Genomic DNA, 118,633 nt, shown 5'->3' with positions numbered 1-118,633 from the left:
GCTTTTCTACTCAAAAAGAGTGACTGAGGGTAGCACGATAGACTTCAGTGCAAGGCTCCCCCTCGAGTAACTCAGTCCAGGACTCTGGAGCCGGCTGAGGTTGAGCCCCACTAAATACTTAAGAGAGTGCCTTTCGTCGCGTATGGTGTTCCCTTTCATCACCAGCAACTTGTTCAGCATCAGACACACATCCACCCCACTCCACTACTGCACCCTTATCCTAAATAAACCTCTTTATCTAACCCACCATGTTTACCAACACCGGCAACTCACTCTCCCGTTCTAATGTGCCTTTCCCAACGGCTAGCACAAGCCAAAACTCCATGGCAGGCAGCGGTCGTCCCACTGCTAGCCCCCGGCAAAGAAGGGCGGCTAGATGCTCCTCGTCGGCCCGGATCCCTTCCCGACTTTCCCAATCCATTGTATTTGACCGGGACGGCAATGCGCAAGACGGCCCGATGAGCGATGCCCACCGCGCACCCGCGCTTCCGACCGTAACTCACTACGGCAACCCGATGTTGGGAGCGCACGGCAGGAACGCGGACTCCTCGGACAGAGGCATCCAAGTCTATTCCGAGACGGCTTCTCCTCTTGCCCAGCCACCTTCCCCTCCTCATTCTCCGGAGCTCCCCTCGCAGCCCCCCTCAACCCCCACCTCTCCCTCCTTCTATCTCTACTCCCGTCCCTTCCACCCAAACCCCCCTGGACCTCACATGCGTTCTCCCCCCGAGCTCTACCTCTCTCCCCCCTCTACCCCGCCCTCCTCTTCGGCCTCGTCCGACTCTGACTCCGAGGAGTCACCTGAAGAAACTCCCTCCCCCCCGTCCGACATCCCGCCTTCTCTCTTACCCGCTCCCAGGTCTGCGGCAGCGCCTGTCGCCGGTCCCAGCCGCCTGTCTGCGGCAGCGCCTCTAGCCAGCTCCGGCCAACGGTCATACCCTCGGCTAGAGGCGCTTTTTCGCGTAAGGGACGCACCCGACGAGGCCGATGTGCCGGCAATCCGCGACACCAATGTTCGGTCAAGGGAGGGGTCCGTCGATTCCACTTCCGCCCCCTCAACGGTGTTCCTTTCCCCGGCCTCCTCACCCGGGACATCGCGATTCGACCCCCGATCCATCTTCCGGCCTGCTCAACCTGCCGCCAAACCTCGAGTCGCTCCGCGTGGGCTTCCATCTGTCCGGGCATTCGTGCCAGCCAGCCAGACTCGCTCGGCACCGGCCGTCTCATCCGCGGGGCCATTCTCAGCCCGGATAGCCGCTGCTGCTGAACGTCGAGTCACTTCTCGTGGGCTTCCATCCGTCCGGGACTTCGTGCCAGCCAACCCTCCTGCGCCCTCGGCATCCTCACGGCCATCTCAACCGGCCAACACATCCGCGGGGCCAGGCACATTCCAGGTGGAGCTTCCTGAATCCCGACAGCCAGTGGAAACTTCCGTTCTTTTGTCGGGGGCTCAACCGGGCTCAGCAGGAGCAAGTTCGCTGTACGACTTTCTCTTGCAGCCTCTGGCCAACAGACCGGCTGCAACCTTCACCACCTCTGTGAGGGCTCCATCGGCCCTGCCAGGACGTCGATCCCGGCCTGCTCGTTTGAGTGTCCGCTTCGACTTGCCTCCTGGCTCGGGTCGATCACCGGCTGGCACGAGCCGATTGCAGGCTACCTTGAACCGAATTGAGGCTAGCTATCGTCGAATACAGGCTAACTCTCGTGTCCTACAAGCTAACTCACGCCGCTCATTCCCTCCATCTCTGGCCCTGTCAGCGGTATCGACGACCTCAACCGCGGGATCACCTCCTCGCCGCCACATCTCCTTCCCTGAGTCGGCATCGACATACCTCCCCGAAGTGCCGCAGCGTGCCCCCGACTTCCCCCCTCCGACATCTCCCATGGTATCCCCCAATGCACCTCCCCGCTACTCGCTAGTGTCTCGCCAAGGGAGAACGTCACCGCGGGTGTCCCTGACCTTAAGTCAGTCGGCAGCAAGGTCTTTGCCTCTGGTCCGTGCCGCTTCCCCCTCCCCCTCCCCACTTCCCTCAAGTCAGTCGGCATCACTGTCTCTGCCCCCGGCTCGCGCGCCTTCCCCTTCCCCACCGCCCTCGCCATTGGCGCATCGCTCTCCTTCGATCTCACCGGCACGCACCCTCGTGCATTCTCTGTCGCTCTCGCCAATTTCTTTGGCCCCCTCTCCACCCCCTTCCCCGGCACGCACCGCCGTGCCTTCTCCACCGGTTTCCCCGGCACGCCCCCTCGTCCGCTCTCCAACTGCTTCCCCGGTACGCGCCATTGTGGCTTCTCCTCGGTTTTCCCCAGCACGCACTGTCGTGCCTTCTCCTCGGCTTTCCCCGGCACGCACTGCCGTGCCTTCTCCTCGGGTTTCCCCGGCACGCACTGCCGTGCCTTCTCTTCGGGTTTCCTCGGCACGCACCGCCGTGCCTTCTCCTCGGGTTTCCCCGGTACGCACCGTCGTGCCCGCTCAGTCACCGGCTGCAAATGTTGAGGAGACGGCATCTCGGGAAATTGCGGTCGCACCCAGCACCAACCCGAGCCATTCGGGCTATCAAACCCGATCGAAGCGAAGAAGAGAAGCCGAAGCTGCACCGGGCCCTGCCGCCAAGCGTCTTGAGGCTGACCGCCCAGCACCGAAGGGGAAGGGAAAAGCCCCCGTGAAGCGACAGCCGAAGAAGCGAGCCGCTGTGGATGAGGCTCCGGAAGCCAGCACAAGTCGGCCCCGAAAGACCGCGAAGGCCAGCCCAAAGGCCAAGCAGGAAGAGAAAGCCGACCGCCCACAATCGAAGGTCAAGGGCAAAGCTCCGGCGAAACAGCAGACGAAGAAGAGCGCAGCCGTCGATACGGCTTCACCGCAAGCCAGCACAAGTCGGTCGGGGAAGGCCACGGAGGCGAGCACGAAGGTCAAGCGGGGAGAAGATCCGGCTCAGCCAAGGTTGGTTCGTCGGAAGGTGGGCCGTCCGGCGGGGAAAGGCAAGGGAGCCACCACCAAGAAGACTGTGGCCGAACCAAGCAGACCGAGTACCAGTCGATCGGCCGAAAGCGCGGGAAACGGGGAGGGGACCTCAACTACTTTGCGGTACTCCACCCGATCCAAAAGAAAACGGGGCCCTTAAGTGCCAGCCCTTTGATGCGCTCTGGTCGGAGCAAAAGGTGGGATGGGGCTTTCCGAACTACGAAGCGACTTCACTCCTTTCTACTCTTTCTCTATCCTCTTCTTTCTTCTTCTTCTCCTTTTCTTCCCTCTCTTTCTTTTCTCCTTTTCTTCCCTCTCTCTACTTCCTTTCTCTCAGACACCGCAACAAGTCCCACATGTCTCCAGTCAGGCCATATCCTGTTTTTGTTTCATCATGTTTTAAGTATACATAGCACACATTAGTTTTAAAGTGCGGTATCTGTAATCCATAGCACAAGAGCTAGAGCTGGCAAGTCAACCGTCAAAGTCTAAGGCAAAGAAGGCTAAGGGCAACCAGAAGAAGTGATTGCCCCTATTGAACAGGCAAGTTCAAGTGCTCATAAAGGGCCCCTAACTCATATCACTGTCTCACTTCATTCTGCAGAGCCTTGTTTTCTTACATTTACTATATTGATCTTCATAGTGCAGACTTTTCAAGCCCATCAAGAATATCATGTTGATTATCTGGCCTCTGCCATTTTCTTAATTTTTCTGCTTCTTTGCTTTTTCTCTTTCACTTCTGCTTAGATTCTGCCTTGATATCCTCCATCCTTAAGATTGTCATATTATCTCTGTTCTATCAGTGTTTTCTTTCTTTCTAAAAAAAATAGAGTATCTGTCAGCCACTCAGACAATTGTCCATGTATCTACACCCCAGACGCAAAACTTTGAAGGAGCTCCGGATTGACTCCGGAGATCCTTCAAAGTTCCCGCCTGCAAGGCGGGGACGTCTTGGTTGGGTCAAACCGGCCTTTTGAAGGGACTCCAAAGTTGAATCCCAGAGTCCTTCAAACCTGCTTTGGAGTTAACTCAAAGTGGATATCCCCTTTGAGTTCTCTCCAAACTAGACTTTGGAGTCCAGTCGGAAAAAGTCCCGAGGAATCTCGAAGGACATTTGAAGTCAAATGACTTCGAATGTCCTTTGAGTGCCATATTCAAATAATATTTGAAATATATTGGATATTATTTGAATATTATTTGAGCTGGGACCCACCTGGGCCCGCTTGTGTTTTCAAATGCTCCTCGGTGTGGAAATACTCTTTGGGGGAATAGAGCTTAGAGAGGGATGAGTGCGTGAAAAGCTACCTCTCAGGTTGGGAGAGTAATATGGGACAAGAATAAGAGTATGGACTCTTAAAGAAAAGTGTGGCTGATGAAGTATTGAGAATAGTGCTTTCTAGACAAAATCAAGGGGGAAAATATACTGTAAAATATGTGGTAAAAAAGGCTATGTAATTCTTATTCTGTGACCAGGGATGCAAAAGTGACAATCTGATGGGGGACAAACAGAATGGGCCAAAAGGCTCTACATTTATATTGAGGGGACAACAGGTGGTTCTGAGACAAAGAGAAAGATGGGAACAGGGTACAAAAAGCCTCCAACAAGGTGACAAGGCAACAAACCAACAAGGCATCTACTACATGGCTTGGGATGACATAAGAGGAAACAATAACCATGGCGCATCAGCCGCCATGCATCTGAGAAAGAGTTACGCCTTGCTGGAATATAGAGGAGTTAATTCTAGTGAACACTCAGGGTCCTTCCTAATAGTCTGGCTCTGCTTGATGATGGACTTTCTCCCACTTTGAACCTGATTTTGTACATATTTTATTACCCATTGTGGAGGGCCATCCATGAAAGTGAATACTGAGAAGTTGAGGCGCCTTGTAGAGATGTTTCTAGGCTATTATAAAGTGTCCGTGGGCGTGGATTACATGTACCAGAGTGATTTCTAGAGGGCATTGGGTGGTGATTCCTTCCTTGTGAGTGTCTGAGTGATGTAATAAGGTTTTGATTAGACTCACCACATTGGCCCGGCCCCCTTATTGGGGAGCCTCTGATGCAGCCTCATCTGGTGAATTTGGGTCCATTTCCTGCATATCTCTCACCCAAAACAGTGTCAACATACAGAGGATTTCTGGTTCATTGTGTATTGCATGTGTCTACTATATAGATAGTTGGATATTCTACAAGGTTTGTGTATTGTAGTATCTTGGATATTTTGTGTATTGTAGGAATTTGTGGATATTGTCACACAGCGAGAGAAGTGAGATGAAACATAGACAACAGAGACAGATCAGGGGCAGTGGATCGATCAAGAGATGAGAGGAAGGAAGCGGAAAAGAAGCTATTCTTTGAGGGCAACTTCCTCATTTGGTTCTTCCACCAAGGTGGCTGCGCAAGAATGAACCTCTTTGTGTGGAGGGACTTGTTGAGCAGCCTCTTCAACATTGTTGATGGTCTTCTCGCCGGTCCAGGTGGCTTGGTCTAGGTTAAAGATGAGCTGAGAATATGCCACTCCGTAGGCAGATGACTTACGCCTGAGTCTGGCAAGATCCTCATCAATGTCATCCCAGAATGATTTTTGCCTGTTGAGGGTTTGGTGGCGCTGGTTAATCCAATTCAGATTGGCCATGAATCGAATGTAACAGATTTGGATCTTCGCCCCTGGGGTGACTGGCTTGTCCGAGTGGATTTGACAATCCGCCTGCCGTCGGAAATCAGGATGAAACGCTGCATAGACATCCGCGATTAGCTTATAAAGCCTGGGGACCGGATTTGGGGGCCCCACCCCGGTCAATCCAACTTTAATAAGTATTGCAAGGGCTGCTTTCTCGCTCTTGACTGTTTTGCAGAGGAGTCTTTCTAATGCATTGCCTTGGGCAATGTTTATACTCTCCAGATGTCCCCAGAAGCACGGAACATGGCCATTCTCCTCTTGGCCCTCCAGACTCGCATCACACCCAACCCAGTAGTGGTTCCTGCCCAGCTTCCAGCCAAACCCCCACTGATCAACAGTTCAGCTCGGCTTTCAGGACTTGGGTCCGAGAAACGACCCGTTGGGTCCTACTCGCCAAAGACCTTCAATCATATGGCAGCCGAGCCTCTCGACGCTTGCGCGTGGCGGACACGCCGTTCACTTGGGTCCAGGTAAAGTTTCATATATGTACAGCTCAAACTGCCGCGCGGAAGGCTTCATCTTGACGATTGAGTTCAGCCTGTGGTGGGATGGAATTGATAGATACCTCAATTGGTCTCTATCATTCAAGTTTGAGCTGTACATACATGAAACTTTATCTGGACCCAAGTGAACGGCGTGTCCGCCACGCGCAAGCGTCGAGAGGCTTGGCTGCCATATGATTGGAGGTCTTTGGCAAGTAGGACCCAACGGGTCGTTTCTTGGACCCAAGTCCTGAAAGCCGAGCTGAACTGTTGATCAGTGGGGGGTTGGGTTGCTGTGGGTTTGGCTGGAAGCTGGGCAGGAACCACTACTGGGTTGGGTGTAGGCTTGGGTGTTATGCAAGTCTGGAGGGCCAAGAGGAGAATTGCCATGTTCCGTGCTTCTGGGGACATCTGGAGAGTATATGTGGTCGTAAGGTATCACAATTGGGAATGTCAAGTGCCGCACTTACCTCAAGCAAGGGCTGGGCCCGTTGAACCAGCTTGTTGCCGAGTTGCAGCGCTCTTGCGACCGATTGAAGAGTGTTTTGGAGTTCTTCATGTGACAAAGCTGCGGACTCAAGGGAGCTTGTTTGGAAAGACACACTAGGCCTGGCGTTGGAGCCAATTGGGCTCGGAGCCCATGGCTGGTGATTGTTGACTCCAGGCACCGGAGAGATTGGATATGCCAAGGGTGGGGGGCCAATCTGAGAGTGTGCCGGAGTCATCATCTTGCCGGACTGGGATTGGGCAGGGTGAGGAGTCAATAAGCTGTGGTTGGTTTGACCCCTGGGTGGCCGGTAGGGTTGTTACCCATGTAGTGGAGTGGTTCTTGGCCATGGGGGGATGAGGTTGTAAAGGCCGGGGCATCAGTGTGATGGTAGGCATTGGGGCATTGCTTGTCCATGGGAGGCTGGGAACTTGCGGAGGCCAGCATCGTGCTGCTCAGCAAGAAGGTTTTGATCAACCTTGTCCCTTTATTTGAAGCTGACCGGCCTCAGACAATGGCTTTGAATGATTTTCGAAAATCATTTGAATATCCTTGGGTGGGGAACCCTGAGGATGGCACTTAAATATCCTCCGAATGCCCTTTGGAAAACATTTGGCGGAGCTGGTTTCTCCACCAAAGGCCTTTCAAAGGGCAATCGGAGTTGAGCTCCAAAGAGATGATCCGGTGAAACCCGCTGGTTGGGCGGGTTTTTGCCGGATAAATTCATACTTTCAAAAGTCATCCAAAGTTTTTCCCAAAAATTGGGAAAATCTTTGGATGACTTTTGAAAGCTACTCAAACAAGGGCACTTCGGTGGTTTTTTGAATGTAGCCGCTCCCTTCAAAGGTCTCCCAAAGGAAAACTTTAAAAGTGTGTCCGGGGTGTACAATTTCAAGTCATTTAACACTGCGGGCATCTCGCTGTTGCTGCGGGCCGCAGCGACATCATGACACTGCATATCAGAATGTAGCAACATGGCCGGCTGATTTGCCTTTGGACAGCCGGCCACCACAGTACATACATAACAACCTCTCAATGACCGGTTCTTGTGCCGGCCATTGAGAAGATTACACACTCCTCTCACTCCTCTCGGTGACCAGCTCATGGACCGGTCATTGGGAGGAGTCCAAACTCCTCTTGATGCCAGCACACACCGGCGTCAAGAGGAGTACAGACACCTCTTGATGGCCGGCACAACAACTGGTCACCAAGAGGAGTACGCACTCCTCTCGATGGCTGGCCCAAGGCCCGGTCATCGGGAGGAGTACATACACACTTACCTCGATGGACGGCACAGACCGGGCATCAAGGTGCATGTACTCCCCTCGACGCCGGCTTGTGTTGGCATTGAGAGGAGTATGGATTCCTCCTCCCAATGACCGGTCCTTGTGCTGGTCATTGAGAGGAGTGTGGACTCCTCCTCCCAATGACCAGTTGTTATGATGGTCATCAAGAGGAGTGTGGACAACTCTCAACGGCCGGCACAAGGACTCCTCCTGATGGCCGGTTGTTGGGCCAGCCATTGAGAGGAGTGCATACTCCTCTCGGTGACCGGTTGTTGTGCCGGCCATTGAGAGGTGCGTTGTGTGTACATACCCCGGTGGCCGGCTGATGGACAGCCGGCCAAGTGTTGCTGCAATACTTGTTGCGCGGGGTTCAAATCCCCACTGAATTGTCAGATGTCGCTGCGGTCCGCAGTGACATCGAGATGCCCGCAGTGTAACCCAATGGCTAAAGACTACCAAGACTGGACTTGATCATGTGTAAGATTCTGAGTTCAAGTCCTCCTGTTATCTTATATGATTACTTTTGTTGCAATCATTACTTTACATGTACTAAACTATATGATTTCACACTTATTATGCATTTTTTACACATAAACATATAAGCTAATAATTTAGAATCTCTCTATGTATTTATCTCAATTTAGATCATTTAGGCACAAACTGATTCTTATCTCTCTATCAATGATAGGAGGATACACCAATGGTGGGCTGCTACACAACACTATGTGTTAGAATTTTGCCCCATGCCCAGAAGAGGGCCCATTTCTCTTTTGTTCTTTTTCCTTCCATCAGGGTTCCATAGTCATCTAGGCCCCTCTTTAGGCCCCTTTGTCCAGATGTATTTCATCTGTTCCCATATGAAATACAGACTTCACTTAGTTCTGAGCCCATAGTAGCTAGCCTAGCTCTGTTGGAGACTTCTGTTCTGCTGTTCTGAGTCCCTGAGCATCCTGTGCTCCTGATCTTTCCAGCTCATCCTCCTTTAGTCATTGGCCCTTGGCCATATTTCTTTTACTATGCTACAGGGCCATTCTGCGTTGGTGTAGCGGTGCTAACAGAGGCCCTGTTTTCCTGTAGAGTTAGAGAGATTTTAAGCCGCTAGAACTAAGCTGTAGTGTAGCTTTTTTTCCTGGGCTAACGCTAAAAAAAGAGTCAGCACAGAAAAAATTTCACACTAATGTTTAGCGTTGCAGGATGAGTGCTAACAGATTTTTGCTCCCCCAGTAGCGTAGCAGAATAAACTCCTGCTACACTAGGGTGGGAGGAACTGGACAGAAACAAAATTTGAGTTTTTTTCCTGTATTTACGTGACTGCAGGAAAAGACTGGGGGTGTTATTTCTTCCCAGTCTCTTCCCTGTAGTTGTGCAGGGAAAAAATGGGGCTGTTTCTGCCCAGTTTTTTCCTCAGGCGGCGCTAGTGTACACAAAAGCTACCCTAAAAGTGGTTGTAGATTTTTTTCCAGCCTAAAACCGCTATGCTAACGCTACCCATAAAAAATTGTAGTGTTAGCAGCTGTAAAAAAAACAACCTCTAACCCTACAAAAGCGCATTTTTCTATCTTAGTAGTGTTAGCGGCCAAATCTGCCTGGTAACAATAGCACCCCCGTAGTGTAGCTAACACTATGTTACACCAGTGCTAATGTTAGCATAGCTGGCCCAGCATTGGTTACAATACCAGTAACAGTAGCCTATCAGAAATGTAATGGTACTGTTATTGTTACAATGATGTTGGTAAAGCTTCTTTTATGTTTTATTTCCCTTTTTTTCATCTCTTCCAAGGCTTTTTATTTTATCCCTTGCAATTATAGGTGGATAACATGCGCAAAACATAGGATTTCCCCCCCTTTTGTGGCATTTCTAACTCAGACAATTGGTCTAATGTGTTATATCTGTTGTTTCTCCTGCTAGTGAGGGGGAAAACGCCCTCTGTTGTGTTATCCTCATTTCCAAAGGCTTATTTTACTAGATAACAGTAACATGTTATCTGGTAACAGTGGGAAGTTACATTACCAAAATCCATCTGGATATAGTAATGTATGTAACTTCCCATTGTTGTCTCTATGGATTTGGAGATGAGGATCTCATCAGAGCCTTGACTTGAAGTGCTCATGATCATGTAGTACTTAAAGGGGGGGATCTTTCCCCCTCAGAGATTACCATACAAACCCGCCAACCTTACTAAATATTACAAAATGAGTGGGGTGTTGATAATCCTTAACCTTCATCTTCCCCCACCTCCATCCTCTCTTTGAGTATCTTCCCTAGATATAGGTGGGTTTCATAACCCCTGTATACTATCAAAGAAGCCTTAAGAGCCTTGAGGAGCAACAGCACAAGGCTAAATTTTCCCCTCTGCTGCCTACCATTGAGTAGGGTTTTCTACCACTGGCCTACCAGCTATAGTGTGAACCATAAACCCATCAACTCCAAGTCACATAAGAGACCAGAGATGAAAGTATCTCACCAGGAAAAATCAATTGTAACCAGACAGGACCCAGGAAACCCCTTATAAATGACCGTAACCTAAAATCCAGAATTTCAACAAAATTCATACATTTTTTGACCTCATTCATACACGTTTTGTGCGTATGCTTTGAGGATTTCCCAAATTTTCATACATTTTCCATGCCTACGATTCCTGCCGAGGGGGGGGGGGGGGGGGTGCAAAAAAAAAAAAAAACCTGGGGTGCCCTGCCAAGGTGGGGCACTGGGGTACCAAAAATAAGCCAAGCTGTGCTGCCAAGGGGCGGAGGGCTACAGGTTTTTCTGGTGCACTCTACCCTCTTGTACCCAGGAAAAATTTCATACACTTGAAGTGCTTACCATTGAGGCCAAAAAAGCCCATTCATACCATTTTTGTGCCTACCATTTTGGGGTTTTGCCAAAAAATTCATACATTTTTGTTACGGTCATTTACAGGGGGTTTCCTGGGTCCTAACCAGACATCAGGTGACATCAAGCAACAATGGTTGTCACTTTTTTCCAGCTCTGGTGCTACAACAACTAGGCTACAATGGCCCCTTTGTTTTCTACAGGGGTTGTTCCATGTAGAAAACTGTGAAGCTGGTGGGTAGCTCAGTGGAGTTAGGCTGATGACACCTGTGGTCTAGTGACAGTTTATTTTTCCTGGTGTCTACAGTTTCAATTACTTTCATTTCTATGGTTTCTAATAATGCATTCAACTTTGCAATACCTGTTCTTTTTGTTTGTTCTGTCAGGATTTGGGCTCAAGCCCTGTGCTCTTGAAGCACAAGGGGCCCAGCCCTAACCCAATAAGGGAATGGGTTCAGTGACCCCTCCTCCTAGCACGTTCATATGCACATGGTCCCAGACAGATGTTTCAAGCAAGTGCTGAAACCCTGTTCCCCCTGCAGATTAAACCACATCAACACCTAACAAAGAGCAAACACAGGTAAAGTGAAGCAGACAACAATATAAGTGTTGCTTGCTCAACAGCTAGGACTGCAAAGTCTAACAAAGCTTGACTCTCATTACCAGAAAGATCCCACACCATTATATGTTGAAACAGCCCCAGCCTCAGCAACAGGATTAAATCTCCCAAAAGAGGTAAGCCACTTGTCTGTAGAACCATTAGGAAAAAAAACAAAACTGATTGTATGTCACTCTATAGAAAAAGACACCGCGCGGCTCCAAAGGGACGGGTTGTGAGCATATTGTGAGACGTATCCGGGGCCTCCACCTGAGCACCCAAACGGTTGGCCATAATCCGCATAACCAACAGGCAAGCTGGACAACGGGGCAGGCGTGCCGGAGGCGCACAAGGGTTGGTTCACCTATTGGCCCAATGTGGCAGCAGGCGTGTCGCTCAGACAAGCAGGGGAAACTCACTTGGGGGCACAAGGCAGGGAAAAATAGACCCTGGTGGCCTCAGTTGGGGCAGGCACCATGGGTCAACCACATACAGGAATCATGGGGATTTGGTCTTTTTCATTGCAGGTTGTTAATAATAACGGAACTGTGGAACAACAGGCCCCTGGCTGATTCCAGGGGGGGGAATGCCCTTGAGAGGTGGGAAGGGGGGGGGGGGGGGTGGCAGGAACCTGGCAACCCCCTATAAATGGGCGGCACCAAAAATATGGAAATCTGCAAAAATTCATACATCTGAAGAGCCCATTCATACACGTTTTGTGCGTACCCTAAGAGTATTTCCAAAATTTTCATACATTTCTCATGCCTACCATTATTTTTGCGGATGGGGGCACAAAGCCTGTTTTTCTTTTTTTTGCAGCTAGCCATTTCTCATAGCTCAAGATTTTTCCAATATATATTTTCTGAAATAATTCAAGTCAATTTCAAAAAAGAAAAAAACAGGAACAGAGAGTTTGTATAACAACCTACCTTGTCCTTTATTATTAACGCATATTTACCAAAAATCAATTGGTTTGTTTCGGAGATGGTGCCAACTTGGACATGCAGCTGGGCATTCACATCAACATGCGTTGATGTGTTCCACACATCAGATAGCTTGAATTGAACCTGAATTTTCCACCAATACATTCTGGCAATTGAAGATTGTTGCAACATTTTTTCCTTGAGTACTTCATACATTTCTGGTTACTATCCTCCCTTCTCTGAGGAAAATTTTATACATTTGAGGTGCCTGTGATGGTTTGAGACGAAGATGAATTGAATTATCAAACCGCACTCGCACCAGGACTTGTGCTTGTGTCTAGTGAGTCTGAGGCAAGCCCCAAAAAGGGGCTCCAACACCCCCCCCTCACCTAGACACAAGACTCATCCTGTTCTACATACAAGTCTTGAAAGACAAAAGGAAAGAAATAAAAGAAAAACAGAAAAAGGATCAAAAGATCAGAGAAAGAAGAGAAAAAATTATTGACAAAAACAGAAATAAGGGAAAAAGCAAGAGCAAAAGAGAGGTAAAAAAAAAATATCGGCAGCATCATCCTAGAAGACATCTTTTTAGACGCTCAAAAGGCTCCCGCGTCAATGATTTAGTTAGTATGTCCGCCAGCTGTTCACCTGTAGGCACCCAGGTTATCTCAGTTTTCTTTTGATATAAGGCTTGGTTAGTTATCGCAAATTCTCTTTCTGTGTGACGGGCCCTCTTGTTAGAAGAATCATCTGTTCCAATCTTAACGGCCGATTGGTTATCGCAATAGAGCTTGCCACAAAAATCTTTACGTACGATGTCTTTGAGCAAGTGCCGAACCCAGAGAACCTGCCTTGTAGCAATGCCCAGCGCCATGTATTCTGCTTCACACGTTGAGGCAGCCACGGTGGCCAATCTTCGCGAAGCCCAGATGATCGGACAACCCATGAAAGTCAGAAACAAACCATAAGTTGATTTCGAGTGCTCCCCGCCCCACGAAGCATCGCAAAAACATTTCAAAGCAGATCCGTCCACCTGAGGCCGCAGCGTTAGAACCTCCCTTCTGGAGTGAGCCAAGTAGTTGACCAGATGTCGTACTCCTTTCCAATGAGTCGGACCTGGAGCTGCAGAAAAACGAGCCAAAAAATTCATCGCAAAAGATATATCGGGGCGTGTCCCCACCGCTACATAGCTCAGCGACATAACCACAGACAAAAAAGATTTCGAGGAAGCAGGGTCCCCTTCCTGTGTCGAGTTAATATCTAGATTAGCAGGTAGAGGCGTCTTCGCCATGGTCACGCCATCCCAGTGATTATCAAGGATATCATTCACCAGTTTATGTTGACTTAATATAAAGGAATCTGGCGTGCGTACTATTTCAACCCCTACAATTGACGAAAGTTCGGCCTCCCATTTGATTTCTAGCTTTCCGGCCAGCGCACTTTCCAGATGTTTCAGTGCTTCCACTGAATCGCCAGTGACGATCCCGTCATCCACATGAACCCAAATGACACCTGTTTTTGTCGGGTCCTGCAGGACATAAAGGCTAGTGTCGTAGTGGCTCGCCGTATAGCCAAGATCTTTCAGGATGTCACGTAGATGAAGCCACCAACACCTTGCCGCCTGTCTCGTGCCGTACAGAGCTTTTTTTAGACGGAGGCCTTCTCCTGGTTTGAGTTGCATCCCTTCTGGGGGCTTTATCCAGATCTCCTCGTCGATATCTGAATTCAGGTACGCCGCTACAAAATCAAAAGAGTGTACTGGCCACTTGTGAGCAATGGCCAGCGTCAACACCAACCGCATGGATGCAAAAGTTTCCTTGAAATCTTGCCCCGGAATTTGTGCAAACCCTCGCGCAACATACCGCGCTTTATACCTAGTAACCGTTCCATCTGCAGCTTTCTTGACGGCGAACACCCATCGTCCGTCCAGCTCGCGCTTTGTAGTATCCATTATGCAGACTTGCCAAACTTGCTTCCGATCAAGATTACCGAGCTCTTCTTCTACTGCTTTCTTCCAATGTTCCCAGTCCGATGACCTTTTCGCTTGTTTGAAAGTCTTCGGAATGCCGGCCATTTAGAAACCACATGTCTCAATGATTTCATCTACCAGCCGTTCCTCTCGTTCAAAGGCTAATTCCTGCGAAAAATCACCTAAAGATACAGCGTTAGTAGTTGGGTGAATGGTTAACTTGGCCTGTATTGCAGGTTCCATATGAGACTGCTGAACCATCCGTGGGCCAAGAATATCTTCAAAGGTTGCCCAAGCTGAAGAAAGCAGTTTGTCAGTCTCCGGTACCCAGAACATCCAACCCTTACTATCCCCCAGGTGCGCTATCACATGCGCTCGAACAGCTCGATCTGCCAGTTTGTTCCTCTTCTCCGGTGGAGTCAAAACATACGCCACACTCCCGAAAATCCGGGCCCGATCCAGTTGTGGCATTGTTCCAAAAATCACTTCGTAAGGAGTCTTCTGGCCGCTCGATTTGTTTGGTAACCTGTTTAGGACCCATGATGCCCACTCAAAAGCAAAACCCCAAAAGCGTTGAGGCAGTTTTCTGTCCCCGAGGACACTGCGTCCCATCTCCGTGACCGTTTGATTGAAACGCTCCACCACACCATTCTGGTAATGGTGATAAGGCAAGCTCCTCTCCGCACGAATTCCTCTGGATGTCAAAAAATCTACGAGAAATTTATTAGCAAATTCCCCGCCATTGTTGCTCCGCAGAACTTTGACCTTCTTTTCTGTTTGTCGTTCTAAGCGGTTAATGGTATCAACAATGTGTTTGTTAGCATCAGATTTGTTAGCCATGATCTTAATTTCATTATAACCCGAGCCAAGATCTTTTATACAGAGCACATACTTTCCCTTGTTGAAATTTTCCACAGGGAAAGGGCCCATCAGATCAGCATTAAGTATCTCCATGGGTGAAACAGACCTATTCGACCTTGCCAGAGTGTTTGTCCGCGTTCCTTTGTGTGTCGCACAAACAGGACATCTGAGTTGGCCAGACGGCATCTTATCCGGCAACCCAAAAGCCGCCTTCTGTTGGACCAGGCGTCTAATCACTCTTAAACTGGCATGCCCAAAAATGTGATGCCAGAACAAAAGAATCGATTCATCCTTAGTGAGATCCTCCGGGCGCCAAGTGAAACTTGGAGTTAGCTCCAAAGGGGACTCAAACATATCTCCTGGCCCGGATTTAGATGCTAACCCTGATATTTCATCAGAAAACTTCTCAAGATCATAGTTAGTTTTATCATTGCCAGTACTTTTCAAATCTTGAGTTAAGCCATTCAAAACAGAAGAACGAGAAGAAAAAGAGAGTTCAGGAGGAGTCGGAGTAGGGAGAACAGAACGAGAGTGCAGAGAAACAGGAGAATTCGAGTCGCCGGGATGACCGCCAACAGAACCAGGTAACACAGGTCGAGGAAAACACCATTTGTTGGCATCACGTCGGAAAGGGCAACTGAAAAGCAATTGCCAATCGGGCGTAAAGATATTGAACGCATCTTTCACGTGATCATATAAGAATCGCGAGTCAGCCTTCCTCAGGGCTGCCAGAGAAATGAGGGTAGACGTTGCATGCTCACAAAAAAGCACTCCTTTAAGAATTGCGATTTGCCCATTCAGGGTCCGAAACAATAGGTCCCCAGCTCCTGTGATAAAGGAACCGCCACCCTTAGTGGCCACTCGGAGTGGGATAGGAGTTGAGAAATTGCGAAAAGAACTCAAGACATACCGATTGCCCGTTAGATGATGTGTTGCACCAGTGTCAATCACTGGATCATCTCCATTCCCCACCGCCAGCTGACTAAACCGCGGCTCAAGGCCTGACTCGAGTTCCTGGTCTAGACAGCCAATTTCCAGTACCCGGGCCACCGATTGTGGTTGAGATGGCGCTTCTTGAGTGTACTGTTGTGTCGGCGGGTAGGAAGGTTGCTGTTGTGCGGCAGGTGGCGCGGGGCAATACTGAGGCGATGTAGCCGGCGTGTGAAAACGGGGGTCGTAGCCGGTAGAGTTGGAATTGTCAGAGGCTGACAGGTTGGCAGTCGGTCGCGGTTGAGAGCGCTGTTGGGACGTCAGCAATGATCGTTGGCGATAATCTTGGCAATTGTCCGGTCTGTACAAGTCCGGTTTTCTAGCTGAGTTGACAGGGGCAGACGCATTCGAAACCGGAGCGAATTGTCGAGGCATATGCTGGAAGGGCTGAGGTGCGAAACCTGGCGGCGTCACGATCGGGTACCAGGCCTGGAAGTTCCCAGGTAGGACAACTGGCTGCACCGCCCCGGAAGCCTGAAAGCGATTGATGGGTCAAGGAAAAACCGGAGGACGATCGAAATTGGATCTTCGTGGAACCGGACATTTGCTGAGGAAATGATCTGGGGAGCAACAGTTCCAACACTGCAAGCCATGAATCGCCATGCCTTCAACTTGGGGAGGAAGACCCGGCCAGAAATCCGGATGATATAGCTCCATCGCATGTGCATACGGTCCAGCTAGACTGTGTGGTGCCGCATCCGATAACTGCGCGCCAAAGGATGACGGTGTTTGGGCGTTCAGATCCAACTGTTGCTTCGCCACATCAATATGCTTGAGTATCTGATCTGTCGTCACCGCTCTCCTAGACAACGTCCTACTGCTGCTCGCCAAATCTTGCTCAACTCGACGATCGACCTCGCGACGATGTTCCGAACCTGATTCCAAAGCCGATTGCAGGACCAGCCCCCCAACGTTCTCGCGGTTGATCTCGAGTTGTAAGGTGCTGAAGTCATCGAGTAATTTGAGAAGATAGCTCATCGCAGCTGTGCTGCTCCCATGATCGGACAACTTGAAATTCTTAAGTTTCTCCCAGCATAACATCTGTTCGGCCCGGGTGATGTTATTGAAACGGGAACGGAGATGATCATACATATTATGCCCCGTAGTTTGCTTCAAAAGCAGTCGTACCATGGAGGAATCCACCGTTGCCAACAAAAGAGACCGGCCCAGTTGCTCATCGGCCACATGCGGATTAGGCTTTGTAAACCAAAGATGATCGGCAAAGAGCTCCCTTGTTCGCTCACGCAGAAACAGGTCCCAATCCGTGAAATTGGACCCATCCGGCTTCAAACGTTGAGAATCCGTTAGAGTGGCGATTGCGTCACAAACATTCTGCCCAACCGTCCGATTTTGGTGTTGAGCCTGTTGAAGAAACCTAGCAACATCAGCTTTGGTGTATATCGCAGGTCCATCCGCCCCCGGAGCAAGAGGCCGTTTGTCTTGTAAGCCCGGCATATTCGGACCGGTGTTTCTTGGTGTCAAGGCGTGTCTGCTGTGGGAACGGTGTCGATTGGACGATGCTGGTCGTGGATTGTTGGTGGCGTAAGCTTCCGGTCGAATTCCAGTGAGATCGGCCGGGAGCCAGGGATTGTTCGCAGAAGGAGGAGAGTGTGTGTTTCAAGGAGAGTGGGACATATGGGAGATGGAGGAAAAGTTGACGAGATATCGGATAGAGGAGATGGAGGAAAAGTTGATGAGAGATCGGTGGATAACAGAAATGTGTTGAAGATAGGTTTCGAAGGGAGAGAGAAAGGATAAACAGGGGACAGAGAGGAATGTTTGTTTTTTTTTTTTTTTTTTTTGGAGATAAGGGTCGAAGAGAGGGGGAAGGATAAACAAAGACAGAGAGGAAGAAACACTTTGGTTGATCAATAAACAAGAGTAGTCGGCACAAGGTTGAAACTCCGTTGACCTCCCGCTTCGCTCTATTTTCACCACTGCAAGGTTCGACCCCCTAGGTACCAAGGTATCGGGTTCGAGTTAGCTAGACTCTGGTCTAACTCACAGCAGATATCTTCAAGCTCGGCGTTTGGTTAATAGAAGTAAGATTTGATACGAAACAGCCGCTACGTGGAGGATTGACGAGAATGAAGGTCCGGAGAAAGAAGAATAATATGACGGATGTGCCCTACGCTGGGCAGTTGATGAAGGAAGAGATGTCCCTACGCTGGGATGATAGAGTCAAGCCGATGATCGATAGATGAGAAGAGAAAAAAAAAATGAGACAAAGGGCTCATAACCTGTGATGGTTTGAGACAAAGATGAATTGAATTATCAAACCGCACTCGCACCAGGACTTGTGCTTGTGTCTAGTGAGTCTGAGGCAAGCCCCAAAAAGGGGCTCCAACAGTGCCTACCCTTAATGGCAAAAAAGGCCATTCATACATTTTCCGTGCATACCATTTTGCAATTTGGCCGGGAAATTCATACATTTTGGTGCTGCCCATTCATAGGGGGTTGCCAGGGTCCTGGGGGGGGCTCTGGGGATTGAGCGGCAGACAATGCTTTGGAGCGGCTATTGAGGGTTTGCTGCAGCAGCCATCCGGGCGCGGGTCTCCTGGGGCGTTGAAAGGGCAACAGAGTCTTGATTGAGGTGGGTGAGCAAGGGCTCCTGCCCAAATAAGGCCAAGTCCTTGGCTCCCAAAAGGTGATTCCAGCTGTGAAGAGGCAGGCGTCAGATTGGGGGCTATTGGGATAGGGTACCGGGAATGTACTTACTGGTTCAGGAAGTTCTTGGTGAGGCCACAGTGCTCCTCAAGGGTATCATTGATTTGATCTCATTGTGATGTGTGTTGGTTTGAGCCTGCAGAAGGGGAGGGCGGTGAGTTCAGCGTGGAGGTGGGAGGGGGGGGGGGTGACCAGCATACCATGATATTCCCCATGGCGGGCGCTGGATCCAATCAATTAATTCACTGTGCGGTGGGGAAGGGAGGACCGCGAGGGGGTGATGGTGTCAACCAAGGTAGGCATGGCTGTTGCAGGGAGCTGGTGGGCCAAGTGAGTTGGGTGATCTCCAGGGGAAGGAAAGTAATTGGCCGCCGATCTGTGAGTACAAATGACCGGGCATTAGGTTTGACGTGACCGCAGCAGCCATCACTTTTCCCACCCTAATGCTCAGCCCCCACGCTTGGGGGCCAGGTTTCAGACGCAACCCTGATGGCCCCGGATGCGGATCATACAGGCCTGGCGGCGCAAGTTGACACATTTGGTTTGACGGATAATGAGAGCTTCAATCCGGCCCCTCACTGAGGGCCAGTTTGAACCCTTGGAGTGGGAAGTGTTGCGCGCGCAAGGTGACGTAGTTCTGTTGGGGATGAGCGCAACGGTGAGGGAGGATGGGTGGTTCTGGGTGCCAAGTCATATTATTTGGTTTGTTGATCATTGTTTGAGGGAGTTGGTTGAATGATTGGGGGGTGCCTATGGTGATATGTATCTGCTCAACCACCGTGACGGACCTGGGGGGTAGGAGGGTGTATCAGGATGAAACCTGACGGACATGGGTGTTCTCAAGAACCTGATGGCATGTCCTTTGACATGACCCAAGGCCAAGCCGGGGCTCAAAAATGTAGAAGCAGGCCAGAGCAACAAAAGGGCAGCATGGAGGCCCCAGAGGGACGCACCAGCCCTCTCGCCCTCGCGGCGTAGTGGTCTCAAGACTCATGGCTGGCGATCCAACAAATGGCGCGGTGGGGACGAACCCGGGCCAGTCATTATGGATGCTCAGGCACACAAGGGTCCCGGGGGCCTCCTGTTGGCGGCTCCGAGACTCATACCGACCCAGTGTCGGTCATGGGGGCGGTGGGGGGGCGGTGGCTCATGTATGCGCCACAGCGTAGCAATTATGGATCCCAAGGGGCGCCAATTTGGCGTGGCTGTTTTTTCCAAGTTGGTGGCGCCCCGCCCCCTCTCGATTGGCCCCGCCGTGTAGCAATTTGTGAAAAAACTGATCAGGAAGGATGAAATATGAGCACACAGTCTGCTACAGCCATTCTCAAAAAGCTTGTGGTTCCAGCACCCTGTGAATCCAACAAACAATTTTTTTTTTCAGCCCCCCCGCCTGTATTCTTCCATATCTTCACATCTTCTACCTCCTTCCCTCTCTCCTTCTCTCCCATACCCCCGCCCATGCCCCCACCAAAAATGCCCCCCGACCCAGCCCCACCTCCCCGCCCGATCGGACCCAACCACATTCCAGCCGGACCGCCAGCCAGCCATCCCGGATCCCAATCCCCAACCGCTTGCATCGCTTTTCTCCGCTGTTGGTGAGTGCCCATTGCATGCTTCCCCTTCCCCCCACCCCCTGGGCCATCAAATCCGACTGATCTGATTGTCCGCACTTTCAGTCCTCCCGGTCCCCCAACCACACCCACAAATAATTTCAGTAACCGGTGAGTCATGCCGGGGTTTTTTACTGCTATCAATCACTCTCACCACCCCTCAATTGGTTTCTAACCCACCTATCCACAGACCTTCTGCTCCAGGTCACCGAGATAAAGCCGTCCGTGTCCGCAATCAACGCAACCCAATACCTTGTTGGAATCATGGTATGTATGATAATCTAATCCTCTCCTCCACCCCGTCCCCACATTGAACCAGTCCATGTCGGCTGATTCTCCTGCTTTTTGGGGCCTTCCCGGTGTCAGTCCTCACAAAATGAACAAGCCAATCGTTTCTTCACACTGACAAGCCGCATTGACCCGCTCCCGTTTGCAAATCTCCCTGGGGAGCAACAAGAGTCTTACCTTGGCCCAAGTCAGCATCCGGACTTGCAGGCCAACAGCTGCAAGTTGTTTTACAAGGACAGCAACCCAAATGTAAACGCAGTGAGGTCCCTGGGTTGGTTGATTGCGGACACAAACGGCTTTATCTTGGCAACCTGGAGCAGAAAGTCTGTGGATAGATAGGTAGGTTAGGAGCGAATTGAGGGGTGGTGAGAGTGATTGATAGCAGTAAAAAACCCCGGCATGACTCACCGGTTACTGAAATTATTTGTGGGTGTGGTTGGGGGACCGGGAGGACTGAAAGTGCGGACAATCAGATCAGTCGGATTCAATGGCCCAGGGGGGGGGGGGGGGGGGGGAAGGGGAAGCATGTGATGGTGTCAGCCTTAGAGTCAACACAGCTGACCTAAAGTCTGCCTCTTTTTCTACTTATTACATATGAAATTAATTCATATCTTTTTCATCTTAAGAGATATCATTGTTTTGACTTCATATTCTGTTTCCTCAGACAATTTTAACCCTAGTTACAACTTATCAATTCTTTGTAACTATACTCCTTCCCCGAGTTCTTGAGTTGTGGCGCGCATGCGCAGTTGTGACGTGTCAGCGCTACCAGGCACGCCAAACCACATGTACATATGTAATTACATAAGCAAACTGTGAAAATTTTCGAAGTCAGGATCCCCCTTGCCTGAGGAGGATCTACAGACTTCAGCACACCAGAACCCCACCCCAGATAGCCCAGGATCACCACCAAAGAGACCACCACACTCCCAGTATACCTACCGTCACAGGCGCCTAGGATATTGACAGTAAGTAGACTCTTTTCACTGAACCTTGCTTATCCAGAGTGAAACTCTGTTGCTCTTGATTGTTTCTTCTTTTCTTCAACTTTTTCAATCTTAAAAGATCAAAAGGTTATCTCTGGTTGAGACCTACACAACCAAAGCAAAGTAGTAACCCTACTTCTGAATCCCACCAACGTTTCCTTGTTGTGAGTGGATGCTGTTGCACTCTTTCTTGGCCTTGCACAGCTGGCATCCAACTTTTCCAGGTTGAGAATAGCCCAGATCAATTAATAAAGACTTAAAGTCCAGGCCTGATCTTCTCTTCCTCTCTTTCTGTTTGTATTTCTTTATCCCAAGAAATCCAAACTATTCCCCCTCCTTTTCTTTGTGTCCTGTTGTCACATAAGAGACACAGGCTCACAGATGGGCACTCACCAACAGCGGAGAAAAGCAATGCAAGCGGTTGGGGATCGGGATCCGGGATGGCTGGCTGGCAGTGGGTTGCGGCTGGCGGTCCGGCTGGAATGTGGTTGGGTCCAATCAGGCGGGGAGGTGGGATAATGAGAGCTTCAATCTGGCCCCTCACTGAGGGCCAGTTTGAACCCTTGGAGTGGGAAGTGTTGCGCGCGCAAGGTGACGTAGTTCTGTTGGGGATGAGCGCAACGGTGAGGGAGGATGGGTGGTTCCGGGTGCTGAGTCGTATTATTTGGTTTTTTGATCATTGTTTGAGGGAGTGTGATGAATGATTGGGGGGTGCCTATGGTGATATGTATCTGCTCAACCACCGTGACGGACCTGGGGGGTAGGAGGGTGTATCAGGATGAAACCTGACGGACATGGGTGTTCTCAAGAACCTGATGGCATGTCCTTTGACATGACCCAAGGCCAAGCCGGGGCTCAAAAATGTAGAACACTGCAAAAAAAACTGTGTCAACTGTGAGCAGTTGACATGCGGAAACTCTGAGGAAGCTTGTGGTGTTACACCAGCCTTACTGAAGGTTTGACTCAACCCAAGCTTCAATGCACAGTCACTGTGCACCTTGCACAGTGACTGTGCCAACAAAGGCACTTCTGCATTCATGTGGAGTTACAATGGCAGCTTGGCTTGAGTATCCTGCATGTCAACTGCAAGCAGTTGACCAAGTTATTTTTGCAGTGGAAGCAGGCCAGAGCAACAAAAGGGAAGCATGGAGGCCCCAGAGGGACGCACCAGCCCTCTCGCCCTCGCGGCGTAGTGGTCTCAAGACTCATGGCTGGCGATCCAACAAATGACGCGGTGGGGACAAACCCGGGCCAGTCATTAGGGGGTTTCAAAGTTGGCCAGGTCCGACTTGTAAGCACTTTTGCAAGTGGGCATTCAAGTCAGATCTTGAACACCGACTTGCAAAAATGCATGCAAGCCACACTCCACTTTGCCCATCAAGCCTTTCTGAATGTTTTTTTGCAAGTTGGTTTTCAAGAAAAGCCTTGAACACCCACTTGAAAAAGGGCATGCAAGTTGGACCTGGCCAACTTTGAATCCCCTTATTATGGATGCTCAGGCACGCGAGGGTCCCGGGGGCCTCCTGTTGGCAGCTCCGAGACTCGTGCCGACCCAGTGTCGGTCATGGGGGCGGTGGGGGGGCGGTGGCTCATGTATGCGCCACGGCGTGGCAATTATGGATCCCACGGGGCGCCAATTTGGCGTGGCTGTTTTTTCCAAGTTGGTGGCGCCCCGCCCCCTCTCGATTGGCCCCGCGGTGTAGAAATTTGTGAACAAACTGATCAGGAAGGATGAAATATGAGCACACAGTCTGCTACAAAGTGCAATCCCTCTTGATATCCGTCCATATCCGTAGGTTTTGGGGGGCCTCGGAGTTCGGATATCTGGTGTGATGCGCTTTACCAGATATCCCGGATTGCCTACCGGATATCCCGCATGGCTGGTTCATGTCAGCTTGCAAGTGGGGGAAGCCATCCACCGGCATGCCCACGTCGTATCCGTCAGACGTCGATTTTCGATTGGTTCACGTGTCAAACAAGACGAAGGTCTCCGAGTGCGTCTCCCTCTCCTTGTCTTTATTGGAAGTGAGTCTCGGCCAGGCTAGGATTCTTATTATCTCGCAATCCGTCCACTTGACTGAAATGAGATTGATAACACTTTCTGGACACTAATAGCAGGAGGGCGATCGTCGACCTTTATGTCTACATACGTTGCCGAAGCCAGGTACCCCAGTTGAAGACATCGAGAAAACGATCACGAGATCTAAATCGAACCCGGATAAAAATGGCGTAGGTCGATTGATCAGTATCGTCGAAATCCTCAAACGTGACTTTCCTGGTAACGACCGCAGCATCAGGCCTTCCAAACGTCAAAAAGTGGAGCCGAGTGAGTTGGCTCAGGCCTCGTCAAATCAGCTTCATCAATACAACGAATACGGATCTTTGGAAAGCTTGATTCTCGAACGATCCAATTCATCCGATCTCTCAGAAAGCGACAAGAGAGCTTCTCTAATGGCTCGTCAAGATAAAATTGTGCAAGAATTTTTGAATGAGGAACGTAAGAGGTAGGCGCTGCTTCATTTTATAGAGATCCGGAAAGTACAAACCTCCACGTGTTTTTTCTGCTTGATATGAAACAGACCCCGACAATCCCACACGCCTTGGCTGAAGATTTATCTGTGGAAGAACAAAATTCAATCGTTGACAAACCTTCCAAATGTTTGGTGAGCTGATCTCAGGTGATTTGTCATGGAAAAATCTACACCAAGCTGATTTCTTTTCGCATTCCCAGTTACCAACAGCCATCAGTACCTAGTGCTGCGACTGAAGATACCACGGCGCTCTCAGGGATTTCTGCAGTGGATTCAACTCTTGTAAACCCACAAGAAGAACAGCTGGAGCTGAATGGAGAGTTTGACATCCCACCAGTTTAGCTTGAATCCAAATAATATAAATGCACATTTAGATGTATTCATTAAGTAAACCGGGTCTGCACCGGTAAGAAAAATTAAAAAAATACAATTGGTGTGATAGTAAAGTAAACCTCTTTACGGATCCCAGTACTATCTGTACCGTTATCAAGCCAAAAACATCTGAAAGATTGATAATCAGGGATCCTTTGAGTTGATTTTAAGTGGCCATCAAGTCGGGGGCTGGACGTTGCCTATTATCCGTTCCAAGTCCAGCAGCTCGCATGGCTTCTTCCAGGCTATAGGGACCCAGCAGCAAGCTCTTTAAGTGTATTCAAAGTGGACAACAGTAACATTAGTTTTGGATCAGCAATGGTATTGAGTCAAGCTTCACAATTTGAAATGATCGGCTCTCTTCCGTTTCCGTTGTTCATATTTTCTTCTTGTTCTTTGGAAAAAAAGGAGAATTTGAATGCAAAAACAACCCACCTGTGTTTATGGACCTTTCCCCTTTGGTGTTTGGTTAAACTTCTTGAATCCATGAAGAACCTAGCACATTTGACACAAGGAAACTTGCCGCATCCAGACGTCTCTTCATCCACGTCACCGGTCACTGTAGGGTGAGAGGTTTATCCAAAGCTTTGAGAGACAACAAAGGAAGATTTCAGCTCAGATTTCAGCGGTTTGACCAATCAGATTGCTTGGACAAGCTCCATGTCAAGCGTGATCTGGTCCAAGTCTCTCGTATATCGCTTTGTCTTCCAACTCTTGATCTGTGATTTTGCCAAACTGTGCGTTTGACTTCTTCGGAGACGGTCCATCGTCAAACTTAGCTGAGTTATGCCTAGTTTAACAAAGCCACTTGAACAGAGGTCCGGGGGACCCGTGCGGAGTGCTCTCCGTAGGAGAGGCTTATGTGTTATCTCTCAATTCAAGCATGAGCAGAAAGTATCTGCTACACCAAAAGGATAAAAAAAAAAAGATAAAGTAAAATTGACTCGACAGAATTCTAAGTACTTTCCTTGGGAAGAATTTGAGCCACTCAGCTTGCTTTTAGCTAGAAAACTGTTTCCTGGAGTCCCAAACCAGTGGACCCTCATTTGCAAAACCTCCACATTCTTCAATTTTTCAAAAGATCATTCAAGGTCAACAGATAGTCATAGAGAAAGTCTGAGTATGCCAAATTGTAGGCACAGTAATTTAGCATGATGTAATAACAGGGCAGACCTATGAAGATGCTGAGGGAGGAGCTATAAAAAAATTAAAAACCTCCCAGCCAAATGGACTTTCTGCTCCCGCATAAAATTTGCAATAATATGCAAGTCCCTCCCTGCGGGAGGGGCAGCTTGGCCAACAGCTCACCAGGGGGGAATTGTGTCAAGTTAGGACTTATGCGGTATTGGTCATTTAGGCCTGAGAGAAATGGCTAAAAACACCATTTCAAACAAATGTTGCAATAGCTCGCCACCAGGGGAGATACGTTCCCACTACCCAGGGAGTGCCAGAGCTGAATTTGATGTGAGTTTTGGTTGGATGTGAGCCTGATGTGCATCAGTAACTCATCCCTAAATGAATTGAAGTGGATGCAGAAGTGAGTCAAAAGTCAGTCAGAATTGATTTGGGAGTCAACACAATGTTGTGTAGAATTCTTTTGTTTTCTAGGTACAACTAGAGGAAAAAATATGATGAAATGATATTTCACCCAAGTCCAACTCTTCAATTGCTCCTGTTTGATGATATCAAAGGATAGGAAAGCAAAATTTCCATTCTTGAATGTAATTCCTGTAAAAAAAATGAGTTTCTTGTAATTCACATTATATGCCCTCATGTACAAAATTAAAGTAAAAGTCAACTTGGTATTATTGGGTTTAGAATTTCGGAATGTGCTAATGTTGCAGTAAAATTAGTGAAACCCATTTTCTTGGAAATGCTGTAATTAATTTGAATTTGGCTAAAAAAATGGTTAAAAACTATTGTATTGGGGTGAAAGTCTGAGGTAAGTCAAGGTTGGATTGCAGTGCCACCCCAGTTTGGCCACATATCCTGGCCTCTTCACAAAAATGATTGGGTGATTTTTTGTTTTTTTTTTGCTTTTCAAAATCCACATGTACACATGCAAGTGAACTTTTTTGCACTTTGCTAATAGTCACCCTAATGTACGCGCGTACATTGAGGTGGAAATATCACAGGATGGGCCTTTCACAGCCACATGAAAAGTAAAAACTTCGTGTTAAGACACCAATTGTCCCCCTGATGTACGTGAGTACATGAGGGGGACAATATGACATACTGCGCCTTTCACATCCCCATGAAAGGGACACACTGGTCATGGAGCCAAGAAAGGCCTATATTTTGGATGAGTTCTGGATGAATTCCAGATGAGTTCTGGATTATTCCTTGGCAATTTATGGTTTATTTCAGGATGATTTCCAACTGATTTCAAGCTGACTTCCAGTCTTGTTCATACCTATTCAATATTTCTTCACCAAAGGCCTCCAGCACAGTTATGGAAAAAAGTTACAGTAAGGCACTCCCTGGGGAGTGGGAACATATCTCCCCTGGTGCGCTTACCTCCAAAGAGTTCATCAAGATTTCTGGATATTATGAAAGCCCAGCATCTTGTCTAATTTTTGATGCTCTTAGATCATCACATTTCCTCATTATTTGCTCACAATAACCCATTCAAGATGGGGGGTTGCAAGAGCCAAGCCTGAGCTCTGTAAAACATCATTTTTAGCGCAAATTCATACACTTGCCTCAACATAAAAATGACAGTTATCCAGGACTGATGTCCAGCCTTGCCAACCAACTGCGTGAGAAAATGCATTTGGGCCTGTTCACTCAAGATTCCGAGAGAGCTAATTTGAAAAACAGTTATACTTCAACTGTTTTTGCCAGGAAGAAGTTTTTGTTTACTACACACCTTGTATCTTGGGTTTGGGAAGGAGGAAAATGCACACAAAGGTGGCAGGAGATGGACAGGCATCTGATGTTTCTAAGTGTAAATCTGGATGGTGATTACACCAAGATGGCACCGTGCAGGGGCCTTAGCATAAAAAAGTAAGGAATATTGGCATTTCTCTCAGGAAAATTTCACCAATAAGGCATAAGTCCCTCCCAGAGGGAGGCCTTTGGCATCCCTCAAGAGGGACTTAGTTGAGTTTGGTCCATCTTTCAGCTTCTCAACTGCAGAAGATTTTCATTAACTGGTTTCTTGGATCAGTCTGCCTGGAAGCAATCATGCACTTCAAACCTTAGTCAGATATCCGCGCGGGACATCTGGTAGAAAATCTGGAATATCTGGAAACGGTCCGCGGATCATGCCAGATATCTGAGATCCAATGTTCCCAAACCTGCGGATATGGACAGATTTCTGGATGCCACATTCATAACATTGGCACACTCCTGTAGGGGTGGCAATTGTGCCAGCCTGCCAATGGGCCGCCTGAACCCGGCCAGGTTCAGGGGTTTGGGTTCGCTTTTGGGAGAAATTTTTAATGTTGGCCCAACCCAACAGACCCGCAACCTTGAGCTGAACTAGGCCTGCACAGGTGGGGAGCAGGTATGACTCCTGAGCAGCGGAGCTCTCCACACCAGTGGAGGCCTATGCCTTATTTCAAAATTCCTGCATGATGAGTTTTTCAATCTGGGCAGAATACCCTCTATTTTGCCTTTCTCACACCCTAGCTTCTTTTTATTCACATCCAACCAATTTGCTTCACAGACAATGAAGGCCTGCTTCTTGTTATTGTTTTGTTATTAGCAACAGTGGGTATATACAATACATTTATTGGTAATGTAACAGTACTGTATGGATTTTGGGTCTTTTATTGTTACAAATAACATTAATACATGCGTGTTATGGTACACCTTTTGTGGGAGGCATTTCTTTTAGATTCTGTTACAATATCTGCCGGCGCAGAAAGGTAGATATCAGACTCTTTATCTTGTTATAAAGAATTTAATGTGTTAGTAGTAACGTGACATGAGTAACACAGTAAAAAAATTAGCCTGTTACAATACAGGCCAAGGATTAAGATTAGCTGTAACTAAAACCAATAATGCCTGAGCGTAGTAAAGGAAGGGGTTATGCTACATTGATAATGGTTGGTGTTAGGTAGTATTCTTTATCACTGCTCATTATTTTTGTACAGATTTACTTTTCACACAGAGGGAAACTTGTTGTGCACAGGAATTTTGGTTGGCTCAATGTCAGGCCCCCCCTCCGTGACACGGTGTGCGCCACTGGCTCCCAATAAACTATCTGCAAACAGGGGGTTCCTACAGGTGGCCGGGTTGAGAAACACCGGCCATCCGGAGGACACCACCCTCTTGATGACCAGTCATTGAGAGGACACCACCCTCTTGATGACTGGTCATTGAGAGGACACCACCCTCTTGATTACCGGTTATTGAGAGGACAAATCCCTCTTGATGACCAGCATATACCGGTCATCCAGAGGACATCAAGAGTGATGTGTCCTCTTGATGACCACTTAGATCTATTCCGGTCATCAAGAGGAATGTGTTCTCTTGATGACCAGAATGACTGGCCATAAAGAGTGTCTGGATGGCCAGTGTTTCTCAACCCGGCCACCTGTGGGCATCCCCCGTGTGCAGATAGTTTATTGGGGGGAGACGGTGGTGTGTACGGAGGGGGGCCTGGCGTCAAGTGACGTTGAACCAACAAACATTCCTGTGCACAACAAGTTTCCCTCCGTGTGCAAAGTAAATCTATTTTTATAATGGTTTTTGTCCTGATATGACTTTTTTTGGCATGCCCAGGCTGCTTGATCTGCTTGTCCCAGTTTAAAAAAAGTTCAAACTGTGATTTTATAAGAATCATTGTAAAATCACAAGTTTATGTACTCCTTCTGAGTTTGGGTTGGATGAACAGCAAAATGTAGCTCTTCAAGACGCCCTGACTGCACATCCTTGTTTGGCAAGCAATCATTGAATTGTGTTGAATTTTAACCTTCTGAAGATTAACACACAAACTGAGAACAAGATGAGTGTTGGGTGTAGAAGCTCAAGACAGGAAGAGCAGTGAGGATGTTGTGATCACAAGATGCGGCTCAAGGATTTGCAGAGTGGAAAAATGAGAGAGAAGCAATAAGGGTTGATTTCAATTTCATGTATTAAGCTAAATTAAATAACTAAATACATGAGATCAAATTTTTGTTGCAAGGACAATAAATATGAATGGAAGGGAAAAGAACCTAATAGAAACTCAGGGAAAGCTATCAAAAATATCAGACCTGTCACAATCAAATCACACAAGATGATAACAGGTGTAGGGAAAGTCAACAATCTAGCCAAGGAAACAACATACAAGGTTAGAGGCCTACATGAACACAATATAACAAGCATACCATAAGATAATAGAGAAAACAAGATTTGAGAAGGAAATAAGATCAGGGAAATACTTCAGCTAAGATTGTGATCCAAGGGGATTAAGGCAGAAGGAAAGAATTAAGGAAGGGCCATGAGTGAAGTTTCAACAAATTGATCTTTTCTTTTTCTTTTGTGATCAATTGTCATATATCTCCTTTGTGGTAAGAAGGGTGTAGCCAGATTACCATTTTTCAAAAAAAACAAAAAAAAAAAAGTGTCAAGCCTGTAGAGATGTAATACAGGTACCCGTTGTGGGTACTCATCAGGGGTGTGGGTACCTGCGTTGCAGGTTCCAAGTACGGGTCCGGGTGTGGGTTTTTCTTGTTTTTTTTTTTTGTTTTGCAGGGGATCAAGCAGGGAACCAGCAAGTTCGCCCCTGTCCATGGCGGCGGCTAATTGAGATAGGAACCTGAGGTGATCCAGACAGGGTCCAGGCTTTGGCTCTTGTGTCATGTGTATGCGGTCACAGCCAGGCCTTGTGGGATTCATATAGGAATACCCCCTTGTTGAGGGAGTTGGAAAGTCCTTGCAACAAACTTCTCCCTCCCCCCCCCCCCCCCCCCCCCCCCAGATCACCAGAGCCATCCTCACTTCCGAGTTGCTCTCACATTTTCAAAAACACCTCCCACCCACCCTTGTTTTGGTAGGGGCAGGCTTGCACCTGAACCCTACACTCTTTTGTTTGCCGGAATAGAAACAAAACCATTGCAGCTTCATTTCTCTTCCCTGGTCAAGGTGAGAAGAGGGGAACCCCCCTTTTGCCTCTCTTCCTGCACGTGCTGCGGGGAGCTGCGCAGTAGTAACCCGCGGCAAGTACCAGGTGAGAAGCAACAGCCAGAATGTATTGGCAGTACCCAGCTACATCCGCTGTTACCCGCCGTGCCACCTCCCCTGGTGGGGGGAGGAGGGGTCCCGAGGAGGATTACAGAGAATTTGGGTCCGCGCAGAAGGCAAACAGGCCCAGCTGGCGCTCCAGGGGGACCACGCCAGGTCGCTGGTCATGCCCTCGGCGCCGCAGTCGTCGCGGAGGCCACTGCTTAATCAGCGGGTAACGTCGGGTACCCGCAAAAAATACCAGGGTACACCACGGGCGAAGCCCAACGAAATTATTTCGATTGCCAGCCAATATCATTTTGGTTGGTCTGCCTGCAAGGGGGGACCGTCGCCAGACGGTCGGCGTTTCCACTGGAAAATTCCAGGAACCCTACTGCAAGGCAATCCGTAATCATTTCGGATTCCCAACGCACTTCCGAATTGCTTTTGTGTGCAATTTGGAATGGTTACGGGCTTTTGCAGGTTTTGGAAGGCTCAAAACAAGGTTTGGGCAAATTAGGTAGACAAAAGGGGGGGCTTGAACATGCAACATCTTGCTGATCAACCCCACCCAAGCTCCTTGCCAACTGCCCTAGACACACTGTGGGATGTTGGTTTTGTTTTATGTATATGACCATGCTTCTGTGAGGCATGGTCAGCCATATTTGAAAATATTCCAGGGAAAATCCAGGAAAAAAACTGGAATGGTCTGTTTCCTGGAATGAAGTCTAATCAATTTTGACTTTGTTCCATTTTGGATGCTTTTCTTTGGGTTTGGGTTTAACCCAAATTGTGATCAGAATGGTTCCGGTCCTCTGACCATACCGGAAGCATTCCAATTTGTTTTTGGTCCTTCGACCATACCGGAATGATTCCAATTGGTTTTTGGGTTTTTGTACCATCCAGTAAATTTTCTGGATGGAAACTTTGAATCTTCACCCGTGGTGTACCCTGTAAGGACTCCGTTTGAGTCCTTCACTGGTCGTCATTGAGGGGCACAAAAGACAAGGCAAAAGCCTAAGTGCGGCAGAATCTCAATCTGAACTCGCGGTCCCCCGCAAAAGTGAGATTCTGACGAGATTCCGAATCTTGTCAAATGAGATTTTTGTGAGATTCCAAAAAACCGTTTGGCTGCCAAAATATCTGGGAAAAATCTCTGATTGGCGATCTTGTCAGCCACCAAAGAGAGATTGCACTGAGATATAGCTATTTTGCTGAATCTCAAGACCTGAAACAGAATCTCAACTCTCTTGACACACACAAGGGACTTCAAAAACACCCACCACAATATGTACTACACCCAACAACCCCTCTCACCTTGATGGCCAACGGCTTGTTCCCGATGATCCTCAGTCAACACACCTCCCAGCCTAACCCGATTCACTGCAAGCAGGCCCTTGACAAGCACTTTGGAACGGGCAACTATGTATCATGTCACCACCTCCTCTTGATGGCTGATTGAACCGGCCATTGAGAGGAGGACACACCCTCTCAATGGCCGGTTGAACTGGTCATTGAGAGGAATACACCTCTTGATAGCCAATCAAACCGGCCATCGAGAGGAGTGCACACCCTCTCGATGGCCGGTTGAACCGGTCATTGAGAGGATTATACACATCCTCTCGATGGCCAATGAGTGCACAACCTCTCAATGGCCGGTTGAACCGGTCATCGAGAGGAATACACATCCTCTCGATGGCCAATCGGACCAGCCATTGAGAGGAATACATATTGTGTTTTGAAAAAAGCTTGGACACTTTTCCAAAATCAGTTCTGCACCGGAAACTCCAAAAACTACACTTATGGGGTCTGGGAGGCACTGGTAGCTGGATATGAGTAGAATCTGTGAGTGAACCCCATTTTTGGTGTACATCAAGTGAAGTTGGTGTTTTTGTGATGGAGGGGGGGATTACCCAAATGTCCAAAAATTATTCAAAACACAATATCCTCTCGACGGCCGGAATTCAATCAGCCATTGAGAGGGTGTGCACTCCTCTCAATGGCCAGTTCAATTGGCTATTGAGAGGTTGTGTCCTCCTCTTGATGGCCGGTTTAATCAGCCATCAAGAGGATGTGTATTTGTCTTGATGACCTGTTCGGCCGGCCATCAAGAGGGTGAGAGGGGGCCGGTGTACATGCATATCTAGTTGTGCAGCCAAACACCCTTGATCAGTAGAATCTGGATCTCAGTGTCACAGATCCAGATTCCGGGAATGTTCGGCTGCCTGGCTGTCATTGGGCAAGATCAGAATCTGCCCATGGGCACATTCTGATCTCGCAAGATTGAGATTTTGGCCCCCGCGCGGCCAAACGGGCCCTAAGAAACCGTCTAGTACCAACATAGGGGCTGTATTGCAGGTATCTAGCCGGGGAGAGTGAAGCTCTCTCTAGGGTAAGTATAACTAGAACAACTAAGAGAATGAGAAGAATGGAAAGTAGCTTACCTGGCTGGGAGAGAGTGAAGCTCTCTGCCGGACTAGGGAAAGAGCAGGAGGAGACTAAGTACTTGTTTAGCTTATGTAATACTGTGACAACTCTTGTGAAAGGTTCTTGTAAGAATCCAGGGATGGGGGCTTACATACCCGCCCCTGGCTTCAGGCGTGTCCAGGTCCAGGTCTGGGTTTTTGGGCAAAAAAACAGGCGGTACCCGGACCCGCCGCGGGACCTGGGTCTACTTGTTGCATCTCTATGCCAAGGATTCTGGATGTTGGGTAATGATGAGAAAAAAAAAACCAAGAATTGTATTTAGGCCCCAATTATAAACCAATTTTCAAGTTTTATTTTGAAAGTATTTGAAAAGAATTTCAAAACAAAAGTGAAATCAAGATGAAAGATTTTTGATTTTGAAATTCTCTTGGAAAAGCTTCAAACAACAGGGTGCACATATAAACATTTGTGCATCCCTGAGCAAGTAGCCTGCCGGAGTGGGCAGGCAGGGGCAAGATGTCTGTGACACAGGCAAGCTGGATAGAATACAGCTTGCCTGTTCAGCCTTGGCTGAATGGTGTGACATTTCCTGCGCGGCCGCCTCCATGGACATTCGGATCATCAGCGCCGAGATCAAAGCCAAGCGTTTTTTCCCGTGCCTCCGCTGCCAAGGTCAGGATCATATTGCCCCTGGTGGTCCCGGGTTTTCTGGGGAATTTGGTTTTCCTGCAGCTGTTTGTAACGGTAGGCCATCGGGATTTTTGTAGTGACTGCGATCCAATCGTGGAACGTTGAGGCAATCGGGTATATTGGCACTGCAGCAGTAATTTTTTTCATGTGCCGGCCGACCCCCGCCCGGCAAACTCCGCCGACCCAATACAGCCATTAAATGGGGGGGGGGGGGGGGAGGACCCCAGAGAGCCCCTACCAAGCCGCCTCATGTAACACGTATCCAGGGGACATTTTTTTGCAAAATGCTCCTCATGTAAATCACCGGCTAAGTATCTAAATTGGTTGATTTTTCCAAGATGTTCCTAATGTAGTTGGTATATTTTGGGCTTGCCTGGAAAGAAAAACCAACAATGTAGGTCTTGGGTTCAATTCCCGGCCAAAAAAAGGCTTTTTTGTGTCTAATTTTGCCCCGTTGGGGCTTTCTCCCAAAAAATCCTCCTCATGTGCTACGTATCCAAACTGAGTTCAATGGGGAAAAACCCAATTTCCCCACGTATCCAAAACCCAAAATCAGCAAAAATTACATGAGGCGGCTTGGTCGGGGCTTTCCGGGGTCCTGGGGGGGGGTCTAAGGCACCAGTGGCCTGGCGACCATACAGGCATACTGCCTGTTCAAAATTTTGATTCCTCAAATTTGGAGATTCTGGAATCTCGAACACCCCTCCTGGGTGTGTTTGAAGAGATTTGGGATTATTTTGAAATGAAAAGAACTCAAAACAAAGTTGGTTTTGATTTCAAAACGATTTCAAAATAATCTCAAAATAATCTCAAAATTCTGTTTATAATTGGGGCCTTAATGTTGTTTATTGGGAGTGCAGCGGGAGGTAGGCGGAGTCCATGGGACCGTCCAAGCCTGAGCCCTGTAGAGTGTCAGATCCGGGCGCGATCCCATGCGGCCGGGCTGACCTGTACTTCATACAAGGACAGCCCAACGAGACACAGGGCTGGAGGAGCCGACGAGGCGAGGAAACCATCCCTGAGAGGTCGCTCAAAAGTCCAGAGACCTATCCGATCTCCCCCCAGAGCTCCCTCCGGTATCCTCTCCGCTCTCTCCACCAACTCTCCTACCCCTACCGAGACTCTGCATTGCGAGAACCGCAAAAGAGTTAATTTCTTTTACCTCCCACCCACCCTACTAAGTTAAGACATGCACACCCAGGCGTGGGGTCTAGCGCCTGGCCCTCACACCCCTGGGTGTGTGCCTGCTCCCGGAAGGCCCGCTCCGCGATCCTCCCTCCCTCACGTGCACTGCCCGGCCTGGGAATCCCCTCCCGGGATCCATGGCCGAGGCACGGCCCGGAGGAGAGGCAGGAAAAGTGGATCGGGGATCACCTCCTTCCCCCGACCCACACGTGGGAGCCTTGGGAAGCCGGTACTCAGCTTCCGGGGCTCTCTAGGCACCTATAGTGCCGAACACGTGAGCAGTGTCCAGTATAACGATAGTAGAGGCACGCACTTCCCCGCGCGGGAGAAAGCGCACGCTGCGCCGCAGTCATGAGACGAGGCCGGGGCCGCGCCAGAGGGTCCTCCCTAGGCACCTAGGTAGAATGGATGGATAGCTAAACTATGCTATAGCATAGTGGTTAGCAGACCTGTTGAATTTCTAACTTCTAAGCCCAAATGGGGATCAGATGGCTTGACCTGAAAATCTAGCAAATAAATGTGAATGCTCTGAGGTGTCACCCCTCACACCACGTGAAGGTATAGTGGGCGTGGAGCCGGCGCACAGCGGGCGTGTGGCCGGCGCATAACGGGCGCCTGCGGGGAGCATGGTGAAAGCGCGCCACAGAGGCGACTGGGCCACTTTGGCACCAAGGCCTTTTCGGATTCGCCCCGCGGTGTACAACCCCTTTTGCAGTATCCGGCCTGAGAGCCCCAGGAAGATCAGCTTGTATCAGACTTTTTTCACTCTTTTCATTTTTTAAAGTTCAACCATTGGCCTGTTGAGGTTGCCAGTCCGGAGTGCGCTTCTTTTCATTCAAATTGGGTCATGTAGCTGCCGATATAAGGCTCTGGCCTGTTTCCTGCACAACACCCCATGTCTATATGAGACATTGTGGCCTATTGCGGCTGCATTTTTTTTTGCTCGATACTCGATAGTACCGATACAGGCTGATACCGCCCCGATTTGCCGAGATTTGCCGGCCGTGGTTACTACAATGTACAAACATCACCCGAGACAACACGATTTCAACTACTCAGTAGCCAGGCTCAGAAAAATACAGAGGCTACTGAGTAGCTGAAATGCGGCTTCACGCAACCTCACTCAGACGCGCGCTACCTCACCCCTGTGCGATGGCCAAGTCGCACTACCTTCCATAGGAGTCGACCGCAAGACTGTGTGTATGTAAATATTTACACAAGGCTACTTACAGAAATATGTAATCATATATTTCAGTAAAATCTCAAGTCCATGCATGCTTGCAGCCGGCCGTCGGCAAAGGTGCCTCTCCCGTTGTGAGCCTTCTCGGTGCAAACCCCCGTCTCGCGCCGGGGATCTCATGCTTGCCGGCCGGCCTATACACTCAACGTTATACAAAACCGACCTCGCTCAAATCAATCAAACGGACTTTCCTCCATCATTCATGACCATCCCTGGTAACGACTGAACACATATGTTGAGTTCTCTGCAAATTTCCAGTCTCCAGTTGAATATTAAGAAACTGAGTTCTTTTTGGTTTGCGTCATCATTTGAATTAGAATCCAGAACACGATTGCCTTGGAATCATGGTCAGTAGGCGGCGTGCTGGCTTTGTTATTGCTCGAGGACCTGGTACCCGACAGCGACGGTCAGCCTCTCCAGGTACTCTTGCGAGCTCGATTCGTATGGTAGAGCGCATCTCTAATAGAAGAAACCAAGCCCCGCCACCCCCGCCAACAAGCATAGCAGCTCCTGCTCCCCAAGACGAATGGGCTGATGAAAATCTCAATATCTACGAAGCTGGGGAACAAGAAAATCATGCCGACCAAACCATGCGCCCCGCTCAACCTTCTAGTTATGTTTCTGATTATGCTCGGCGTCGCGATCAGTTAGTGACAGCATGGAAGCAGCTCGAGAACTCCATGACCGCGGCGTATTTCACATGTCAACATCACACCCGAAACTGGACCACCTCTCAAATGTACCTCCTCCCCCTAACCAAATGTACATGCGCCCCACAGCTGGTAACTACCCGAGAGCTTGATTTGATTCACACGCATGGTCAGTTATTATAAGGAAATAATATTCAATCCCTGGTAGCTAGAGATATGACAGTTTGTTGACAAAATTTAACTCGTACTTAGACCGATTGTCGGGTCAAAGCTTTACCTTTTGCAAATGCATCCCAGACCCGATACGCCTGCTCCACTACGGTTACATTGCAGCCTCGCCTACAACACCCCGTACAGCTTTTGCGATCCCAACGCTCCAGCTCTACCAAAGCCTCTGGTATGAATCTAGTCTGCCGTACACTTCGTTCATTGTTGGATTATCGTTCCATCAAGACAAGCGCTCTCAGCAGAAATTGAAAGCTCGTGGCCGCCGGGGGACCTCTCGCCAACTACGACTCCCTTTTTCACAAGCCCTTGACATTTATAACCGAATTCAGATCCTTCGAACCGAAATACTCGGCAAGACGTTAGGTCTTACAACCCAGGACAGATGGGCAGCAACGTGTCCATCATGCTTTGGACCAGAGGCTGCTGACGAGAAAGGCTCGAATGATGAGGTCTACGCCATCATAGCGATGGACGGGAACTTCCAGCACCGGCATCATAGGTATGCGAGTAAGGATGTGCCCATGGAGGCTGATTATCCTTCCAATTTCATCCCCCCCTCTCAGATTGATGGTCACCAACAGAATGAAGAAACAACTGCCAACAATGCACAAGGATTGGAGGTATGTTCTTGTCACCTCCTGGATTTTCAGAAGCTACTGAATGCAAATTCCCAATCATCTAGACATCTTGTTCAGATGCTCACAAAGCAGCCAATGATGTTCGCAATGCGTGCTCTTGGGATAAGTGTGACGATACTGGGCTATTTGGCAGCTGCTGTCGGCACGATATTCCCCTAAAGCTCAACAATATTGAGCAAAGTGGTGAAAAGTGAGTAGTATCATTCTTATGTTGTATATTTTTAGCTAGTACTAACTATCTACCATGTAAATATGATAGGCTTTACTATCCGGTGAGCATTATCGACAACCTGGTCAAAGCATTTCCGCAAAAGAGCTTTGGGGTCCTTTATGACATTGGATGTCATTTGGATGCCCATGTTCGCAAGGTTAGTCGTGCCTCCAACCAACATTACTGCATTCTTCCTTTTTGCTTACTTTTTATTTCTCAGCGCAACCTCTTAGGCAGCAACATTCGGCGGGTGAAGTTTGGAACATCTGTTTTTCATGCTTATGTCCACCAGTGGTCGTGCCAACTCGAATACAACCCTCGCTACAACCTCGGCTGGGGGCTCTCAGATGGCGAGGGCATGGAACGTCTCTGGTCGCAGTTGTCCAATCTGGTAGGGCCCCTTCGCAGTGCCACCCGAATTCACAGACTGCAATCAATCTCCCTCCTTTGCAAATACTATGGAGGCAAGCTCAAGATAAATTCCAGTGAGACAGCCAATTGTTACACTACCTACATGTGTTTTTCATGTTTCGTTGAAATTTTCTTCAAACCAGTGAGCTGGTCTTTCCGTCATCTTGAGCAGGCGCTTGAATGTATTCTAGACTGTGAATCTCGTCTCAATCACCTGTACCAGTCTCCCAATCAGTACACTGGAGAAAACTACACACAAATATTTCTTGAGGAGCAGTGGACCAAGGAGCGGGACCACTATCGAAATCACAAAGATGACGAGGCGGACCAAGCTATAGAGCTTGGAAAACTGCTCTCCTTAGAGGATGAGCTCAGGACAGCCTGGTAAAGATAAGACCATGTTCATACCCATCTATCTTGTACTGATGCACTCAAATAGGTCAGATATTCCCCGATCGCCCAAAGATGCTATCTCGCGACTTCGTTCAATCCGCAACATGATGGATCAGATCCAGGAGCAGCGGGAAAAGCTTGGCTCATCGGAAATCTTGGAAGGGATTTCTGAAGAGCACCAAAAAGCATTTTTAAAGATGTTGTACGCTAAGACCGAACTCCGACGGAAGCACTTGGCCCTTCTCGAAGAAAAAAGGCCGCTTGATCGGGTGCGCATGGGGCGTGCTTCAAAGTTAGGTGAGGTGATCACGGTCTCTCTGGTCCTGCCTTTCTTCCATGAGCTGATAAAGTGACCAAATCAAAGGTACCCGAGGCAAAGAGCGCCTGGTCAAATCACTACGGAAACGAGCGGTTGCCCTAAAAGCCGTTCTAGACAAGTATAACCGGGCCCGCATCTCTTACACCAGGGCATTCCCCCATCGACCCACACCCAGTGCACCCGATTACGATTCCCTTTTACAAATGCTGCCTGATGATCCTTTTTGGAACGATGGGATTCTAACAAATCACAACGAGCCATGGGCAATTGATTCCAGCACTCAAGCTGGAATGAGAGACATAGCTAGGCTCACTAGAGCGGAGGAAGAAGTCCGCCGAATTGGTAGAGAGGTACGAAGATCGGTCCGATGGGCTATAAACGAGCACAACAGAATCCTTCCTCTCATTGTCGGGCTCCAGCACGATACAGATTGGGCAACCGAGAGGATCAAGCCTATACTTGCCGATCCAATACTGAATTCTCTTGTCAACGAAGACCAGCTATCTTTTATCAAAGGAATACTATACACTGCATTTCTCGAAATCACATCCCTTCAGTTGGTTTGGGAGAAAGATATGACCAAGATTATACAACAGACAGGTCCATACGAGAACGATGATCAGCTCATGGACGACTGGAGCAACCAAGTCACCCGAATAGCTTTCCTCGAACAAAGTGGCTGTCTGTCGATGATCAAGGGTGATTTTGATAACACGTTGGGTGAATCTTGGCGCCAAATGGATCAAGTGACCATGCGTTACTTTCTTGATGCCAGTGCAAACGCAGCAACCACGAATAACCAGGAAGAACAAGCAGATGAAGATGATGGTACGGAGAATGTAATTGGTGACGAGGAAGAATTTGAGCGAGCTCTTGAGGAGGAAGACCTAAATGCAGCTTTTGCCAACAGTATTCATTTAAGATGATCATGTCTTACCGCCGCTTCCTTAAGCTCAGGGCCGATCAGAAAGACACCTTTCACTCTTCCTGGCAGACTATCTTGTGTTATTGAACTACACTGTAAAATTTACGGTAGTTTCAGTAAACTTATAGTATACGGAGTAACAGAAAACTCCTTCAGATTTTGGATTTATCTTTTTTCCTCAACTCCATTTATCTTTTTTCCTCAACTCCATTTATCTTTTTTCCTCAACTCCATTGTAATCCAAGTTAAACTCAAAACAGAGATGCATATAATGACTGGCACTAAGAAAGAGACCAATCCATGATGTGCAAACTTTGCACAGATTGCTGTAGGCAACGGTGAAAGGCTACGGGGAATGGCTACGCAGCTGCCCTACAAAAAGCACCTGTTTTAGGGCAATTTTGTCTTTTATTTTTCTAATGTTTCACATAATCTGATATGCGCAAAATGTGTCAATGCTTGCAGTTAAAACTGCCTGCACTCCAAGAAACACTAAGATTCTACATCTGTCAAATAAAATTCCAGTTGAAGGGTGCCAAACATGATATGGCTTCCCAAGTTTCATGATGTCTTTTTGCCTAATGTTGAAAGTTCTCATGATTTATTGCTGTTGGGTAAGTGCTGCTCCTATCAAGTATAGCCTTTGGTAGGCACATATCATCAGCCAGTTTAAATTAGCAGTATCCATAAGGCTGGTTAGTTTGAATTAGCAGTATCCATAAGGTTAGTTGATATTGTCACAACCCGCACCAGGATTTAAATAGTGATGATTTCAATCATTCGTAGGTAGGTATGTTTCAATCATTTGGATTCCCTTCAAATCAAAAGCATAACAACACTTTCATGCATTTTGCCAATTCAAGGCCTCTGAGACAATTTAAAACACAAAAAACTGGTTGCAGAAGCCAAACACAGCGCAGTACAGATGACTATATATTACATTTAACAGTAGTATCTCTACACAAGATATCGACGCAACACATAGACCAACATACACCAAAATTCAGTCAACCAGGAGGCAGTCATTTTGTTCGGGGCTGACGCAGAATTGGTGCCTCATTAGCACCGATAATGTACATGAGAGGAAGCGAGCGAGAGCGGTGACCTGCAGATCTAGAAACTCTGGTGATCACTAGAATTAATGCGTAAAACATGATGTAAAAAAGGAATATCAGTTGGGTGAAAGTCACACCGCAATGAAGCTAATACTGAAGCAAGTACACTCCGAGGATTAGACAGCCGTAAAAGGGACCTGCCTGGGTTTCTGACCATATCCAAAGGAATCCAGCGCGACGAGATGGAGATGGAGATGGAGCGAACGAGGAATCAATCGAGTACATACTGATGGTCAAGAAGAAGGTCAGAGGAGTACATGCAATAAATGGGCTTTGGGAGAGCCAAGTGTGAATTGTGGTTGCAGGGTCGTACACCTAGCTGGGGAGGGGAGGAGGGTTGCAGAGTCGTACACCTAGCTGGGGAGGGGAGGAGAAGGGAGTGAACAGGGACTTGCCTGTCCAAAGAAGCCAGTGCAACGAGATGGAGATGGAGCGACCAAGCCACCGATTGGGTGGATGTTGATGGTCAGAGGAAGAGCTGGGGCGGTATCCGTATGGCAGGGGGTGGTGGTAGGATGCGTTGGGATGTGGCTGACTCGATGAGAGTGGTCCCCCATGGTTTCACCGGGTACGGACCATGTGCGGCCTGCTGCGGACCGCGCTAGGTCTTGCAGCGAATGCCATGTAGGTCTTTTCGCCGGTGGTTAGGGCTAGGGCAATGTTTTCACCGGGTACGGACCATGTGCGGCCTGCTGCGGACCGCGCTAGGTCTTGCAGCGAATGCCATGTAGGTCTTTTTGCCGGTGGTTAGGGCAATGTAGGAAGTTAGGGCTAATGGAACTCGGTGTTGGCTTTCACATCTCGGGGCCCCGGATCCCCCGAAGCTCATAAGGGAAGTACATGTATCAAATCGAGTGGCATGTCATACTTAGGGACTTATGTATTGTATATCAATTGGTAATGGTTCTGCGATCAACAAGGCAACAAGCAAATGACACAATGAGAGCAGGGAGGCAATCTCGGTCAAGCCGCAAGTGAACAGCAAAAAAACTCAGAGCACAGAGCTTGTAGAATTCATTCATTCGTCTTCGCCTTCATCGTCTGAATCATCCAAGGCCTTCTCAGCCGCAGTGAGCGGGGTTTGAGCGCAATGGCGTGACCCTGAAGTTGTTAATTGCTTACGTTTGGGTTGGTTGGTTGTGGAGTTGGCGGAGGTGGTCGGGGCTCCCAGTTCGCTGTTGGTATCATCAGTGGTGCGAGGTGGTTGCTTCTTTGGAAGATTCTTCTTGCGACGAGGAACCACGCCAAGCAATGCATCTTGATCGGCCACTACACGAATGAGGTTCTGATTGAGGTCGTGATTAATCAGTGTGATCATAGGACCTTTGAGTTCGCGGCTCAGAGTCTTGAGCCATATTGGGTTGGACTTGGCACCAGGAAGAAAGACAAGCTTGAAACCGATTGCACCAAGTTGACTGTCACAGTCACCCCAGCTCCAAGACTGTTTCAAGCCATTGGTTTCTTCAGCTAGGTATGGGAAGATCAGTTACATGAGATAACCAAGGGTTTGTCGCTTGAATTTATCTGAATTGGCTTACCAACAAAAGATCCAAGACGAGTTCGCAGGTCGGTAGCAGCTTCACGAGCAAGTGCTAAAGTGTGAAAATTGACCACATCAGTTAGAATAGAAATCGATGGGGGTGACCAGCTGATAAGCTTACAAATCTTTGCCTTGTTTACAAGGGCTGGAATGTTGTTGATTCGGAACCCAGAAAGAAATGCTTGAAGTCGATTCTGGTAGCTTTGCAGTCCATCTGCATGCTCGATCTGTTTGGAAAATGGCGCAGCTCCAGGTGTACTGCGAGTAAATTGGAAGTTGTGTGCCGAGAGGTGGTTGGATATGCCTATCAGGACAAATTCACAGTGAGAGCTCTTGGCCACATGGACCACCTATGTTCATATAATGTCAGTGGAGGGTAGAAGAACATCTGATTAAATGAGGCGGCACTTACTTTGGCCTGCCACTCGGTCATCCACTTATCAACACGTGAGTGAGCTGCCTTCAAGGACTTTGAGCAGACCCGTAAGCCGCCAACAGTCGGAACTCGAGGTGTAGGAACCAAATCTGCCGTAGTGGTTTCTTGAGGATTGTTGCCAGTTGTTGTAATATCAACAACGGCCGCCCCAGTTGGATTGGATTCCGATGCCGCATCTTGATCTGGTCCGACTGTTGGATCGGTTGCAAAGGCCCTCTTCTCATCATGTGTCATTGCGTCCCACATCGCAGAAAGCTTCCCCATCGCTTCTTTGTCCTTAACACCCTTGCCGCCTGAATCATACAAGTTAGCCTGTTTCAATTGAAGATTAATAGGGCCTCCTCTCACTTTCTTTGAATATTGCTCGTGCAATGGGTGTCTTCATGAAGTTATTCCAGATGGTTGCAGCTCGAAGGGATTGTTTTCTTCCCCTGGAAGAATCAGATAATAACAAGTCAATTTACTTATGAATTGTCAATGGAAAAAAGATAGACTAACAAGAGCTTCTCGACCATCTCAACAGAGACTTGCCGTTCAATAGCTAGGAGAGCTAAGTCTTTCTGTTGGGTAAGGTAAAACTCCAGAAACACTTCAACATCTGAATTTGTCATGTGTTTCTTGGACTTATCCTTTGAAATCCCTCGAAGTTCATCTGCTGTCTTTTGACTATAGTCGACTTCCTCCTCTGGCTCTCGGTCTTCAACTTGTTGATTAACGTCTGCAAGGAATCGATTGATTGATTGAGACTGGGTTACAGTGGTAGCTGGCGTGGTTGAGTTGGCTGCGTTTGTGTTAACAATTGGTGCTGATGGTGTGGGCACAGGGGGAGTACTTTCAGGGACAGCAGCTGAGACGGTGGAGCGGTTAGTTCTCTTGCGCTTTCGGGGACCGGTTGCAATGGTGGAGGCGGGAAAGTGAGGGGGCAGAAGAGCCGAGGTTTGTGGGGCAGGATTCATCACATCGGAGTCGTTCTGCTGGCCTCCATGGCTGGAATGAGATTGCTGACCACCATGGCCAAATTCTTGGCCACCAACACTGGATTGTTGACCGGCGCCGCTGAAGTGTTGTCCGCCGCTGCTGAATTGTTGTCCGCCGCCGCTGAATTGTTGTCCGCCGCCGCTGAATTGTTGTCCGCCACCACTGAAAAATTGTTGTCCATCATCAAACTGTTGTCCACCACCACTGAACTGTTGACCGCCGCTGCCACCACCAAATTTTTGACCGCCGCCGCTGAAGTGTTGACCTCGACCGCTAAATTGTTGACCACTGCCAAACTGTTGAACACCAGCGTATTGCTGACTGCCACCAAGCTGTAAGCCGTCATTCAAATTCAATCCGGTATTGAGCCGCTGGCTACCATCGAATAACAGGCTTCTGTTGAGCTGCAAACCATCATCAATTGGTTGAATATCAGAGAACCGCGTGGTTGGAGGAGTGAAGTTGTTGCGGGGGTTCAAATATCCATCATGCGGAGAGGTCCGCTCCAGCCCATTCGAAGTAGGGTAGCCGTACATGTTGTTCATGGTTTCTGATGATAAATAAGCCTTGACAAACAGAAAATATCAAGAAATAGAAGAAGTAGTTAGCTGACTCTTCTTTAATAGGAACGGGTTCTAAATAAGGAAAATTGTGATCCAAACCCAACAGCTGCTTGCCAAGTGATGATTTGAGAGAGGTTGAGAATCAAAAGTTTTGATGCTGTTGAATCAGTGCGTGTATTTGGTCAGTTGAAGTTCGATTGCTCGAGTTGGAGCAGTGTTGCTCTGAGAAAGATTTATCACGGGTGGGCAAGAGCTCTCAGGGCTCCCACTCCGGGTACGGGGCTCGGGGGTTGATCTCTGATATTTTGCAGCTGGCACCGGTAGGTTGTTACTCATATGTGTATGTAGTTACATGCTCATATATGTCAAAGTCCAAAAAGAAAGGTTTACCGGACTTGAGGTTCTGCCGAGCTTGTAAGGGTCTCGGAAGTGTTATTATATTAAAGTCTTACAAGTGCACAAGTGAGGGGGTGAGGTAGCGCGCGTCTGAGTGAGGTTGCGTGAAGCCGCATTTCAGCTACTCAGTAGCCTCTGAATTTTTCTGAGCCTGGCTACTGAGTAGTTGAAATCGTGTTGTCTCGGGTGACAAACATACACCAACTTGCAAGAGGCGCTCTGGGCTCTGGAGACACGAGTAGCCCAGCCGCTCAATGTCTGAAGGCATACATACAGCCATCCAGGGCCCCCAGTACTGTCGGGTCCCTGTGGTCTCAATACAAGGGGCCTATATAGCCTCGCTTTCTATGTGCAAGTACACCGGGCCCTGGTGTGGTGACCAGGGTACGGCTTAATAACTTTAACCTCCTCAGCCTGGCGACACGCCATCCCCCAGTGCCCCCTCCGTGATCCAGCTGCGTTCCTACAAGCTCGATCTCACAGAGCTCTTCGAACATAACATTGCATTCGCACCTACACCATAGCAAGAGCACTACTATTTCCAATGGCTTTCCATCCTATAACCATCGCCTCCCTCTTTGTTGCTGTGTTATTCTCATCCGGCGTGCTTGCAGAAGGGAAGACTGCGGCACCTTGGGACCAGGACTGTTGGTGGTACGACAATGCGAACTCCACTGCTGCCTGTAAGGCTCATGTCGATTCAAACTGTGACCACAGTCGAAGCAACGCTAACCTTCGCTTCACTTATTTCCTCATTGCAGCTTGCAACGGCGTCCGGAATAGGGTGTGCGCTGGCGGCTGCACTGGCTACGTCAGTGAGTTGCTTTGTTATATTGTCTTCCCAACTGCTAAGCTGACCATGGGACATCGGATTAGCCGCCACAAACTGTACCACTAGTCACAAAATGGACGACCCAAAACCCCCGCTAACTACTGAAAAATGTACCGTCTCATACGGCAGGTCATCTGCAACCATGTCAAGTGAGCTCCACCGCCTATCTCATGACAGTGCGATATGACCAATTGGTTGTCGATGTCAAGCTAAATCAAATGGGGGGTTCAGTTTGCGTTGCAGAGAATCGGAGTTTCATTTGCTACGGGCGACCGACTGGCAGAGCTAGTAAGACATCCCCGATGTTTCGATACATGCGTCTTGTCTCCGGCTAACCCGTCAATTGCAAACAGGGTGTAAAGGGTGCAGTGAATCCGGAAGCTCTGGAAACGGCAACGATGGAAAAGGGAAAGGAAACGGGGAGAACGATGGAAGTGGTGACAAGTCCGCTCCCGGAGGCTCCCCGACCGACAAGAATGCTCCACCTCAAACCAATTCCACAACCGGCAGTACCAGCACTCCGCCGACGACAACAAGTTCTCCCACGGATGGCAATGCCGATCCCCCGAAACAGTATGTATACCGTTATGATTCATTCCCAGCGGTACAATTCACAGTTTGCTGACAAGAAATATCATCTTTCCATGTTTGCAGGGAAGCCAGCCCCAAAAGTTCTTCCGGAGCTTCATTGGGCTGGAATGGCTTCTCCTTGGCCGTTGCCACCTTTTTGTCCTCGTTTTTTTTCCAATAAGCTATATCTGAACCCTCCAAGAAGATTTGCATTAGTTATGGACTATCAAGCCGTCAATTTACTCAGCAATCATTTCTATCTGAACTATCATGGGCATTTTGCTGTCTTACATTTGTATTCCAAAAAGTACTTCTGCGGGAATAATCTATATAAATATGTGCTCGCACCCAATTGGAATTCAGATTTATTTTTTCTATCTGCTTTCTGGAGGAGTTCCCGTCGCAATCTGGGAGCCTCCCAGAGTCCCAAAGCCTAGATCTCCCTGTAAAATTTGGCTCAGATCTGGGTCTGGAAGGGGTTCCCAAATTGACGGGAAGTCCTCCTCTATTATAGTTAAATATAGAGGGTTACTAAACGTACCCGGGTATTTCCGCTTTCATAGCCGGTTTTTGCGTACCCCCTTTTCCGCATTCATACCCCCTTTTTTCTACTCATTTCTACACGACGCAAATGAGATCAAAATTCATCAAAAATCATGAAAATAATCATCATACATTCAGCATTGAAAAAAAAAAATTCTTAATTTTGTGCATACCCCCTTTTCTGGGGTAATTACTCTTCAGGCACTTATAAATTTGCATATCCTGCGTTCCCTTAAATTTTTGGGATACATAGAGGGTGTGCAGCGGGCTTAGTAGGAAAACTCCTACATTTTAAAACAGTCTAAAATTTTGCTACATTTTAAAACAGTCTAAAAATTTGAGGGATTCTTAATGTTTGTATATTATTTGTGCCCTGAAGCTGATAGAAATGGGGTGCATCAAAACATGAGATATAAGGGGAGTGCAGCAGGCTTAATAAGAAAAATCTGGGTAACTGTACAACTTTTGTGTTACATTTTCAAACAGTCTAAAATTTTCAGGTATTATTAATCTTTGTATGTAAATTATCAGCACCCTGCAGTTCTTAGCAATGGGGTGGTATCAAAACATGAGATGCAGGGGATGTATGGCAGTCATAACACCTCCTAGTGTACACCTCCCATGTCTCATGCCAAATAATTGCAATCAATTTCAGGGCACAGATAATATATGACAATTAATAATCTTTGGAACTTTTAATAGGCCCCGTTTGGAGGCAATATAATTCAGGCAATATATGAGTTTTTTTGCCTGACATCCTATGTGACATCTGATCAGCTCCGCCAAAACTTGATCAGATGTCACAAAATTCCAGATTATATTGCGCAATTATATTGGCTTCAAACGGGGCCTTAGACTGTTTGGAAATGTAACACAAAAGTTATACAGTCAGCCAGATTTTTCATATTAAGACTGCCACACACCCCTTATATCTCATGTTTTGATGCAACCGCAAATAATATACAAAGATTCAGAATCCCTCAAATTTTCAGACTGTTTTAAAATGTAGCAAAAAAGTTATACAGTTAGTAGGAATTTTCCTACTAAGCCCGCTGCACACCCTCTATGTATCCCAAAAATTTCAGGGAACGCAGGATATGCAAATTTTAAGTGCCCTGAATTTACTGTGGGGCTGGGACATGTAACAAAAAAGATTCTCTTAGTAATTACCCCAGAAAAGTGGGTACACAAAAAACCGGTATGCATTATTTAATTATTCAAAAGTGGACTTTTGGCGCTTTTGAATGCACCCTAATTCTTATCATAATTTTAGAGGAATTTAGATATAATTTGTGTCGCCTAAAAAGAAGCAGAAAAAAACCGGGTATGAATGCAGAAAAGGGGCACGCAAAAACCGGGTATGAACGCGGAAAAACCAGGGGCATTTAGTAAGCCCCTAAATGTAACCCAAATGTGATTCATGGTTATGAAGTAAATCTGGTGCCAGTCAAGTGTACTAATAATAAACTGACTGGGAATAGCTGGTATAAGAAACACGATTTGAACTGATTTGAACCAGCCAACGGACTACTCAGCGTAGCTCCGTCTTGCAACACACTGTCATTGCCAATGCTGTGTTCATGGAAGGAGATTCATTCTCCTCATCGATAGTTGTTGATACAAATATATTCACATCTCCAAAATAAGCTAAGATTTTATGAAAAAGCTATGCAGACTCTCAGCAACGCAGATGTACATATAGCTAAGGCTGGCTGATGCTACGTAGATTGGTAACCTGATTGAAAAATTGACAACGTTCAAAAAGGGATAGGGGACTTTGGGTAATGACATGCCGATGTTATTTTGTCAAAAAACAAAAAACAACACATTTACATATTTAATTTCAAGGCTCTATCAGCATTTGGTATAGGGATGGACCAACTTACGTGGAACTTCGCTTTTTAGGCTAGACAACAGCTCAATTCGAGAGACATATGCCACGGTTATTATGGTATTCAGTTCCAAGGTGCTCAGTTGGATACTGTTGGAGAGCTTGATCTTGCCATTCGAAGAGCTAGCAAACCGATCTGAAAAAGCAAAATAATCTATCCAAAGCAATATTGCTGGGTAGAGATGCAGAGCCAGATCCACAGTAAGAGGAAAGACTGCTTCGAGCTCGGGATTCATCATCTTTCAAAAAGGTCCCCGTAAAAATGTCACCGTCTGTGCTGTTAAATAGCGATTCTTAGTTATTGTCTATCATCAAACATAACTCACCATCTTAGGATTATAGAGAACTATGGGCCAATAAAGCGTTGTAACTACCGACTCGATCGGCAATGCAATCGCAAGTGATAACTTTCTGAAATCCCGTAGAGCTAGATAATTGAGAATTAATTGGTAAGCGAAAGCGCCGTCTTTGGAAACTACCAGGTCCCCAAAGAGACCTTGTACCCACACGAATTCCTGGGAAACAAGGTAATCAAAGTATTGAAAACGAAAGTGACCGTCGAAAAGAACAAGCTTTATGAGGGAAATATTTCAATCGGATTATTTTTTTCGCAAACGGAGTTCAGATTTCAACATTTTTTGCGATTTTTGCAATCCAACAGAGAAGGGAAAGAAGAAACGAGGAAGTCAGCCTCCGGGTGAGGAATTACCTCTATGTGAGCAATTTCATGTCAAGAAAACTGACTCACCCCCACATAGTGAGAAAATTGGCGCGACCGCCCATCTTGGCGAATAAAGCCAAGATAAAATAGTCTGGAAGATCGAAATAGAGATGGCATAGTTCCCCGGGCGATTTAATATGTAGCTATCCGTCAGTTGAGGCTTTGTATTCCATTTCTCGAAATCAAGGCAGAAAGATGAGGCCAGACCTGGGCGATAAGTGAGCCGGAAGGCATTCAATAGCAAACCAAGTCCCAGGAAATGAAACAAGGTCGCCAGTGGAGATTTCGTTGCGACATTATCGGCCATATTTCAAGTCTTCTATTTCCCACGAGATGGTTAACGACACGAGATGGTTAACGACACGAGATGGTTAACGACACGAGATGGTTAACGACACGAGATGGTTAACGACACGAGATGGTTAACGAGTGTTGTAGGTAGGATGGGCTCTTCAGAAGAGGCAAGGTTATATGCAGATTGAGATGCATTAATTCATACGATCATGCGGTCGTGAAGTGGAAAAAAGGAAATCAAGTGATCAGCTAGAAAATCCGACCCCTGTCTAGGATGTGTCGGAACGAATGGCGTACAGTCAAGGATACACACAGACATGGGAACCGCCAGCTTCGCCCAGTTACAACCATCCGAGATGGAATCGTTCACCTACTTCAGAGGAAACAAGCCTCGCACTCCGATGATTTGAGTGAGGTTAAGGTACATCTGTACACATACAATTGGCAACAGGTTTCAACCCTTTAAGGTTTGGAGTACATAAATGTGTATCTCTTTCCGGAGGTTTCAGCTGATGTATGTTCTCTTTACATACATAGCTTGGCAAAGCATTATGAGCCGGCCGGCCGGCCAGCAAGTTCTCTCCACCCGGTTGTGCGTCTCCGCCCGGTTCTGCGCCCGCGGTGGGAATTCGCTCAACGCCGCCCGACCGTCACTAATGCGGATGCTCTGAGCATCCGCAACTGGCAGTCTGATACATAGCACGGAGACCTCTGGTATGAGGCGCCCCTGTCGTGCGGGGTAGCATTACTTCATCCGTTTCTCCAGCTTTGGATCCGTCCATTCCTGATCTGTAGCTCAAAACTGGAGGAAAGTTGCATTGAGACCTGGGCCTGGAACGATCCGCACCCATTTACCGGCTTGTGGTGCGCATTAATGACAAAGAACTGCAGTAGACGTGTGTCTAACTACGTAATCTATCAGTGTTTATTTTTCTTTTGTGGAGGCAGCACTCTCTTCCCCATTTGTGATAAGACTAGTAGAGTACGATTCCTCAGTTCCATAGGGGAGCAACAACGCACATACAGAAGGTAGAACGTGGGATAGAGGCTAAAAGAGTATCAACAACGATGAGCAAGTAGGGGATATTGTTGGGGTTGGGCTATGTAGTTCAATGGTATTCTAGATAAACAGTGTCTTGCGCACAAGCTTAACGCACTATTGGAATATCGAATTCCACGATTTGAGTAACGCTTCGCCACTTTCTTTTACCGATAAAAAAGAAAGGTGATAAAGGCAACGGGAGACGGATACCAAAAGAGCGCAAATTGGAGACAGGACAACAAGCAAGAGAGAGTAGGAAGGGCCGAGGCTAGAGTTTACGACTCTTGACGACTCCGACCTTGACGCCAGATTTCTCGCCCTGGTAGCCATTAAGGGTTCGACTTTGTGCGGCCTGGTCGGGTTTGAACGTGGGCCGTTGGCTAGATATCTTCTGCTCAGCCTTCTGGAATCTTTTGCGTTTCTTGACTCGCGGATTCCGGTTTTCCTTTGCCCGCTTGGGTGTCAATCCTTTGTTCTTCAGGATCTGTCGACTGATCTCGCGCGGCCCGCTTGCTGCGCCGCCTTCTGCTTCGGTCATCAAGGCATTACTGTATCAAACGCGTCGGCAATAGTTTACTCGGGTCAGTTTCCTCTTTTTTCTCCTACTAGGAATATATAAAACATCAATAGCTTACCGGTCTGCCATTCTCTTCCCATCATGTTGCATTTTCTTTGTTTTCTTGGCCGATAATTTTAGTTCCTTGATAGTGCTATAGTAATCTGATTGGCCATCCTGGTCGAAAGATACATCAGGCTGATAGCCATCAAGACTATCATCAAACTGGCCAACATCATCGTCAATATCTGGCATGGAATGATCTTGTTTCTTGAGAAATTCGCGGCGTTGAGATTCCTTCGTAATGTAAGGCAAGTCACTATCCCCACTAACGATCCCCGTACCCGCGAGGGCTTTTTCTCTCCTCTTGCCTTTGGCGTCAATCTTGGCAGTATAAAATCGTAAGCTTTTCTTCTTCTTCTCTTTCTCGGTTGCTTCCTTTTCAGATAACGAAGTTGATTCGAGGAAATCGACATCGATTCTATCATTAAGCTCAGAAGAGTTGAGGATTGACTTCGAGGGTCTTGGCGGTAGGTTCTTCAATAACTCGTTCGGATCCTCCACTTCAATGTGAGAGACTTTCTTCGAGACTTTCTTTTTCTTTTTCTTCGTTTTCTGGGATTGAGTTTGAGCTGACCCTTTGTCTTCGTCGGGCTGAGATTTCGCGGAACCTTGGCCTGACGACTTACGACGCTTGCTGCTCGGCTCGATGTGTTCATCCAGATCTGATTGATCAAAGAGCAGATCGCGCAGCTCTTGATCGAATTCCGAGGCAGGAAATTCGCCGTCAAACGTCCCAGACCCGCCGAGTTCATCTCCTGAGCCGTCTCCAATCAAGCCCACTTGCTCCATCAGATTTAATGTGTTTCGTAGGTCGATCAGCGATTTCGTCACCGATCCTAGCAATGCGGGAGCAGGGGGTGGAATGTGGAGTGAGAGGTGCATATAGAATGCCGTGGTCGATACGTATGTGGATAGGACATCTAAAAAAAGACGAAAACATCGCATGGTAAGCTGTTTTCTCACAGGGGTCCTAGATCATCCGGAAAACATGAATGTGAAGTAGGGAGACACACGATAATGCAGCAGGTCAATTGCACGATTGAATTCGTTCTTATCCGGATCTCCATCGATCAGTTCACTTGGAGAGGATACCTTGTCTTGAAGCTCAGACAAGGCGCCCAACGATCGTCGAAAATCGGTCAAAAGAGCCAGACACTCCGGCTTAGTCTTGAGAAGATAAGCAACCGCTGCAGGTTCTGAATCAAACTCTTTCACTAGAGTTGAATGCGAAGAAGAGATTCTATCTTGGTTGAGTTTCTCGGTAGCTTTGGTAGCAAGGATTTCCTCGTCGGACGCATAGTCCAAATATGACGAGAAATCGCTAGATGTCAATTTCGATCTGGCCTTGACTTGTAGTCTTTTGACTTCTTCCAGTTCCAACGCCCTTCGCTCCTCTTCCTGCGCGACAGCTTCTGGATCGTTGGTGGTCTTCTTCTTTTTCGATTTTGACTTTGTTACGTGATACGATTTCCAAGTTGATTCATCCTCTTCTGAGGAACCATCATTCTCGTCCATTTTTCCGTCTCCTTCTAGCTCGAGATCGTTTTGATCCAGCTGCAGCTGATCTTCATCGTCGTCCGATCCTTCTTCCGAATTGATCGAGTCGGAATGAGTCTCCAAGGCTGAGGTTCCTTTTGCGAACCGGCCTTTGTGAGAGTTGTCAACTGAGACTTTCGGCTTGCGTTGTTTCCTCGGCTTCGATTTCTCGCTTTCACTCTCTGATTGGTCGTCAACATACTGTTCATCATCTTCTTCACCGTCATCGATGTCCAACAGCTGTTCTGGATCCTCCAAGTCGTTTTCAAACCTCGTATCCCGACTTGTCTGTTGGAGCGAAACTTTATCCAATCCTTCGAAGACTGCACATGGGTCAAAAAAGTCAGTTTCAATTGTTTTTGACAGGATGAGGAAGTGAAATTCAATTGCGCAGTGAGTCTTACAGTCATCCTGTTCGTCTTGGGCCTCCTCTTGGTCCCAATCGGCCAATCGTTTGATGCTGCTCTGCCTCGGGTCGAACTTCGCAACATCGGGTCTGACGTTCTGGGGTTTCGACCGGCTTGGTCGTTTCCCAGGCCTTTGTGGCTTTCCTCGAGCCATTTTTGTTATTTTTCGGATGTTCGAAGAAGTTCTATTCTGCTTGAGCAAGTTCCAGAAATCAGACGGAGAAGAAATGATGCAAGGTTCGGGTGCCGCGGTGGGATGAACAAAAATCTGGTGTAATCCACTGATGCAGTTGCATATTCAATTTGGTCATATCTACTGATGCATATTGCATAGCGCTTGGCAGCTGTTGTGAAGTTACGCTTGGCGGCTTGTTGTGTTGCACAACTTGCACGCCGGGGGTTTGTTAGCCTGTCGTGAATCTGTACATTCCTTTGTCATCATCAGGTCTTTGAGGCCAGAGCACCGTAGAAACACCATTGATAATACAGCCTCCTAGGGTCCTTCAAGCCTTCGAGGTCTGATACATACTGATGCTGCCGTGTTGCATCAAAAAGGCCGCTCTCCGTCACAAACAATTCAGCAGCTCATCCGCATGCTGCAGATGATTCTGCCTCTGGGCGACTGACTATAGTGACCGTGACCGGTCTCGATGTGACCCATATCTCTGCTTCCTTTTACCACTGGTAAAAAACTGAATACAAAGCCCATATTTCTACTTGAGACGGGTCGTCCTCTGGATCCATTTTGATTTTCAATCAAGCTTGACAAAAGAAAAACAGATTCTTTGGGACCGCAACTGATGCAGCCTTTTAATTTCATGAGATACCACATCATCCTCCTAGTCCATCTATCTTGCTTAATGGTCTCACCATTGAGAGCTGCCTCGATGTTTACCTCGTGTAAATCGTGTTGTCGTGAGTGTTCCTTGAAGATTCTCATTCTGTTGAAAATAAATAAATATATGCTTTCAAACTGAGTCTTCGCTTCGAGAAATTGGACGTACTCGCTGTTTGTAGGCAAAGATGTCAAGTCTCCGAATGAGCGAAGGCATGATAGGCGTTTATCGAAAGCTCCCAATGGGCGAAGAAATCTTTTTGCAGATCTTCCAGGAGAGCCTCCAGTCTACCTGCAGCAACTTCCGTGGAATGGTAAATGTCTCTTTGTGCTCGGGTTTTCTTACATTTCTTCAGCCCCTGCAAACTCAGCCTGTGATGATTTTGTTGCCAAACAGAACCTGGGCTCCATGATCTAAGTTGCACTTGCGATCTCTGTCTCCAAGCCGCTAAGCTCCCGCGCAAGGAACACCGTACTGCAGCAGAAAATGCGGGACAAGAAGTGAAAGGATCCAGTGGAATAGGAGAACCATCAGCAAATTTTGCCAAATCCAACGACTGGCAAGAAAAGGGGATGGAGGAGCTGAAAGAAGCACCAGAATATGGTGCGTCGTGGTATCTATGTTTTTTGTTCATGATCTATGTTTTTTGTTCATGACTTGTACATGAAATCAACTTTAGGCTCACAGATGAATGCTTTCATCTCTGCCTGTTCTACATGCAGATTGCTCAATTTCCGGTGAATTCTGCAATAAATGGGTGGAGGACTCATTTTATTATTTCCAACTGAAAAATACGGGAACAGGAGGACAAATCAAGGGTCCATTAGAAAAATTGTTTCAAGTAACAAGCAAAACCCCAGCAGAGGAACTACTACAGTGGAATGGAGACATACTGGAATAATGTATGCTTTTTTCTATGGATAAGCTCATCTATCAATGACTAAGAGTCAAATCTCCTCTTCTTACATATTTATATGATCTGTTTTGTCCAGCTTTTGTGATATTGGATTAGGAGAGAGATGAAAAAGGAATATCTGTAAGGGCTTCTCATTATGTCTTTTCTTCTTTTCATTTCAATCATTCCTATTCACTGACACTAGGCTGATGAATTGATCTTATATCTCTATTTGTTCTCTCCAGAATCTCGAGGATCATCTGAAGGCTCTCAACTAACCAATTCAGAAGTGATGCAATTGATACACAGATACACATAAAAAAATGAAGAAAAATACTACCTTATATCCCATCTGTGAATCATTTTTGAATATTTGGAGGGTTCACTACCCCTATACCCTTAGACTATCTCTTTGTAGGTCATAAAATTCAGAGCATTTCTCCTTTGAAAGGTGGTACACCCACATCAAATTTAGAGACACCCATGTTTCCCTTAATCTCAACAATTTCAAACACTATTGATTTATTTTCTACCAATTCATCTTTCCCTTTTCTGTTTTCTCTCATATCAATACAGATGGATAAAACCCCTGAATTAACAGGGGGAATAAGACTCCCACACTTATAATGCACTGAATTCAGAAAACCCAGATAATAAAAGAAAAAGAAAATTTTGGATTCTTCTCTTCTCAAAACAAATAGCACCAAGATGAACCAAATTATTCAATTACAAAAGAGATCATCTTGAGTTGAAATTCAAGCAACTGAAAGTGCAAAAGTAGTAACACTGGGTCAGCTATGCTATCATTAGCAATAGCGCAGCAGAAGCCCATTAATTTTGGCGGAATTAATGCAGCGCTAACTGCAGGCAAACAAAAACCAACCATGCTACGCTGCGCTATGCCTCTTTTTAGAGGGGGTTTTGGCTAAAAGCGGCATAATTTAGCGGAGTTTTAGTGTAGTGCCGCTAAAATTCTGCTAACATTATGGCTGAAGCTGCCAAAGCTAAAAGCCACTAGGCTATCACACAGGGGCTGTTTAGCTTGGTTTAGTGTAGCGGCTCACCATTGCAAGTAGAGCTGATTTTGCCCTTAAGCCAAACAAACTATTGTAAAAAAGATGATTCTGATCAGATAAATGTACTCTCATATTATTATAGAGGCTTGGGAAAATAACTCCAATAAATCCATCAGCAACTCCCAAATGTTAGGCATTGTTGTGTATACCACCTCTTGACATTCAGTGGGCAAACCTGGAAGTCTTGGTATTTTTGGCATTTTTTCTTGCAATTCCCATGTTGGGAGTAGGAGTTGCCCAGCTATCTTTAGATCTTAGTGTCATCATTTTTTATATTTTTTTGGAACTTTTCCGCCCAGTACCAATAAAGACCTACACATTTGCAAAGCTAGTCCTCTATGGAACACCAATTATGCAAGCAATACTACATGCCGGCCTTGTTTTTGCTAGTTAGTACTCTGCCTAGATAGATGAAGTTGTTGCTTTCATTCAGGGTAAGGTAACTTTAGAGACGTGCCACTATGAAAAAAAAAAACTCAAGAAACCGCTGCCAGTTGACATGCAGCATACTTGAGTCAATACTCAATTAGAACCAGGTTCATACAAATGAATCCCAGGCTGGAACAGCCTGGAATATCAGGAATTTGCTGAACATCATTCTAGTGCAGTGCACTAGACAAGACTGAGTTCTGAGGCAATTGCTCAGCTGGGATCCATGGTCTCTGAGGCAAATGCTCAGGAGATCCATGGTTTGCCAACCTGGACCGGACTTGACTGGGAGGGATTGCTCCCAGTCAACACGCTTCACGCTTGTACCCAAGTGGATGGCCTCTCTGCTGGGAGGGAGGCGTCCATGAGGTTACACCATGGACTTGTGCAGTCCATTGTCAAGGATGAGTGTCTGAGGACACCTGGAGGCACAGTGCTCAAAATAAAGCACTGAGCAGCTGTGCCTTGTGGCTTGGCACCTGGCCATGCTGAGCTATGCTGGAAGTACCCTGGAAGAACCCAGGTACTGATCAAAGTACTAGCATGGTAACTGCATTTCAACTGACATCAGTTTCTCAAGTTTTTTTTTGCAGTGGTACCCTGACAAAAAAGGGGCAGTTAAAAGACGCAGGGCAATTGAAAGCGGGGGACTTCCTCTACAACCCATACTCAGACAGCTTGAGAGACATAAGCTTGTCTCTGGGCTGCACCTAGCTAAGGATAGGTGGATCACAAAGACATTGAAGAAATTACATCCATAGGAATAAGGCTCATGGGCCTGGAAAGGTAATCCTGGAAAGGCCCGGCAACAAAATGATTGACTAGCAGATTGGATATTATGTCCTCATTTCTTTAGGGAGTTGAAATATTGACTCCCAAAAGCCATTGATGTCGCGCAGACCACCTCAGGACGTCCGTTCCCGGTCCGCGTGACCAAAGTTTGACCCATGCAGATTCTGGGAGTTGGAAAATTAATTTCGCTATCCAGAATGGGAGTCGGAATTTTAATTTCACAAATAATGACGGAAAATAAAGAAAAATTTCACTGGGGAACCTAAAGCCCCCCAAAATTTTACAGCGGCCATCATTTTAAAGTACTCTGAATAGCACCTGATGAGCTTCACAGCATTGGCACACCCTAGGAAAGGGGTGTGCTACTGTGGGTCTAATTTGGTGGAATCCCTACTAAGGAAATCCGCCAAAGCCTTAGCTACAGTGCCCTAAAGCCCCCCAAAATTCAGTGGGCATATAAGCCTCTGAAAAGAACATGTTGAACTTCTTGACAGTGGGAAACACCAGGAAAGGGGTGTGCTACTTTGTGTCTAATTTGGTGGATTTCCTACGAAGGAAATCCGCCAAAGCCTTTGCCACAGTGTCCCAAAGTGCACCAAATTTTGGATAATGAAATAAAATACTCTGTACCCAAATTGACAGCTGCAAGGCAGTAACACACCAGCATAAAATATTTTTGAGGCAGCTGGGATTAACTGTGGTGGAGGCACTATTAACTGTGGCAGAGGCACTATTAACTGCGGTGGAGGCACTATTAAATGTGGTGGAGGCACTGTTAACTGTGGCGGAGGCACTATTAATTCTTGCGGAGGCGCTATCAACTGTGGCAGAGGCAATATTATCTGTTGCGGAGTCAATTAGTAGCAGATATGACCAAAAGCCCCAGCTGCCTCAAAATTATTTTATGCTGGTGTGTTACTGCCTTGCAGCTAAAAATTTGGGTACAGAGTATTTTGTTTCATGATCCAAAATTTTGGTGCACTTTGGTGCAACTAAGGAAATCCGCCAAATTAGACCCACAGTAGCACACCTCTTTCCTGGGGTTTCCCACTGTCAAGAAGTTCAACATGTTCTTTTCAGAGGCTTTAATGCCCACTGTAAAATTTTGGGGGGTTTGGGGCACTGTAGCTAAGGCTTTGGCGGATTTCCTTAGTAGGAATTCTACCAAATTAGACCCACAGTAGCACACCCCATTCCTGGGGTGTGCCAATGCAGTGAAGCTCATCAGGTGCTATTCAGAGTACTTTATGGCCGCTGTAAAATTTTGAGGGGCTTTAGGTGCCCCAGTGTGGAGGTATAAATCTTTCTTTATTTTCCGTAATTTTTTGTGAAATTAAAATTCCAACTCCCATTCTGGATAGCGGACTTAATTTTCCGACTCCCAACATCCGCGCGGGTCAAAAGTTGGTCCCGCGGACCCGGCTTGGACGTCGTGAGGTGGTCCGCGCGACGTAAACATGTTTTGGGAGTCGATTAATTAATTTATGGGAGTCAATTTTTCAACTCCCTTTCTTTAATCTGGGGCTATAGCCCGTTTGGTTGTGCCGTACCGGACATGGATCACTTCACTACCCACTCGCCTTGCCCTTCTATTCCTGCTTATCTCAGACACCCTTGAGTTTGGAGCTATTTATGTATGTCAGCCCGTTTGGTTGTTGGGTGCCAGTGGGTAGTGAAGCCGCTGGAGGTTCCGACGAGTGACAGGCTTGTATTTGGTAGTAATTCCTTTGTAGTCACCGATAAGTACAGCCGAGTGCACGCGGCTAGACGCGGCTACAATCTTTATCACACGCTAACAACTATTCCCCCGTCCTCCGGGATGAGGCTTAGAGTCATTTCTTGATTTTTGAGGCGAGCCCGATTAATTTTTCCGTACCGGTTGATACATAGCTTCATAGTAGCCGGTCTCGCCCGCCTGTTCCTACCTGTCTCAGACACCTCAGGGTAGTCTCATGAGGCTGCATCGTTGTTCGCTCGTATCTTTCTATTCATGGCGGCAGGGTATAAAAGACCCACCCTCGCTTCCCCTTTCAGAGACAGCAAAACACCCTCGCATACTTCTCAACATACCGTTCAAGAAATTCTTAGCGCCACGCCAAAGCTGCTTCGATCCGCAAACGGCATACATTGCACTATCTCGCTGATGAAACTCTCAATTGCTGCCTACGGCCTTCTCGTGGCTCTCATCCTATCCATCATGGTCACGGCTCCCAATCCTTCATGTCCCAGGTGTCCAGACCCCAGCTCCAGCTATCGGCTTAAGGACAAAGTGATGGCAGTGTGTGGAGCCCCTGGCCCAGTACCATGTCCAGTACTCCGTCCTAAGTCAATATGGAGATGTAATAACATGGAGAGGTGCGGGGTGATATTCTGGCGCAACTTGGCACGCAATCCTCAGGATTGTTACCATGATGACAAGCGGCTCCTGACACTGGAAGCCGCACTTGCCCTCGGAGTCGCACGCGCCGGGTTACGCTACTCGCCCGGTCTCCAACCCTCCGCGTTACCCGCCTCGCGCACCCGAGTCGAACCCCCCGCGTCACACCCCCCGCGCACCTCAATGTTTCTGCAGCCGAAGAACAACGCACCCGAGTTGCGACGGAAGAAAGCCGACCAGGCGGGATCATCAACCCCCCGGGAACTCCCGTTTCTACTAACGAAACAACAGGAAGAAGAGCAACGGAAGCAAGCCATCGAGGCGGAATCATCAGCCCCCAAGCTATTGACGCTTCTACCGACGAAAGCTCAGGAGAAGGAAATCGAGTCACAACGGAAGAAAGCCCGCCAGGCGGAATCACTCCGGAACCGTTAAAATTTGGCGAATATTGTCATGGCCTGCCGTACACCATCCTTTCACATACAATTCCATTTTCAATGTTTTTGCGGTAGATATCAGATCTTATGAATCCGTAGTGATGATGTCCATGCATTTGCATTTTCCTTGTCTCGACCCTAATGCGGTCCCGTCTCAGCTATTAAATGATAACATCGTGTCTGGCAATTATGATGTTGTCAATGGAAAATCTGATCAACATGTCCAATTTAATCCCAAATGAGCAGATGCGAGTACAAAAAGACGGGCCAGAAGTAAACATGGATACATATGTTGGGGTCCGGGGATGAGAAACAGAGAAAGAGGGTGAGAAGGGAAGGCTGTGTAGCTTGATTGGGACCCTTCAATCGACCATACTTTTTTAACAAGATGAGTTGTAAATCTGTTTTAGGGGCCCACCTCTTTGATTGTTCAAGAAAGCGAGTGAGGGCAGAGTATCGTCGGCCAAGCAAGGTTCTTTGAAATATGTATCGTTGGGGTGGATGAGGCTCCTCGGGTGTGGCAATGTGCCCCCTATGCCAGACAGGAGCAGAGTTGGCAGAGAAGTGTTGAGTGTCGAGGGAGAGAGAACGGCCAAGAACCACCACCACCACCACCACAGCAAAAGCACCATGAACCTCAGCAGCAAGCTCTGTCTCATCGCCATCCTCCTCCTCAACCTCACTCGAGCATACTCGGCCGAGGCCCTCGACAGCCAGAACCCCAAGCAGGATGTCGAGGACAGACGACGAGCAACGGCGAGGACGGAGACCGTGACGATAGAAAACCAGCTCACCAACGAGCTCGACCCCACAGCCACCCCGAAAAGCTTCCTACCGCAAGATGCGCCGAGTGGGTTCCTCTTGGCCGCGGGGAAAGAGCGCGAAACAGACCGTCTTGGACGGGAGAACAATAGCCGCTCACATCTGGCCCCGTTGGCCAAGGATGACCGCCGACTCGAGCATCGAGAGGAGAGCTCCAAGCTGGTCCTCAACGACTCCTCCGACCCTCTCCATCTCCAATCTCGAAGACCTAAAAAAAAACCCCGCTTGTTGGCCCCGATCCGGCGATTCGTTGCCTGGCTCTTCGTCCTCTGCACGACCAAGAACCCCATCTGGACGCTCTCCTTCAAGATCTTCAAGGGCATCTTCTCCATCTTCTTTCGCTCCTGTCGCGCTGTAATCGGCACCCTCTTCGGCTTTTTGACCCACCTCATGGTCTGGTTCTGGGACGAAATCTTATTGTCAGAGCACTCTCCTCTTTTCCTCATCAACCCAAATATTATTTGCCTGCTCATCCCGGTCTTGTTTGTCTGGAATCGCACACAGTCCAATGACGTTTCCGATCAGATTGGTCTTTTGGCTTGTCGTTATTAAGCCGCTGGACCTGACCAAGGCGATGTTGAAGAAGCTGAAACCGGTGATCCTCTTCCTGATATCTGCGATCGGGATGGGCATATTCATCGGGATGATTGGCAGCTCGACCCATCTGTGGATCGGCGATTGGCTGTTCCCCTTGCAGCACAAGACCGACAAGCAAAGCAAGAAAGACACGAGCTTGATCGGGCGCAAGAAGCGGCGTGAACAGAGCGACCGCACGGCGGGCGATGACCGGGTCGACCAGCCGGGCTCAAAAGACTCTCCTCCAAAGACCGAAAACGGACGCGGAATAGGAGACGTGATGGAAGCGTCGGACGACTCGAGCCCGTCGGTGGATGCGGACCTATCGGAAGAGCCAGACGAAGACTGGACGGCCTTCAAATTAGAGACAGAGCTATCGAGCACCCTTGAGCCGAACCAAACACGATACACCTCGGCGGTCCAGAAGCTTCGATCCCCGTCGGCCGCTTCCTCCTCCGCCCGACAACGGCATTACCAACACCATCTTTCCTCAGACGACGAGCCCTCTCCATCCCCGGCCTCCGTCCTCCCCGATACACTCGCACACTCCCACTCCGATTCCGTCTCGATCCTCAAACACTCCCCTCCCCCTCTCAATTCGTACTCATCCTCCTCGAATCGCAAAAAGAAAGTCACCTTCAAAACTGACTGATTTACTTTATCCTCCTGCTTTACCCCGTCCTGTCTCTTCCAAACGGCCGCCTAGATATATATACCCCCAAACATACGCAGATACCCAAAAAAAAAACTATCTTACTTGCCATACTCAACCCCGCCCCTTTGTCGCTTTGATGTATTACTATGTTGTATGTACAAGATGCCGTGATTAAGTATTATTGACTATGTTTTACATGTTGACCTTCCCAGGCTGAGGCAAACACCGAAAGCAGAACACATTTATCAAATCCAACTACTACACACGCTTGCTGGTATGCAGTACAGCCCAACTTCCTCCCAATTGTTGCGCTCAAAAAATCACCATCCGCACACAGATGTAGAAGAATTGGGTGATGATAGGGGAGCTCTTGTATATCTATAGTCACAATTGTGCCATCACGTCATCGGCCTTATGGTCTAGTCGTATGATTCTCCCTTTGGGTGGTGCCGGTGGCAGCATGCATGGGAGAGGTCTCGGGTTCAATTCCCGATGAGGCCCCTGTTTTTTTGCCTATCATCTCAATGCAACACCAACTGTTTCCAAGCACTTTGAATTACAGCCATTCTTGAAAAGCTTGCGGGCTCGAGGCTGAATTTTTTTTTTTTTTTTATCTCAGCCACAGGCCTGTACAGCTTGACTGAGGCAGTCAAAATCCCTTTGGGCGGCTGTTTGGTCACCGAGGTTGCCGCGCTGGCCACAGGGCAGGGGGGGGGGGGTGCGGCAAAGCATCTGATCATTGTAAAATTGCTCCAGGATTCTGATGGTCCAACCCTTGAGGCCCCAAAGTTAAAAACAAAGAAAGTAGTGATTTTCTTACAATCACATTACTGTATGCAGCCTGTCATACAGGGGCTATGCAGGCTTTGAGGCTGAAAATACTAACTTAATTAAGTCCCACCCTCCTACAGGTGGAGTGGTAAAACACTGGTCGCATTGCGCCAACCGGAGGTAGGGACTTAGGCGGTAAATGGACTTACAGGCTGACAGCATTTGGTTTTTTGGTGGGGACTTTTTTAAAACTGCTCTCACCCATCCATTTCCTGCCCAATTTCATTATTGTTTGGATTTCTATGATGACAAAAGTCTTCTTTATCCATGTACTATACCCACCTATCCCCAACCTGTCTTCTTGATCTGCAATGTCCCTTGTAACATCATGAGTTTTGGATTCTGTACAGTGTGAACTTTGTAATATAGGATGAAGCGGACCAAAGATAGTCACAAAAAGTGGATCTGAGGGGTTCTGAAGGCCTTGAAAAATTCAGAAAAATTTGGAGAGATTCTCCTTGATCTTGGGAATCTTTTGTTCCCCCAAACCTTTGCTGCCCAATGGGAAAGGGTGAAGCCAGAAACGTTTGAAAAAAGACATGGTTCTGATTCTGTCAGCCCAAACTTGGACATTGGATGTAAGTCCCTCCTTCAGAAGGTCCTGGCGGGACAGTGTCCCCCCTCAAATAGAGGGACTTTGTTAATGGCTGTAACAGGTGACCATGATTTTATCCTCTTTTGAGCCTGCCAGAGTGCACACTGTGAAACTAACTAAGTCCCTCTATTGGAGGGGGGGCGCCGTTCTGCAGGGACCCTCCAAAGGAGGGACTTATGCACTATGTTGACCCCGTGGCAGTAGAGAATTAGAAAAATGATGTTTTTCAATCCTCTCTGGACGCGCCATTTGTCACCAGGTAATAAAATATTGGGGGAGCAAAATGTGCACAACATCATGGAATTTCTTTGAAAATATTTTACAAATTTTTTGGGGCCTTGGATGCCCCATGAAGTACTGTTTTGTGACTGACAAGTGTCCAATTCATCATGCATTCCACATTTTGCACTGTACAGAATCTGAACTTGATAATGTTACAACTATGATTGCAGCTCAACCAGAGGAGTTGAGGATGAGAAAAAATAGTAGAAAGAAGGGGACAGCTTAAGCCATCCCAGAAATTTAAATTAGAGAAAGAAAGGTCCAGAAACTCATGTGGGAGATTGGTTTTGAAAAAGTCCCCACCAAAATACCTGATTCTCTACTGCCGCGGGGTCTACATAGCGCGTAAGTGCCTCCTTTGGAGGTCACTTTGCTCCCCCAAGGAGGGAATTAGCTAAGTTAGACTGTGAAAGCAGTTTCATATATCTCTTTGATTTTGCATACTGACAGAAGCTTCATATATGGCACAAGGGGGTTTCTTGTAAATGTTACAGTGACACCACTATTAAAAGTATCCATGGAAAAAACACATACAGCCATTGCCAAAAGGCTTGTGTGGTTGTGGATTTCAGATACAGGCCTGTACAGATTCACAGTACAGGCAGTCAAAACCCCACTGGGCAGCTGGGTTGGCTTGATGTGGGTGCTGCAGGGCCAGATTCAGGCAAAAACACTCCAGGACTTCAATGGTGAAACCCTTGAGGCCTCAAGTTCAAAACAAAGAAAGTAGGATTCTTCTTCTGATCATGTGACTGGATCCAACCTGACATACAGGAGCCACATATAAAGGCTCAGAGGCTGAGATCTGCAGTCCCAAAATTGAGCCTACCCAACTGCAAGCTTGTGGAGGATGGCTGGTAGCATCCTGTGCCCAAAATGGCCCGCCCTGGTTCCAAATTGAAGGATCTGGCCTTCAAGCCTACAAGGAATGTAAAATCATGGATTCATGATTCCATGATTTATCATGCAGCTGCACACCTGTGGTACATAAGGGCTGTACTTGCTGCTCTCAACATTCTGAGAAAAAGTGAAGCAAATGCCACCAGTTGACATGTGCAAACTCAAAGGACGCATTTGGTATTCCTCCAACCTTTCTTGAAAATCATTCTATCAAGTTTCAATGCACAGTCACTGTCCCGATTGCATAGTGACTGTCCAACAAAGTTTGCTATTGTAATCAAGTGGAGTTGAAATCAAAGTAAAACCAGAGCATGCAAAATTTAGAATGGTGGCAGTTGAGCGAATGGTTGAACAACATGATCCAATCCAGTTTTAAGAATTTGATACCGTTTATTGTATCAAAAAACAGATACAATATGGCAGTATCATATCTGAAGAAAGACACCTTTTCTCTGCAATTGGGGCTCAATACAGCATCCCACGCCAGAGATACACTTAGTATTTTATCATATTGGATTGTATTTGCAATACAATCCAATGTCTCAGATCAGATCAGCAACCCAATCCAATACCAATACAATATATCAAAACCAAAACCAATTTCAATATCAATAAATACCAATACACATATCAGATCAAGAGTGTCCAATAGACTGTTGGAAAGCAAAGGGGTGTTATTGGTTGTGGTCTTTGTGTGATGAAGGTGGGGATGTTTGCAGGTGTTGTCTACATGGTGTAGTTGGGAGAGTGAGGGTCCCTAGGCTGGTGTGTGGCAGGTTGCATGTTTGACCCCGTCTATGAGCAATGAAATATGCGGGCTAGCCAGGATGAATCATTTTTTTCATTCCCACTGAAGTGTGGAGCCATCCAGCAGATGGTCCTTCAATCATCCGCTGAACGTTCCCTGGTCTGTCTGTGGGATGGTCTGTCCAAACCATCCAACACAAGGGATGGACCCCCCCAAACCAGAGCTGGACAGCCAAAGGTGCAAACATTGGTCCAAACAATGGATGTCCTGGATGGCCTGTGGTGTAGACTGTCCAAGCTGTCTCCATTTTTTCATCATCTGTACACATTCCTGGGTTGATCCTCTTTGCCACCACATCAACTTGAGGATCATCCCGTAGGTCTCTGTTATCCCTACTTTACAGTAGGTTTTTACTGGGGCCAGTGTTTGAATCTTGGCAAAGAGCCTCTAGTTCCCTGGGTCATAATCAACCATGGAGTTTCTTGACCCATAATTGGAGTATCCTCTGGCACGTGCACCCATTTCTCTCAAATAATCCTCTCCTGAAGCAGTTTTATGAGCGGTGGCGTGGGCTCTGTGTGGCCCAGACTTGAATGTACATAGCTATCATTTACATCTCACAGACCACATAGTGATGGTTTCAGAGGCTGGAGATCCAGGCCTTCCTCATCCTGCAATCTACCATATAGGATCCCCAACCCCCAGTACCCCAGACTCCTGATCCCCTCTTCCTCCCCACAGAAAAGACCTCAAAATATTGCAGGATCTAAATTACAACAAAGATATTGAACTAAGAAGAACACCAGAAACCAAATTGCACTGCCTCAAAAAGCCTGAAAAACCCAACTCCAAAACCTTGTGCATCCCAACTCCAAAATCTTGTGCATCCCAACTCCAAAACCTTGTGCATCCCCACTCCACACCCCTTCCAAACCTCTCCAAATCTGTGACTTTGATTATCCCTACTCCAACCACTTGCTTCATTTAGGGTGTTGGTGTTAAAAGTTGACTTGCATTAAAGCATAACACCATAAAATCATAAAATTCTGAGCTGATCCAATCTACTCTCATGTTGCCTCTGTGGCGGACTGGGGATTAATCTTCTTCCCCAGTTTGTCTATTCAGTTTACTTCTTCAGCCACTAGCCCTCTATTTGGCGCTAGTTGCCTAGGCTGACCCGGGAGTTACTCCTATAACTCCCCAAGCCTTCCAAGTGTGGGATAAGGTTGGCTTCTCCTCTCCCTCCCTTCCCTCCGCCTGTTGCCGTGACGGCTGAAGGTAGAGTGGAAGGTGGGAGGATTGGAAAGAGATGACCACATTCCGCCTTGGGATGTGGATCCTTCTCTCTCTGTTAGAGTACTAAGCCCTAAGGTCTGAGCCCAACCCGTAACTCCAGGTGGCCTGGAGCCTGCTCAGACCCCATAACTCTAGGCCTCCTGTAGAGTTGCCACTACTTATCCAAACTCATGCCCACTAAGGCGTCCTCTGCGTGAAGTGACATTCCTGTTGTGGTTTAGTTAACCTTGTCAAATTATCATGGTTTCCATGTAATTCCTCCATTATCTGCTCAACAAGTGTTTCAAGGTCTCTCAGGACCTCTATCCTTAGCTGATCTCTATTCCGGTGTCCCAAACGGATTCCTCTTGACAAGTTGTTGGCTTGGTTTTCTGCGGATGTCACCCTCTTTGCAACCAGGCTAACTTGGCGCTTGATCAACATGCTTTGGATCTTCTTCCACTCCTGATTTACAAAGGGGTCCTTTTATTTCCTCTTGAGGATCACACTCTCTGTTGTTGTGTTGTTGGTCCACACTATGAAAGTCTTCCCCTTCTGTGCGCCTAATTTCAGCAGCATCATGAGCCTGAGTTTTACCGCCACCGTTTCTAGTCTAGAAATCCGTTTTTCTTCCTTTTCCCCTTCCTCCATGTCTTTTTCCAATTCCTCCATTGATCTAAGGCGGAATTGAGCCCACTGCCGGCCAATTAGCACAGCCAGTGGATGCATTGCCAACCCATCCTATCTCTGTTGGGTCTTGCTGCGCAATGAGTCGCGTCGGCGTGAAGTTCTTCAAGGTTGTTAGCCATGCGTGTACATCTTCCTCCGCGTCTTTAGGAATTGGCTGGTGCTTGTTCTTGTGTACCCAGTAGGGGTGTAAACGGGTCGGGTTTGGGTCAAAAAATGGTGCCCAAACCCGACCCAACGTGAACCCCGGGTCGGGTCGGGTCGAGACAAAAGTGAATATTGACTGCCCAAACCCGACCCACGTTACAAGGAGTCGGGTCGGGGTCGGGTCCGGGTCGGGTCTTGGGTAAACCCGACATTTTATGCTGAGCAAATCTCAGAAATGAGTGCACAGTTTGTAAGCAAAAGAAATAAATGAAAAATTCTGTGTATTGCTGTAGAATAGCTGACAAGATATGAAAACAATGAAATGTTTAGTCATCTGTGAGTTCTTCTGTTTCCGGAGAGTCCGGGTATAGGCCTTCATGGCCGCGGATCCAGTCTTGCGCACATACGAGGGCCTCGAGTGTTTCGGGCTTCATCCTCGTTCGGTAGTCACTGAGCACTCTCCCACCGGTTGAGAAGGCAGATTCCGAAGCAATCGAGGTCATCGGAACCATCAGCAAAGTTTTTGCCAGCTTTGAGAGGTTCGGAAATCTTCCCTGGTGGGTGCTCCACCAGGCAAGAACTGAAAATTTCCGAGATTCAGACACGACAGGTGGTTCTTGGAGGTACAGATCGAGCTCGGCAGTGGTTGATACAGCTTGGGTGGAGTGGATCTCTGTGATGTATTTCTTGAAGCGCATGTCAACATCATCGTCGTCTTGAGTCAATTTTTGTTGAGGTGGTTGACTAGCTGTGGATTCTTGATCCACATGCGAGTTAGTTTGCTTTGACAACAGCTCGTTAAACCAGGTAGAGACCGTTTTTTTTATAGCGGTGACACTAATTGCTGCTTCGTCCGTACCGAGATCGTCAGCAAGAAGAAATTCTATCATCGCCAGTTTGCAGCGAGGATCAAAGATGAGGTTGATCGCCGCAAAGTCCTTCATCTTCTCCCAGTACTTGTCAAATTTATCTTGCATCGGTGTAATTAAGCCGCTCAGGTCTGCTTGGCCATCCTTGAGGTTGTTTGCGCGCGCTTTGAGTTGTGTGTCAATAGTTTTCATGTATTTGTAGATGACATGCGCTGTTGGATAGTGTGTCATGGCCAGTTTGTTTGTAGCTAGCAGGCAGTAAAAGAGATAAACTGCTCAGATAATGATATGAACATTCAGTGAAACAAAAACCGACTTGAAAAAATACTCACCCGCATCGAAAATGGCCAAAAATCCCTTCATAGCAGATATCTCGTGCCACTCAGCGTCGGTCGGGCAGTTAGTGAAGTTGGCATCTTGCAAGGCCAAGTTATTGAATGCTTCCTTGTACGGAATTACTGATTTCAACATCAGATATGTCGAGTTCCAGCGAGTCGGAACGTCAAGCGAGGGGAGAGCTTGTCCTTCTTTCATGTTAGCTAGGTTGATGGCCTCCTTGAAGAGCTGTTTGCAAGAGGGAGTGCTTCTAGTATATCGGACACCATCCCGGATCTTGTTGATGGCATAGGAGACATGCTTGAGGCCATCCTTAACAATAAGATTAATGACGTGAGCAGCACAACGAACATGGAGAAACTTTCCATTCATATCTGGCGGATCGGTGCTTCGATCTTTCAGAACTGAGCACACTCGAGCTAGGCCTGTATTGTTTGCTAGTGCATTGTCCACCGTTATAAAGCTGACCTTGTTGTAAATCTTCCATTCCGCAATAGTTGTAAGTAACTGTTCAGCGATTGCTATACCAGTATGAGGAGTTGGAAACTCCCTAAAACTAAGGATTAGTTTGCGGAGGTTCCAATTGGAATCAATGAAATGGCAAGTTATTACCATGTAGGGTGTCTGGTTTGATGAGGTCCAGACGTCGGTTGTCAGGGAAATCCGGTTGACTTTGCTAATATCTTTCACAAGCTGGGCTTTCATTGACTGATATAATTTGAGGACCTCGGTTGTTGCAGTGCCACGGCTGAAGAGTGTGAATCGCAGTTGCAAGGAGTTCACAAACGCTCGGAATAGCGGCTGCTCGACTAGAGTGAACGGATGTTCGTGTGCAATTATCAACTTGATAAGTAGATCACGAGATTTCTCTTGAGAAAAATTCCACGTTGACGAAGAAGACACCGATCCGTCCGCAAGCTTCAGCAGAGACTGTTTGCTCTTTGTAGCATAGGAGCTACATCGTTCTAGGTGGCGCCAAAGGTGCTTCGTACCGTTTGTGCTTTTCCCATCCAACTCAGATAGACAATAGGCACATTTTGCCTTCACGTGTTTTCCTGGGGCGCAGCCAAGTATAAATCAATAAATTTCCGTTTTGTAAATTTGAAAAAAAAAACATACCATGTGCCTTTTTGTTAAAATGCGTCCAGATATCACTGGTGGCCTTGCGCTTCCTTACGGCCGGATCAGATTCCGTATTTTGATTGGTAGGCTTGTTATCTCTTGGGTTCTTTGGAGTCTGGGATGTTCCTGGAGTCGCTAGGTTGTTCTGAGTCAAGGCAGAATCGGATTCCGGAACATGAACTTGAATGTTGTCGGATTCGTCGGATGATGAGGGAATGACATTCTTATTTGCTTGCTTGGTGGATCGCGCCATTCGTGATTGAGTAATTGGAGGTGTGGCGGTGAGACTCTCAAAGCGGGGACTCTGGATTGCAGAGCAACAGCCTCCTCAGGAGTCAGGGACCTTTCCTAATCAGGTCTTTGTTGGGTTCACGGGCCGACCCAAATGCAAAAAGCCCTGCCCAAACCCGACCCAATTATACAATCGGGTCGGTTTCTCAAAGGGAGGCCAGAAGGCTGCCCAAACCCGACCCAAAACCCATCGGGTCATGGGTCTTTGCGGGTCGACCCGACCCATTTACACCCCTAGTACCCAGTCTTTCAGCCAACAATACACCCCGCATAGATAGCACCGTAGTTGTGGTAAGACATAAGAAACGTGGTTTAACCTCCCTGCTATGACCTCTAATTTGCTGTACAAGAATTCTGCGCCTATTTCTAAGAAATGCTGTACCTGCTGGATCCTCTTAGTGAGCTTCTTTTCTGGTAGCCGTACTGTCTTGTCCTTCCCATTCCATATGAAGCCGAGGAACTTTTGTTCTTCTAGGAAAGGTGAGTCGTACTGTCTTGTCCTTCCCGTTCCATATGAAGCCAAGGAACTTTTGTTCTTCTAGGAAAGGTGAGTACTTCTCTTTGTTAGTCTTCACCCCTAGCTTGTTGGATCGTTTCACCACATCCGTCATCAAGGCAGGGGAGTCCATTTTCTTGATGAACAGATTATTGTCCACCCAGCAGAAAATGGTCAGGACTTCAAACTCGTGCATCATGATCTTTTTCCATGCATCTGCGGGCCTGCCAAATGAACCGCATCCGGCAACCCCCCCAAAGGTGATGCGCGTGTCCAGAAGGAGTCCGTCATTGAAGTCCCGTACCATCAGGTATGGCCACTGGTTGGGGGCTGTTGGGATTTGCCTATAGGCTTTCTCCCAATCAAATAGCGCTAAGAGTACTGGCTCCTTCTGTTCCTTGGTCGAAACCTTTGCAAAAACCTGACAGGACGTCTGTGTGTTTTGTATCTAAACCTGCTTTACGGAGTGCTTCTTCCCAGGCGTCAACGTCCATCTTGCAAGTCACTTTTGTTGGCCAATCTCAGCTTATCACATTTTTGTTTCCCTTTCCGCTCTTTACCGGCTTGTCCTTGTCATCTCTGCTTCCTGTTTTGTGCCTGTTCAAGCTGCTTCCCAAAAAAGGAGAACTACTGCGCAAATTACTCAATCAGAACCTCATCTCTCTCTCATTACTTCCTGATGGAAGGGGCCTCATTGGTTCCCTTCTCTCATCCGCTTCCCAGTAATAGACCAAATATGTTTGTCTCATGCGTTACGTTGTTGGCATTGAAAAAAAAAACCAAACAAGGAAAGGAAATTTGAAAATTTTGGGAAAACAACGCTAACTAGTAGTTCCTCCCTTTTCCATTTCCTTTGTTCCTCCCTCTTCCTCCTCCTCCTGATCCTCCTCCGCCTCCGCCTCCACCTCCAGATTTGCCACCGTCCCTGTATCCGTTACCATCCCGTTAGTGGTATGCTGGGTTCCACCGGTTCCCTTTGTAGCCGCTGCTCTTACCTGGATGTTCCTTGGACCCGCTAGGGCCTTTGGGTGGGTCAGGACCGGTTTTTGTGCTTGTAGGGGCCCCTTTTGCTGTTGGATGGTGGGGTTGTTGGAAATGGAGCGGGATCTTTGACTCGTCCTTTTTTGCTATTGGCTGACCTGTTGTTGGATCCCACAAAGCACGGCAGCATCCAACCTCGTATGGGTTATCCGTGTATTCGGTTTCGCCAAACCGGACTGCCTTTGCATGCATGTCCAGGGCTATCTCCGCCCAGTACACTGATATGTTAGCTACCGACAACCTTACGTCCAGAAGGCGCATTCTATGAGTTAATGCATTCGTCCTAACGTGTATATCGTACCGTAGGGCCGTCATGAAGCCGTGCCTCCCAATTATTCCGTCTGCATTCTTCTTGTGGACAATGAGCCAGACCGCAAGATTTGCATGTGATGGGATTTTGCTGATGGCGTTGTAGAACCCCTGATGGTGCACCAACCAGTCCTGGTAAGTTTGGGCGTATTCGCTTGGATACGGGTATCCGGTATACCTGAGTTTGTCCCTGTTTGCCTCTTCCCACTTTCTCTGTTTGTCTGCGCAATAAAGGAGGGCTTTATCCTGCCACTCTTGATTGAAGATTGTCAATGGGAGTGGCGCCCTGAACACAACCAAGTTCTTCTCAAAGAATGGTGTGAACCCTAAGTCATTGTTTGTTGGTATTGCGGAGTCGTCGAATATGATTCCTCCGTCTTGAGGCTGATAACCAGAGGCCATCTCTTTGTGGTCTTGTGTTTTTGTCGGGTTGGCCGGTGGTGGGACGGGTACCTTGATTCCGGCCAGTGATGTTGCTGACAAAAGTTGGGGTGGTCCTTGGGGGAGGCTGGGTTTGCGCCTTGGATTCATATGGTTGGTCGCAGGAGTCTGTGGTTGATCCTTGACGATTGTACCCCCTAGGCCCGCGCATAATTGATAGAACATCAAGGACTCGGCCTTCCTCCCCGCGGCTGCTGCTGCCTTTGCCTGCCCAATCATCTCCAACATTGTTCTTCTCAGCTCCCTCTTCTCCTCTGCGGCTCCCACTGCTGCAGCTTCCTCTTTGGCGTCCACTGGGTCATCCACTGTATGTTGTAAGACAATACATAGATTCAGTTCCTTCTATTCCATGGTTGGCATTCCCGTTCGCATTCCTGGTTGGCATTCCTAATTGGATCTGATTCACTTACCGCTTCCTTTCCCTTGCCCTGTATACTCCCTGTTTCCCTCCTCTCCCCCTATCCAACTTCCTTGATTATCTCCATTGGATCTCACTGTTTTTCTGGGATCCTTGATGTTGACCTGGTTGTGGGCTTTTTCACTGGCCCTTTTGGTGCGGGATTCTTTCCTGTCTTCTTTTGTAGACCCGTTTTCTTGCCCGGTGGGTCGCCCCCTGTTGGGGCCGTTGCTAGCATAGTTTCCTCTCTGTCTGCCGTACCTAGAGCCGCATCCCCCGTTGCTTGGACATCTGTGTCTCGGTCCTTGTCCCTTCATGCCGCTTTCACCGCTGCCAACGCTTCTGCTATACTGAGCATATTGTGATTCTTTGATTAGCACTCTGCACTTCTCTGCTTCTCAATACCTTGATTTGCAAAAATTTATCCTGCAAGAGCTGGCAGGTTGAGTTCGGCAACTAGGTTGAGTTTGGCGGATCTGCCAGATGCTTCCTGCCGGTACCAGTTGAACTTTGCCTAACTAGGTTTGCAGCCTTTCTGCTGCAGACCAGTGCTGCGTGGCGCGCGAGGGTTCTTGGGCTCCCTGCTCTGCCTGCCGCCGGAGCTGTTGGCGCGCGCCTACGCGGCACGCCACCTATTCTACTACCGCTCCTTGGACTAGGCCCACCTCCCGCTATGCTCCCGGTAAGCTACCAAAAAAACATGTACCACCCAAACACTCAAATTACAGCACCATTTCTAGAATGGTACATATGAAATCATTACTTGAAAGTTTTATGATTTTATGTATTGAAAATTTTATGATTTCAACTTTGAACACCTTAATTGCTTCACCTCCCCAATTCCAAATCATCCACAGACAGCCCCTCCAAAACCCTCACATTCCAGATAGAATCCAATGAGATTTGCCACCAACTTTCAGAAGTGATGAAGATGCTAAAAGAGGAGCAGGCCCAACAAGAGAAAGGTGTTCAAAGTTGAAATCATAAAATTATAAAATCATAAAACTTTCAAATGATGATTTTATATGTACCATTTTAGAAATGTTGCTCTAATTTGAGTGTTTGGGTGTACATTTTTTTTTCACCTCAGAATTTTATGATTTTATGGTGTTATGATTTTATGCAAGTCAACTTTGAACACCCTAATTAATGTTTCCATTTTGCTGTGTGTTTGTACTACCCGAGTAACTGTATGGATCTGTGGCTGATATTCAGGATGCAAGTGGGTTGGGTTGACCTGACAGAGACCCAAGACCTGACGGGTCTTGGGTTGGGTTTGGGTAGCCTAATAGTCATAAGCTCAATTTCCGACCCGACCTGGCAAGACCCAATTGTTAATCGGGTTTGGGTTTGGGCGGGCAAATTCCTTTTTGGGTTGGCCCGATGACCCGACCCTGACCCGATTAAGTCCAATGTAATCAGGATATCAGATATCCCCTCACCCATCCACCAGCCCAGCCCCATCCTACCCCATCAATGTGACCGTCCAAGAGAAAACAACCCGCGGCCGTGATTCCCAGTTTGTCTGACAAAGCAGATTATGACTCCGATGACATCCATCGCATCAGAGTTGGCATTCTCCACAGGCGCAAGAGTACTTGGCAGTAATCAAACACAATTACAACCGACCACTCTTGAAGCCCTTGTATGCGCGCAGAACTGGATCCAAGCTGAAGAGGGGCTGATAGTGTGTGATGATGACGACTTGGATTTGGTATCCCTTGCACCTTCTGGCTCAAAATAGTCTTTATTCTTATTATTTCACTTGATCTCCTGTTGTATATACATGAAAGCTCCAGGACTCAAAATCAATCTCACATTTTTTCTCCTTATTCTCCTTCTTTCATTTTTTTTTCTCCTATCTTGTAAAAGGTCGGGTCAACGCAAGACCCGCCCGGACCCGACCCGACCCGCATCATGCCTAATTGGGTGCGGGTTCGGTCAGCGTATTTAAATATTTGACCCGACCCGACCCGACCCGGCATTTAGGTCGGGTCGGGTTCGGGCACAGATTTCCGACCCGAACCCGACCCGTTTACATCCTGAGCCAAGGTGTCTCCAAGAGAGACCCCGCTCAAACGCCAGGCAATGGATACTATCAGCCAACAATATGACGAAAGAAAGGTACGGCCATCAAGCCAAGATGCGAGACTACATGCCCAAGTTCACGGCATATTAATTGGCTTGAAGGTTTGCGAGTTACACACCGGGAGCACAAGCACGTCTGGGGAAGGGCTGATCCTCCCGTCTCAGGACAGGACCTCCCCCGCAACGACATACGGCCAAGCTACGGGCCCCGTGCCAGGCCCCACGACGGCTCCGTGGGGCCGTCTTCCACCCCCTCGCATCTTCCGCCGTCTGAATCCAACGTCACAAGACGCAAGCAGCTGACGTTACCCAGCTGCTTGGATCACGTCAACCAAACAGGCTGGCCATACCAGACGTCCAATATATACATCACACGGCCGAAACCAATGCACGCCATATGTACGGCATTGTACTTCAGCTACGGCGTGTGACCGTCTAAGGCAAGATAAAGGTTGCAAAAATCTCAGTTGAACTGCCCCCTTGCTCGCGGCAGCGGCACACAAAGTGTTACAGATGACACAGTGCCACCAACAAGTACAAAAGAGTGAGATGTCAATTGTGCACATATCAGGGATAGAAAAGCAATCTGCCCCAACAAACACAATACAAAAAAGCTACTGTAGACACAAATGAAACAGAAAGAAAAGAGAAATAGGAGTTTTGTGTAAAGGGGGGATGAAACATGGACACGAGTCAAACAGCAACACAGAAATAAAAGAGAAATCTGTACATAGGAGTTTTTATGTACAGGTGGGGGGGTCAAACAGTCCAGAAACATGAGAGCGGACGCTTAGCGGGTTGCAGGACCGGAAGCAAGAGCAGCAACTGCACTTTCTTCCGCAAGAATGGCCATCTTTGCCATGACTTCAAGCTCAGTGGGGGGCCAAATGGTGTCCGCATCCAGCTGAGAGAAGAAAGTATCTCCTATAATTTTCGAGGGTCTGGGTGACTGGATCAAGTGGATTGGAGGAGTGTTTGGAGTGCGGGGTGTTGGGGTCGGTAGGCGAGTCTGTTGCAAGGATGAGTGAGTGAGTCAGTGAGTTGTTTGTTTGTTTGTTTTTTCTGTGTGAGGAAGGGGGTGGGTGTACCATTGAGCAGACTGTTTGGGTTTCTTGTTTTGGTGATCCACGGGCCTTGCTTGAAGCCCGGGACTCTTCTGAGCAGGGCCCTGGTTTCGAGACAGTTCTGGTAGAGGGATGCAGATCTGGAGGCGGTCTTGTTGACGACTGAGGATGTTGCAATGGGCATGTCGATGGAGAGGTTTGATGGCCGGTGGTGGGCAAAGGAGGAGTGTGCTGAGGAGGAGGTTGTGGTGGCCATGGTGGTTGCGGATGAGCGGATGGAGATGAGAAGAGGCTGGCTTGAGGGGTGGGTGGTGCTTGGGGCGGTCCTTGGGGGTAGGCGCCCGGGGGAGCCCGCGGGGGAGGCAGCGGCCCCGGGGGAGCCATTCCCACCATTGACCACTGCGTGGCCTGGAGCCATGCCGGTGATGGGGCCGTGGTGTGATGCGTGCCTGTGGAGGGGCTGTGTCGTGAAGCCATGCCCGTGGTGGGGCGGTATTCTTGCCGGGACAAGTACGGGCAATGTTGTTTTGGACGGCGGGCGGGCACTCTATTGCGACACCGTCGTGATGTGGTCAGATTGCCGGCTCCTCGACGGCAATTTATGCCCGACGGGGCTAGAAGGTCTGTTTGGGGGAGGCTGGCCTAGCCCCGTCGGTGGATGGCTTTCGGCCGTCTTGCCTGATGGGGACTGACAGTTGCCGTACCTGCGGCGGTTCGATGTCGAATTTTCGCCATGGGCGGTTTGACGACGAACTTTGAAATTTGTGCGCCCGTGGTGTACAAGTGCCTGAGTTGCAAAAAGGCAAAAAAAGCCACAGCTCTCAGGCCACGGCTGGGACGTTACTCCGAGGCGCCGGGTCCCCCCCCTGAAACGAGGGGATTTTGGCTCGCCTCTTGATTGCTGCTCACGGAGGGGCGCCCGGCGGGCAATCGGCCCGGTCGCCGAGCTCTCCCACACACCACCAAGCTTGCAGCTTCAACTGGGAGTATTTTTTACTTGAGATCAAAAGAAAAGAAACATTACGGGGGCTACACACACACACACACACACGGACACAAACGGAGACACACACGGAGACGCACACGGAGACAAGAAAGGAACGCACGCGACGGGTGGGAGATAAATAAGCGGGGCAGGATAGGGCCGGGGGTTTTCTACAGAGGGATGGATGGGTATGAGCGGCCGGGAGGGAGGGTCGATGAGGGGAGCGGATTGGCCAAGGAACGCGGGACAAGGAAAGGGTATTCGAGAAAAGGGTATTCGAGGAAAGGGTATTCGAGGAAAGGGTATTCGAGGAAAGGGTGTTCAAGCAATGAGAATGTAAGCAAGGAGTATTCAGGAATGGTGGACGGGAGACGGGTATTCGGGCACACAGTATTCAAGCAATCAGGAATCACGCAAAGAAGAAGCAAGGAAAGAGGATTCAAGCAAAGAGTGATCAAGCAAAGAGGATTCAAGCAATAAGTATTCAAGCAAAGAGGATTCAAGCAATAAGTATTCAAGCAATGAGGATTTTCAAGGAATGAGGATGGAAGCATAGAGTGATCAAGGAAAGAGTGATCAAGGAAAGAGTGATCAAGGAAAGAGTGATCAAGGAAAGAGCGATCAAGGAAAGAGCGATCAAGGAAAGAGTATCCAAGCAAAGGCGCTCAAGAGGCGCGCCGGCGGCTCCAGCCATCCACCACGATCCATCCACGATCCACCGATCCGCCAAGCCATAACACGCCACAGAAAGAGAAAAAAAGGGAAGAAGGAGAGGGGGCGCAGGAGGGCGAGCTAGAGTTGCATGCGGTCGGAGGTGCAGTCCTCCTTGACGAGCCCGAGCCCGTTGGTCTTGGGCTCGAGAGTGGGCGGGAGAGCCTGGGTGTTGTCCGAGTCATGTTGCTGCTGCTGGTGATGCTGCTGTTGGTGCTGCTGTTGTTGATGTTGTTGTTGCTGGTGTTGTTGCTGGTGTTGCTGATGTTGTTGCGAATGTTGCGAATGTTGCGAATGTTGATGTTGTTGTGAATGTTGCGAATGTTGCGAATGTTGCGAATGCTGCTGATGCGGCGCCTGATGGTGATGCAAGACCCTGATCGACGGGGCCCTTGCGCCCCTGATGGCGGCTGCAGACGCGGGCGGCGGCGGGGCGGCGGCGGGGGGCGCAGGGCTGGTGGCGGCGGAGCTGCCGGCGGAGGATCCGATGCGTCTGGCGGGCGGGGGGCCGGGGGCGGCGGCCATCTCGAGCTTCTTGTCCTTCATCCGGCCTGCACGAATCCCAGCAAGCAGTCAGCAAGGACGAAGAGCAGTCAGCAAAGAAGACCAGCGAGGACGGAGTAAGGGGAGAAAGAAAGTACCGAAGAGCTCGCCGACGACCATGTAGTCTCTGGGGCTGGCGAACCCGGTGGGCTGGTCCTGGAGGAAGCGCATGAGGGTGTCCATGGCGGCGAGCGCCTGGTCGAAGCCGACCTGCGGGGGCCCGTCGTCGGCGGGGTTGGGGGGGGCGGAGAGGGGCCAGTCGACGGGGGTATCGTCCCTGTAGAGCAGGGGCAGGGCGTGGCCGACGCGGGAGGGACAGACGGGGGCGAGCTCGAGCCTCTGTGTTCCGGCGGCTCCAGCGGCGACGGAGGCGCGGGCGGAGAGGGGCGGGGGGGCGGAGAAGGGCGAGAAGGGGAAGGCGCCCGGTTGCTGCTGGGGATGGTAGGAAGCGTACTGGTGGCCGGAGGCGGAGAAGGGCGGCCTGGGGGCGGGGTCGGAGGAGGAGCTGAAGGCAGGGTGGGACATGGCGTGGCGCAGGCTGGGGAAGGTGCGTCTGACGGGCGTGGAGCGGAGCGGGGCGGGGTGGAAGTTGGGGTGGGAGCCGTAGGAGGTCAGCGGGGGCACGCCCGTCGGCCCGGGTGTGGGCAGGATCTTGAGCGCTCCGCCGCCGGGCGTCGGGCCCCGGTCGTCCGGGGCGAAGGAGGAGTGCTGGGAGAGCGAGCTGATGGAGAGCGAGGAGGAGCGGGAGTGGCTCGAGCTGGGCTGTCTGCGGCCCATCGGCTGCCCGCCCTGATGGTGGTGCGGGTAGTCGAACGAGCCGCGCACGGGCCGGGCGTACGGCGCCGGGTGGCTGCCGCCGTATGGCCCGCCCGCGCCGCCGGTGTACACCGGCGCCTTGAACACCGGGCTGGCGCCGCCCGCGGGCGGGAGCAGCGGCTCGACGCCGTCCATCGCGTCCGGCCCGCCGTCCTCTTCTTCCTCGGGCGCAGGCGCCGCCGGGGCCCCGCGGTGGGCCCCGGCCCGGCCCGGCCCGCCGCCCGTCTCCACCGCCCGCCCGTCCATCGGCGCCCCGTCGACCGGCGTCTTCAGCGACTCGGCCAGGTCGTGCATCTTCACCCCGTTCGAGCCGTCTTCCTGGGACGTCGACGAGTTCGAGCTCGAGAGGGAGGGCGTGGGTTGGTGGTGCTGGGCCTTGTGGGCGGGGTCTCGCTCTTCCTCTTCCTCTTCGTCGTCCTCGTCGTCCTCTTCCTCTTCTTCGTCGTCGTCGTCGTCCTCTTCCTCGTCGTCGTCCTCGTCTTCCTCCTCCTCGTCGTCCTCCTCCTCGAGCTCGTCGACGTTTTTCTGCTCGATCGGCTGGTGGAGGATCGGGGCGAGCTGGAGTGGAGCCGGAGCCTGAGCCTGAGCAGCAGCAGCAGCGGGGGGGTATGGGTGTTGTTGATGATGGTAGTGGTGGTGATCGGCGGCGAAGGAGAGGGCGGGGTGGGTGGGGGAGTGGGCGTTGAGGTCGAGGAAGCGGCCGCCCTTGATCTGGGCCCGCTCCTTGAAGGCGTCGAGCCAGCCGTTGGAGGCCTTGAAGGCGCCCTCGGCGAGGCCCATCTCGTGGGAGACGTCGAGCGCGACGTCCTTGATGGTCCGGTCGCCCAGGAAGCCGCCTGCGCCGGACTTCTCCTTGCAGCGCCGGACGACCTCGGTCTCGAGCTGGGGGAAGCGGCCCCCACGGTGCTTGATGACCTTGGCTGCGCGTGCGGTGGGGGAGATGGAGAGCCACTTGTCGCGGTACTTGAGGATCTTGGAGACCGAGGAGCGGTCGATGCCCCACTGGACGGCGATGTCCTCCTGGGTGGCCTTGGGGTGTGCGGCGGCATACTCGCAGATGCGGCGGCGGTCGAGGTTGTTGAGCTTGGACTGTCTGCGGGCGGTCTTTGGGGGCGGTCTTCCGGAGACGGTTGCGGCGGAGAGTGATCGGTGGTGGGGGTGGGGGTGGGGGTAGTCGAGCTGCATGAGGCTGGGGGCTGGGTGCTGGTAGGGAGGTTGCTGGAGGGCGAGTGCGGAGGGGCTAGGGCGGGAGAGCATGCTTGGCGGTCCCGTGGGATACTGTTATTCTAGTGGGGGTGTGTAGTGGGCGGAGGCTGCTGGGCTGGGCTGAAGGCTTTTTGAAGAACTCCAACTGAACATCCACCACCCAAAAGACACGCCAGCTGAGCTCATGAACAACCAACAGCCAGCAGTAGAACACACCCCAACACCCACATTTCACACGCCATCTCAAACACAACTGCGCCCCCCTAAACACGCCAACAGGGGCACCACATCCACACTTCAGAAACACGCACACCTGGCTGCTTCCCTTTCTTCGGCGAACAGTCCCACTGGCGCTGGGGAGCACTCATCCACACACACTCCGCTGCCATCACCCGACGGGGAACGCCAGAGCCAGAAAGGATACCCAAACATGCCAAGCGCAAACCCCTTGCACGTCCGCGGCCCACAACCCGCCGAGCCCACCACACAGAGCCGGCATCCAGGCCCAGATCTAACGTTTTCCGGAATTTACTAATGATATGCGCAACTATAGGTTGATTACGGGTTGAATGGTATTCATAAACGCTATGGTAATTTCATTTCGATTTGTGATTAGTACATAGTTTCATTACATTCGATTGTGTTGCGCGCTTTATCGCATTCCTTTAATAAGTGATAGATGTTCTTGTCTTTCTCCCTCTTCCTTTCTTTTTCTCATCGTGATATTTTTGTTTCATTATTATCATCATCATCCAAAAAGAATCACATGATAAAGTTTCCTTATTAAACCCCTTTCAAGAGTTTATTCTTCTTCTGAAGATAAACTACCCTTATTACATCTGAACATAGGCAATAGTCTCTCTCAAGTCTATTCATAGCCAATTAAGAAGTAAGAGTAATAGGGGGCCCCTCACAATTATATCACAATCTTCCTTCTCAAAACTTAGAAATCGATCTTCTTTCTCAAAACTTGGAAATTCTCAGCAATCTCTCAAGCATCAAAGCTCAATCTTCTCTCAATTTTTTGTACTTAGAAAATTTCAACACATCTCTCCAACATTAAGCTCTATCTTCTCTCAGCTTTTTGCTTATTGTATCAGGTCAAATCATTCCAGTAAATTTATCACGTTCTTCCAAATCGGTCCAGCATATTTGATTCAGTCAAGTTTTTCAACATCAATCACTGCCGATTTGAGCTCAACTGACTCAATATCACTGCCGATTTGATTTCAAATAACAGTATATTTCTTCTTTTATCAACATGTCCAACAATTCCTCCCCAAATCTTCCTTTACGCATGTCGTTAGCACCTTCCCCTCTTCCTGCTTCTCCCTCTCTGAATGCCTTTTTTCAACAAGAACTCAAGCTTTTGCAACACCCTTTCAGAGCCCGTTGCCTAACTTTAGGGTTTCCAACAACTCCCATCAATCTCTTCCTCCACTTGGTCCTCTTCTGGCTGATTTTGAACCTCGACCTATTGAGTCTCTTCCGATTTTGACCTCTCCAGCACCAAATCAAGAGGAGTCGGGATCATTGCCTCATTGAATCGGCCGGCATGAGGATGTCTCTGGTCTCATTGTGGGTTTGGATGTTAACACCCTTCCAGATAGGGATCAGACAATTGTTGCAAATTCTCAAGCTATTGCTACCCTTCAACTTCAGGCACAACGTAATGAAGACATCATCAAACGGAATGAAGCGACCATCAAGGATTTGTCTCAACTTTTGGTTTTTGCAAATGATTTTACCAGAATGAAGACGCATTATGCTCAAGAGTTCCTTCAAGTTAGAAATTCAGTCAATACAGTCTCTAATTCCATTCACTCTTGTTTGGTGATTTTGGAGGACCCGGCTCATTCCCGTAATGTGACAAGATCTAATATTCAACCTCCTCATTTTTCCCATATCTACTTTTCGGGGAATATTAAGGAAACTTATTGCTTTTGTTCTAAGACGCGAGATACGTTTTCTCAGTTTCCTGATCATTTTGCTTCCGATTGTCAAAAGATTCTTTGGATTGCCTCTTATTTTTGAGCGGCTTCCAGTAACTTGGGGGACAACTTTCCATCGTTTAATTGGTGGGGTGGACTTTTGAAGAAAAACGCAGAGGCGCTGGGTATTGATCCAATTTGGGCGTCTTCTCAGTCAGATTTTGTTATCCAGGTTTTGGCGGACGTGGAATCTTTCCCACAGTGCTTAGAAGGTGTCTTTTCCAATCACAAAGAAAAAGAAGAGGCTCAAGACAAGCTATCGGCACTCCGTCAGGGTTCTAAAACAATCACCGATTTCAACATTGAATTCAATTCCCTCTTACATATGGTTGATTATTCAGAGTCTACTTTGGTCGCTCTCTATCAAGCCGGTGTCAATCCGAAGATTCATGAATGTGGAGTGATTCATGGAACTTGGTCATCCATTAAGACGTTGGAAGAAAAGCAACTTTGGGCGGTAGAATTGGCTCCGGATGCGGGCAAAGTGGCAAATTTAAATCATCGAAGATCAGCGCCAGCACCCAGAATCAAATATTGAGCAGCAGTCCCTCCGGCTCCAATCAATCCTCCAGTGAAAACCAATCAGCAGGTTCCAATGGATAATGATATGTTGTTGGCCAAGGCGGGTTTCTCTTTTCCATTGTGGAGGGAGGAGGCGAAGCAACGTGCTCTGTGCATCCGTTGTGCGGAGAAGTTTGATGAGGAGCACTATCACAAGCAGGGTTGTCCTCCTCCTGAGTACGCATTACTCTCCATTTGGAAGAGTTGGGGGGGATCCTTGCGCAAGGATCAAAATCGTTCGGATTCTCATTGACCTTGTTACGCCGATAAGGGCAAGAAGCAAGAGTCTCTTTCAGAGGTAGTGGATCAACCGGTTTTAAAGAAGCGCACTCATCCGGTTCCGGACCTTGCGACCTCAGCTCCTTCTATCTCCATGAAGCAAGATTCATCAGCGGAATATGGTGGGGTTTGTTACGTGGACGGTGGCGGAACTTTTTTTCAATCAAGAGTTAAGTAAGGAAGAACATGAAGAATGCAAGCCTTTTTATCATGTCGTGGTTTCTAACTTAAGTAATTGACCGACCTTTATTGGGAAGTTAATTAGTCTCCGGAATGATATTCTTGATGTCTTGGTTCTTGTTGACTCTGGGGCATCTAATTCTTTTATTGATGATTGTTTGGTTTTGTCTCAGGAGTTGAAAACTCATGCTCTCACACAGCCATTATTGATTAGGTCCTTTGATGGTTCTACGGCTGTTTTGGGAGATGTGACTTCTTATGTAGATGTTTCTCTTCTCATTCCGATTGTGGACGGTAAATTTTTGGAGTCAATGGTCCGGTTGAATGTGACTCGGCTTTCCACATCAAAAATTATTTTAGGCTCTACATGGTCAAAAGATACTAATACGTTTATTGGCGGGCGCAATAACGATATCGTTATCAATGGTTGTATTTCTTTTGTTTCTGCGATTGATAAATCTCCTACAGAATGTTTATTGAAGGATTTCTCTGATGTATTTGTAACAGATAGTTTAGCTTCTCTACCCCCTCATCGTCTGGGTTTTGATTGTGAGATAAATCTTGAATTGAATGCCAATCCTCCTTTTGGCAAGATGTATAATTTGAGGTAGGTTGAAAGAGATTCTTTGAAGAAATATATTGATGAAAATTTGGTTAAGGGTTTCATTAAGGTTTCCTCTTCACCTGCGGCCGCGCCTATTTTTTATGTAAAGGTGGAAGGGAAGGCGGATCGCCCTTGTGTTGACTACAGGTTGCTGAATGACATGACAATAAGAGATTCATATCCCTTGCCAGTTATCTCTCACTTGTTGAATAATTTGCATAAGTGTAAGTTCTTGTCAAAGATTGATTTGAAGGCGGCTTTTAACCTTTTACGAGTGGCACCGGGTCACGAGTGGAAGACGGCATTTAGGACGCCTTGGGGCTTATATGAATATCAAGTAATGCCTTTTGGTTTAGCTAATGCACCGGCGACCTTTCAGCAATTCATACAACATGTTTTACGAGAGTATTTGGACGTTTGTTGTTTTGTTTATATTGATGACATTCTAATTTTTTCGCGAACAGAGGAAGTGCATTTAACAGATTTGAAGAACATTTTGACTAAACTGAGAGAGTATTTGTTGAAAGCGTCTTTAAACAAACTAGAGGCCAAGGCGGCTTTGCCGCTGCAAACCCAAATTCTGATTGCTTTAGCCCCTTAGAGAAACCACATTGGTTGCCATTTTAGCTTGGATTAGCGTAACTAATCCAACCCCTCAACTGTATTGGGGTAGATTAGTTTTGGAGTAACTACTCCTGGGAATAGTAAATGGAGTAGTGACTAATCCTGGGAGTAAGCAGGTTTCACATGTATGTAAGCACTGCTTATACTCAAAGGTATGCACCTGACAAAGATGACATAATCTACAGGTGCATACCACATACATCCAACAAACAATGCGGTTGACAGCCAGGAGTAGCACTAATCCAGGAGTACATACTTCCAAAATTACACCAACATCAATGTGGTTGCTCTTCATATAATCCTCTGTCTCTGGAGTACTTACCAAGATGTTGTATCAATTAACATCCCTCAAAATTTAGCACTCTTCATTATTTTAGTCCCAAATGCAGTGAAGAATGTCACACAAAGCTAATTTTAAGCAGTGTGGTCTGCAGAGCTCTCCCTAATATGGAATATTCATCATCCACTCCCAGCCTCTTTCCACACATACTTCTTGATTGGTCTCAATTTGAACAGAGACCCATAACACAATTATGGATTTGATAGTCTTAGCTTCCCTCTGTTGTTTTTAGCATTTGGATATTCTGGAAACTTCAATACACTGGTTATCCTCAATTAGAGAGCTGAGAACATTATTATTATGAAGTTACCAATTGAGCTGATGACGATAAGACACAAATATTCATCATCATCCATCCCATTCATAAACTCATCACAAATTGATGGTCTAAGGTGCTTTATCATTCTGGCACTCTCAGTTGTAAACATATTATTTGATGTTGAGCAGTGTAGAGGAACTTAATTTGAGTATAGCTGAAAAGGGACAACTTAAAATGGTAGCATTTTATCACAACATCACAAAATTAATTTGTAGTTTTGAATATTGCAGACCTGGTCCTCCTTGAAGAGTATGTAGCAGCTCAAAATCTGTCTCCAGGCGGATGTTTGCCCGTCGCCATCGATGTTTTTGGCGACATACACAACGGTTTTCTTGGCAACAACAACCTGGAAGGGGTCTTTGGAAGAGCTCAGCTGTGTCGCGAAGTGGTGCTGCCGACGACTACGAGGAAGCGAACATGCAGAGGGAAAGATAAGTAAGCCATGGAAGAAAGGTGAGACTGGAGGTTTTGAGAAGAGAGGGTAAATCAGAAGGTCAGAAGGAAGAGGGTGAGCTTGACCATGGATGGGCTGGGCACATACAATTTGAGCTCTACTTGTTCCATGTGCCCGGACTCCAGAGCAGGATTGGATAAGATGGGTTCAAGATGGGCGACGGAAGTGAGGATGTTTCAGGCGGCGACCTCGGCCATGTTCCAGGCAACATGAATAGCCTTGATGGAGGCAAAGCCGTTGACGCAGTCGCAAGTCGCCACAACATATTCTTCCAGCAGACCGGGTAATCCATTTGCTGGAGGGCAGCGGGGCGGACGGAGGAGATCTGGAGCAATTTGAGCCTGCATTTGCAGACGGACCACTCCCCCGGCGGTAAAGAACACCACAAGTGCGCCATAAACAACCAGCGCAGGGGGGTTAAAAAATATCATTGGTAATTTTGATGTGTCTCTTGGAGCTGGAATAAAAATGAATAGCGGTGATGGACGACTCAGCGCTAGAACAAAGCTGTGTTGATGAACAAGAACCGACTGGAGGACGCGGGGTCAGGCGGGCCGGGATGGGAGAGCTGCTACTGCTGGCAATGATGGTAGGCGATGAATCGGGAAGTGGACAGGTTGGGGAGGGCAACAAGATCCGGTCCTGCTGTTGTTGCCAACACACGAGTGCGTCATGGTGGCAGAAACTTCTGCGCGTGCTCTTGAGGGCCGACTGATTGGCGGGATTGGGGTGGTCTGGATGGAAAGGGGAATGCACCGAGGCCTCCGCCGATTTTTCCCGTGAGAGCAACACCTGTTGACGGCTCTTGACTGGTCCTCCTCCGCCTGATGATGGATGTTCAAGCCGTTCGGCCGCAGCCCAGTGGACGGGCCGAAATCTTTGCCAATACAAATGAAGCCCTAAAAATAAATTAGTCAGGGTCAGGCTGAGTACTAACTTAGCTAATTCCCTCCTCCTTCGGAGGGTCCCTGCGGGACGTCGTCCCCCCTCCACAAAGAGAGGGGCTTAGTTAAGTTAGGGCTGAGTAGAGGTCGGGGTCCGCTACTGTTTAGCTCCAATACCAAGAAAATTGATCTGGGGCTGGGGTTTGATGTGCCTGGTACGGCAGGAAGAGTATAGTCAGTTGCCGCGTAGTGCGGTACCTTGTGGGCTGTATTTGCCTGTATAAATGTATAACGCCCATCCGAAAGGGGCCGTAGTGAAAGTTCCATGTGCTAGCAAGGGACCCCGCAAAGATGCGTGAAGGGGGGGAAGGGGGTTGGGCGGCCCCAAAGGTTGAGTTAAACGCGGAATTCGGGCGAACGTCAATCTACGCGTATGAGTGACCCCGTAAGCATGGAATACAAAACACGGAGGTGAGGCGGGAAGATGGCGACTTACTTGAGGGAGTCGGAGGCTATATAAGTCCCTTCCCCAACGATCCTGGAGCCACTGGTCGCGGGCAGAGTGGGCCATGGGGGTGCCATCGAAGTGGTCGAGCTGGATGAGGATGTCGGGGAGCGTGATGCGGTCGACGAGCGAGGGAAACTCCGGGGCGAAGAAGGTGTGCTGTTGCTGCTGCAGGGGCGAGCTTGTCGGAGGAGTTTGAGGTCAAGGTGAGCCGAGAGGCCTGGAACACGCACTTGAACTCGCCCTCCTGGTTCGGATTGCTCAAAGACAACGTCGAGCTGAATAGATCGAGCTTGTCTGGCTGGCTCACGGTCGACCCCTGGGCCTGCTGCTGGAGAAGAAGAAATGCAGATTGTCAGACCGTCTTGCTCCTGTGCACAAACGGTAGAGAGAGAGGCAGAGAGATAGGGGACCTTTTCATAGCCAGAAGGATTGAGGCCCATGCGGTACTGACCCTCGCGAGGGTCGGTGGCGGTATTAGGCCGAACGACGGATTCGAGGGTGGAGAAACTCAGGGTATCGAGGCCAGCAGGGGAGCAATCAGCAGAGTCGGGGGCCTGTTTATCATTACACTGCCGGGCCAGAACCGGACGTCTAGAATAGGCAGGTCAGAAGGTCTCGGTGGTCCTCTTGAGGAGGTGCTAGAATAGCTGATGGAGGGACCACAGCTATTTTCAAAACTTTCTTTTGTTCTTGTTTGAAAAAACAATTGGTCAGCCGTGTATGTTGCGGTGAGTCAGAACTGGATGCTACATACTGACGAGGTTCTAGGCTTCCTGCCGAGGGTAGCGCGGGAGGGAGAGCAGTGGGGCAGGGGTGACGGGATGGTTATGACAGATGGGTTGTTAGGCGTCAGTAATGAGACAATGATGAAAGGGGATAAGCAAAAAGGGAGATGCACAGGTAAAGCGTGGGGGGTCCGCTGGGCAAAGGCGTTGAGGTGGCGTGGCGAAGGCGGGTAACCACAATAATGGTTGTGCCATTGCCTGGGTGGGCTGGTTTGTTGTCAGGGCCGGGGTGGGGGGGCTAGGTGTGCTTGGTGGTGCGTTCATGGATGGTGTGGGTGAGGAGGGGAGGTCTATAAAAAGCAGCCATTGTCGGAAGTTGAATCCCCAGGTGACTCACGGGCTGTAATTAAGGTTCCGATCCGGACCCCGCAGATCCGGAGAAATCCGGAAACCCCGCACGCCAGATCAGGGTTCGGGATTGAGCTCAAGGGATCCGGAATCCGGTCGGATAGTGAACAGCGCTCCAAAAGCGAGATTTATGCGGGTAAACCCACCCGAAAATAAGGTCTTTTCTCGGGGAATACCCGTTAAGCCCGCATGAATCGGGCACCCTACCGGGGAATCCCCGGCATACCCGATCAAATTGGTACTTTTTTTGGGAAATGCCCCTTGCTTTCAGATCCGGGAAAATCCGGCCGGATTCCGGATAAGACCAGGGTCAGGGTGCGGGATGGGTGATATCCGGCTCCGGGGCACCGGATCGGAACCTTAGCTGTAATTCCAGTCCGGGGGTCGTCTCACCCTTGTCCGCTGTTGCATTTGCGCAGTCTGGCGGGGGATATTCGGGGACCCCCCTGTGCTTTAGGGCTGGGGGTCTTCCTCCCAACGCTTTTTAACCCTGCTAGACAGGGATGGGTGTTGGGCCACGGTGTGTCAGCTTGCTGCGCTGGGTGGCTGGGTGCAGGCCAACTTTTTTTGGTCATTTGTGTTGTATGGCCTGCTTTTTTTTGTATATTGCTGGAATTGTAGGATGAATGTGGCCCTGTGATTGCTTTTTTTGTAAACAGGGGAACCTTTGATTTTTTTTTATGTGATTTGCTTAATTGTGGGGGAACCCTTGAATTTTTTTTCTACAAACCTGAAGCTTTAATATACTTGGATGTGGGTTCTTTAGTGCTAAAGTGACCTTTCTTGGGTTTGATATAACTCAAGAAGGGCTCAAAATGAATATACAAAAGCTTGATACTATCAAAAAGTGGCCTTATCCTTCAAATTTGAAAGAATTACAAAAATTTCTAGGTTTCACAAATTTTTACAGGAAGTTTATTCCGGCTTTTTCCGACGTGGCCGGTCTGTTGATGTTGTTAACTAAAGGTGATGTAGGTGCCAGAGTTGGATGGAGGACAGAGCAATCGGTCATGGCATTTGACAAGCTTAAATCATTATTTGTTAATGAGCTGTTGTTGGTTCATTTTAATTTTGATAAGGCTAGATACGTTCATGTGGATAGCTCAGGTTTTGCGATTGCGGTGGTTTTAAGTCAGCCAGATGAAAGTGGTAAGTTATTAAAGAACCTAGATTTGATTGCTAAAGACACAAGACCAGAAGACTAAACAACAAAGATGTTAGAAGAGAGATAGAAACAAGAAGAGATGAAATAACAGCATACCCGAGATTGATTTGAAGTAGACAAGCAGACAACCAGATAGAAAAAGAGGACAGGAGAACAAAGAGACAAAGGACTGAAGAAGAAGTGTTAGTGATTGACCAACGACCAAGGAGATGAGCGTCAAGAGAGAGAACTTTGAGTTCATTTCTCACCAAGTTGAACACGAGTCAGTTGTTGTTGAAAGTTGGCCGTTGATTGACCGCGAGACAGATTAGTAGGTCGACGAGGATTGACCGCAAGGATTTGGAGAGTTTATTGGTGAAGTAGAGGAGAGGATGATGAGAAGGAAGATCGGAAGAAAGAGAAGGAAGATTGGAAGAAAGAGACGAAAGGAGTGGTGATGGAGTGGATGATGGTTATGGTTTTGAGATTGAGGATCAGATGAGAGAGTGGGGAAAAGTGAGGAAGAGTCGATATGAGTGAGCGGTTGAGTGATTGAAGGAGTTAGGTTTTTGTTGATGATAATGGTTTTGGGGCTTGAGATTTGGAGGGCTTGAGGTCTTGAGGGCTTGAGGTCTTAAGAGCTCAAGGGCTTGAGATCCGCAGCTGTTCTAGTACTGACGAGATTCAACAGTTATTGCCGGTTAGTTATTTTTCCAGGAAGTTGACGGACAGGGAACGCTTGTGGATGATCTTTGATTTGGAATTACTAGTGATTGTGGAAGCGTGCAAAGAGTGGCGAGCTTGGTTGATGGGGACGGAAGAGCCAGTTAAGGTTTTTTCTGATCATTCCAACCTCCTATACTTCAAAACGGCAAAATACTTATCGCCAAAACAGGCGCGTTGGGCTTTATAATTAGATCAATTCAATATGTTGATTTATCATATCTCAGGGAAAAGGAATCCGGCCAATGCTCCAAGCAGGAGAGGGGATTTTGTTGGGATGCAAACTGAAATTCCTGAAGCTAAATCAATTACAGACAGGATGGTTCCGATGGGGGCGGTAGATGAGATAGTTCCAGCAGATTTGGTAGGGTTTCACGGAATACATGATTTAGCTTTTCAACGACCAAATCAGTTGTTGTTGGATCATTTTGGACGGCATTATACTGATGATGAATTGTTACATAGAGATGTGAAAAAGTTGGACGGTTTATATTTCCATAGAGACAGGATTTTGGTGCAAAAGTCGTTGTGAATCAAGTTGATTAGGATGTACCATGATGCGCCGACAGTGGGTCATCCCGGCGTGGCGCGGACCTTGTCTATCTTGACGCGTACTTTTTCGTGGCCAGGGGTGGGCAAGATGGTAGGGTCTTATGTTAAGTCTTGCGATTCATGCCAGCGAGTTAAAGCGCAACAACAGGCGTCAGATGGGAAATTAGTATCAATGGTTTCAAGTCCAAAGCCGTGGAGCATGATAGGTATGGACATGATTACTAAATTACCGACTTCTGCCGGATTTGATTCAATTTTGGTGGTTGTTGATCTGTTGAGCAAATTGACTCACTTTATTCCCTGTAAGGAAGCGTCTTTGTCCGCGGTGTTGGCTAATCTTTTTAGGAAGCACATATTTAGGTTGCACGGTCTTCCTGATAAGATTGTGTCAGATTGAGGTGCTACCTTTGTGAGTGAGTTTTGGAAGTCATTGATGATTTCTTTAAATATACGATCAGCGTTGTCAACAGTGTATCATCCGCAGACGGACGGTCAGACGGAAAGAATGAATCAAGTTTTAGAGGATTATTTACGTCACTTTTGTTCATATTATCAAGATAATTGGGATAAATGTTTAGGCATGGCGGAGCTTTTGATAAACAAATTGGACTCGGCAAGTTTGGGTGTTTCTCCATTCTTTTTCTCTTATGGGCATCATCCTAAATTTAACATTATGACTGAATCCGTGGGTCGGAAAGATTTAGATGAATTTCTATTGGATTTGCAGTTAACTCAAGAAAAGGTGCTAGAGTGTTTAAATTTGGCACGGAAGAGGCAGGCGTCATATTACAATTTGGGTAAGAAACCTTCTCCGGTGTACTTAGAAGGAGAGGAGGTATTGCTTTTGCGGAAGTTCATACAATCACGGCAGCTGAATTTGAAACTAGATTATATATACATCGGTCCCTTTTGCGTCAAGAAGATGGTAGGTTTAAATGCGGTTGAGTTGGATATAGAAAAGGAGTATCCTAAACTACATCCGGTGTTTAATGTGTTGCTAATTGTGAAGTATGTTCATCCAAATAGTATTGTAGATTGTGGTATTATAGATGGCATGAAGGAGAAGTATCATAAAGATGAGGAAATTGTTGATTGGACTTTAATGAAGGCGATTTTGGATGTGAGGTCCCTCAAGAAAGGTAAGTTTGATTATTTGATTTCTTGGAAGGGTTCAACGGTAGCAAATGATACATGGGTGGCGGAGGAACATATTCCGGAATCAGTTAAGCATTCTTTGGATTCTTTCAAGGCATTGCATAAAGAATTCTTTGGGGACAAGAAGAAGAAGAAGGGTAAACAACTGACAAAGCAAAAGGAAGGTTTGCGGGTATAAGGTCAGGCCAATTTGTAACGTTTTCTGGAATTTACTAATGATATGCGCAACTATAGGTTGATTACGGGTTGATAGATTTGTAATGGTATTCATAAACGCTATGGTAATTTCATTTCGATTTGTGATTAGTACATAGTTTCATTACATTTGATTGTGATGCGCGCTTTATTGCATTCCTTTAATAAGTGATAGATGTTGTTGTCTTTCTCCCTCTTCCTTTCTTTTTCTCATCGTGATATTTTTGTTTCATTATCATCATCATCCGAAAAGAATTACCTTATAAAGTTTCCTTATTAAACCCCTATAAGGGTTTATTCTTCTTTTGAAGATAAACTACCCTTATTACATCTGAACATAGGCGATAGTCTCTCTCGAGTCTATTCATAGCCAATTAAGAAGTAAGAGTAATAGGGGGCCCCAAGCCAGACGGGGTGGGGCCGACGCTCCGGCTGCAAACGCCGGGGACAGCGGGCCTGTGCCCCGAAACCACCTCCGTACGGCCCACCACGGAGACTCACAAGGCCTTCGTGGCACACGGAAGAGGGCAAGCACGCCGCAAGAAAAGGCCCGTGGAAAGATGCAGGGCCAGGACTCCGGCCCAGCGCCCGCAGGGGCCCCGGCTGAGGAGCCGGCTGTGTCCGGCGGACGCAGAGCGAGCACACGCCGCCCTGGCATCACCACCTGCATAGCATGCCCTCTTTCGGCAAACCCCCACAGCTACACACCGGCACCAGGTCTTCCTGGTTGCAGATCCGGCTGGCATGTCTTAAGCCTTCTGGGCGCTACATATAGACGGGCATCGGGCGTGGTCGCCGGCCGCGGGGCAGGCGGCCGCATCCAGACCAAACGGCGCAAAGGCGTGCAAAGACGTGCATTGGCGGCGCGAGAAAGGTGGCGAGAGAACAGTACAACACGGGCGGGGAGGTGTGGGGATGGGGGGGGGGGAGTAGGCTGCGTGTGTTGGCAGGAGAGAGCTCCACGGGGCGGGGCAAGGGGAGGGCACTACAGGATCCAGACTCACAGAGACGGGCGTGAGGGCCGGGTCTGGCAGAGGTTAGGTGTGGGTTCGGAGAAAGGTGGGGCGGGGGGACGGACAGACGGGGGCGGGAGGAAGGGAGTGTACAGAGCTGTCGGAGGGCGGCGAGCAGTTGTCGGCGGCGGGGGCGGCGGAGGGGTCTCGAGGGGTAGGAGAAGCGGGACGGTTGAGGAGGACGTGTCGGGGGTCGAGGAGGGCGCGGCGGACGTTGGCTTTGCGGGCGACGCGCTCGACGAGCCGGGGCGTGATCACGAAGGCCTCTTCTTCGTCTTCCTCGGACACGGGCGTGGTGGAGCGGGTGGCGGCGGGGCGGGGCTTGGGGACGGCGAGCCCGGAGCTGACGAGCGCGAAGGCGACGTCGTCCGGCCGGAGCCGGGTGGAGCGGGAGATGTGCTCGAGCGAGATCGCGATCGGCGTCTCGGCCGGCGGGGCCCCTCTTCGCGCCGACGCCTTGGTGGCCGCACGCGGCGCCGGCGGGGTGAAGAGCGTGCGGAAGAAGCGGACCAGGACGGCGGTCCAGAAGCGCAGATAGCCGCGCGCACCCAGCGCCGACAGCGGCCGCTCCGGCGTCCCCAAAACCTGCTTGTGCGAGTGCTCCAGAAACACCCCCGCACCCTTCTCCGCCTCGATCCGGTCCAGCTCGTAGCTGAACTCGATCAGCAGCGTCCCGTGGCCCTTGTTCTGGAACGGTGGCAGCGTCACGATACACGCCAGGTTGTACCCGTCGTAGCTGATCTTCTCCTTCGAGAAAAACCCCACAATCGTCTCCCGACCCCCCGCTTCGTCGCCCGCTTCCGTCAGCACGTAGAACTTGAAGCCTTCGACGTCGAAGAAGATGTACTTGTGGTCGATGAACAGCTTGCCGAACAGACACAGACATTGGCAGTACAGCTTGGCACTCGAGCCGTCCACTTCGCGGATGATCAGCTTGCCGCTCTGGTATACTTTCCGGCCCGGGGGATGAGTCGCCTCGCATCGCATCTATCGCAGCCGCCATTCGCATTCCGATCAGCAGCCAAACAGTGTCTGTCCAGAGCCGACGAGAAGAGGACTGACCTTGTGCTGGAGGTAGGACTCGGATGAGAACAAGTATTTGAGACACCCATCGCAGACGTACAGCTTGAGGGCGGGGGGCGGACGAGAGTGAGGGAGGAGATGGTTTGAGGCGGGGTGGGATGTGGTGGGGCCGGGGTCGGAGGTGAGGCTGGAGGGGTGAGACTGGGGACTCGGGTAGAGATGGTTGGGCGGGACGGGCAGGAGATGGTTTGGATGATGGAGGTCGGAGTGGTTCGAGGGGGGCGAGGAGGTGGATTGCAAGGAGGATAGGGAGTCTGGGCTGGGCGATCGGTTGTGTTTTTGGATCCGATGGTCGTCGTCGTGGGTTTCGGGCGGGGGTGTGGAGTGGGAGGGTGAAGTGGGGAGGGTATTAGGCGGATGCTCTTGGAAGGCATGGGTGTGGCGGGTTGGTCTGCTGCTCTTGGGCTGCTTCTTGAGGAACCGCCCGTTACTCTGGCGTTTCAAGCGGAGGGTTGCAGGCTCGGGCTGAGGGGGAGGCTTTGCGGCTGATGTGGCTTGCCGGTACTCCAGCTGGTCGATCACGTAGGGGGATGGGAACCAGGCCTTGATCTCGTAGCGGCCAAAGACGACCAGGTCGATGTCGACCAGGGCGACCTCGAGCGTGGGGCCATGCGAGGTGGTATCCTTGCCGGTCCGTCTTCGTTTCTCGGATGGCGGCTGGATCGACAAACAAGTGCAGCCGTCAGTCAATCTGCATCCATTCTTTTTTTTGAGTTGGCGGGTGAGAGATGGATGCATACCTGGTCTGCTGCCCGAGGCTTGCTTGGCTGTCCTGGGTTGGTTGCGAGCATGTTCTTGTTAGGAAAAGTGGAAAGTGAAATTCAAGAAGATCGACGGAGGAGTCGGGGGTGTCCAGCCCCCTTGCTTCAGCCTCAGGGGAGAACAGCCCCTGATGCACCACTCTACTCTGAGCCTCCACCATCCCATATCACTTCATATCCTCCACCTCGCACGCCCGACAGGAGCTTCAGACAAAAGAGATATCCCCAGAAACAAAGCTGAAAGGCTGAAATAGTCACTGGACTGTGGCCTCGGTCTCAATCAAGAGTCTCTCGAGCCAGTGACAAGCGAGTACACAAAGCACCAATGCCTGCACCAGCTTATCAATCAAACTCCATGAAAATAATGATCTTCTACCAGAGCAAAATGAAGTCTTGAGACCAATACGTGGAATATGGATTTGACAGGAATCAAAGGAGATTCGTACAGCCAAGTGTTGAATCTAAAATCCTTGGTCAAAACAGTCAATGAAAAAAACAAGGCTGTTTTAACTGCCCATTTTTTTCCATTTCAATACCCAAAATTGATTAGTAGGACGGTTCACGTAGGGATTTTTTAACCCTGCTGATGTTATAAATCAGCAAGCCTTCCCAGCCAAATTGGCTGGGACCGTGGGATAAACTTTATTTTGGTCTTGCTGATTTTGGCCCTACATGAACCGTCCTAGTATCTCTCTCCTCTTGGAATTTTCTCTGTATTCTTCAATCTGATCAAAGAAGATGACATATTTGGATTGATTTTGTAGCCAATTGGATCCATCAATTCTTAAATATAACTCTTTGAAGTTTAGATAGTCTCCTAGGAATCTCTTTGGAATATCTTGCCAATAAATATCCTGTTGTAATAATATTAGTTGCACTGCTTCTTCAAACACTTCAACTTGTTATCATTGGAAAATTGTCCTGAGGCTGTGATCTTCCCAAGTCCTGGACAAAAAAACTCTCAATAAGATCAAAAATAACAACACCTAGGTCTCTTTGGTCATGATGGAAAAGAGGGAGGTTCAAGAGTTTGGAGATCCAAGCTCCAGTGTTTTGTAAAATGTCTCACACCATCAAAAACATGTCCACTTTTTTGCGCTTTGAAGATTCTCCTTTGGCAAAGAATCAAATTGTTCAACATCTCTTCATCTTGGAGGATTTCTCTGACAGTCTTCTCATCAATGAATTGATTCTTTGTTTTTTGTGTGTACTCATGAGCGCATGATTGCTCCACTTAAAAATAAAAAATCACTTTGAAATCTTTAAAGTGACTATTGTAGTGATTGAGCAATGTTTTCATTGCTTTTGCAAGTGTTTCTTCATATTGTTTTCCAAGATTGATGCAAAAAAACTTCCAACATATCATAGTTTAATTCCATGGTTGTGAATTTTTCACCTTCCTGCACCTCTTGACAGAGGGGTTGGGTAGATCTGATATTCATACCTGAATCTGAAGAGTGTTTGTATAAAGAACTCTAGCTTACCTTGAAGGTAGAAAGTAAGTGATACCAGAAGGAAAAGAGATGAGGGAGAGGTTGGGAGAATTGGAGTCAGAGGTGCTTGAGGTATGTGTTGAAAGAAGAAGAGAAATGCAAAGTAAGATTGATAGATAAAAGCCCTGGTTTTGGTTTCAAACAAGATGGGTGGGCTTGGTAATCTAATAACAATCTGGGGGATCCTTTGTTTATGGTATTCAAAATTGCATAAGATTTTTTTACATAAAATCATAAACTGCAATTTTGGCTGGGAGATGTCACTTTAAGTTTTATGCACGCTGACATCTCCCAGCCAAAAATTGGCTTTATGCTTTTATGTAAACAGTGGCATATGCAATTTTGAATACCAGAGTTACACAAAGTTCCCATGAAATTATACCCCTACAGCACTGGCTGAGTGATATTATGGACACTCACGGTATTCTCATTTGAAGACATTCCATGGGTAGAATTTTGCCGTGTTTTATGACTCTGTATATTCCTGGTATTCACACATGTGTCAGTTACGTGGATTGTGGGCACTCAAGAGAATCTGCCCAACCAAGTCAGTCAAAGCCCAGAGTGAGGTACGTGCATGCTTGAGTAGCTGGGGATTTGCAAGCAACCAAGTCCTCTGCGGCCAGTTCTGTGTCAATGTCTGCGCTGTTTAGGCTAGCCAACTTGTCAACAGCCAACATGGATGCAATCTGCTACTCTTTACTTTCTCTGTGGGTATGTGGTTAACAGAAGTCAAAAAAGAACCCATTAGCAGGCAGGAAACCAGCTATCTTTAGGCATTGGAAAGGAAGAAATTTCCACGGGATGATGGTGTTGAAACTGCAACTGCCCAGGGTCCATTTCTCTCCCTTTCACACATCTTTCACTCTTTTTTCCTCCCTCCAGATGAATATGCTTGTTCACCTTCTGTCCACAACTTCTCCCTCAGTTGTAATAGCTACAAAGTCTGCTCATCTGGATAATCAAAACACCATCAGTTCCTGCACCTTTTCCCTGAGACCCTCGAGTCTCCTGTAGTGAGAGCATTTTTCCCTCTCACAAGCTAGCAGCTTAGACCTCTTTGAGGGCTCTCTTGTTTTTCTCTCTGCCTTGAGCTTTCTTCCTCAGGCTTGTTTTCCACTCATCCCTCCGGCACCAAGTCCAAAATTTATCAGATGGTTTTGTGATGGGTGAAGAAACAGCCTTCATTTTTTCAATTATTTGTTGTTCAATCTGCTGCCAAAAACAACTGAGAAAGAACCAAAAAACTCAGACCAATTTTATAGAAGCAGATTGAGATTAATGGATAGGTATATCATGGGAATATCTTGAGACTTGAACCAAATGTGCCACTCTCACTCCAAAAAAAAGTGCTCCAACCAAGCTGCCGTTGATAACCCCACTTCCAATTAAAAAATCACCTTTTAGGCACAGTCTCTGTGCAATGTGCACAGGCAATGGGCATTGAAGCTTGGTGAAGAACCCTTTGAGAAAAGTTGGAGTAACACCACAAGCCTCCCTCAAGTTCCCACATGTCAACTGCTTACATTTGACCCTGTTTTTTTGCAGTGTCTACCTTTGGATACATGGCTAAACAACAAAGGCGCCAACCAGAAATTAAGAATCTGAAACATCTCAACATACTGGAATTGAGATTTCATAGTCTGTCAGTTTGGTGGGTAACCTGATCATCATTTATTATATACAGTTCCTGGATTTCATGTCATGGGAAAGACACTAAAACTCCTGTTTTAAAAAACTGTATGAACAGGGATTAGAAAATACCTTAAGAGCTTTTGCCAATGTGCTTGACAGGGGGTTCATGTGGAGAAAAAAACAATACAGAAGTATTGTTTTGTTTGGTGATCAAAATCTTGTTCAGGCACTTCAAGTTGCAGATGGAAATTGGCAACCGCTGGCAGGCACCTGTCACCACTTAGCACATACCTGTCTGCCCTTGCAGGTACCCATGGCAAGTGCACGGCTATCTGTATGGCTTTCTAATAAAATGGAACACCGCAGGCAGCACCTTCACGGGAAGAAACATACTTTCCAACGGGGGACAGGTGTCCGCAGGCAGGAGCCCATTGCCATCTCAGCTTCAAGCATGAAATGCATGCAAAATAGGCCTGGTTCAAAGCCTCCTGAGTTTCAGATCAGCAACTCAAAAAACCTGTGGATGTGTCCACATTTGAAGGATCAAATGCCCGGTCCCCTGCCCTTTTCGAGTGTTGTTAAACCAAGAAAAGTAAACTGTTGGCACATTTGAAATCAGCCTAACTAAAATGAGCTACACAGTGGGCTGTGTGGACAGTCCCCTGTAGCAAACCAGGGGTCATTGTACTTTGTAGCCTAGTTGTCTCACTAGAGCAAGAACAGCGCTGCAGCCATTGCTGCTAAGTTTCACTTGATGTCTAGTGACAACTTATGTTTTCTGGCAAATTCCAATTGTTTTCCAATGTGGGTGTCTTTTCCTAAGCAACCAAATCTTCAGGGAATTCAAAGTTGGCCAGGTGAAACTTGGATGCAATTTTGCCAGCCAGCATTCAGGGCTGACCTTGACTTCCAAATTAAGCATTTAAGCAGGTCTGGTGGGTGAAGTGAGAGGCTGCTTGCATGCCCTTTTTTGACTTGGTATCCAAGACAAAACTTGACCACCTAGCAAGAGTTCATGCCAGTCACTCCTCCCCAAATTCGACTCCCCCAATCAGCCAACTCCCCCCAGCCTGTAAGAGTGTGTGCACAGTGGGTGCTCTCCAATTTCCCAGAATCCCATTTCGTTTGGGGGAGATGAGAAAGGGGGGGGAAAGGACCATTACCCCATGCAAACATCCATAAAAAGACGGAAATTTCGGGGCAGACGGATGATCCCGCGGCGAGAGTTCCCCCTTGGGAAGCCTGAGCAGTGTCCGCCGCGCGTTTCCTCAGACGGGCAGACATGCGGACGAGAGCGGAAGAGGGCCGAGGGCTGCAGCCACCTCGCGTCCACATCCCGGCCCTGACTGCCAGAACAATCAAAGCCCGAGGGGGGGGATACATCTGGCAAGATGAGGCCGCAAATCCACCCGACACCAGAAGGGCGCTAGGATTGATTCAGAAGATTGGGAGGATCTGGTAATCCAGCCTAGACAGCGCTACCTTTACTGCACGGAGAGCGGGTATTCTTGCGGCCTCTTATCGCTGCTTGATGAGCAAGGGCAAACAGAGTACCCCTTCCAAAGCTTGAAAAACGGGACTGGGTGCACTGCACATACTTATTTTGGATATCTTGTGTACTTTTCTGAATGTGGGGGAAGTGTGTAGTCCAAGGGGAAAAGATACATATCTGCACAAACCAACACAGCCCAGGCAGAGAATAAACAAGATCAACAGGGGGGAGTGGCAACATGGGGTGTCAGCGACGGTTAGCGGGCACCGATTACGAGAAAGCGGCCCAAAGTGGAGCTAAACCGCCCAAAAATGAAAGCTGCTAGTCATGGCGGCCGGATCTGTGAGCGACGCCACCGGCCCCCTCCCCACACACCCCCCAGAGCCACAAAAACATCTCAGAGAATGAGCTCGTTTTGAAGCGCCCAGAAAGCCAACGCCCAACCCAAAACACCAGGACAGAAACAAGCAAGACAGGAGGAGGAGAGTGCTGCGGCGTTAGACAGGACGATTATCTACACGGATGGACACAGAGAGAGAGAGGAACGATGCGGGGAGAGAGGGAGCGGGTATCGAGACGTCTAAGATACGAACATACAACTACGAAAGAGCAACAAAGAGAGACCCTAGCGGGTGGTTTTCGCGCGTACATATATACATGTGTGGCTGGAAGGCGTGGCGAGCGGGGGGTGTCGCTAGTGTGCGGGCCAGTCGACGGCGTGCATGAGGCTGTGGGACGGGGCAGAGGTCAGTGGACGGACGGGGGCAGAGGGGGACGGGGGAGAGGGAGACGCACTTGAAGGACTCGAAGGGCGTGTCTTTGGGCGAGCGCTCGGGGACAAACATCTGCACTTTCGCCCACGCCCTAAACATCCTGCACCCGCGCGAAAAAACAAAAAGCCGAAGGTCAGTGTGGAGCGGTGGATGGGGGAGGGGGGAGGGGAGGGGCACGGACTGGCGCCAGTAGCAATGGACGCCGGCCGGCGACAGGTAGTGGCGGAACAGCGGGTACGAGTTGTTCGCGATCGACTCCGCCCACGTCGGGTCGGCTAGCAGCCCGTCGATGAGCTCGGGCAGATGCTCGAAGCCGGGGCCTTTGGCGAGCGCGATGTTCTGGGTTGGCGAGTGGGGCCGGGCGTCCAATAAGTGGTGGAAATGCTACACACAAACACACAACAGTCCTTCCGTCAGGATCTCGGGGGACACACAGGTCGGAAAAAGGGGGACGTACCTGGATGTACTGCATCTCGTGGCCGACGACCACGCTGCGACACATCTGCAGGTACTTCAGCCGGCCCGAATACGCATATCCTTCCGTGTGCACCAGGAACTTGTAGTTGCAATGGTCCTCCGGCGTCTTCAGTCCGCCGTTCAAGTTCTGCCACACGATCGGCTGGATGTCGCTCCAGGATTTGCCCTTGGAGACTTCGAGCAATTGCTGCAATCGTCCGCCACGCACGGCCATGAGCTGCAGGATATTGGGGAAAGGGAGAGGGGGGGGGGGGACTGACTTCACGGAGCTTGACGAGGATGGCGCCGCGCCAGAAGGCCTTGGAGATCTTCTTGTCCCACGTCAGCGTGGCCTCGCGCTCGGCAGTCTTGTCGCGCACCTCGACCATCCCGCCCACCTTCGGCTCGGGCCAGGAATAGAAGCCGTAGTCGGGCATCAGCCACACCTCTTCCTGCGACTGGGTGCGGTCCAGGACCCATAGCGGATGCTCGTCGTCCCCGTGCTGCGGCGCATCGCTCGTCTTCACGACGAACTCGATGTCCGGTAACAGCTCTGGCGACGTGATCACCGCTTCCTCTGTCATTTAAGCAGTGTCAGTTTCACGCCTTGGCCTGCTCGTGTCATCAGGGTATAGGAAGAAAATATCTCTACTGACGGATCGAGTTCAATATGGCTTCTGTCCGCAGGCCCGGGCCACTGAGTCACACGCACAGATCCTGGAGGTGAGTGCATGGTGCTGAAAGGTGCGAGGGGGAGAAGACTGACCCATTGAAGCCTTTGATGTACACCCGATTGCGGTAGATGAGCACCCGGGCATGGCTGTACTGATATGCGCGATCTATTAGCCGTGGGGGATGGGTAGAGATTAGTAAGCGGGGGTGAGACGGGGGGGGGGGGGGGGGTGAGGTGTATGGGACGGACCGAGGTGCTGGATGGTGACGTTGCCGCGGGAGGAGTGGTAAGCGACGGCGCGGTCGAGTTCCTGGTAGAGGTTGGGGAAGAGGGCCAAGCACCTCTCCTGGTCCATGAGGCGGTCCATGGCGGTTCCGAAGTCGTGGCCGTTATCGGGCTGGTAGACCTTCTGGAGCATGGTTTTCTGGGCGAGCTGTTTGGAGCAGAGCTTGGCGGAGAGCAGGCCGGGCAGGGAGGCGTTGCGGGCGCTGGGGATGATGTTGCAGAGCCGCGAGACGACGGCGTTCGTCAGATGGAGGTTGGTGTCCCACAGCAGATGCGGCTCGTTCAGGTTCCGGAACAGCTGCCGGTCGATCACCACCACCGTGCCGATCAGCACGCCCAGCGCACAGAGCGTCGCCAGCCGGCTCCCCAGCGTGCTCCGGCCCTTCGTCTGCAGCGGGTTGAACCGCAGCGGGAGCAGCGGGCGGTCTACACAACATGTCCCGATCGTCAATACACACATCGTGGCACCATGGCTGGCGGGTTCATTCGACAGAATGGCGCGGGAAGATGCCTTGGGGAATGTCTTTTTTACCTTGGAGATCCGAGAGCCAGCTGATCGGATTCGAGCGTGGCGGAGAGTTCTGCGGAGACATTGCTGATGAGGAGGAGAATGACGAGAGTTGAGGATGGGCGAGGGAAGAGAAGGAAGGGGGGAGAGAAGGGCGAGGAGATATTTGGGTGATAGAGTGTGTGTGGGAATGTATGAATTAGGGTTGTCCTTGAGCTTGTTCTTGGTGCGGCCGACACGGGTTTTTCAACCCGTCGGGAGGCTCTTCTTGGCCGTTCGGACTACTAGCTCGACGGGGGTGGCGGAGAGCCGCGAGTGGGGCTGGCCAGGGGGATGGATGGATGGATGAGGAATGGGGCCAGCGAGAGGCAGATCGCTGGTGCTGCTCGAGAGAGAGGGGAGTGGTGGCCAGGGGGATGGGCTGAAACAGGCCTGCCTCCCTCAAACGCCAGTTGTTCTGTTTTGAGTGTGACGACGGCGACGGCCATCGGCCTGTCCCGCGGAGTGCAGCCATGTAGGGGCCCTTCCATGCAGAAGAACCCTCTTCTCTTCTCAGCTGGGCTGCTTCGAGACTTCGCCCTCTCTCTGATCGCCAATTCTGAGATCCAAGTGGCCTCCTCAGTCTCGGAGGCATGAACGACCGTCTGGGCGGCATCCACAGGCCATCACAGAACACATCCTGCTGCCATCCATCTCGCCGAGATCCCCATCAAGAACGCCGGATGCATCCGAGATAGACAGAGCCGGCCCACAAAAAGCGCATACCGGAGTCGCTCCCTCAGAAGCTCCTAACCAAGGGGCGGGGCCAGCGGACCTTGCGTCGAACAACACATGTAAGATGCTAATGCGATCTGCACCCCATCGCAGCCACGTATGTACATACATGCTTGAGCTGAAAGAAGGAAAACCATGCGCCTTTCCCAGATTCCTTTTGGGAGAGACAGTTCTGCTCTAGGGACACAATCCCAGCTGAATCCTCGGCGCAGACAGCGGCTGTAGCGGCCGGCCGCCGGGGAATCCAGCCGCACCGGCACAGACTCCGGCCAAGGATGACCCGCCTGCATGGACGATTGCGCGTTGGCCGGCCGGCGCAGCCTGGGCTTGCCCACGCCGACGAGTCTCTCGGCCGGAGGCTGGGCACCCGGCGTTCGGCAAGCACCCCTCTCGGCGAGCCAGCCTCCCGACCGAACAGCCTCCCGACCGGCGACATGCCCGCCGAAACACACACCGCCCCCATCGGCCGGAGTCTTGGCTCCGGACTCGCCACGCACAATGCGGGCCCGCATCTGGGGGGGGGGCCCGAGCAGAGAGGGCGCTGCGGTCGAGACAGACGAAAGTGGGGCCCAGAACGACTCTCGGGGCCGGACAGACACCGCCCGTGGCCTTGGACGCCGGCCGATAAAACCTGAGCCCCGCTCATGCGCTGCGTCTCCAGGCCGAGGCTCTCGAGAATCAGAACACGAAACGACGCGCGGGAGCCACAGACCGCCCTCGGATCATGCCACGCGATGGGACATCGCGGGATCAGCACAGCGTCGACGGCTTGCAACACCCACAGGCTTTCTCGCCTCGATCCGCCTGGATCTGTACAAGCGTGTGTGTGTGTGATCGCAGTTTTCCACGAGACATTTGGTCCTCGCAGCTCCCCATGTTGATGTGAATGTCTGCAGACATAAAGACCATCTGTGGTGGGTGCGAACTACCTCTCGCTAATATATACAACTCCTTTTTTTCGTTCTCGTTTACATATTTCCTTCACGATGGTTCAGATCGCGGAGAAGTTACTGAAGGTGGCCACGTTCAACATCCGCTATTCGCCGCTGACTGCAAACAACACGGTCTCGACGCAAGGCTCGCTGAACGGGACGGGCGAGGCCTCCTGGGCCCGTCGTGTGCCGCTGATAGTCGACCAGATCAAGTGGGAGGCCCCGGACATCGTGGCGCTCTAGGAAGTCCTCGAGCATCAGTACATCGACCTCAAGGACCAGCTCATCCCAAGCCAGTACGCCTCGGTCGGCGTCGGCCGGAACGACGGGGTGACCCGCGGCGAATACGTGCCCTTGTTTTGGAAGACCGACCGCTTCAAAGCTCTCAGCGTTAACTATTTCTGGCTCTCCGATAAGCCCGACCTGCCCGGCTCTCGAGGCTGGGATGCCGTAAGACTCTCTCCCCATACTGTCCCTCTTCGGCTCCTCTCATGAACTGGCTGTGTTGGCTCTCCTGCTCTATAGGCTGAACCGAGGATGGTCACTTTGCTCACCTTGCAACCGCGAGCGACTGGCCAGAGCCAGGACGACCCCTCCAATCTGCCCTTTTTCGTCATGAACACTCACTTCGACAACGCCGGCGTGAAAGGTATCTCATGTCTCTTGCCCACTCCACCTAAAACCAGCACCCAAGATCGTTGCTGATCCGCCCCGTTTTTTTACCGAAAAGCGCGGACTGAATCGGCGAAACTGATCTTGAAGAAGGCGAACGAGTTGACGGCTGCGAAAGGACAGCCGGTGCTGTTGATGGGGGACTTGAACTCGCCGCGGGAAGAGACGGCGTACCAGGTGCTGACTGGGAAGGCCGCAGACCAGCCTGCGCACCGGGCGACGGACCAATTCTTCAAAGATTGCGGCGCAGAGGTCGGCCGGCCCTTCGGAGCCCACAACGCGACCTTCACCGGCTTCCAGCACGACCCCGAGGACGCCATGAAGATCGACTACATCATGACTATGTCCGCGCCCCCTAACCTCTGGCAAGCCGTCAAGTACGGCGTCATCCCTAATCAGTTCCAGAACGAATCGATCGCCAGCGACCATCGCATGGTGTCTGCTGTCATCCAAATCGTTTAAACCGCCCCCCCCCCCCCCCCTATCGGCTTTTCTCTGCTCTTTCTACCTGTTAAAAGTCTGGAAAAAATGAAATGCAGAACTGGAACTCAGCTTAACAGATTCATTAGTTCTGCTACTTTGAAAATAGTCTGATGATGTAGCCCATATGTTGCAGATATCCCGATGTTCCATTCTCTTTCGAGGTTGTCTTATTTTTGTTATCAACGTCCACTGCTTGTCTATACGATGTTCACGTTCTCCTCTGGTTTTTGCTCTAGCATGTGTCACAGTCTAAGGACGAGTTTTGCGAAACTTGCATTCCATCCCATCATTTCTTGAAAGTGAAGCTGATACGAACCGCATGAAGGGGTTGTGGGTGAACTACGTTCCACCGGGGCAGGAAGCTTTTGCGGATGAAATGTAAAGCTAAGGTCTTGCCTTGTTGAGATCAGTAGCGCAACCCAGTTTTTGTCTAGCCTCAGACCAAGTGACCAAACGCAGTGGTATATGTAGTCCAATTTGCCGCCCATGTTCATCGTCTCCGTGGCGCAATTGGTTAGCGCGTTCGACTGTTACGCAGGGCGCTCACCCGCATTCATCGAGAGGTTGGCAGTTCAAGCCTGCCCGGGGACGATATTTTTTCGCACCCATCGGTTCCGCTCTCCCTGGTCGTATCCCATTCAACCTTTTGAGCGATCCAATGAGGAAGTCAAAGGAATCACTCACAATCGATAAACTCAAGAGAGGCATGGATGAGTACTTGAGAGCAGGATGGGGCTGGGCCTTTTTGCTCCTTCAATAAGAACAACCACCAAAATTTATGCGCTGACAAACACACTGGAGACTTATGTACACCAAAGAAGAACAAATACTCATGTTAGGGGGATTCATGGTTAGAATTTGCAAAAATTTAGGACACATTTTGACCAGTTTATGGATGCCAGAAGGCGGGATTCCATGGCAATTCTCCTACCTTGCCACTCATCAGCAAACAAGGTAGAAACAACGGTGAAACTGATACAATACATGTATTTGTATCTGTATTGGCAATACATAGTTTTGGAAAAGTGTGTATTGTATCTGATATCAGATACATCACAAAAACATGTATTTCAATACAATACAGCATGTATTTCCCCTGATACATGCTGTATTGTATTGTATTGGGCACCCAAATACACAGTTTTGGAAAACCATGTATTGTATCTGATAACCAATGCATCCAAAATACATCTATTTCAATACAATACACGCACAATACTGATACTTGTAAAGTATCAGTTTCACCATTGGTAGAAAGCCTACTTTGATAATAGGGGGTTTTATAATAAGGATACCTTGGAAAGGGTTTGAGTGAACTACAGTCTTCCTTAGTTGTGCTGGGCAGAAGCTGCACACCTTAAAATTTATGACCCAAGAAACCTGTGCATATATTCCTTGGATGATGGAAAAATTCCCAAACACACTACTTACCATGGCTCTCCCATGAGTCAACCAACCCAATCACCTGCCACCATAAATGTATACATGTAATGTATTGCTACACCGGGATACATACATGTATTTGAAAGAATTCAGAGAACTAAGATTCTTGTTAGAGTTCTGAAACTGAATACAATCTTATAAATGAGAATGATAAAAGATTGAGTTGAGGATTCTTTTTACCTAAGAGCAGGCCAATAGACCACTCTCTACTAAGATAGGAGAGAAAGCAAAACACTAAGAGCAGGTTGGGTTCCAGTCTTCTGATAGACCCGGAGGCGTGTCAAATAGCAGTCTGCCTTAGCGTCTTCTCTACTGCTATCTAGGAGTCTAGTATAGTTCTTACACAACAAAGGCTTTGAGCTCCTATTGTCCGGCTTCAGTTGGCATTGGAGAAACAGCTGAGCAGTCTAGCAATCTTGTCTGTTAACTTGTTGTTGCATCCCTCAACCAAGCACTCACCATTTCTCTGTCCAGCTCTTTGAATTGGATTGGTGCGGTTGGTCTTGTTCTGTTCAACTGTGTCTAGCAGAGCTGGAATGGTGCATTAGCTTCTGTCTTTCTGATTGTCATTGCTGAGTTGAATTCAATCTAGACTTTGGTGTTGATTGTGATTTGCTCTCTAAGTTTCTTCAAACTTGAGTTGATTATCTAATATTGTATTGCTACCAAATTCTGTACCTGCATTCACAAATGTACACTCAGTTTTTTCAGCTTTTGTGCATGACTGCAGAAGTGGTTTGCATTGCTTACCACTTGTTTCAGCTATGAGATTGGCACTGGTCACCTAGGTTTGGAATCTCACAGGCTTCCATGCTTTGAGTTTCAAGATGCAAAGCAGCTGAGATTTTGATTATCAAAAGCTTCATCAGTGAGCATTGAATAACTGACCTTCCAGTGGGGTCTGAGGAAACCAACCAAGTTTTCTGTTTCCCTTGACATAGTAGATTGGTAATTCAATACATCTATTGGTGAATCAATACACATATGGATGAATCAATACACACCAGGGGGGAATGTCTGGCACTAACTAGAGAGTTCCAGACCATAATTCTATCATTCAAATGGTCTGATGCAAGTTCAATTTCATCTGTAACTGTTTGTTGGATTTTATTCCAAATTCAAGGATAATTAGTGCAATTGCGTGTATCTGCGCTCACGCTACTTGCGCAGGGTGCAAAGCTACTTTAGCTTTTAGCGTAGCGTTTAACGCTGCGCTAAAAAATAGCGGATTTGTGCTGAACTATGCTACACCACGGTCAATAGAAGGTGTTCCTGATGTGTAATACCTCCTTGGAGCTTGAAATATTTTCTAGAGAGTTTATTATTATGGCAGAAAGAATTTGAGGCTGTTTGGAGCACCATAGATAACGTGCCTTAGTAGGAAATCCGCCAAATCAGCCCCCGGCTACACAAGGTGTCCCTGAGAATTGCTAATTCCATGAAGATTAAAATATGTTTTAAAGAGTGTATTCTCACAGAAGATAAAATTTGGGGCCAGTTGGAGCACCATAGATAAGGTTTCAGGGGTTTGCCTTAGTAGGAAATCTGCCAAATCTGCCCCCCCCCCGGTGTGGTGTTCAAATTGGTACAGGGCCTCAAGACTTTCCAAATCAACAAGTCATCAAGATCATCAACTTCAAGATTCCACCCCTCAAGATCAGCCATTTTCAGCTCTTCCAGATCCTCAAGATTCATTCTCTAGATTTCCATCCCCATCCCTTTTCTTTTCATTATTATTTAGTCCTCTTCCTGTTTCTTGGTCCTAACACATGTACTATGTGGATTTCTTATGATGTTTTATTTCTTCACTTTATCCTGTTTGGTTTCCTCTTTAAGCTTTGTTTATTCTTTTCTTCTGCTTGTTGTTTGTTGGGTTTTATTTTTTTTTCTTTCCTTGTGGTTTTATTTTGTAGTTAGGGATGTGATGACATGTCCTGTGACATGTCACTCCCCAGAGTCCAAGTTTGAGTTTGAACTTGGAGGATGGGACGGCATGGGACTTGCTCTGATCCACAATAAATTCCATCATCTTTCTGATCCACTGGCAGTATCCCCAGCACCTTCCTGATCCTTGGCCAAGTGGCCCGTATCCCTATCAACTTGATCATCACCGGCAGTATCCCTGGCATCCTTTCCTGATTCTTCTCTCATCTTTTCATCCACCAAACCCGCCGACAGTATTCCATCCCCGTTGTCTCTCAAAAATCCACCCCCAACGCTATCACATTTTGATCCTCATCTCATTTGCCAGACCACTCATGAGGGCAGCTCACTCAGCACCATCCCCTCGACCAACTGCCTACCGCCTGGCACGGTAGGAGTTCCACACCGGCTACACAGGGTCTCCCTGATGAGTGCTAGTGCCATGAAGCCTCACATATGCTCTAGAGAGTGTATTTATGTGGGAAAAAAATATGGGGGCATTTGGACCACCATAGCTAAGGATTTGGCGGATTGCCTGAGTAGGAAATCCGCCAAGTTAGCCCCCCGGCTACACAGGTTCTCCCTGAGGAGTACCCATGCCGTGAAGCTCAAAATATTCTCTAAAGAGTGCATTTAGATTGCTGTAAATATTTTAGGCGGTTTGGGTACAACAGTGACAAGATATAAATTGTTTTGTATCACCAGGGGAGATATGTTCCCACTCCCCAGGGAGTGCCTTACCGTAACTTTTTTCCATGACTGTGCTGGAGGCCTTTGGTAAAGCAATATTGAATAGGTATGAACAAGACTGGAAGTCAGCGTGGAAATCAGTTGGAAATCATCCTGAAATAAACCATAACTTGCCAAAAAATCATCCAGAACTCATCTATAATTCATCCAGAACTCATCCAGAATATAGTTCTTTCTTGGCTCCATGACCAGTGTGTCCTTTCCATGGAGATGTGAAAGGCCCAGCCTGTGATTTTTTCCCCCTCATGTACTTGCGTACATCAGGGGGACAATTGGTGTCTCAAAACAAATTTGTTACTTTTCATGTTGTTGAGAATGCGCATCTAGTGCTCATCTCATTTTTCTGTTTCCTGCCTCAATCTCTCATTTCACTTTCATGTCACATGTCTTTCACTTCTTCTTTTTCATTCTCACTCGTGTATCTAACCTGGGGCAGCTTGTGTTGGAAAGCCTTTCTTCATCCTTTCCAACACACCATCGACTCCTCTCTGCTGTCCCAGGTTAGTCATTTCTCTCTGTTTCTTCTTCTCTCTTTTTCTCTTTGTCATTGAAATAAATAATCCTTTCCAACACACCATCGACTCCTCTCTGCTGTCCCAGATTTATCTCAACAGGTTATGAGCTCCAGTTGCACCTAACCGGCGCAATTTTTCCATCTCGCTACCTTCGGACTTCTCTGTGTTGTACATCACCTAAAGGATCACCCCGGCCTCTTTCGTCCTCTTCTCGAAATGGCTCAACCCGCTGCCCCCGCTGTTCCGGATACTTCCGACTCATCTTCCTCTCTGAAGGTAGCCGGCATTCCCCAGCTCTCGGCACCGGACTCCTCTTCCAACTACTTGGACTGGAGCTTTGTGGTCACCGTCCACCTCTCCTCTCTAAATCTCGCCTACCTTCTCAAGCCGGTCAAACTCGAAGACCGTCCAGCAAAGTGGGCCAAGGACAATGCGGATGTGTGCTCGTTCATAGCTAGAACGGTACACCAGGACAACCTCTGTCTCATCCGGTCCTTTCCCACCGACGCCACAGCCATGTGGGAGTCCCTTCAATCCGCCCACATCGACTCCACTGCCGGCGGCCGAATCTACTGGTTGAGGAAGTTGGTGACCATTCGCATGTCCACCGACGACGTCGAAACGCACATCAAGGAGATGGCCGTCTGTGCCGAACGCCTCAACTCCCTCGTCACTCCCGACAAACCTCTTACAGTGGACGACATCCATGCCGCCGCTCTACTCGGTTCTCTCCCGGTCGATTGGTTGCACTGCGTATCCTCTCTTATGAATGAGGACTCGGTTACTTCCTCCCGCATAGTCGCCGCTCTCAAAGCGGAGTCTCTTCGACGCAAGTCCCGTGGTGAAGAGGATCTTTCCATCTCCGTCTCGAAGGCTAGGGCCGCATCTACCTCCAAGGGCCGTCCCGCCCGTGACGAGAGTCTTTTCTGCACGTTCTGCCGCATCAAAGGACACAACCTTGCCGTATGCGAGAACGCTGCTCGCATCCTAAGCGAACATCAGCATCCCAAGGGCCAAGGGAGCAAATCTAAACGCCGCTCCGACTCTCAGAAGGATTCCTCCAAAACCAAGGGCTCTCGTTGCTCTTCCTCCGGCCGTGGCCATCGATCCTCTCAGACCCCCGCCAAAGCTGGTCTCACCACTGTTGTGGAGCTCGGGAGCGACTCGGACGATGAGTCGGACCACTCGGGTTCGGCCTACGCCGGCAACGTCACGGTCCCAGGCGTCTCTGACAGGGCTGTTTCCTCCGTGGCATCCGTCGACGCTAACATCGACTCTGGGTGCTCGATGAACATGACCCCCCATCTGCACCAGGTGTCTCGCCCCAAGGTTTCTTCGGTCCCTGTTCGTCTCGCCGACTCCTCGGTTGTCCACGCCACCCACAAAGGGGTCTCGACTCTCCCGATCGACGTCCTGAAGTCCGTTAAGACTCTGGTTGTCCCCAGCCTCCACGAGCCCCTTCTCTCCGTCGCTTCCCTTTGCGACTCCTCTCTCCGCATTGTGTTCACTCCCACTTCGTGTGACATCTACGACGAAGGGGATTTCGAGGTCGTTGGCTCGGTCGTGGGTCGCGGTTATCGCAAGGGCAACCTTTACTACTTGCCATCTGCAGAGGTGACGTCGAAGTCTGCATCCGTGGCTTCCCCTCTTGGGACTGACAGTTCTCTTTTGGACTACCACATTCGCCTATCTCACATAGGTCTCAAGCCTCTTAAGCACCTCCTCCGCCTGAACAACATCAGGCTCTCTTCGATGGACGAGATTGCCGTGCAACGCTGTCCGGTCTGTATCCAGTCGAAAATGCATAGATCTCCTTTCTATTCTCGGTCTCTTTACCGCTCTACTTCTCCTGGTCAATTAATCCACTCTGATGTTGGCTCCTTCGAGGTTCCCTCCCGTGAAGGCTATAAATACTTTGTTTCCTTTATCGACGATTGCTCTAAGGCTGTCTCTCTTATGCCCATGAAATGCAAAGGCGAAGTTTTCAAATGTTTTAAAATCTTCAAGGCATCTTTCAAGAAATCCGGCTCCCACAAGGTTTTGTGCCTTCGCTCTGATAATGGAGGCGAGTATATCTCAAAGGCTTTTGAGTCTTTCCTTCTTGAAAACAGTATTCAGCATCAAATGGGTCCCCCTCACTCCCCTCAGCTTAACGGGGTCGCCGAGAGAGCTAACCGGACTATTGGAAACCTGGTACGCTGTCAGCTTTTGGGCTCCAAGCTTCCGAAATCTTTCTGGGTCAACGCCCTCCGTCACATCCTTTACTCTCTCAACTCTGTCCCCGTTTCTACTCCTTCTGGCTTCGTCTCCCCCAACTCCGTCCTTGGAGTTGACTCCATTCCTTTGGCTGACATTCACCCGTTTGGCTGTTTGGTCTGGTACAAAGTACCCAAGGCGAACCGACTTAAACTCGACCCAAAAGCTTGGGCATCTCTCTTCTTGTCCTATCTTACTGACGGAAACGGGTTCTGGGTTCTTGATCTGGAATCCAGGAAGGCGTTGAAAACTCGCGACGTGCTGTTCGACGATTCGGTGTTCCCTTACGGCCATTGTCCAATAGGCCCCCCACCCACAATCAACGTAGAAATCCCGTGGTCCCCCCCCTTGAAGCCGTCCCCACGCCCTGAACCCGTTCCCCCTTCAGCTCCCGACCTTCGTCCCTCCATTCTCGAGTCCCCACCTCTGAATGTGCCTCTGGGAAACAGGTTCGACAGAAGGCTCACGGCCTCTATTCACGCTCCGCTCAACCAGCACCGCGGTCCGGCTTCATCCGGGCCATCTTCACCATCTGAGGCGTCATATCCTGGTGGCGGTAAGTCTACTCCCTCGCCGGTCCTCCGGCTGTCTTCCCCTCCCTCTCTTCTTCCTCTTCCTCCCGCTGCTTCTCCATCTCCTGGAGAGCAAGGTGGCTCACTTCCTGTTCAGGTTAGGTCTCCCGGTCCCCAGCCGTCAGCTGCGAACCCTGCTCCCGCCGCCTCGCCGCCTTCTCCTCCTGCAGTTTCAGACCCCATCCCTAGTTCGCTTCCTCTTCCCCCTTCTCCGCCTAGGATCCCTTCCCCTCCTCCGGTCCGCCGTTTGAACAGGTCCAGAAAGGCACCCGACCGCCTTGGAAACTGGTCCAAATCGGCAACCGCCCCGGAGGATGTCGACACTCCGAAAACCTGGCGCCAACTTCAGCGTTCTCCCAACAAGGACTGCTGGCTGAAAGCTGCTAGTGAGGAGTTTTCGTCACTCCTGGGAATGGAGACTTGGCGTTTGGTCCCCCGGCCAGACAAACGAAAGATTATCAAATCTAAATGGGTTTTTAAAGTCAAGCGCCGTCCGGACAAGACTATTCAGAAGCTGAAAGCTCGCCTGGTTGCTATGGGCTACACCCAAGTTCAGGGCCTCGACTACGACGAGGTTTTCTCTCCTACCCTCCGCATGGAGACCCTTCACCTGATATGTACCCTTCTGGCGGTCCGGAAGTGGAAAGGTCGCCAGGTCGACTTCAAAACTGCTTTCTTAAACGGTCGACTGGACGAGCCGATCTACATGGAGCAACCGGTTGGTTTCAAGGACTCGGCTCATCCTGACTACGTGTGCAAAGTCTCGAGGTCGTTATACGGTCTCAAGCAGTCGCCCCGGCAGTGGAACCAGGAACTGCACTCTGGTCTGGTGGGTTTGGGTCTATCTCAGTCTTGGTACGACCCTACTCTCTACTTCCGTCTGGAGGCCGGCAAACTCATAGCAGCGGTTACTGTACATGTGGACGACCTGACCATCGTCGGCGAACCAACCTACGTGGATTCTCTTTGGCGCTCTGTTCACGATAGGTGCGGACGAGGAGTTGCACCACTTCTTGTCGATTAAGATCACAAGGGATATTGAAAATCGACTCCTCTTCATGTCACAGTGCCACTACATTGAAGATTTAATTCCTCGGTTCCTCCCCAACGGTCCAACCTCTGTTTCAACCCCCACGGATTCCGGTTTCAAGAACCTTCGCCGGAGACAACCAAATGAACAACCTTCTCCGGGACCATACAACCAAATCATCGGGTCCCTTTTATGGGTGGCGCAATGCACGCGTCCGGATGTTTCCTTTGCCGTGAACAAGCTATCACAATTCTTGAAGGACCCCTCCGCCTCTCATTGGACAGCAGCGGTCAGGGTTCTTAACTATCTAGTGTTCACCAAACACCTTTGTCTACGGCTCGGCGGGTCTCTTGTCTGTAGTGGGTATTCCAATGCAGATTGGGCTGAAGATAGGGAGGATCGTTGCTCAACATCTGCGTACACATTCAGGATCGGCAATGGTGCTATTTCCTGGAAATCTCGGAAACAAGCGACTGTCTCATTGTCGAGCACAGAGGCTGAGTATAAGGCCTTGTCTGATTCCTGCAAGGAAGGCATTTGGCTTCGGAACATCCTCACTGAACTTCGCCTTCGTCCTCGAGAAGCGTTGCCGCTCCATGTCGACAACAAAGGGGCCGAAGCCCTAGCCAACAACCCCGAACATCACTCAAGAACAAAACACATCGATGCAAGGTATCATTTTGTTCGGGAATGCGTTAAGGATTCAAGAGTCAAGATCTTCCATGTCTCAACACACGACATGCTAGCAGATATGCTGACAAAACCCCTCTCCCGAGTTCTTTTGGAAAAACACCGGGCCCGGTTTGGAGTTGTGTATTTTTTTTTTTTTTTTTTTTTTTTTGTATCTCCAAAATTTTTTTTCCCTGTCCTCAGTAGCTTCATCTCTTTTCCACTTGAGTTCTCAGCAAGAGGGGGTGTTGAGAATGCGCATCTAGTGCTCATCTCATTTTTCTGTTTCCTGCCTCAATCTCTCATTTCACTTTCATGTCACATGTCTTTCACTTCTTCTTTTTCATTCTCACTCGTGTATTTAACCTGGGGCAGCTTGTGTTGGAAAGCCTTTCTTCATCCTTTCCAACACACCATTGACTCCTCTCTGCTGTCCCAGGTTAGTCATTTCTCTCTGTTTCTTCTTCTCTCTTTTTCTCTTTGTCATTGAAATAAATAATCCTTTCCAACACACCATCGACTCCTCTCTGCTGTCCCAGATTTATCTCAACACATGTGGCTGTGAAAGGCCCATTCTGTGATATTTCCACCTCAATGTACGTGCGTACATCAGGGTGACTATTAGCAAAGTGCAAAAAGGTTAACTTGCATGTGCACATGTGAATTTTGAAAAGCAAAAAAATACAAAATTCACTAGATCATTTTTGTGAGGAGGACAGGATATATGGCCAAACTGAATTGGCACCGCAATCCAACCTTGACTTAACTCAGACTTTCACCCTATTAAAACAGTTTTTTGTCATTTTTATCAGCCAAATTCAAATTAATTCCTGCATTTCCAAGAAAATGGGTTTCAATTTCAATGACTGCAACATTACCACATTCCAAAAATCTAAACCCAATAATACCAAGTCGACTTTTATTTTAATTTTGTACATCAGGGCATATAATGTGAATTACAAGAAACCCATTTTTTTGGAGGAATTACTTTTGAGAATGGGAATTTTGCTTTGCTATCCTTAAAAATCAGTAAACAGGAGCAATTGATGAGTTGGACTTTGGTGAAATATCATTTCATCATATTTCTTCCTACAGTTGTACATAGAAAACAAAAGAATTCTACACAACATTGTGTTGACTTCCAAATCAATTGTGACTGACTTTTCACTAACTTCTCCATCCAATTTACTATTTTGGGGATGAGTTACTAATCCACATCAGGCTCACATCCGACCAAAACTCACATAAAATTCAGCTCTGGCACTCCCTGGGGAGTGGGAACATATCTCCCCTGGTGTATATTCCATCATTTTTTGTTAAATTAATGTACCAACTCCCATTCTTGAGAGAGGAATTAATTAATCAACTCCCAACCCCCCCCCCCCCCCCCCCCTGGGTCAAATACAGGTCCTGAGGACCCAGGCGGACCTCCTGAGACAGTCCGTGTGACATAAACGACTTTTGGGAGTCGATTTATTAATTCTTGGGAGTCAATTTTTAAACTCCCTAAGTTTATGACAAGTTCATGTGAATAATTATCTATAAAATAACTGTGCGCGCTCCCCATAGTATACATGTCACTTAAATATAAGTTACACTAGTCAAGAGACCAGTATCCATTGGAAAGTAGGATATCTTCCCCAATGAAGATCATCCTGCTACATATATCATGTCTGCTACAAGGATCAACTACCCCATCCAAACTCACAATTTGACAATGGGTTCCCCCAACCAAAGGTAAGAATCTTTTTGCCTTGGAAGGAAAAATATTATTTAAGAGGTCCATTCTATCCCTTGGGGGTCTCACAGAATGTTACATAGCCTTTCACATGCTTACATCATCACAGACTTTCCACAAGTACATAGACTTGCCTCCTCCCCCACCTTCCTAGTCCGGTAGAGAGTTTTCCCTATCTCTGGTCTAGGTAAGCCATTCCTCCTTTTCCCCATCTTCTCTCTTCCAGTTGTACTTACAGAGAGAGTTTTCCCTCTCTCCGGTCTAGTTACCTGCAATATAGTCTCCCCACAATGGTACTAGAACGTTCTCCGGCTCTTTGCCTTGTTCCTTGCGCCCCTCAACAACAATCAGTGAAGACCCCTATTTAGGAGTCTTACACTTTTTTTTCTAGTTCACTCCAAATTGACTCACGTGATTCACACCCAGCAAAGGAAACAAGAAAATTGTTTTTTTTTTTTTTTTTTTTTTTTTTCTTTTGCAATATTTCAACACCCTGATCTTACCTGCTCTCTTGCGCCTCTCTTTGGCCCCCTTTCCTTCCTCTTCCGCCAAAAGTCCTTTATTTCCATTCGCCACGACCAAAGACACCTTGAAATCTGCCTTCAAAAGACACCCTGAAAACCTGCCTTTTCTTTCCGCCTGATTAACTTCGAGCGACCGTCGTCAACGTCCGTTTATGAGCACTCAACAATCCAATACCAATCCCCTTATCCCACTCACCGATCCCAAGAAACTTGCTCAAGAAACCCGCAAACATTCGAGACTAGAAGCCGCCTTATCGACTGCCCCTACAACCACTCTGCCCCCACTCAATAACGCAGAACATCAATCTGACCACTATTGACCAGCTATTCATCCAGACAAGCCAGCCTAGTTGTCCAATTTTTTTCATTATTCAAGCCTTGTCCTAACATCTCAACTTGCAGCGCTCCGGTACTCAGAAGGACCTCTGAACAGTGAGTACCAGCCCCTTCCTCTGTATCTTTGCTGCTTTCCATTTTCCTGGGATCACAATCACCCCTGCTCTGCAGGCACCAGTATCATCTCTGGAGGGATCTAAACCACCCCTGCCTAGCCAGCTCCTCCATTTTTTATATTTATTCCATCAAATAAATATCATTACCTTCTCTGTCACCTAGTGTATCTAGAAGAGAAAAGCTCTTGGCATCACCAAGGCTGACAATACTGGCTTTGCTGAGCCACAACTTCAGGTGATGCACACACTCAAAAACCCTGGGGACCAAGGCACAGCGTATGTTCTGTGCTAACCCTAACTTAACACCAGTCCCCCCGCTGACTCTTTCAGGAGGGGCAGCTTTGCGGAGAGCCCTCTGTGAAAGGTCCCCCAGACCCTCCGTTCAAGAAGTTAAGCTAGGTGCTAACCCACAAAATGTTTCTTCTTTCTTCATATCTTGTGAAGCTTGATTGTGGGCCACACAAGGCCATCAGGTTACTTGATTTAGTTGGAATCAGGCATTCTGCAAGGCCCCCCTTGACAGCAAGAATTCACTTGAAGGGGTTTGGGATCACTTAAACCTAGAACCCCGTTGAACTCAATTACCTTAGTCTCAACCCCTAGCTTTCCTAGTCTGGCAGATAGTATTCTTCTCTCCCATCTAGGTAAGCTGTATTTCCCTTCATTATGTTGTCATTTTCCCTCTTTTCACTATGCCTTCCAGTTGTACTGACAAAAGAGAATTCTTCTCTCCCAGCTAGCCTCACAAGCAATTCAGACCCTCCTCAGGCTCCGGCCTCCTCAGGCTCCGGCCTCCTCAGGCTCTGGCCTCCTCAGGCTCTGGCCTCCTCAGGCTCCGGCCTCCTCCCTCCTCATGCTGTTTCTCTCTTGTCTTCAGTCAGGATCCACTGAAACCTTCCACATTCAATCTAACTTAACAAAGTCCCACCCCCCTACCCGTGGAGTGGTAAAACACTGGTTGCATTGCGCTGACCAGAGGGAGGGACTTGTTGGCATCAGCTTCACCCTCTTAAGAGGAGTAACCAAGGTGATTAGTACATTGAGTACAATCACTAAAACAATTATATGAATATGCATATTCATATTTTGTTTCAAATCTTGTGACAGGTGTCCTGGACAAGGCAAACCACAAGAAGCTTTGCCCCCTTGAACCAATTGGTGACACAACCAAAGTCATTACCCAAAACTTATGACTTATCTTCCTGATCAGTTCAAACCTAAGGATTGCCAAGTGAACCCGGGTACCGGTGCACTACATTATTGCACCACTGCTTGTACCATTTTTTTCTGTCCGTTACATTATCCAGGCCCGCGGCGCGCCAGATAACAAGCTGATTTCAGTGCCAAAATGGCCCTTGAGGGCTTGTTATCGCGTTATCCAAGCAATAACGTAGCGTAACGGCGTCGGAAAAAGACCAGTTATGCTATCCGTATGCCACTTAAACGGCCCGTTACTCGTAACGTAACGGGGCGCGGTGGATAATGCAGGTATTTACATTATGCAAATAGCCCGGATAACGCAATGTAACGT

General features: G+C 48.7%; 16 protein-coding genes across 16 annotated transcripts; 8 read left to right on the top strand and 8 right to left on the bottom strand.

Moving 5' to 3' along the window:
• Positions 1 to 248: 248 nt before the first annotated feature.
• Positions 249 to 3,119, top strand: PtA15_9A502 (uncharacterized protein; the record flags this gene model as incomplete). Its single annotated transcript, XM_053172718.1, has 1 exon — positions 249 to 3,119. The coding sequence occupies one exon, from the start codon at positions 249 to 251 to the stop codon at positions 3,117 to 3,119; it is 2,871 nt and encodes a 956-aa protein (XP_053023930.1).
• Positions 3,120 to 6,725: 3,606 nt separating this feature from the next.
• On the bottom strand, positions 6,726 to 7,056 carry PtA15_9A501 (uncharacterized protein; the record flags this gene model as incomplete). The annotated part of the gene is made up of 2 exons (XM_053172717.1): positions 6,726 to 6,859; positions 6,933 to 7,056. The coding sequence occupies 2 exons, from the start codon at positions 7,054 to 7,056 to the stop codon at positions 6,726 to 6,728; spliced, it is 258 nt and encodes an 85-aa protein (XP_053023929.1).
• Positions 7,057 to 23,507: 16,451 nt separating this feature from the next.
• Positions 23,508 to 24,493, top strand: PtA15_9A500 (uncharacterized protein; the record flags this gene model as incomplete). Its single annotated transcript, XM_053172716.1, has 4 exons — positions 23,508 to 23,645; positions 23,736 to 24,124; positions 24,200 to 24,283; positions 24,352 to 24,493. 4 exons carry the CDS (start codon positions 23,508 to 23,510, stop codon positions 24,491 to 24,493), a joined length of 753 nt encoding a protein of 250 aa, XP_053023928.1.
• A 12,069-nt stretch (positions 24,494 to 36,562) lies between these two features.
• PtA15_9A499 (uncharacterized protein) lies at positions 36,563 to 37,756 on the top strand (the record flags this gene model as incomplete). The annotated part of the gene is made up of 3 exons (XM_053172713.1): positions 36,563 to 37,037; positions 37,121 to 37,595; positions 37,660 to 37,756. The coding sequence occupies 3 exons, from the start codon at positions 36,563 to 36,565 to the stop codon at positions 37,754 to 37,756; spliced, it is 1,047 nt and encodes a 348-aa protein (XP_053023927.1).
• A 1,602-nt stretch (positions 37,757 to 39,358) lies between these two features.
• Positions 39,359 to 39,994, top strand: PtA15_9A498 (uncharacterized protein; the record flags this gene model as incomplete). Its single annotated transcript, XM_053172712.1, has 1 exon — positions 39,359 to 39,994. The coding sequence occupies one exon, from the start codon at positions 39,359 to 39,361 to the stop codon at positions 39,992 to 39,994; it is 636 nt and encodes a 211-aa protein (XP_053023926.1).
• Positions 39,995 to 42,126: 2,132 nt separating this feature from the next.
• PtA15_9A497 (uncharacterized protein) lies at positions 42,127 to 44,598 on the bottom strand (the record flags this gene model as incomplete). Its single annotated transcript, XM_053172711.1, has 6 exons — positions 42,127 to 42,575; positions 42,647 to 42,700; positions 42,770 to 42,998; positions 43,061 to 43,377; positions 43,433 to 43,515; positions 43,583 to 44,598. The coding sequence occupies 6 exons, from the start codon at positions 44,596 to 44,598 to the stop codon at positions 42,127 to 42,129; spliced, it is 2,148 nt and encodes a 715-aa protein (XP_053023925.1).
• Positions 44,599 to 45,565: 967 nt separating this feature from the next.
• PtA15_9A496 (uncharacterized protein) lies at positions 45,566 to 46,604 on the top strand (the record flags this gene model as incomplete). Its single annotated transcript, XM_053172710.1, has 6 exons — positions 45,566 to 45,704; positions 45,783 to 45,836; positions 45,898 to 46,002; positions 46,085 to 46,141; positions 46,207 to 46,426; positions 46,508 to 46,604. 6 exons carry the CDS (start codon positions 45,566 to 45,568, stop codon positions 46,602 to 46,604), a joined length of 672 nt encoding a protein of 223 aa, XP_053023924.1.
• A 2,080-nt stretch (positions 46,605 to 48,684) lies between these two features.
• Positions 48,685 to 49,885, bottom strand: PtA15_9A495 (uncharacterized protein; the record flags this gene model as incomplete). Its single annotated transcript, XM_053172709.1, has 6 exons — positions 48,685 to 48,701; positions 48,853 to 49,096; positions 49,184 to 49,284; positions 49,365 to 49,429; positions 49,606 to 49,669; positions 49,786 to 49,885. The coding sequence occupies 6 exons, from the start codon at positions 49,883 to 49,885 to the stop codon at positions 48,685 to 48,687; spliced, it is 591 nt and encodes a 196-aa protein (XP_053023923.1).
• Positions 49,886 to 51,182: 1,297 nt separating this feature from the next.
• PtA15_9A494 (uncharacterized protein) lies at positions 51,183 to 53,630 on the bottom strand (the record flags this gene model as incomplete). The annotated part of the gene is made up of 4 exons (XM_053172708.1): positions 51,183 to 51,462; positions 51,550 to 52,453; positions 52,547 to 53,392; positions 53,474 to 53,630. The coding sequence occupies 4 exons, from the start codon at positions 53,628 to 53,630 to the stop codon at positions 51,183 to 51,185; spliced, it is 2,187 nt and encodes a 728-aa protein (XP_053023922.1).
• Positions 53,631 to 59,647: 6,017 nt separating this feature from the next.
• On the top strand, positions 59,648 to 60,316 carry PtA15_9A493 (uncharacterized protein; the record flags this gene model as incomplete). Its single annotated transcript, XM_053172707.1, has 1 exon — positions 59,648 to 60,316. One exon carries the CDS (start codon positions 59,648 to 59,650, stop codon positions 60,314 to 60,316), a length of 669 nt encoding a protein of 222 aa, XP_053023921.1.
• A 503-nt stretch (positions 60,317 to 60,819) lies between these two features.
• Positions 60,820 to 62,368, top strand: PtA15_9A492 (uncharacterized protein; the record flags this gene model as incomplete). Its single annotated transcript, XM_053172706.1, has 2 exons — positions 60,820 to 61,559; positions 61,645 to 62,368. The coding sequence occupies 2 exons, from the start codon at positions 60,820 to 60,822 to the stop codon at positions 62,366 to 62,368; spliced, it is 1,464 nt and encodes a 487-aa protein (XP_053023920.1).
• Positions 62,369 to 76,180: 13,812 nt separating this feature from the next.
• Positions 76,181 to 76,546, bottom strand: PtA15_9A491 (uncharacterized protein; the record flags this gene model as incomplete). Its single annotated transcript, XM_053172705.1, has 2 exons — positions 76,181 to 76,235; positions 76,356 to 76,546. 2 exons carry the CDS (start codon positions 76,544 to 76,546, stop codon positions 76,181 to 76,183), a joined length of 246 nt encoding a protein of 81 aa, XP_053023919.1.
• A 2,013-nt stretch (positions 76,547 to 78,559) lies between these two features.
• Positions 78,560 to 79,480, bottom strand: PtA15_9A490 (uncharacterized protein; the record flags this gene model as incomplete). Its single annotated transcript, XM_053172704.1, has 1 exon — positions 78,560 to 79,480. One exon carries the CDS (start codon positions 79,478 to 79,480, stop codon positions 78,560 to 78,562), a length of 921 nt encoding a protein of 306 aa, XP_053023918.1.
• Positions 79,481 to 90,066: 10,586 nt separating this feature from the next.
• Positions 90,067 to 95,084, bottom strand: PtA15_9A489 (uncharacterized protein; the record flags this gene model as incomplete). The annotated part of the gene is made up of 6 exons (XM_053172702.1): positions 90,067 to 90,235; positions 93,202 to 93,307; positions 93,381 to 93,489; positions 93,559 to 94,152; positions 94,273 to 94,950; positions 95,034 to 95,084. 6 exons carry the CDS (start codon positions 95,082 to 95,084, stop codon positions 90,067 to 90,069), a joined length of 1,707 nt encoding a protein of 568 aa, XP_053023917.1.
• Positions 95,085 to 100,368: 5,284 nt separating this feature from the next.
• On the bottom strand, positions 100,369 to 102,454 carry PtA15_9A488 (uncharacterized protein; the record flags this gene model as incomplete). Its single annotated transcript, XM_053172701.1, has 9 exons — positions 100,369 to 100,402; positions 100,470 to 100,547; positions 100,629 to 100,831; positions 100,905 to 101,111; positions 101,185 to 101,480; positions 101,560 to 101,600; positions 101,670 to 101,742; positions 101,826 to 102,287; positions 102,394 to 102,454. 9 exons carry the CDS (start codon positions 102,452 to 102,454, stop codon positions 100,369 to 100,371), a joined length of 1,455 nt encoding a protein of 484 aa, XP_053023916.1.
• A 977-nt stretch (positions 102,455 to 103,431) lies between these two features.
• PtA15_9A487 (uncharacterized protein) lies at positions 103,432 to 105,209 on the top strand (the record flags this gene model as incomplete). Its single annotated transcript, XM_053172700.1, is given in 5 exon segments — positions 103,432 to 103,965; positions 104,139 to 104,306; positions 104,319 to 104,525; positions 104,601 to 104,724; positions 104,806 to 105,209. The coding sequence occupies 5 exon segments, from the start codon at positions 103,432 to 103,434 to the stop codon at positions 105,207 to 105,209; spliced, it is 1,437 nt and encodes a 478-aa protein (XP_053023915.1).
• Positions 105,210 to 118,633: the final 13,424 nt, after the last annotated feature.

Source organism: Puccinia triticina, chromosome 9A (genome assembly GCF_026914185.1).
Source record: "Puccinia triticina chromosome 9A, complete sequence".
In the NCBI taxonomy this organism is placed as follows: domain Eukaryota; kingdom Fungi; phylum Basidiomycota; class Pucciniomycetes; order Pucciniales; family Pucciniaceae; genus Puccinia; species Puccinia triticina.
This window is presented reverse-complemented; position numbering and strand designations above follow the sequence as displayed.